The sequence below is a fragment of the Urocitellus parryii genome, chromosome 9, assembly GCF_045843805.1.
Source record: "Urocitellus parryii isolate mUroPar1 chromosome 9, mUroPar1.hap1, whole genome shotgun sequence".
NCBI classification, from domain to species: Eukaryota; Metazoa; Chordata; class Mammalia; order Rodentia; family Sciuridae; genus Urocitellus; species Urocitellus parryii.
This window is the reverse complement of record NC_135539.1, coordinates 10437721-10576039: the sequence shown is the minus strand read 5'-3', so window position 1 is coordinate 10576039 and position 138319 is coordinate 10437721. Positions and strand designations below refer to the sequence as shown.

The window sequence follows — 138319 nt, the reverse complement described above, 5'->3', positions numbered from 1 at the left end:
TGCCCCTGAGCTTGTAGCTGGGATGTAGGTGTTGCTCTTGGCAATGCAGCCTGTAAGCCCGATGACCTGGGGCTGCTGGAGATTCTGAGTAACCTGGCGCTCTCCCTTTCTTCTCAGAGTAGCTACAGTGGATTCTGTTGTTTGCAACCAAAAGCTCTGAAAAATGCAGGATGGCTCATTAAGCAAAGACAAGAGTGTCATGGCCAGGAGAATCTCATTGTTCGAAATATACACTTCCCCAAAGTCTGAGAAGAAACACCCTTAGCCTGGGAGCAAACGATCCCGGGTTGCCTTGGTATTTCTGAAACGATGGGCAGCTCGGTGTGCTACTTCATACAGACGCATAGGGCTGTGGGAACTTACAGGTGAGGCCGTAGGAACACAGTATCTTGATCGTGGAGTTTGGGTATCACCTGAATCTCCCCAGATCCCCTTCGTCGTCTTCCACAGCCATATATGAAAGAATAAACTCCTATGAACAAAAGCCCTAGGCTGCAGGCTGCCACCTGTTTAGAGGAGTAGCCTTGGGCATGAAGTCACTTCACTTCTTGAACCCTCAGTTTCCTCATCTGTAACATGGGGGTAAGACATGGTTCTATGTATGAAATGGCACTTGTATAAACCTATTATGAACTGTAAAGTGCTGAATAAATGTGATAGGTGGTTCTTACCATCTTTACGGTACCAAAAGAGATGTAAAAAAAAAAAAAAAAGCGAAAGAAAGAAAGAAAAGAAAAGAAAAAGAAGATTCATATTTTTCCAGTAAGATAAACAATTTCATTTTTCAATAGGTTCAGCTAGGGCCTGCAGCTGCGGGTTGGAAATGGTCAAGAACAAGAAATAAATAGCTGTCGGCAAAGAGGTTAAGAATAATGTCATCAGTCAGGACTTAGGGTTGCAAGAGACACAGAACTCATGCCATCGTGGCTTCAGAGCAAAAGAAAAGAAGCATGTTCATATCTTGTAGCACCAAAAAGCTCAATTGTCCAGGCACAACTGGATTCAAAGACTCTAGTAATAAAATCCCAGCTCTGTCTCTGTCCATCTCTTGTTCTGTTTTTGATGCAGGTCACTCTCAGACAAATTCTCTCTTCCTGCTGCCAAGAGGGCTGCAGCAGCTCCAGCCCTGTATCAAGCTAGGTTCTGATTTATTTGAAGGCCCATGGTTGCATCTCAGAAATTCTTGCAAAAGCCTTAAACTAATCGCTTACGATCCAGGAAAGCTGATGATCTAATCGACTAATTCTGTGCTCCACGTCCACATATGGAGCCAATCAATACCTCCTTCATAAGGACAGGAGGGTCCTTTATACATATAGAAAAAGGGATGGCCCAAACAACCACTAATATCCACCACCAATTGTCACTGGTGGTATCTACTATGCCTTGAAGAGTCTGAGTGGGACCCACCTAGAAAAAAAAGATCATTCTTAAAACCACTGCAAAAGCTGCAAATTCCATCTCATTTTTTTTTCTTTCTGGCTGGGAGGAGCCTTATTTCAGAGGCTTCTAGGGGTTCTTGGTCACGAGGGTGGCTCAATGGCTGCTCTCTGAATAGACCTTTTAAATGGTACGACTCTTCTAACTTTCCACGGAGCTCCCACATCTGTTCTTTCATTTGGCCTAAATTTAACAACCCTCCTATGAGTCAGGGAAGTTAAGTAGCTTGCTGCACGTCACACAGCCAAGCCAGATCTCCTGCTTCCCAGCTAATCAACAGAGCAATGGGTCTACTCACCATGATCCGGGGGACACTAACGAGAGACAGCATGGGGAAGTCAGGAGAAGGCAGAGGCAAGAATTCAGGATTCAAACAGAAAGGAATCTGAGGGCAGAAGTAAAGCTAACAGCCCTGGTTCCCATACAGTTCAAAGTCCACCAGGGAGCAGGACAAAAGGCAGCCACTCCCTGTGCCCACCTGTGCCCACACAGGTAAGCCTTCGGGGAGATCCCATTGATTGGGGGGGGGGGCCTGCCCTGCATTCTTCAAGTGAAGGTGGAGCAAGCCAGCCTGCCTCTTGAAGGGTTACAGAATCCCCGTTTTAATTATTAACCTGCTGCATTATTAACTGACCGACTGTATGGGGCAGAACACCCAGGGTCAGAACTCCACAGAAAAGATTCATTCCTGGGGGAATCCTCGGGGCCAGTGGTTGGTTCCCCACTCTTTTGGGGGCACATGAGGAACCTTCTGAATGTTATCCAACTGACTTCCAGAAAAAGGCATGATTCCTCTGCACTTTCAGGACACAGCTAAGAACGTAGCCCCGGGGTTGCCCTCCCAGGGCCTGGATCCAGCTGGACCACCCTCTCCAGGCTTCCTGCTATCACAGTGGCCCAGCTTCCTGGGTCTGAGTAATAACAACCCCATGAAGTCAGCCTCAGGGAAAGGAGGAAGGGGAGGAGGCCAGGAGGCGGGGACTTGATAGCAGAGACTAGATTATTGGGGGGGAAGAAAGGGAAAAGGAAGATTTTTTTCCAGTGAACTGTCTTTTGCCAGGCTCTGGCCAAACAGAGCTCTGAGTGGCTATTCCCAGGGCTGAGCCAGGGTACCCTCCTCCAGCCTTTCACTGTATTCCACCCCCGCTGTGACTATTTTTCTTTAAAAGCAATACCTTTAGACTTAAATTTCTTTTAAAGAAAAACTTTTACATCACTACCTCAATGGAGAGCTACCAACATTTTTGGGGAAAAAAAGTGGAGTAACGGAGTAGAGGGAAATAGCCAGAAAAGAGAGGTTGGAAACATTAACACCCAACAGACACTCTTGATATTCGAAGGACCGAAATGATAGCAAAAGCAGTAACTTTCTCACCAACTGGCTTGCTCTTTCTTCATTCCTCACCCGGGTTGGGAAACACCAGGATTTATTTAACAAATATTTGTTGAATTGCCTACTAAGTGTTCTTGGCCCCGAGGGCCAGGGGGAGTGTGACAGGGTTCCCTTGGGATGTCACATGGTAGAGACAGACCAACAACTCCATGGAAAATAAAATTGTTTCAAATGGGATTTGAGCATTATTTTTACAAAATTAACCAGGGATGACAGTTAAGAGCCACTTGGCCTATGGGGGAGGTGCAAGGGTGGATTTCACATGCCGGAGGCAAGATCAGAAGGCCTCTCAATCTTCCAGTGAGGGAGACCAGAGTTTCGGATAGAAGAGTTCCGTTCAGGTTCAATTCTCCAGGAGTGGGAAAGCGCTAGTCGCTGTAACTCGATATCCCCTTTATCTGGAGGACACTACAGAGACCTGCTCTTTGCCCGATTCAATCAGAAGACAGAGCAGATGTTTTAATAGTTTTCCAGTCCAATGGCCAAAAGAAAACAAAATATGTCATACATGTGGTTGTGTTTAAAGGCAAGATGACAACCCATGTCCAACCATTGCTAATTGCTGCTGGAGTAAGAGCGGTCCCCTTTGCCATCGCAGCTGGGTTCATCTGATTAACTGCAAATAAAGATGCTTCGCATGTTTTCAAGTTCAGCCCAGACAGTCAGAAGGACATGTCTTTATAATGTTTTCCCCTCTTCTGTGTAAGGCCCGCCACCTGCCAACCTGGTTTTCAATCCCTAAGTGCTGGTGATGTGACATGAGGATTTTCCGTTTGCTGTTTGGGCCAGATTGCTGCAAAGTCCAAGGTTTCCGCACCCCTAAGAAAGTCAGATTTTTAAAAATAAACACTTCACTCAGCACTGCTGCTTTCAATTGCAGTTGATCAATATCCAGTCTCTAGGACAGAGATTGCACAATCCAACAAGACACACAACACCCACAGAGTTCCTGTCCCATGTCGCACCCACCCATCCCTGCCCAAGAGCTCAAGGCCTCGGCGTCCCAACTGATTATCTGGGTTTCACTCAGGCCCAGAACGTGGGTATAAGCCTCTCCAACACTTCCGGAACCTTCAGACTTGGTACTGGCCTACTTCATGTGGGTGATTCCCAGAGGAGCGAGGGGTGGGAGGTGGCAAGGATGAGGGGCTATTTTAGCTCTGCTTTTGGGCTCCTTGAATCATCTTTGATGGGAAGCTGGAGAAACTGGGGGAGGATAATGGATTAAGCTCATTCCATTTAAAGAGCTCACTTGGCCATAAGAAAGAAGTCTAATCATGACACCGCTAGGTTTCCAAACTGCAAGCAGTTGGCTTCCCCATCTGTTATAGGTTTAAAGTCCGAGGGTCATGATATTTTAGGCTCTTTGAGAGCAAAGATCCAGAGCTTTCGATTCAAGCAGCCCTGGGTTCAAATCCCAGTTCTATCATTTACTGCATGTTGAAAAGTGTGTAAATTGCTAAATGTCTGAGCGTTGGCCTCCTCACCTATGAAATGGGTATAATACCACCTGCCTTTCAGTCATTCTGAGGGTGGCAGACAGTGCCAATGAGGACGCCGAGGGCAGTACCTACCCCGGAGTGGTAGGTTTGCTCGGCCACCCTGTGCCTCTCCTGGAAGCCTGCTCTCTCTTCCTTCTCTGGTTTCCTCCCAGCAACTGGGCCCCAAACAATCTCTCTGGTGTCATCCAACACCGACCTTCAAAATTCTATCTTAGGACAGATATTTTGCAGGGGCAACACTGGGTGACAGCCGTCGACTGAAGCTGTGGCCTAGGAGAGTGCTCTGTTCCTTTTGAAGGTCAATTTCCCAAGTGTGCTCCATGCCATCGTAACTAGTGCTCGTGGGCATTTCTTGGGAGAATTAAAACAAGAAGGAGGAGGAGGAGGAAGAGGAGATGATAACGACATTCTGTGGTCATATCAATTTGGGAAATAGCTTTGTTTACTCGAACTTTCTTTTTTAGTGACAATCTGGCATCCTCCGGGTCTTTTCTCAACATGCTTTCCTTTAAATCATCTCGATTCATCCTCCTGAAATGCTTACTCACTTTCACAGGTGTGGAAAAGGGGTTCAGTGAGGTTAAGGGTCTTGACCCGCTGGTTCAGCTGAGCACTGTTGGAGCTGTTGGCGCTCCCCAAGCCCAGATGCTCTTTTCTGGGCATCTGGAAGAAACGCCTTCATGTATCTCTTTCTGGCTAAACAACCACGGAATCTTATAAATCATGGCATGAGCTCCTAGGATTACATTGCCCAACAATTGCATTTTCATGGCAATGAGAAAACCAGAGAAGAGACATGATTTATCTAAGAGTTGCAAAATTAGAAGGGGCAGAGCCCAAACGGACACCAGCCTAGAAACCTCCACCAGGTAGCCTTCGCTTTATGCCTGGGGCTCACTTGTTTGGCTCAAGGTCCCCAGCCATCTTCTTTAACTCCATCTTCCCTCCCTTCAATGCTAGAGTAATGCTGTCCAAGAGATCTTTCTGTGATGATGGGATTGTTCTCTAGTTCTCTATGGTAACCACTAACTACATGTGGCTATCGATCATTTGAAAGGTATCTCGTGCAAAGAGGAAACTGAATTTTTAATGCTACTCGGTTGTAATGAGTTTACGTTTCTATAGCCACGTGTGGCCCACGGTGACCATATTGGACAGGACAACTGCGGAGGCCAGAAATCATATTGAATCTAGAGACCCAATGAGGGCAAACATTGTGTGGGTAGAAGATCCTTTTTAAATTACAACCAAAGCCAACCTACCTGGACTTTGTTAGGGGCTAAATTCAGATTACTCAAGCTGTTTTGTGCCCTTCCCTGGTGACGTCCTACCTGTTCTTTTAAACTAGGCTCAAGCCCACCCTCCTTCAGAGAGACCTGCAGCTTACCTCCCCCCGCCCCAAGCAGAACGAAGGGTTTCTTCTGTGGAACTCCCACATCCCTATAATCATCTCCAGATGGAGGAAGGCAGAGGGTTTCTGTATGCTGAGGCCCTCTGTGAGGCAAGTGGATAAGAGAGGAGAGAGTTTTCCTGGCGAGAGACAGATGTGCGGGGAGGTGGGGGAGATAGTGGCTGGAGAAAGAAAGAGGAGGTAATTAGAGGAGAGGGGTAATGAGTGATTTAACCTTCTTTTCTATCTCCCCTATAAAACCTTCAGTTAAAGGGAGACTGTACAATCTCTGGTGACACATGGGTAAACCTCACGATGTTGAGAGAGAAAAGTGCTACCCAATAAAAACACCCAACATAAATACTAGGAATAAGCGACATCTACAAAAATAAAAACTCAGAGCTAACATCACACTCAACGATGAAAGACTGAATGCTTTCCCCCTAAGATCAGGAGCAAAAAAAAAGGATGCCTCTTCTTGCCCCTTCTCTTCTATATTGTACTAGAAAATTCTTGCCAGGAAAATTAAGCAAGAATTAAAAAAAAAATAAAAGGCAATCAGTTTGGAAAGGAAGAAGTGAAACTATCTCTATTTGCAGTTGATGTCATCTTGTACAGAGAAGATTCTAACCAATCCACCAAAAAGTCATTACAACTGTGGCTAAGTTCAAACAAGGTTGCAAGACACAATATCCCCAAACCAGCTGTATCTGTTCTAAATGTTGACAAGGGGAAAATCAGGAATGAAATCAAGGAAACAATTTTATTTATAAGAGCATCAAAAGAATAAAACTCTTAGGAATAAATTTAACCAAAGAAGTGTAAGACTTTTCCACTGGAAGACCACAAAACACTAATGAAATAAATGAGAGAAAAACCTAAATCAGTGAAAAGACATCCCATGTTCAGAGTCTGGAAGATTGAGTATTTTTAAGAGGGTAACAATACTCTACAAATCTACAAATTGAATGCAATCCCTATCAAAATATCAACTGAATTATTTGCAGAAACCAACAAAGTGATCCTAACGTGGAAATTCAGTGGACCCAACATAGTCAAAACAACCTTCGAAAAGAAGAACAAAGTTGGAGGACTCCAACTTCCTGATTTCAAAACTTGCTACAAAATTACAGAAATTGAGACACCATGGAACTGGCATAAGGGTGGACACACAGACCCTTGGACAGAATTGAAAGTCCAGAAATAAACCTTTGCATTTCTGGTCCATTGATTTTCTAGAAGGGAGTCAATTCAATTGAACAGATGGTGGTGGGACAACTGGATAGCCACACGCAAACAAAACAGAACAAATAGCAACGACAAAACGAAGCTGGACCGTAAACAAAGATTAATTCAAAATGGATTTCAAGACCTAAATGGAAGAGCTAAAACTATAAAACTCTTAGAAGAAAACACGGGTGTAAAACGGCATGACCTTGGTTCAGTTGATCATCTCTCAGATATAATACCCAAAGTACAAGCAACAAAAGAAAAAAGCAGACACATTAGTCATGGAAATGAACAACATTTTGCTTCAAAGATGTCAAGAGAGTGAATACAACCCACGAAGCGGGAGAAAATTCTCACAACTCATATATCTGATGAGAGACTCGAGTCTAGAATATACAAAGAGCTATCACAACTCAATAATAAAAAGGTAAGCGATCATTTAAAATAGACAAAGGATCTGAGTATCCAAAGATAAACAAATGACCTCTTTTAAACAAGTGACATGAAAAGATGCTCAACCTAGAGAGAGAAAGGAGATGAGTCAAGGTCTAGAGGGAATGTGGCTGATTGGAGGATGGAAGTGCTCTTTGGGGTGGGTGATGAAAATGTTCTAAACGGATGATGGTGACAAATGCATGCACAATTTTGAATATTCTGGAAGCCATTGAATTTTATATTTTAAATAGGTGACTTGAAGAGTATATAAATAATATCTCAATAAAGCTGTTTCTAAAAAGCAAGATGCATATGGACACATACAACACATCATTGATATAAAAATACTGAAAATGTGTCTGGGGATATGGCTCAATTGGTAGAGTGCTTGCCTTGCATGCACAAGGCCCTGGGTTCAATCCCCAGCACCACCAAAAGCAAAAAAATGAAAAAATGCAAATATCACTATTGTTCAGGAACACACACTCAGTAGAGGCACAGAGACCAGCATGTGAATGTGAATAATAAGAACACAAACTGGGAAGGCTGTGACAAACCCAGGAGGGAATGGTTAGTGTGCGAGGGAGACCACCAAGTGGGTGGAGAAACATTTCATTCTTCAGCTTGAAGTTGGAACATAGATGTTCTTGCTATTATGTCTACACCTTGTTTGTTAGCTTTTAATTCTTTGTGGAAAATTTTCATGGCCGTTTCCCAATGTTTTAGGAGCTGGACATGTGTCTTTGATAGAGTAAGGTGGGAGACTGGCCTCAGGGGCCCCTGGACTGGGTGAGCACAGTGCTGGACAGAGGACAGCCATCCCCTGCAGTTTCCCTGAATCGAATCCAGCCATCTCCGGGACCATCTCCGGGACCATCCTTCCTCCTGGCTGGTGGTCTGCAGCCGGAGCTTAGCCGTACCGCCAGACAGCCCTGGTTTGAAACTCCACTGGGAGCCTGCTCCTCAGCAGCATGGCCTCTGGCAAATTGCTTCGCTTCTTTGAGCTTTGCTTTTTTATTAGTTAAATGGGAATAATACCACCTACCCCTCAAAACTGGGGTTGACTGGATGGGAAAGGTAAGGTCTCCTCTGGTGCCTGGTGGGCCCCGCCTGCTGTTGATGGCTGCAGAAGCTGGGCTCTCCCAGCTCGTCTCAGGGAGGCAGGCTGTGCTGGGTCCCCTACTCCTGGGCATGCGGTACCAGGGCCAGGAGTGAATACTAGCTGAGTGGGACTGACTTGTAGGGCCCCATCTTCCCTCCTCTTCTCCTAACTGCTTTGTGAAGCAAAGCAGACAAAAGGCCCCCAAAGACAGCTCCCTTCACTACTCCTGAAAACAAAGCCATATAGAAATAAGCTGGCTCTGTCCTTCTCCAAGGATCTTTTTTTGTATTCCCAGCTGTTCATCAGCTGCTGGAGGCTCCTAGGGCAGGGCCAGCCCCCAGGGGCCCAGGGAGAGGATGATGGGGGTAGGGGTGGCTCTCTGTCTGGAAGCTTCCCTCCTAGGGGGGAAGCTCCCTCTACTTTTCTTGGAGACTGGAAGGTTGGATGCCTTGGCCTAGGCCCTCAGCAGTAAGATCCAGGCACATCTAGGGGAGAGCCGGACCTCAGAAACTGGGCCCGAGAACCAGGCAGGCCCATGGTCTTGGGGTTGCATTGTAGCTGAGCAGGGGAGCTAGAAATCCCGCTGCGCATCGGGGCTGCTGCGGAACCGCTGCCCTGGATGCCATTCTCTACGTTGAACAGAACACAGGAAGTGCATCCTCTGAGCTCTGGGCTCTGGAGCCTCCTCCTCCAGTGTCAGTCCCGGCACAGGGTTCTCAGCGGTGGGCCATTCCTCTGCCCCCTCAGGGACTTGGCTGGTTTGTTTGTAAGGGCAGAGGTCCCTGTGCCTGGTTCAGGTCTCTGCACCATTCAACTACATTCTGTGGCTAGTGAGAAAGGAGCAGGGAGGGAGAGCCCTTTGGGGCCTGTGGGCTCTGTCCTGGCCATGGGGAGACCCCAGGCACAGGGCCTCACGTGGCATGGACGCAGGCCAGACCTCAGGCCTCCCTCCCTTCCAGCAACCTACCGTGGCCCCGCTGTCCTACTGTGGTGAGCCAGCTGGAAGTGATATAGCCCTGTGGCCTCTGCATGGCCCTCGGGGATCCCTTGTGGCCACATCCGTCCAGTGAGTGACCTTACTAACCTCTGGTCTAGGACAGGGCAGGACAGAAGGGAATGGGTGGCTTGGGAACCAAGGGAAAAGTGACCGTCGGTTCTCTCCACCCTGACCTCTTTTTTTTCTGATATCCAGTGGGCCACTCTCCTACCCACACAAATGAGGGTCCTGCAGAAATCAGGGCCCAGGGCTACCACCGAGCCTTCTCTCTAACCTCCTGGGGGCCATAGCTGACTGCCCATGGCAACTGCCCTCCTCCCACCCATCCTCCACCCTGCTGCCAAGGCTACCTCTCTAACAATCCAGTGGGAACGCACAGACCAGCCTTCTCCATCCTACCTACCAGCTCCTCCCACTGCGGCCCACTTTAACACCACGCCCTGGTCCTGCCCAACCATCGCTGCTGAGAGCTAGTGCAGCGCCTCCCCAGGCTCCCGCGGGAGCAGCCTCCACCATTCCCCACAGTCTCCCGTGGGCCTGCTTCCCTCAGCACATCACCTGCAGAGCATCTGCAGACGCTCTAGTTTCTAGGCAAAGACTTGTAGCATTATCAGGGAGGGAAGGAGGGAAGGAAGGAAGGAAGGAAGGAAGGAACGAAGGAAAGGAGGTGAGCAGAGGCAGGGAGGGAGGGAAGGAAGGGAGGAATCCTTCAGCTCGGTTGGGGGATCCAGAGTGGCTCCAGCACAGGTCTTTCTGCAGAGCAGGGTGGTGAGCGCCTCCATCTGAACACCCGCCCCTGTGCCTGTCACTGTGCCCCCCCCCCCCAGGGAGCTGGGACCCACTCTGGGGCTGCTCCCTGAGTTCCACACGAGGCAGGGAAGAGGGAGGGAGCGCCGGGAGCTTGTGGGGGTGGAGGGCGGAGAGAGACAAAGACAGCAGCAGGAGCAGAGGGAAGTGGAAATGGGGCAGAGGCGTGCTGCTTAGCAACCACACAAGAAAATTCGAGAAGTGACAGGACCATTTTAAAAAAAAAAAAAAGAACCCCAAACTTCTCGCACGCCCACGCCTGCCGAGCTCGTTGTGGCGTTTGGCTCCGTGTCGGGGAGAATCTGCAGGGCTCCCGTGGGAGCGAGCACCCTTGTGGAGGAAGCCCCGCCATCTTGGTTGATGTGCAGGAACCAATTCCTCACCAGCTGGATGGGCAGCACTCTGGAGGGCCCTGGAGGGAGGCTGGGAAGTCCTGCAGGAGACCAAAAACCCTCCCCTTTGCCGGTCTCACCTTTTCTCTAGCTCTCAGCTCTTCCTCCTCAGCCTACCGACATCTAGATGAGAAAGGAAGGTGTCCAGGGGTTTTGCCCTCACCCCATCTTTCCCCCAGAACCCCACTCCCAGCCCCAACCCTGCTCTTTCCTTCCCACTGAGAATCTTCCCTTGCTTTTCTTTCTTAATTTGATTTTCTCTGGCTCTGAATCGAGATCAAAGGAGGAAATTCTTTCCAGTCTTTTAGGAAGAATTCCCAGAGTCTCCCACTAGCAGATGCATCCATAATGATCATAATTATTTTAAAAGAACTCTTCCTTGCTCCCTCGCCCTCTTCTTCCCCGTCTCTCCTGCAGCCTTGAGGAAGGGAGGCTCAAGAGTGTCCTTGAGGTTGCAGGTGGACCAGCATCCATCGAATTCTTCCAGCCGAGGTGGGAGACGCACACGCTCTCTCACGGAGCGCGAGAGAACTGCAGATGGTACAGGCAGCTACCTGCTGGCATTAAACCCAACTGAATCACCCAGTGGGAAAGTTACTCCCTTTCTAATTTGTTTTCAACTGTTTTAATTTCATGGAGTCTCAAGTTGGGGCTGGATAAGTCACTAACTCCTCCTGGTGTGTCTTACCCTTCTTTTTATTGATGCCGACCATGAACCCCAGGTCGGAGCCCAAAGCAGCTAGGTTACTCTGTGCTGCACGTACAATTCTGCAGACCATGAAAGGTGTTTTGTTTTGTTTTGTTTTGTCACAGATGATTCTTTTTAAAAAAAAAAAAAAAAAACAAGTAATTAACAAAGGCTCAGAGAAGAGCCCAGATGTCAGCCGCTGATCAAGGAACCTGGCTTCTGCCCAGCAGGCTGAAGGGGTCAGGTTCAGAGAAGCATCTTCTTTGAAGCCAGCTGGTCCAGTTGGTCAGCGGCTGGCACCGAGGCATCTTTAGATGACAGTTTTTAATTTTTGTCAGAGATGGCTGGCCTGGCTTCACAGCTTCGTGGTAGCCTCTTCTGCTCCCTGGGATTTCAGAGGTTGAGGACTGATGTCCACTCTGGGGCACAAGGCCAGAGAGTGGGTGGCTGCAGAAAACACCTCTTTTTTTTTTTTTTTTTGGTAGCTGTGCCTGATTACCCTCTGGGCAACCTGTTTACTCCTTTCACATCTGGGGTTGGAGTGGAGTGGCCCACCCGCCCTCCCGCCGGCTCTAGGGCCTGTCCCTTTCTGGACATTCTGTTCCATCCATAGCAATGGGTGGGTTCAGGGCTGGGCAGTGAGATGCACAGAGATTTCCTGAGAATGCCAGGACTGGCTCTTTCCCACTGACTTTGAAACCAAGAGGATGAGGTGCCCCTGCAGCCATTTCTGCCACCTTGGGGACGGAGCAAACAGCGAGGGAACTGGGCTGAGAAACCGGGATAGAGAAACCCAATCCTGATGGTATCATTTCCATCCCTTGATCCAGCTGTGCCTGAAGCTAGGCTCTACCCTTGGCCGCCTTTAGAGTTATCCACTGAGCCAATAAATTCCCTTTTCATGTAACCCAGCGAGGATCGCTGTTTCGGTCACTGGCAACCACAGAAGTCTTAACTGATGAAATGGCTCAATGCAAATCCTTGGCCACCGAGAGACAGAGAACTCTGAGGGTGTGTTCCACCGACATGGGCGAGTGGCATTGTCACCATACGTGAACGCGGTCATAGGAAGAGCTACCATCGTAAGGAGAAGCTCCGAATCTTAGACGATCATATCCCAGGCACAGGCTAAGTGCCAGGCACGTGATGACTTACTCATGTAGGCCCTGCAACAATCCTATGGTGCAGACCAATTTTTACCAGCATGGTGTAGATGAGAAACCTGAGGCTCAAGGTGGACCCTCTGTGCACTTCAGCAGCAGTTGGGGCTGGGTCCCTGAGACTCACTTGTCCCCTGTGTTCTTCTGTGGTAAACAAGTAGAACACAAAGCTCTAATAAAGTGTGTGCTGGTGAGGGGTGTGGCTGTCAGGTGGCACACAGGATGCTTATGTCCCAGGAGACTTATGTGGAGGCTACCCATAGGAGTGGCATGGTACCCAGCTAGCTTGGCTGTCTTTGGGCCCTGCAGAAGAATCAAGTTCTTTTTTTTGTCCCTGCTCAAAGACAGGCAGAAAAGACCCTGGCACGAGACCAGAACAGATTAAGTGCAAATTAGCTGTGTGACTTTGGACGAATCATTTCATCTTTCTGAGACCCTCTGGAAGGTGGAGACCTCAGTCCAGGCTTGCTCACCCACCATAGGGCTGGAGCATCCTATGGAAGGTGCTTTGAAAAATAAGAGGGGTTGCAGGAAGGGAGCGGAGTTGTCCCTCGACTCCCCAGAATTGAATGGGCAAGTGTGGACAGATGACCCACACCTTCTCCTCCCTGCCCAGGGCTGGGATGAGGCAGGTCAAGTGGTGACCTGAAAGGAACCTTTCTGTCCCCAAAGCGGAGAGAGATAAGAACTGTGAAGCAGAGAAGCGGGTGCTGCGACAGGCGCTGGGGAGTTTATTTTTACCCTGTTATCTCTATACTGAAATGTCAGGCTTGGAGCCGCCTCTCTCACGCTGTCTCCCTGCTCCCCCCAGTGTGGCAACGCAGCCTGGAAACAGGCCCCCTCTCCTCCTCTGCTTCCTCTGCCTTTCCATGAGAGTCACAGTGCTATGGTGACGGGAGGCATGGAAACATGGGAAGAGAGAAGGGGGAGGAGAGACTTTTTATTTGGGTTTTGGGGTGGGTTGACTTCCTCCCAGGGACCAAGGATGCACAGGAGGCCCTCTGCCCTGTCGGGCACCTACTGCAAGGTTTGTCCCGTGGGCTCTTTATGTTGCAAGACACGAATTCCCACCTGAAACTGTGGTTTTTTATAACAAAGAACATTGAGCTGGCCAAGGCTACTAAAATAGCCAGGACTGGTCAGGCTGCAGGTAAGGTTTGATCCTGGACCTCAGGACGGTGACGAGGACTTCCAGTTCTCTGTCTTTCGCCCTGGCCTTCCGTGTGATTGGCCTTATCCTCGGGAGTCACACTGTGCTTCCCCACGCCCCCTGACAGTTCCGGAATCTTCCCCTTGGTCACAAATAGCTGCAGTGATTCTAAACTCCACATCCTCATTCTGGAGGCTCCCGGGGAAAGACAGGAAGTGTGTTTTGTCAGCGGGCTGTTGGCAATCTCTTCTTGGGTTTCACTGCCTCCGATTGAGTTCTGGGCCCATCCCTGAGCCAGTCACTTGGGTGTGGGGGCAGAAGGTGAAAAACACTTCTGAGTAGCAAGAGCCAAACCATATTCCCCAAAACAGGGAAGCAGTGATTTCCTGGAGGAAACGTGGGGTGATGCATCCAGAAGGTGGGGAGCAGATGCCGAGCTACAAGCAGGAGCCCGTCCTGTGGTGGATTCACATTTTACTTGCATCTTCTCGGGGCCCAGGAAAGCCTCTGAGACTGGAGGCACTGTTCTTTCTTACCCAGAAATAGGCGGACATTGACATCTTCCCTTTCCAGATGTCAGTTTATCTGGGGTTCTGAGTGCTAAGAATCCCAAGTCGGTCCCTTTCAAAACTTCACTGGCCTACAGAATCTCCCCCAGGTGGACAGGTAGAAGGGAAACACGTTTGCCTGTGGAAAGCTTCCTGCATTCAAAATAAAACCCACACTGTGCCCGCTGGCCAACTGACCACTTGCCCCCTTGGTCATATTTAGCCACACTTGCTGCTTCTTAGTCTTTAAACGAGCCAATTGCCGTGGAGCCTCAGAACCCTCCAAGTGCTCCTTCTCTCTGTCCAGAATGCTCTGGATGCATTCCGGGCTCTGTTGAAATGTCACAGCCTCCAACGGGTCTTGGATCAGCCAAGCAGGTCAGGCACCTGAAGTTGCCATGTGCATCGATGGCTCGAGGCTCTCTTTCCCTCCTCTAGGCTGTCAGCACCGTGGAGCGGGGATTGTGTTTAGCCACAACCACGCACATGGCCTCCAGATCCTGGTTCTATGTCTGGTACATTGTAGGTTCTCAGCATTTGTTGAATAATCGAGTGAAAATCCCTCTTGAATGGCCTTATGAACTTTTTTTAGGGTGGGGCCGTTTCTGATGCCTTTGTTGGCTTTCATTTGGGTGCCTATGAAAATGCCGGGCATAACAGAAATAAAGTAGTCACATTTTTCAAAGGAAAGAATGGAAGCTGTCTCTGCTGAAAGGGATCTGCTCGAGTTTGTACCGCATTGGCAGGTGCTGAGTGCTTCTTGGAGGAATTCTCTTAACAAGGCCATTGCTTGTGAGCCTCTGAAGGCACGGAACTGCAGAAGGGAACGTGGCGCCCTCTTTCTATACAGATTTCTGAGTACGGTGGCAGGACCACCGTGTGCCAGTAAAAGTCAGAAAAATGACATGCGAGGATGACATTGTTCACACCTTCACTCCATGAGGCAACTGAGATGAGTGCCCTCTAAGAAAAAGGATCTTTAACCACATCTATGGCAGACCCACAGGTCAAGGCCAAAGCCTCCATGTGCCCATCACCTGGTGGAATCCCCAACTTCTCTGTGGACACAAACTCTCCCTGAGACATTCCTGCTTGTGATCACCCTCAGGACAATTGGGTGAGGGTATGGGTGTCCCAGAGCAGCTCATGGAAACTCAAAAACATGCCACCTACCTACAGCCATCAGTCATCTCTATGCTCAGCAGACAGCACACCATCTGTGGTGTCTGATGTGCGTGGTCCTTCTCGGTCCCCACATCCAGGCCCATTCCTCTGTCTGCTCTTTCAAAGGGCACCTTGACCTTTTCTGTACAGAACTCTCCATCATTAGTGAGAGATAATATATTTATTTAGGCAATTATTTGATTAATATTCATCTTCCTCACTGGACTCCAGACTTCTTAAGGGCAGGGACAGCTCTTTTTAGCTGGATTGGGTGCTCCAGCCTGGCACCTCACAAACACATAGATGGCCTTGTACATACTTTCAGCTCAGGATCCGAGGCTGAATTTTTTCACGGTTAATCATACCTGTCACCTAGTCACCACCTGGCCCTAGAGTACTGTCTGGCATAGGAGAGAAGGTCAACAGATAACAGGAGAGGAAGTAAATAAAGGGATACTATTCTTTTCCTTCCTGGAGAGGGAGCATGGTGGAGGGGAAGCTGTAATTAACCAGTAAATCGTACCAAGCCCAACCGTTTCACCCAAGTCCCTTCCCTCAGGATGAGTAGGTCTGGTTCCCGGGCTCGCTAACCCAACATGCCAGCAAAGGGAGCAGCTTCCGGCACAATCTAAACTAGTTCTCCGGAGAGGCTTCACCTTTGCACTTCAGTGCCACAAGTTCTGGGTTAGATATTTAAAGTTTAAGTGGGTCACAGCTCCTGGTCCTTATCACACACCCTTGAAAAAAACACAACAAAACAAACACCCAGGAATGGTATTGTACTTTGAGAGACAACCTGGCCCCAGTCTCTGCCTCCAGGTCAGGAAGATACTGGAGAGAAAGGGGTTTTCTCCTCCTTAGCCACACCCTCCTCCTTCCTGGGGGACATCGGAATCCTCATGGGGTCTCCTTGCATCTGATGCTTCACCAACCAAGGGCTCAAGGGTTTTTTTGTGGATCCTTGGGAGAGACAAAGGGGTCATAGACCTATTATTATTCCATCACCAATCCAAAAAATCAAGCCCCCTAAACCATATTGAAATACCACCAGCAACCAAACATGCCTGGTGTCAGGGCCACAACCCAAGTGGCTCACCCTTGAACCCTTCTCCCTTTCGGAGCCAGAAGAAAAGGCAGAGGGATCCATGGGTCATCTCTTGAGTTGTAGGCTCTGGCTTGTGCCCCAGGATGAGCTCATTTCTTATTCTTAGAGACCAGACTCAAATTAAACAAACAGTTCCTATAAATAGAGCGGGGATACGCTGGGCTCCGTGTCACTGAAAGGTCCTTTTCACGGGGACAGACTCCCTGCATGGATGTTCTCGGGTTACCCCGGTACTACGTGTGGCAGGGTTGTACCTTTTCAAGTGTTGTCCAGGAGGGAGAAAATAAAGCAGGTGAGTCAGACACTGGGATTTGGCCCGATTCTGTTGTCTTCATCTCTCTCTCTCTGTCTCTCTCTCTCTTTTCTACATGCTCATTCACACCCTGAGAAGGGGCCGAGAGAGGAAGGAGGTCATGCTATCAACACCCTGGCCAGCCAACTTGGGCAGTTTCCTCCTGGGAATGGGTCCTGGTTCAGATTGTATTTGACAGAATGTTCCGGCCTTTTAGATTAGATTGCAAAGTCCCTCCGGGAATGGCCCAAGTGCTAAGATTTCCTCCTGGTTTCCCCGAATGCCACCAAATGCAGGGTGCCTAGGGTTTCCATGGCGGACCCTGAGCTGCAGATGACAAGGACCCTCATCACACATGGTGATCTTTATGGCCGGGAGCAACGTGGACTGGAGCCCCAGCCCCAGCATGACTTTGGTTTTCGTCACACTGAGGTGTGCTTGAGAGGTGGATGACTTCCCGCCGCCATGATAGCCAAGCGGGGGCCGGAGACGTCCAGAATAACTGAATAAACATAAAATCACAGGGAAAGGAAGCCATTACGTAATGACAGCTCCATTGACTCCGCCAGGCAATTTCAGCGCACTGTTCTAAGAGATTTGTAAAAATTCATTAGGTTTTTCTCTAACCCTATGACGTTGGACTTACTACTATTTCTTTTCTGCAGATGAGGAAACTGAGGCACGGAGAGATGAGGTACTTTGCACAAGGTCATGCAGCTGGTGAGTTAGGGTTGGAGGCTGTGCAGCTGACCCAGAGTGTGGCCGGTGTCTCATGGTGAAAAATCAGTACTTGGAGTATCCCTCTGCTGGCAGCTCCTGCTTCCTTCCCAGGTGCCAGCTCTTCCCACTATCAATTCAGGGGCTTCTGGCGCCTTGTCTTGGGGTGAAGCCCCTCGCAGTACCTCCCCACCCATAGGAATCTTCGAGGCAGAGCCATGGAACTGAGGCCAGGGGATTATATCAGATGTCTGGACTGTTGTGGGGGGAGGCAAAGATGCAGACGTGCTGGACTTTCATTTCACTGGATTTGAACTGGAACTAGGCAGTTTGGGAAGTGCCCACCACCTTGTCCCCACCCCCCAGAGGCAGGCTGGCTACTGGGCTGAGAATGAAATCAATACTGAGAGTAACCAGAACTGCAAAGTGGGTCCTGGTGGCATCCAGAAGCCTGAATCCAGCTGGGCCTGCTGCTAGATAGAACCTGTGCTTCTACGTTGCACTTTTAGGAAATCTTTCCCTTTACTGTTTAAGTTGGTTCAAGTCGATCTTCTATCACTTATAATGGAAAGAGCTCTACCCGAGAGAGGCTGGCCCACAAAAAAACATGGTTTAGTCCAAACCAATAACCCAGTGCCACCCATCAATGAAAGCCCATCTGCATAGCCCACCTGCTCCATTCCCAGTGACTCAAATCCCAAAGGCCATTTCCTGGCCGAAGCTTCCTCAGGTTGCACATGGCACAATTACCTGTCACTGCCCTTGGTTGTCGCCATACAAAACTTGTAGCTACTTGGCACTTATTTTAATCTGCCTTGAAATACACTGAGGTATTTCTATCAATTATTCATTAACATTTATCGAATGCTACATCCTCTTTAGGGGACAGGGATTTGGGGGGAATAATGTCAATCACATATCTGAGCCTTACTAAGTATTGGGCACCCTGCTTGGCACCTAGCAAGCACCAGTGATGTCACTGCATCTTCCCAAAACCCCAATAGATAAGGAGGGTCATGCCTGAGGAAATGAGGACGGGGCACCAAGATTTCAAAGCTGCAAAATCGCCAAGTGAGTTACCACATGAAGCTGGAGATTTCTACAGACAAAGCTTTAGAACTTGTCTCACCGCTCACATCCTGCCAGCTCCACAAATCCCTAGTCCACAAAGAGGATATAAAAGAATCAATAGGTATTAGAGGGTTTTACAAACATTAGACTGTTATTCACCTTCCGATGAACACACACATACAGTAAAGTTGGGGATGTTTTACCTGTTCCTGCACCTCTAGACCAGCTTCTTTGAGAGGCTGTGGAGAGTTTGATCCTCTGGGGAGATGGAGGCACAGGGACTGTGTGCAATTACTCCTGAGAGTACAGAAGGTTAGAGACCAGAGAGGAAGCTGCTATGGCTTGGGTCTGGAATATCTCCCCAGAGCCCAGGCTTAGTCCCTGGCTTGATGCTATTGGGTGGTGGTGGTGGAGCCTTTGAGAGGTGGGACCCAGCTGAGCTTAGGGGAGTCTGTAATCCCAGCTATGCGGGAGGCTGAGGTAGGAGGATCACAAGTTCAAGGCCAGCCTTGGCAACTTAGCAAGACCTGATTCAAAATAAAAATCAAAAAGCACTGGTGTATATCTAGGTGGTAAAACACCCTTAGGTTTAATCCATAGTACAGAGAGAGAGAGAGAGAGAGAGAGCGAGCACCAAGTAGAGGTTGTAGGTCACTGATGGTGTCCCTCCAAAATGATTGTAGGACCCCAGTCTTTTTCTTTCTGCCTCTGTTACATTTGGAAATCTTTCCCTTTACTGTTTAAGTTGGTTCAAGTTGAGGTGAACGGGCTTTCCTAACACAGGCTCCTGTCTTGATGTGCTGCCTCACCGCAGAACCAAAAACAACGGGGCCAAACAGTCAGGGACTCCAAAACTGTGAGCCAAAAGAATCCTTTTCTCTTTATAAATGGATTAACTCAGATATTTGTTACAGTCAAGGAAAGCTGACTAACACAGAAACGGGTGTGAATTTGTATGCCCAAAGCTTGTCCTGGCAGAGTATGATTCCTGAAGACGGTCTTGCCTTGTGGACCATCTTAGATATGGTCTCCTGGGATCGTCAGGAGGGCATGCATCCCCAGCAGACACACGGGGAGGTGGACCACCCGAGTCTGCAAAGCAGGAAGGGATTCCTAAGGTGGCCAGAGCTGCAGCTGCCTCAGGGCTGGTGGCTCCTTCCGTGCCCAGGTATTGACCCACGTGGTGCCTGAGCCCACCCAAGGAAGTACCTTCCTTCCCACCCTTATGGGTCCTACCTCTGCCTGCTTCCAGCCCCCGTGTGCACATGTTGGGAGAGAAGGCCTCGATTTTCCTCTTCCCAGTGGACCACATGGAGGAAGAGAAAGGAGGCTCTCTTCAAAAAAGTCTGAGTACAGGTCAGTGTGTTAGGGAGGACATTCCGATTTTAGGGAAGAGACTAACTGTGGGACTTGGGAATAAAAGGACTGTTTACAACTAGGGGTAAGAGGGAATGTTCTGGGGCCAGCCTGAAGTTCTTATCCAGCGTGGGGACAGGGACTCACCCCACTGAGACTTTAAAGAGACACCAGAGGCAAAGCTAAAGTTCCACGGCTTAAGTTCTCCTCCCCGGAGGGCCAGACAGGCGAGGGGAGCTGCTCGGGGCCCAGAGGTAGTAAGGAAGGCACAGCCATGTTCTTCCCCCACTGGACGCTGCTTGCCCCCCGAGGGAATCATGAGCCTCCTGTTCCCCAAGGAAAGAGCCCCTTCCTCTTCTCTTCAATGCCTTCTTGAATTTCTTTCCTTTCCCTCAACTTATCATAAATGGCCCTGGACTAGTGTTGACAAAGGTAGGCATAATCAGAAACGGAGACAGTCCTCCCAGGGGAACTTCAACCGAGAATATGATTCCAAGACCAACAAGTCCCTGAACCCCAAATCTGGAGACTTCCATTTTCAGCTACCTGAAGAGGTTATGACGACGTCAATGGTCCCCCTGGTTAACATGACCACTGAACCCTCACCAAGCTCCGGGAGCCCTGCTAAGGACTTTCACATACTTCCTTATTTATTCTAAGTCCTCCTACTATTGCCATTTACCAAGGAGGGAAGTAAGGCTTAGAGGAGCCAGCTGGGCAAGGTTTCAAAGCCAGCGGGCAGAGCCAGGTCCAGGCCTGCAGGGTGCATTGCACACCTGACCTTGACGCGGTTCTCAGCACGGGGACCTGGAAACCCACGGCTGTACTCTCCTTGGGCCACCAAGTCAGCTTGGAGTTACGTGCTGCTCTTCCCTAGAGTCCCTCTCCTGGTCTTTGCTGGCCTGTAACTAAGAAACTGATTTGACCCATTCCAAGCACAGAGGATTTTCTCTGTTTGGAAGTTGGTCTGGAGTTTTTTGAGAGCAAAAGCACCATGTATGTGGGGTCGGGTAGTAAAAGGATATGATCTGTAGCTATGAAGGTGGAGACAGGACCAGGGGTCTTCTATGTCTCTAAGGAGATGATTACATGGGCCCTAGTTTGAAGCAGGCAGAGTCAGTATTTAGAGATCATGACATGGCTCTCTAGATGTGAGCTCCATCTCACTGTGGGACTGAGTAAAGCCATGTGCCAAAGTTGTTCGTGTGTGTGTGTGTGTGTGTGTGTGTGTGTGTGTGTATCCTGCTCCTCAGTGGAGATGTTTCAAAACTCTGTAGGAAACAGTATCTCAGTGAAAGTGTCAATGTAGTTAATAAGAATGCAAGCAACCTGGCGCACACCTGTCATCCCAGCCTTGGGAGGCTGAGGCAGGAGGATCATGAGTTCAAAGCCAGCCTCAGCAACAGCCAAGTGCTAAGCAACTCAGTGAGACCTTGTCTCTAAATAAAGTACAAAATAGGGCTGGGGATGTGGCTCAGTGGCTGAGTGCCCTGAGTTCAATCCCTGGTACACACACACACACACACACACACACACACACACAAACGCAGGCTTAAATTATTAGCAGTGTTTCCTCCTCAAGGCCCCTCAGCTCTGAGCTTTGACTTCCTAGTCTATAAAAAGCTTAGAATACCTTCCTCAGCATTTATGAAATGCATTAGCTTTTCACAAATATTCCAATTCACCTTCCCCTCTCGATAAAATGATGATTCTATTTTTCACCCTACTTTTTTTAAAAAAATATTTTTTTAGTTGCTGATAGACCTTTATTTATTTATTTTTATGCGGTGCTGAGAATTGAACCCAGTGCCTCACACATGCCAGGCAAGTGCACGACCACCGAGCCACAGGCCCAGGCCTTTTTGCCCTCTTTTGAAGTTAATGGTGACCGTGTGAATTGCCAGCTAGTGAAATAGGAATGAAAGTGATTTTGTCACTACCAGGCAGAAGCTTTGAGAGTAGGTGTGGTCTGTGTCTCAGCCCATGTTCTGTTGCTATAACAGAATATTACACACTAGGTAAGTTATAAAGAAGAAAAGAATTTCTCACAGTTCTGGAGACTGGGAAGAGCATGGTGCCAGCGTCTGGCCAGAGCGTTTGTGCTGCATTGTAACATGGAAGAAAGGCAAGTAGAGAAAGCAGGCCGAACTCATCCTTTCACCAAGAGTCCGCTAATAAAGAACTCACTCCTGCGATAAAAGGCTTAATCCATTGGCAAGGGTGGTGCCTGTTTGTTCTAATCATCTCTTAAAGATCCCACCTCTCAAAGATGCCACCTCTGTTACAATGCAATTAAATTTCACCATGAGCATTGGTGGGGACGTTGAAACCACAGCAGTCTGCCTTTTCCTCCTCCGAGACTTCCCATCAGCCTGGGTCCCTTAGTGCCTTTGACGAGCACTCCTTCTCCTCATCATTTCTAGTCATCACTAGCCATGCAGCATGTGTGAGAAATAACCCTTATGGTTTGAAGTCACTGAGGCTTGGAGGTTGCTTGTTACCACAGCATAACCTAGCCTATCCTGACTAATAGTGTTGATGAGGGGGTGGGGCAGACATAGAAAACCACACCCAACAAGAAGCCTCTCTATGCCCATGTGACTGGCTACAATAAAAAGGGTAGACAACACCAAGCATTAGCAAGAATATGGAGAGACTAGAATCTTCATATATCGTTTGTGGGAATGGTATCGTCCCCCAGGAAAACAGTTCATTAGTTTCTTTAAAAGTTAAAAAGAAGTTTATTAAGCAGCCTAATGATTTTACTCCTAAATATCTAACTAAAAGAAACAAAAACACATGTTCACAAAAATATTTGTAGGTGAACATTCATATCAACAGTATTCATGATGACTAAAAAGCTACAGTGATCCAAATGTCCATCATCTTGTCAATAGTTAACACAAAATGTGGTATATCCACAGAGTGGAATACTATTCAACAATAAAAAGGAATGGGATACTGATACATGCTATCACATAGATGAATTTCAAAAACACTGTACCAAGGGAAATAAACCAGATACAAAAGAATACATATTATATGATTCAATAGATATGAAATTCCTAGAAAAGACTAATTTATAGAGACAGAAGGCAGATTGCATGGAGCTGAACATGGGTTAGAGGACTGACTACAAAAAGATTGAAAGGAGTTTGGAAGATGATGGAACATTCTAAAACTGGATTTTAATAATGGCGGCCCCATCCTATAAATTTTCTGAAAATCTTTGAATTGTATACATTTAATGAATCAGTTTTATGGTATATAAATTCTGTCCCAGTAAAGCTATTAAAAAAGAATTCTTAAGCATAAAATATCTGGCACATAGCAAAAGCTCAGTAAACTTTTATCAGTGCTAATCATTTCAGGAATGAAACACAGGAACTGAGATCCTGCAAGGAACTGATTAGAAGTGAAGATCTGCGTTCCATAAAGAAGGGAGGTTGCACAATCGGGCGTGGCCAGACACCCACCTCCTTCCATTCCCCAATTTTGTATTTCCTCTCTGCTGGTCACCATATGCAAAAGGCCAGTGGTCACTGACGCTGTCCTGCATGGAGTTCCACTGGAAGTCAGGGTTTAAAATCAGGGGTTCCTTAAGGTTCTCTGCTGAGGCCCTGGGATGCCTTGGGACTGAGCCTTTTGAGATGTCACAGGTAGACTTAGCCTGGTCTGACGGAAGAGTGTTTGACACTGTACATCCTTCCTCCCCCTCAACAGTCTGATATTTCCAATCAAATCCAGACACGTGGTCCCTTACATCTTCTTAATGCTCAGTACCAGAGTCCTCCTTCTATAAATCCTGCAGAGCCAGGAGGAGATGAGAGATGGCTGAGGGGATTGGGGTAGGCTGGGGTTGGGCAGGGCAGGGCAGAGTGGCTCCTGTGCCAGGGTGTCAGAAACACTCAGTACATAAGGTTGTCGTCTGTTGTTTATGGTCACATTCTCAGGCTGATAGATGCAATTCCAAGGAAGTGCCACTTAGGCCCCAGGGTCCTGCAAATGAGACCAAACTGCTTCAGAAAAAGCTATCAAGTTGAAGGGCCTTCGTTTCCATGACTGCCAAAGATGGAGCGCAGCCCTGGGCTACTTTGGCTCTCTGGTTAACATTTAGCAGGAAGCAAAGCAGGAAAGAGATGATGCGAATAATGGCACCATCTGAAGAGCTAGCACCCAAGAGGCAGAGCCCAGCAGAGAAGTGCGGTGCTGATCCCTATTTCTGAGCCCGCTCTCCTAGCTACAGTGTCCTCTCTGTGCATCCTTCTTTCTGGTCACTTATTGGAGAGGAGACAAAGTTTAAATGGTAACTGAATAAAAATGAAGGATTAAAAAAGAAGCACTGAGCCATTGACAAAAAAATGGAGATAAAATATAATGGACAGAAAGTGAAAGATAAAAGAGACATAAGTAAATTAGAAAGCAGAAAATAATAGAATTGATAAGAAATCAAAGAGCTAGCTCTTTTAAAGGACCACTAAAGGCAGGGGGTGGCGGTGGTGCACACCTGTAATCCCAGTGACTCAGGAGGCTGAGGCAGGATCAAAGCCAGCCTCGACAATTTAGCGAGGACCTAAGCAACTTAGCAAGGCCCTGTGTCAAAATAAAAAATAAAAAGGGCGGGGGATGTGGAGCAGTGGTTGAGTACCCCTGAGTTTAATCCCTGGTACCAAAACAAAACAAAACAAAACAAAAATAAAAATAAAAGAGACAAGCCTCTAGCAAGTTTACATGTGAAAAAAGAAAATACAAATAAATAATGCTAGAATTAAGAAGGGATTAGAAACATAGAGACAAAGGATTAAAGTTGAAAGCATCCAGTGGCTTGAGAGGCTGAGGCTGGAGGAGTGCGAGTTCAAAGCCAGCCTCAGCAACTTAGTAAGGACCTAAGTAATTTAGCAAGACCCTGTCTCTAAATAAAATATAAAAAGGGGTGGGGATGTGGCTTGGTAGTTAAGTGCCCCTGGGTTCAATCCCCTAGTACCAAAATAAAATAAAGAAAGCATACTTTTTTAAATTTATGAAAATAAAATAAGGCAAAGCAACCTGCTCAAGAAGAGATACAAAAATTGGATGAGACTAAAAGCCATGGAAGAATCTGATAAAGAACTCCCCACCACTTCCATGAGATAGTGGTTCAGGTGTTTTTGGGGGTGGATGGACAAACTCAGTTACCTGTTAAGGTAAGAGACGCTTTCTATATAATTGAATTGGCTTCAGGCTATAAAAGTGTTTAAAAGTGTCCCAGTCAATTTTACTAAGGGTCCCAGTCCTGATAATCAGGCACTGAGGAGAGAGAGAGAAGGGAAAATGAGGGTGCTCTGGTCCAACAGATTCAGGGATAGTGAGGCGGGGTAAATGGTGTCCCCACAATTGTGAATTCCTGAACCACGCTCAGGACAAGAGAAAAAAAATAGGAATATTGAGAAGGGCACAAAATTATCATTGTCCTACCTGAAATGTTAAAAAGTATCAGCTGAAAAAGTGTTCATAGTGAGTGAGCCCCGCAAGATGGTCAGTTACAAAACCCATAAAAGTTCACACAGCAGGATGGCGAGGGCAGGGCAGAGGGAGGAGAGCTCTGTCACAATGTGCTGTGATGGTAAATAGCTTCAAATTAACTGGGCAAGTTAATCGCTCCATCTTTATGGAGTGAACTATAAAATAGGACTGAAGAACATGAAAAACGGCTTCAACAAATGGCAAAACACACTAATTTCCTAATGTTGTAAAGGATGCCCATCATTACCAGAATAACATAAATGTGACATAATTCCAAGAAAAATCAAATCACAATTTTTAAAAAAAAAATCTGACAAAAGGAATATTGAATGTTCATGTAGAAGAATAAATGCTTAACGATGGCCAGTTAGCCAATAAAAATTTCAAACAGAATAATAATAGAAAGGCAACTATTCAACAAGTTATTAAAAGTCGTTACAGAATGATAAACATTTATGATTGCAAGAATAATCAACATAACATAGGAATAGAATTGAAAGACAAAAATATATCCAGCTACAAACAGATGTACAACATAAGACGAAGGTGCCGATTAAAATCAGGAGGCAAAGAGAATATTTTCAAAAAATGTTGTTCAACCACGAAGCTCATCATTTCAAAGAAGGTTAGGTCCGTGCATTGTATCTCATACTGATATCAATTTTCAGTGGAACTAAGATTTAAATAAAGAGAATGAAAAAAGAATGCCAAAAGAAAAACTGGGTGGATTATATATATATATATATATATATATATATATATATACACACACAAATATATATGCACACTCAAACACAAAGAGAATTTAAAAAATACTGAAAGATTAACAACATAATGTTTTTAAGAATCTAAAAGACAAAGTTATAGAAAAAAGACAAAAGACAAATTTATTCAAAAGGTTTGCAGCTTTTATGAAAACAATGCTCTCAGTAGACATACTTCTTGCAAATAAATAAGAGAAAGGACACTTGGTGGACAAAAGGAGAAAGAATACCAACAGCAAGTCCACACAGACAATCTAAAATGACCAAGAAACATGGAAAATTTCATCTCAATAGTAATAGAAGACATGCAAACTAAATTAGTGAAATGCTATTTGAACTTAGAATATTGATGGTAGTATTCTCAGAGGGTGTGGGAAATAGACCCCTGTTTCCTACCAAAGTGAATGTAAATTGATAAAACCTTGGAGAACAATTTGGTTAAATATATTACAAAAGTTAAAACATGGAAATTCTTTTGATTAAGAATTATTAAACTTAATAAAACTTATTAGTGAACTTTTAAAAACTGTCTCCTTAGAAAATGATCATGCTGTGCACAAAGATTTAGTGAACAAGATACTCATTTCATCCTTGCAGCTGGTTGGGGACAAATGGAAACAAGAGTCAGCACAGTGGGATTGGCTCAGTGAAGCCCCAGTCAATGACAGTGTATGACAGCACTAGCCAGAGTCCATTGTGATTGGTTGGTGACTGTGACGCACTTTTGGAATGCAGTTTAGATACTGCCCACACGATGCAATATTCTGTGCCACTCAAACACTGATGTAGATGAACATTTATAACTTGAACTATATGTAGTGTTAGGCAGAAAAACTTACAAATTAGAATATACTGTATATGAGAAGATTCCATAACATCCATGTGAGTAATGAGAGAAGAATATTCTAGAATACACATTGAAGTGCTGGAAATGATATATGTCTAGTACAAATTTACATACACACATTTATTTATTTATCTCAGAGAGAGAGAGAGAGGGAGAGAGAGAGGACATTTGCATATATAGCATATTGCTATATCTGTCATATTTTATTATTAATTACTGCTGTTAGTCTCTTACTGTGCCTAATTTACAAACTTTCTCATAGGTATACATATATGCATAGAAAAAGCAGTCGATAGATAGAGGGTTCAGTGTTTTCAGGCATCTGTTACCCCATGTGGATAAAAGGACTGCTATAATTTCTTTAGCAGAAGTTCCTTTTGTTTTAAAGATAAGAATATCATGCTAAGTGAAGTAAGCCAATCCCCCAAACCAAAGGCCAAATGTTTTCTCTGATACGTGGATGTTGATCCATAATGGGGGTGCCAGGAGGAGCATGGTAGAAATGGAGGAACTTTAGACAGGGCAAACGGAAGGGAGGGGGAGGGAGGGGACATGGGGGTAGGAAAGATGGAGGAACGAGATGGACATCATTACCCTAAGTACATGTATGAAGACACAAATGGTGTGACTCTACTTGGTATACGACCAGAGACATGGAAAATTGTGCTCCATGTGTATACTATAAATTGAAATGCATTCTGCTGTCATGAATAATAAATTAAAAAAAATAAAAATAATGGTCAATACTGATAGGTGCTCCAGGGTGGAGAAAGGTACTCTCTGGAAAGGTCCTTGACTGGGGTCAGGCAGTCACCCACCGGTCATATGTCAAAACATACAGCCTTTCAGGAGAAAAAGTACAGTATCAAGAAAAATGCTTATTAGCATGTCCCGTAAAAATGTGACAGGATTATGTTTTTCATTTTCTTTTTTCAGATTCTTCTCCTTAGTCCAGATTCGATGAGATCATGTTATGCTTACAATCAGGAAACAAAAACCCTCACAATACAACTTCCAAGTATTATAAAACCCTCCATGGCTTTAACTGCCCTAGGAGTGGGCCCTGCCAAACTCCTCCATATTCCCTCTCCCTCTCTGGGTTGCAGAATTCCAGCTAAATTCTGTTGCTTCCTCTTTCCCACATCTACTTTCTGTTTTTTTTTTTTCCTTCCAGGAGTGCGTTCTCTTCTTCGAGGCTTAATATCCCAGGAATTAATCTATGAAAACCCATTTATTAAATTAGTTTTCCAGAATGAACCACTGGCCAACAATATCAGTTTGGTTATTCATTAAAACAAAAAAAAAAGTTTCGGTAGCCTTTACCAGAAAATTTCATAGCTTTAGGCAATATTTAGTTTTGGTTGTTATTGACAGGAATATGCTTTCAGCATTTCTTATAGGAAATTTTGATCTTACATCAACTTCCTGCCCCCCCCCAGCCTGCATATTTAGAATTTTCAAACTTACATAAACATTATACAGGGCTATGGAGTGAGGCTCAGTGGTAGAACATAGTAGTGCTTACCTAGCATGTGTGAGGTCCTGGAATCAGTACCCAGCCATGGGGGAAAAATTATACCACAAATTACCATGTACCCATTATCTGGATTATAAAATGGTTACATTGAGTTGTTTTTTTTTTTTTTAAAGAATATGGTCAATGCTTTGGTTACAATCTTTGTTCAACTTTTTGATGATCACTTAACAATCTTGGGCTTTTTTATAAAGCTGGTTTTGTTGAGTGTTTCCTTTAAAGTTTCTATTTATGGTTAATGCATATCAGAAATGAAGTATTGATAACACGATTCATTATACTAGTTTATTCCGAGGAAATTAACTTTCTCGCTTTTGAATGATTGAACACATTTTTATGTCAAATGTTTATGCAAACTGCTACTTATTCACGTATTTCAAATGATTCTTGTTACAGCCAAAATTTTCAGCATTTCTCAGGAAAGAATTGTTTCAGCTAATCCTGATTTCTCTAATATGCTTTTAAACTTAATTGAGATTTCAGACTTCTTTGGGATGTTTTGCATTAAAATTTGATTTGTTTAAAACTGAATTACAACTAAATTCTATTTTAAACTTAATAAATTTAAATTTAAGCCTGACAGAAGAAAAGTCTAGGATACACATTGAAGTGCTGGAAATGATATCTGTCTAGTAAAAATTTACATACACACATTTATTTATTTATCTCCTGTTTATATTTTCTAACAATCACAAAACCCTCTTATCCAGCATTTAGATGTCTGCTGTTTCAGTCAACTGAGATTCTGTTCAACTAGAGAGACAGAGAGAGAGAGAGAGAGAGAGAGAACACTGATGAGAGATCATAAAAAATATTTACAATTGAAAGAACAGAAAAAGACATTCATGAGTATCAAAAGGAAGTGAGAAGAAACTGAAGCAAATTTGTTTGACCATTAAATGCTTAATATTTGGAAAATATCAATTCACATGGAAAAAAAATCAGCTTAGACTTATTCCTGCTTTGCCACCGCCCCCCGCCCCCCTTTGCAGTGCTAAAGGTTGAACCCAGGGCTTTGCATATGTCACTTTTTAAAAGGTAGCATTACACAAGATTCATTTGCTGGGTGGCATTATCAAGCTAAATTTGGTTAATAGACAGAAAAGCATATCTTACAATAGGAAACTCAAAGATGAATATTCTAATTAAAGCTACTTGGTAAGGCAAATTCAGTGTATTGGTCATTTGGCCAATTGATTTGCTGTGAGTTGGTCATGAAAGGAATTGACTAAGAGCTAAGTACTCGACACATTTCAATTTAATTCTCCTAATAGGTTCTCTATCATCCCTGTTTTACAGATGAGAAAATGAATGCTTTTGCTGGTTGGGTAATGTAAGATATTAAGTGAGGCTGTTTGAGCCAGAGTTGTGTGCTTAAAATGGTGTGCTTAACCTCAAAACTAGCTCTCTAGCACCCACCTAGCTCTCTGCTCCTGGTGGCCTTACAGAGCACAAACTGATCCAGCAGGCCTCCCTTCTTGCAGGAAGTCTTTCTGACTTCCAAGACCAGACTAGACATTTCTCTTCTGGGTTCCCAGTGAATTCCATTCACGTCTCCATCACAGCACATGCAGTGCTTTGAAAGTGTCACCATGTGTTTCTGCCTTGCCCAGGGTATTGCGAGTTCCTGGAGATCATAAGCACTGACTTTTTCATCTTGGTAGCCCTGGTCCCTGCCACAGGACGCTGGCACACAGTGGGTGCTCAGGGAGGGCACACTTGACACCAGTGGATTTCAGAACGTATCCAGTCTTGTGTACTGATAGTTCCGTGGCTCTCTGAATCATGTTAGCTTAGCTTGGGTGCTGGGGCTGCACGAGTGGGTTTGAGTGGCATATCAGATAACAATCCAGGCAGTGGTGGAAAGTGTTTTCAGATGGGAGTTTGAGTGCTTGTAGATGCCCTACTATTCAGCATTGCTCCCAGGAAGGCAAAGGAGAATAAGGGAGGCCCAAGAACAGTAGCTTTCTGTTTCTTGCTCTCCCTATCTAACCATTGTGTATTTTTCATAGTACCTTAATCACACTGTCATCCTGATTCCCTCCCAAGATGAGACGGTAACCCCAGGAAAGTGGAGGTCTTGTTTGACTCATTCTTTAGTAAATTTCCAGGGCTTAGGGCAATAATTAGCACCAAGTTAGTCTTGATTAATAGTTGTTGGAGTGAATAAGCCTTAGTTAGGTTCCTCATTCCTATCTCTAAAGCTTCTTCTAGCTTTAATGGTATGTGACCCAGGGTCTGTTCTGGGAACTTGACTCAAAGCATCTTATTAACCTGCCAGGCATAATAAGGAGAAAATGAGGATGAGGGGGGAAAGGTACACTCAGACATTGTCAGTGGGACTGCAAATTAGTACAAGCACTTTGGAAAGCAGTATGGATATTCCGTAAATGGGCCACCAGAGGACCCAGTTATCCCACTCCTTGATATTTATCCAAAAGATCTAAAGTTAGCACACTATAGGGATGCAGCCGCATCAACATTTATAGCAACACAATTCACAATAACTTAGTTATGGAACCAGCCCAGGTGCCTGTCAACACATGAATGAATGAAGAAAATATGGTATATCTATGCAAGGGAGTTTCACTCTGCTATAGAGAAGAATGGAACGACGGCATTTACTGGTAAGTGAATGAGTGGGTGGAATTGGAGAACATCACGCTAAATGAAATAAGCCAGGCTCAGAAAGTCAAGGGCCAAATGTTTTTTTTTTTTTTTTTTTTTTTTTTTTGCTCATATGTGAAAGCTAGAGCAAAATAAGAAAAAAAAAATTAAAAGGAGGGTGGATCCCAGGAAAATATATCAGTGGAGTAGAGGGGGAGGGAGGAGGCACAGGAAAAGGGAAGAGCTGTGAAATGAAATTGACCAAATTATGCTATGAATACATACGAATGTACCACGGTGAATTCCACCTTTTTGTATAACTATACAGCACCAATTTAAAAAGAAGCATTAAGTAAAGAGAAGGCAGACCAGGAGAGTAGAGGGAGGAGAACAGGTGAGGGAGGAGGGGGAGGAAAGAGGAAGTACTGGGGAATGAAATGGGGAATTGTATTCCATGTATATATGATTGTATATCTGCTACATAAAACTATAATGCGCCAGTAAAAACACACAGAAAAACCCAGTTTGACACTGTCCTCTAAAGTTGAATGTAACACTTAACCCAACTATTTCACTCCTAGATTGCACATGGATAAGACTGGATAGATGTAAGAATGTTCATGAAAGTACAGTTCATAATATCAGGAACCTATGAGTAACCCAGACAACCAGGAAAGGGAGTGCTGGTGAATAAATTCTGATATATTTATATAATGAAATATTATAGAAAGGCCAAACCGAATGCCTGCCACATGCATCACCAGGGTGGATCTTACCAATATAAGTAAACCCTACAATTACACTTTTTTTTTTATAAAGTTAAAACAACATGTATGCATACACATACTTTATACATATAACACAAAGAAGACTTTTATTTTTATTTTTTTGTGATGCTGGGGATTGAACCCAGGGCCTTGTGCATGCGAGGCAAGCACTCTACCAACTGAGCTACATCCCCAGCCCCCACAAAGAAGACTCGATAAGATCCTATAGAAAAGAATGTCAGGGAATATTAATCACATAACTCAGGATGAGGGTTCACTTTGGCTTGGGAGAAGGAGGGAAATCAAATGAATATGGATATATAGGGTTGATATATGTTTTAATTTCTTGTAAGGTCCTTGTGTTTTTTGTTTTTTTTTTTTTGGCAATGGGGGGAGGGGAAGTTTCGGGAGTTTTATCTTCATTGAAAATATCAAAGAAGTTCATGCATGGATCAATGCATGTTTTGTGGACTATTAAGTACCAGGGGGCCAATTATAAAAGCATCTATTTTAAACAGAAGTTAGACTAAGATGAGGGAAATAAGGTTAAGAAACACAGGAGGTTTGAGCTTGGACCACAGATTGACTAATTCAATTCAAAGGGCCAGATGGAAGGTTCAGAGCTTGTTCTAAAAGGCCCCATTATGAAACTTATCTCCACAACAGCTCTCAGGAGTACATTACAAAACACCCACCTGAAGAATGTATTTTCTTTTGTAAATATTCTCTTCCATTTCCGGACGGCACCCAGACCCGGCTCAGTAAAGCCAGCAACCGAGGACATGGATTCCTTGCTTTTCACAACAACTGAACTTTCCTGTCTGCTCCAAAGACTCCTCTCGTGTTCTCTTCTTCCTACGAGGCATTAAATGTGAAATAAGGTCTTGCTTGGCAGTTTGCCACCAAGTATCCTTTTGCAACTTCTGTAACCCATGCTTATAGCACAGCGGAGCTCTGTAATGCAGATTGGAGTGCTGCGAACACAGGCTACTTCCAGGCAATGAGTTAGTTGTCATTGTTTTAAATAAGTAACTGTTACTGCAATTCCAACTATTACAAATACAAAAGCTTGCCCTGTTTTTTGGTTTCTTTAGGGCCTGGAGAAAACAACGACCTGTTAACTCTGATCTATGGGATGGGCTCTGCTATTCTGGCACAGAGTAGGCACTTCAGAATGCTTGTTGAATAAATAGACATGATTTTCCAAATACTAATTTTTGGATTTCAAGAGAAAGACTAGTTGAGAACATATTTTCTCTGGACAGTGTTTTCTATAGCAAAAAGATCGATCTAAAAAGTATGAATGTATTTATGGCGTATGTCAAAAGAAGTTGTAATCTGAGACTATCTTTGGGAATTACAGACACTGATAGGCATTGCGCTTGAGGACATCCACATGGCAAGGACATACCTTCAAAGAGTGTACAGAATCTGGAGAGGCAGCATATGTGCATGCACACCGCCCGCCCCCCCCCCACACACACACTGATTGAGCAATTAGGAGACTAACAAAGCCCTCCCACATAGATGGCCCTCTTGTTAAAACGACAAATTCTCCAGATGGCTTGGACACAAACCTTGAATTTCTTTGCCAAAAGACAGCAGCAGGGTCTAATGCTGGTCATATTAGAAACCAAAGGGGAAAATGAAAGACATAATTAAGTCCTTTGGGATGAAATTAGCCGTCAAAATGAAAGAAATACAGACCTTTCCCATAAGATTATCCATCAAAAGCAGATATTTGCAAGAGCATACCTCTAGAAGGAGAAAGGAAAAGTTCCTTTTCCTGTCCCCTAAGGCCATTTTATCCAAATGGAGAAAAATCCCATATACTTTTCAGGAAGTCATAGGAGGTTCATGCACAGACACATGTTCATATTTTCCCAATTGAGGTTATTTATATTAAAAAAAAAAACTGAACCCCCGTCCCTCTGCCGGTGACTGCTCATTCTTTGAGTGACTCCACTTGCCAAACTACTTCATTCTTTGTTATTGTTTTGCTTTCCATCTAAGTCCTGTGTTCGTTTTCCCCTAAATTAATATGCTTGCTGGTAAGCTGGTCTCCGAGCGTGAAGTCATTTTTCCTGTGCGTGTTTTGCAGGCACCGCTGACAGTCAGCTCTTGAGCGCAGTCATGCTGTAGACTTGACCCGACTTGCCTCCCCGGGAACACGAAGGCACAAACAGCCCTCTCCACCCGGTGGCTGCCTGAGGTTGGGTGGGGCAGAGTCCACAGAAGGTGCTTCTTTTTCTTGGCTACCTAACATCTCCCCACCACCACCACTCCAAATTGGTTGCCAACCTGGGCTTCACCCCTTCTTGCTGCTACCATTCCCTTTGGAGAGTGGGGTCTTAAGTGAAAAAATAAGTAACACATGCTCTGGGAGACTGGGATCAGTGTTCGATGATACAACATCGGGGTCCCGCAGGCCGGTGTCTTTTATGGGTTTGCACCCACACACAAGCAGACATGGGTATGGATGGAAAGAGAAGAGCTACCTGGAGCTTCAAGACACAGCACACTGAAGATGGGCTGTGGCTAGGTGTTTTTACCTCCGCCAGTCTGCGAGTTGTTTTTGAGTTGTAGACGGACACAATATCTTTGTTTTATTTGTTTATTTTTATATGTGGTTCTGAGGATCGAACCCAGTGTCTCATGCCTGCGTGGCAAGCGCTCCACCACTGAGCTACCACCCCAGCCCGGCTATTTCTTCTTTAAAAAAAAAAAAAAAAACTATTTAAGTATCATTTACATAGAGTAAACTGTACATATTTAAAGTGTCCTTTGTTGATTTTTGACGTATGCTGAGAAATCATCACTGCTAAGATCACAGACATTTCTGTCCACTCCAAAATGAGTTTCTTTGTAGATATGGCCAATTTTTATCTTTAACTTGGAAGGCTTCTTGGTTTTGAGGGGATTTGACTCACTTAGAAGCCCAGGGTTTAATGTGGGGTCTCTGATAGGATTTAAGGATCCCACAGCGCTACACCCCCCAGTGCACCCTTCCTGGGGAGGTGGGGCTGCGGGGGGAAATGCTCTGATCAACAAGGCTCAGGACTTCTGTTCTGACTCACGCTTGTCCTGGGGCACATACTCGGTTCCGATAAGAGGCAGTGAATCTGTCCTCCGTTTTGTTTATAATGAATGAGTCACGCTGGAAGTCAGGCATCTCCTTTTCTTCTCTCCCATGTTACGGGGTTAGGCAAGAAATCAGAGGCAGAGACACCCCAGTCAAAGCGTAGTCATCCTGAAAGTGTCCGGTGACTCCAGCCCCAGCAGTTTAGGACTCGTGACTCAATGGGGACCCCTACTGGTGAGACCAAGAGGGCCCGTGCCGAGGAGCTAAGATCTGCCTTTCCCACACCTCAAGGGCAGACGGGGGCGAGGACTTGCAGATGTACCAGAGGAACGGGAAGCTGCAGCTGAGGTCCTTGCATCCTGCATCCTGTCCGCCCCACCTGCATGGAGGGGTGAGCTCCAAGTGTGAGTCACAACCTTCAACCTAGGCCCACACTGGAGCAATTAACTACATAATTGCTTCAGGAGGAACCTTCCCCCAGCTGCAGGCCGCCCCCAGGGTGCAGCTCTCCAGGCTGCAAGCCAACAGCCTTCAACTCTGTCAATTGTAAAGCCCCAGGTTTAAAAAGCCAAGTTGCATTATTATTATTATTTTTAGCCAATGCCTTCTTGGCCCACTTCAGATTCCTATACCCAAGTCCTAATGGGAGCGGGGGTGGGGTGCTGTCTCAACTAGAATTAATGTCATGATCAAGTCAACATTAAGTAGATTTATCGGCAGTTTCAATGCATTGAAGCAAAGCGCTTTGTTTTGAGAACAAATCACCATAGCAACTCGGCCGCCCCAGTTACAGTAAGCTCAGCACAACCAAAATAAAAATCCTTACCAAGTCTTGGGATTGGCTGGGGAGAGCCACTGAACCTCTGCTGGCCGCTTCAGGTGCCCTTAGCCGGCACGCGGTTTGACTTTGTAACTTGCTGAAAGGGATGCTTTCAATAATAATAAAGCTGAAAACTTGGCTTACAAACAGTTGGGCTTCTAGGCCTTTCCCCAGCCAGTGTACATACGGGCAGCCCTCTCGGCCAAACAGCACCACTGCTTTGTTAAAATAGAAGGCTTCAGAAAAGCGCTGGCTGTTATTCACTGTGACTTGTGGTTCTGTGCCAAGTTGGAGGTACGCCTGGTAACATAAATGCTCCTCTTTAAGAAGAGGCAAATCAATACAAAAACAGGTTTTCTGTAGGAGTGAAAGGAAGAAAAGCAAGGCCACTTTTATTATTATTTTTTTCTCTACCTCCAGCTCTGAGCATTAGCCAGAGCTGTTTAATTGTCTGTTCTTCTCTGGGGCATTCTCCTTCTCCCAGTCTGCTCTGCTCCTGCATCCCCATCACCCATGAACAGAGTCACCTTTGACCTGGGCCTCGCCCCGATCAGTCTCTTTTCCCCATCTTTACCTTCCCCGTGGCTTCTCAGCCTCTCAGGCTGCAGTGTGTCCCAGGCCCCTGCCCCATGACCCATGATGACCAGTGTGCTCTGAGGTACATCTTGAGGCCACCAGCACCAGGACTTCGGCACTCCTAACCTTTGGGGTCAGTGCCTTGAAATTCTCTCCTGCCTTTCAGGCTGGTTACTGTGATTCAGTTCCCTCTCCCTTTCCTCCCCGAGTTCTGTGTCTCTATCCTCCACCTAAAGGTGGGCATGGTCTGAAGCTGTCTGCTGGTCCTTCTGTGTTTCTTCACCTTTAGCCATTTATGCAAAGCCTTCACCTCTCACTTCTGTGCAGATGTCTCCTCCACCTTAAATGGACCTCACCTATCTCATAGTAACTATCAAACTGAGCTTATCCTTCTTCCTCTAAAACAGGCCCTTCTCTAGAATTGCTTTTTTTTCCCTGTTAAACACTCCCATTATTTCCTGAGTCCAGGCTTCAAAACTGGCTTTGGACTCCTCCTAGGCATCTATTTCCTTTGCCCCATTGACTGGCCTACTTGGATACCTCTTGGATACTGGCCTACTTTGGCTACTTCCATTTCCAAAGCCATCTTCCTCTTTCTGGCCCTCATTACCTATTGCTTGGGTTGGGTACAGTGGCTTCTGCAGTGATCTCCCCACCATTCCACCCTGCCAGCCAGCAAGGAGTGGGAGAAAGAAGGTGAGCTTTGTGATTTGAATTTGCAGTTATTTCCGCTGTCGTTTTAATTTCTCAATCTCTCCAGAGTCTCAGTCTCCTGGTTGTAAGGTTATGATAATAATTATCAAGTCCCTGGCACACTGTAAGTGCTTAATTAATAGTAGTTCCTTTCCATTTCAAACTCAGATGGACTTTTTGGTCACATCTTTTCCTTCTGCTTTTCTACTGAATTGAGGACAAGCCTCTTATCCTATCCCTCGGGAGCCTGGTACAAGGTGGGCCCACTATGTTGCTCCTGCCTCACTGTTCACAAGTCTTCAAACACCATTGTTCCATTTCCATGCATCTTTGCTGAGCTGGTGGACTCTACCGAAGGGCCCCACCACATCTGTCTGTTGAAGTCCTAGCTGTTATTTCAGACCCGTCTGGACTTCCACCACTGTTCCAAGGCCCCTCCTAGTCCTTCTGTGGATTTGCCCTTCTCCTCTGACCTCCAGAGCACTTACATCTCTCCTGTGTCAATTTCATTCTGCTTGCTCATGTTCTAGATTTGACGTCTCTTTATGACAAGGCTGTGCATCCCTGATGGCAGAGACTGTTAACAGCATCAAACCCAGACAGTTCTGCACCTTATGCAATGAATGGCTGACGCTGGACAGACCTGCCCAGTCACGCTTCTTTACTAAATTGTCTTCTCTCCTAAGCTGTCGGGTGTCACCCTTGCCAGAAATAAAGTTGCACAGGGATGCAACTCTCTCACTCAGGCAAAGGCAGTCTCTAATTGACACCACATTCCTGAGCTGAAAATCATAGGAGAGGGTTCCTTTCAAATGTGCTATGCCACTATTTCATTAGACCTGGTTTATTGACTATTTTCACTAATCCCAGGAAACCCCTTTGAAATCACAAGTTTTGTTTACCTTTCAGTCCTCAGAGAGTCATGTTCTTCTCAGTGTAGAGATATCTTGGTCACACAGAGAGATTCCTGAGAATATTTAAAATTCTTCTTTTATCATCCATGAATCTTTAACACCCAAAGGTTATCCATGACTCCACAAGGGAGGAAATCAGATCAAACACTGGGCTTTTGCAAATAGAATGCGAGTCCATTGAGCAACAGGCCAGCCTCTTAAAATTGTCTGAATTCTTAAAACTAATATCAACTTGCAGTTTTTAATATATTAATATCATAGTACCCAATTATATTTCTCTTTATATTTAAGAAATTATATATATATATATATATATATCTTACACAGCATATATGTATGTGTGTGTGTTATTCTCTTCTACTTGACCAGTTTAACTTAAGGATGCATGAGGTTGGAAGTGGGTCTTATCATTATATGGGAGTTATATGAGGTCATGTTGGCAATACTCTTGCAAAGTATAATTTTCAAAAAGTTAAAAGTCTCATTAAAAAGAAAAAAACAGAAGTCAAAGATTCTACTTGACTGAATTAATGAGGAAATCAGGAAGATGTTAAGACTGGTTTAGGAGAAAGTCAAGGACCTGGAGGTTTAGGGTTGGTCAGTCAAAGACATGCAGAAATAAATTTGCCAAGAAATGCAAAACAATTTGCTTTTTCTAGAGCATATTTGTAATTAGATATAGGAAAGTGGACACAAACCAGTCTCACAAACTGCTCCTTCCCCAAATCTGTCCACAGTGTTTCATTCTGGGCTCTAGATTCAGACTACTTGATTTCTGATCACAGTTCCACCATTTACTATGGGTGATTGTGGGCAAATTACTTAACCTCTCTGTGTTTCAGCTTTGATCCTGTAAAACAGGATTGAGCATCTTTATGGTTTTGTTGAGGATTAAATGAGAATGCACAAAGCCTCAACAAATGCAAGTCATATTACTAATAAGGTTCACTAGGCTGCCGAAATTTTTATTCAGATATTAAAGCATTTTGAGTAATAAAGTATCCCATGTCTCATTAAAAAGGGATATGGAGCCACATTGTAAAGCCAAATCAAGAATAATTAAATCATTGAGATGAGACAATTTGTAAATTAATAATTAAACTTGCTTAAAAAATCACAGTGATCTCCAGGTGTGTCAAAGGGGACAATTCTCTTCCAATTTTGATGTCAAAGGAACAAGTATCCATGTGGTGGGCATACCAGGAAAATTAACCTTCCTTAAGATGTCCCAGGAACTGTGTCTACTGTGCAATCATTGTGTACCAGAGAATTGAGTATTTTCAAAAGGAGGATACTTCCTCCTTCCCTTGGTTAAGTAGATTGTTGCAGAGTGAAAATAACTCACAGAAAAGTATATTTATGGCAAAAAAAAAGTGGGGAGTATGTTGATGTTGTAGAAAGTGGATCACTAGCAAGTCAGACAGCACAGGCAGTTCACCAATGTTCAGCTTTAATCATTTATTCTGTGTAATGAAAAAGAAAAGATACTCTGAATTTTAAATACTTACTAACACGTTGGCAATATATGCCCTTTCACTATACATTTTATTTTTGCTTTGTCTGTAACATACTGAGGAGGATGTTGAATAAATATACATTTTATCACACGCACGCACGCACACACACATTGGTGACAGATAGATATATTTCAGTTTCATCTTCCTCCCATCCAAATCTTGACTTACACAACCATAAATTAAAAAAACACTAGCACAGTGGTAAAGGCTGCTAAAAAGACGGGTCATGAAGTGTTCAAGTTCAGGATCGGAAAGGAAATGGCTATGAGGCAAAATAATAAAGCACAGTGACAACTCATTTCGGAGCCTGGTGACATGTGAATATACTCTAGGCTGAGAAAAGAATCTTCTTAATGTGTTGGTTTTTCAGGGGCCATTTCTAGGTTAAATTGAAGACAAAGGAGAATTTCCCTAAAGTTCTCTGAGCCAAAAAAAAAAAAAGATCAAATTATGCTTCAAAACCAAGAACGAAGGTCAATAATGCCTGTCTCCCTCCTCTGGCTACTTTCCCCAGATTTGCTTCAGGGAAGGTTTTCCTGCTGAAGGCCCAGGCTTAGTCTTGTACTAAGTCACTTCACCACCACCAAACCTGGATTTATTCCTTTGTGTCCTGATGGGTTGATGAACGAGAGACAATTATCTTCAGGTCCTGCTGAGCTGGGGAATTGCATTCTTAGTAGACACCCAGTCTACTAAGCCTCAGACTGAAGAAACAGTGACTTACAGTATTTACGGCCACTATGAAAAATGATTTCTTCCTGTGTAATTTTAAGGAATATCAAGAGAGGTACTATGATTTAAATAAACAAAACTCAAAATGATTTCTCACAATATTTCATGAGTTTTCAAGTTTTTAGGCAAAAAACTTGTAAAATCAGAACAGCAATGATGATCTATCTGGCTTTTAAAAAAGGTCTTGAAAAAGCTACACATGAGTTCACCAGTAAATTGGGTATTTGCTAGTTGGAAGGAAAAAGGCAAAGTTAGTAAAATGTTGCTACAAAATAAAGTAATACTTTAATTTTGCAACGGCATGCATCTGTAGTTCCTTTATCAAAGATTCTTTGATTGTAAAAATTCATAAAAAAATTTGAGAAAAGTAAATACTTGATGAATATATTGAAAGTTTTCCACAACTGGAAATACATTAAAATACACTCATTTAGTTGGGAGAGGAAGTAACAGGGAGAGTCCTTCACCTATAATGACCAATTAAAGTTCATTAGAAATTACTGGTCGAAATTCAAACATACAAGAGACGGTGTACCTGTCTTCATGTCCCCGTAGGTACAAGAGCAGGCGGCAGATTTTGAGAGTTAAGGGACACTGGAAATAAATACAGTTGAGACTGTTATCCACATTGTATCAGATGACACGGGTTGCTTAATATGGTAGCTCTCAGAAGGACTTAAGTTTTGAACGCTTGGAATGAAACCCCCATCATGGAACACACTATGTGAAGATTTTTGTTTTATGTAATGACACAACAATAAAAGGCAGGTGGAATTATACAAGAAGAAAAAAAATAGAAATTACATACCCGAAGCTGAAGTGCTAGGCTAGGGTGAAGAAATGTGACAATGACCATTGTCATTTGAAGTGGTATGTCTATTTTAGTGGTCAATACACTATGATTGAACTCTTCCATAAAATAATAAATTCAGAAGTGAATGCCAACAATTAATGTTGTCATCATTCAGTGGGTTTGTTTCTTACCCTGGAGGGTATAGTTTTATCCCTGGGACAAAACTAGTAGCTCAAATCTTTATTCCACCTGTTTCCTTCTCTGTTCTCTACATCACCTTACGGAGTTCATGGTCATCAAACTGGCTCTTGATACCCCTCAATTCTTTCCTGAAGTGCCCTGTAGGGAGTTCCAAACCCACAGTCTGTATCCAAGGGTTCTGTATCGTAGATTTAACTGAGAATCGAAAAGATTTTGGAAACAAAATAAAATTGCATTTGTGCTGAATGTATATAGACACCCCCCCTTTGTCATTATTCCCTAAACAGAACAGTCTAACGGCTACTTACCCAGCATTTACACTGTATTAAATACTTAGATAATCTAGAGATGGTTTAAAATACACAGCAGGATGTGCACAGGTGGTGTGCAAAGACTACACTGTTTTATAGGAGGGACCTGAGCATCCATAGATTTGGTGCCACAGGAGGGTTCTGGAACCAGTCTCCACGGACAGTGAGGGACCAACGTACTTTTAAGTACCAACAAATCAAGATGCCAATGAGAGGTTCAGTAAGTGCTTTTGTTAAAAGAGAAGACATATTTCTGTTACCAGGGTCACTGTCCTAGTTCATCATGACCAACCAAGAAAGAGCTGACACTGATCAAAGGTTATACCGGATGACAGGGACAGCAGAACTGATGCCTACAGCAGCTCTTGAGGTAGAAAATTGACTGCTCGTTACTAAACAGTGAATAATAATGGCTAAGTTAATAATGTTTAAATATCAAAGTTTAAAAACTGCAGAGATGCTATGGAGACCGTGCATGCACACCTCAGTAAAAAGCAGACCTAAGTCAATCAGGAGGAGATTTAGAAGGAATTAGTCTCTTTATACATTTCATTTGAGCTTTTATATATTCTATGCTTTGATCTTCCATTTATCTATAATCCTTTTATCTCAACAGGAAAGAAAGAAAACTCAATCTTAAAAGCTTTGAGGATTGCTCATGTTGGAGAGCTCACCCAGGAAAAGGAGGAGGTGCCTGGTACAGGAACAGGAGGCATGGGGACTCAGAGGACCATGTGTTTCCGGAGGATGTGGCATGAGTTTCTTAGTTAGTGAAGACAGGTGGGAAAAGTGGGAGTCTTTACAAGACTGTGAGTATTCATTTGGGCTTAGAGATCTTTGGGATTTAGGAGACTGACCATGTGCAAGAACTGAGAATTCTAAGGGCTCCTGCACCTGTACCACTCGATTCTGTGAACAGGTAATTTATCTTATGTCTTAAAAGTACTGGTTTCCGATAACCAAGTTATAGTAGGTGCTGCATGTATTTGGGTGGTTAGGAGACTTGTCAGCCAGTTTTAGAAGTGGCTCTCTTAAATTAGCAGTAGGAAGTCCCCAAGGAGTATGAAATTGAAGGAAATGTGGTGGAAAGAACTGGTGAGGAATGGCAGAGAGGCTCCTTCTCAGGGTTCCAGAGGGCCCTAGGTAGAGAGCGGGTAAGAACATGATGGTGTGTCTTATCAGTTTGTGCAGGAGACACAAATTCCTGCTGGCTTGGGAGCAGCCTTCTATGAACACTTGCAGAACCTCTGTCTGGTCCTGACACTCCTCATTTAGAGATGGAACAGACTAGGCCTGACCTGGACAGTGCCGCGGGGAGGGGAAGAGAGAGAGGCCAGGGACACTGAGAGAGACACCTAAGCCCAACGTGCACAGGAAGCTTGGCTTCTGGTCCGCCGACCTTGGAGACAGAACGCACAATCATTGAAAGCACTGGAAAGGAAGGGATCACTGAGCGGATGATTAACATGACCCCGTGCGTGCGGCTGGCAGAGAGGGCTGTGCCAGTCGGGGGGCGACAGGACTGCTCACTTTTTCACCTTCCCTTTAGACACGACTTCGGCGTAGGGGGTGTGCAGGAACTCGTACAGCTGCTTGGCGTTGGCAGCGTGCCCCAGGAGGCCCGTGAGCTTGTCCAGGGACAGGGTGGCCAACTCTGCGATGTTCTGCACGTGGTTCATCAAGGAGTGGCAGTTTTTGGCGTTCACTCCGGGCATTTTTAACAAGAAGTCTTGGGGGCCGGGGTTGTACTTCTCCGACTCGGGGAGGGTTTCGGAATCGGCCGTGACAGCCAGGGCCGTGGCCGCATCGGGCTGCGGCTTGTTTTGTTTCAGTTCCTCGAACAACTCGGCGGTGGCGTGGGGGGACGGGCACCAGAGAAGCCGCAGCCTGGGGAAGTGCAGCGTGAGAAGGGTGAGTTTGGAGCTGACGTCGCTGCTGGAGATCTCCTGGAACAAGGCACCGCGGGACGTGAGGGAGAAGGGCTTGCTCGGGTCGAACTCGATGAGCAGCACCGGGCGCTTGTAGTAGCGGGACATGGACACGCACTGGCTGTAGAGGCGGCCGTTGTTCAGGGAGCCGATCAGGTCGCTGATGCTCTTGCGCTCCACGCACATCTCCGGGGTCAGGATGTAGTCGCCCACCTCCAGAGTCACCGGCTCAATGTCGATGCCCCGGCGGTGGATCAGGGAGGGCAGCTCACTGCGAAACTCGCGCATGTCCACTACTATGCTCTGCTGCACGCCGTTCTGTTCTTGGCCACCTACCAAAAAAAAAAAAAAAAAAAAAAAAAAAGGAGCCTTTTCAGTAATGTCACTGGAGAGACACTCTTGGAGGAGCTCTGATAGAGTTTAATATCTGTGTTTCTGTTGTTATCCTCTGATGGATGGTTACATAATGCCACGTGGCATTATTCCACATTTCTCTCTCTTTTCTACAACGTTTATTTATAGAGAAAGCAGAGGTGAATTCCCTTAAAACTAAACAGAACCGAGAGGCCTCTATGGGTCGTTCCTAACTTGCAATGACTCACGGGTACAGACATGTCTGTTCTGGTTTGCGCTGGTTTGTTCCCTCCAAGGGCCCTCACCACATGGCACTGGGCGTGTACTCCCAAGTCCTAGGGCAGAGCCTGCCACACACTAGACACATGCTCACTGAGAATTGCCTTAGAGCTGCTGTCATGATTTCAGTGAGTCCAGAGAAAAGAGGGTCCAGAGAAAAGACAGTCCATGGGAAAAGAGGACACTGCAAGAAAAACAGGAACACAGCTTCTGATGTTCTCATGGACACACATATCACCAGGGATGGTGTAAAGAGTAGGGCTGGGACTTAAGGGTCCTAAGACTCTCCATTTCTAACAAAACTCTAGGAGATGCTAATGCTGCTGTTAAGGACTACACTTACAGCTATGGAGGGTATTGCAGAGCTATGGCCCCCCAAAGATGCCCACACCCCAATCTCTGCAACGTGTAAATAAGACACTTGACATGGTCAGAAGGACTTTGCACATGTGATTAAGTTAAGCATCTGGAGATTGGGAGATTATCCTGGACTATGTGGGTAGGCCCATGTGTCCTTAGAAGTGAAAGAGGGAAGGAGGAGGGTCAGAGAGGAGAGAAGACATTGCAGTACTGGCTTTGAAGGTGGACGAAGAGGCTATGAGCTAAGGAATGCAGATAGCTTCTAGGCACTGGAAAAAAAAAAAAAAAAAAAAAAAAAAAACAGGGAAAGGGATTCTCTCCTGGAGCCTCTGGCAGGGACAATTTGGAATTCTGACCTGCCTGCAGAACTGCAAGACCATAAACACATGGTATTTCAAGCCACCAAGTCTATGGGAATTTGTTACAGCAGCAATAGGAAACTCATACAGAGGCTTTAAGGATGGAACTCAAAAAGGGCAGACTTCCATTAAGAGACTTCTGTGTGGTACCTACATGCTCTTATATATCCTTCTCATAGTGTCTTCCACTCTGTAGTCCTTCATGAAATGTCACCAACCTTGATGAGTTGTTAAGAATCTTATCAAAAAAGACACAGATGTTCTGAGGCAGTGTTTCCCAAAGCGTGGTCCAAGGACCACTTCCATCAGATGCAGAGTCCATTCCACACCCACTGAATCAGAGTGTCTATGGATGGAGGCCAGTGCATCTACAGTTCTGGAAGCACTTGAGGTTACTCTGGAGTCTACTAAATTCTGAGACCCAGTGGTCTCAGAGGCCCTGACCTCACCAGTAGTTAAATCAACTCAATTTTATTGTTTTTCTCATGTTGCTTGGCCAACCCCAGCTGTTTTCATTTTTATTTTTATTTTTTATTTTTGTTGTGCTGGGGATGGAACCCAGGGCCTTGGTGCATGCTAGGCAATCACTACCACTGAGCTGGACTTTCAGACCCACCAGCTGCTGTCATGGGAAAATGGGGACTTGGGTGTGGGAAATGGTTACTTCTGGTTCATGGTGTACTTGGCCTTCGGCAGAACTTGTTAGCATGCCAGTGCAAACACTGCACAGAAACGAGATTGCCAGACACCTGGGATGTATGTGCCCAGAGTAACTCCCCTAGGTATACACCTGAAGGGAGAGGCAGAGGAAGGAGGGAGAAATCCCTTCAGCTGGGGGTCAAATTGGCTTTTTTGATTTAAGACCAAAACCTAATCAGCATCCACCAAAGTTTCTTTGGAAAAGAGCATTCTGAGTCTCAATCAACTGTTCTAGATCTAATACTGGATACAACCACTTCTAAGCTTAGGAGCACGGGACTCAACCTGATGTGTTTTACAGGTGACACAGTGGCTTTGTTCTGGGGAAGAGGTGTGGCTATTAAATGGCAGAACCGAGGCTGGAGTGTGGGGGCCCCATCTCTGTTTTTAGGAGTTTTTGGAGAAAAGCCAAGCTCCTTCAGGGCAACAGAGGTTCTTGGCAGAGGGCAGGACTCACCGGCTTTGCGGGTGTCGGTGGACGCATTTGTTGATGCTGTGCCTCTTGCAAGGTCCAGGTTGGTGTCGTCTCGGCCTTCTCTCTCTTCAGGGATGACCATGCTCGCCTTTTCCCTGGGGGAGGAGACATTGACACATTTTTTTGAATTGATTTCGAAATTCTAGATTTTAATCTTTTGAGAATTTTCATATCTGATGTGATCTACGTGACTGTCATTGTAAAAGAGAGTACAAGAAATACATCGGAAGGGAACACAGAGGTGCACGTGATGGGTGAAGGGAGCGGGAAGAATTTCTTGGTTGGGTGCTACTTCTTGATCCTCTAGAGTTAAAAAAAAAAAAAAAACCCCAGCTATTTATATATTTTTTCTATATTCAAGTATTTTGAGACAATAATCATGCATGTAAAAAATGTTAGACTTGATTTGAAGCTGTGTGCAAAGCTAACATGTTATTGGTACTTAAAATGAAATCATTTATATATATATATATTTTCAGGGTACTCATTAACTAGAGGTTAGAAAATCAATGATTAAGAAAATGAAAACACACATATGATAGCACTTTGATTTAAAAATCTCCAGGTGGGTGGCTCCCTTAAGCACCCTCAATTTTAAAGGGAAATGCAGGTTCATGCATGAACCAAATTTCTACCAGAGATGGAAACAGAAAATCAACATCTCAGTATGCTATACCTCAGCAGTAGTGTTCGACCATCACTCGGGTATCCACTGAAGGACACTGTGCAGTGCCCCTTGTGCTGGGCTAGGCCCTGGGATGCAGACACCACCGTACAGGGACCCCTAACTTCAAGGTAGCTCAGTCTTTGTCTGTGATTGCAGATCACAATTCTAACTAAGGCTTGCAATTCAAAGCTATGGCATGACACGTTCCTCAGCAGTCACCGCGAGAGTATCCTGGGTTTGCTGTACTCATTTTTCAAAACCAGTAAAGGATGCTATAATTAACTCATGAAACAGCGAGTACTGAGTGTCCCATCTGTGCCAGGTATGACAGAAGAGACAGAGTCGCTGGGCCTCTTCCCTCCAGGGGCTTGTAGCCGAGTTGAGGAAACAAACAAAGCCCTGGAAAAACCTCGCAGGACTGAGGAACTGCAGCAGAACAGGCCAGAGTAAGGCGAGGCAGAAGGGGCTCGGTCAGTACTAACCAACCTCAGCAAGGGTCGGAGCAACTGAGATTTTCTGATTAAAGGAAATGAAATCAAACGGACCAATTCTTCAGCCACTCTGGATAAATGATGTTTTAGAGCAGAATACCATTTAAAATACCACTAAAGAACAGAAATTGTAATTTTAAATTCTAGACTATTTGAAAGCATCTACAGATGCAAAGTTATTCTCAGTTCAGCATAAATAGATGGTGAGGGGGCAGACAAGGTTCTAGCTGTGCTTTCTTCCTCATTCTCCCCGCTGGACCGTCCTCACCTTGGCAATGGCTGGGGAGGCCATGCTTGCTGCTCCACCACAGCCACACGCTGGTTAGGACAAAAGGCTAATCAGGCAAGAAAATTTCTGCTCCTATAAATTTTTTTTTCCTTGAACATTTGGAATTACCAAATTCATTGTTTTTGTTCTTTCCCCCCCCCTCTTTATTTCTGCTTATTTTACTAGCTAAGCTACATATCACACGAGGGCCGGCATCCCCATTTCCTGATTGGTCTGTCACCTGTGGGGAGCAGATCCTGTTCCATGTCATGTGAATCTGAACCACTTGCTGGCTGTGTGACCTTAGGCAAGTCATTTAATGGCTTTGTGCCTCAATTTCTTCATCTGTAAAATGGGGCTAATAATAAAACTCACTTCAAAAGACTGCTCTGAGGACTGCATTAGACACGTAAGCTGCTCTGAACAGCGCTTGGCACAGAATAAGGCATCAGTGTGGCTGTTAGGACTGCTGTACTGTCCTTAGAATGTGGTAGCCGCATCCCCGAAACATCCAGGGTTACACTAAAATACCCAAAATGATTTCAAATGATTCCATGACTGTTTCCATTTGTGAGAAAAAAATATACCCCAGAAATGAAACCTGGACTCTGAGGAAGATAAGCCTTCCTAACCAGTCTCTCATCAGGAACTTGCTGTCATTGTAAACCTTTGATTCCTTGTCCTCCCTTTTAGCATAACTATCGGAGTTAATCTGCCAGATAGACACAAAATAACTTTGGAAATTCAGCGTCCTGCTTCTGCTTAATCTAAAGTACTGAGGGCTCCTGCTTTTGCTTTGATATTTTCAGTGACATATGAACAGCTTGCACAATATTTTCATATAGGAAGGAGGTGCTGTATTAGAAGTCTCTCTTCAAATGGGCACTTACTCAAGCCCTCCAGCTAACCTATCTTGTGACTGTATCTTCTAACAGTAAAATTTCCAATAGTCTCACTACTTCCTTTGAAAAGCAGTGACCTCCTCAAGACTTTGCATGCTGAGGATCTTACAGTTTTCTACCCTGGGAACATTTTATTATCAATACCTAGCAGCGTGGTCTCTTTTCTCTTATCAATCTGTAATCTACTCATCTTTAACTCAGCCAAACAATTCTTCCCCTGCCAGTTTGCCTGATTCATTCCCTTCTGGTTAAATAGGAGTGTTGCTTTTGTTCTTACACCACCCATGGAGGCCTTGGCAAAAGCACATTATCTTATTCTCATGTTCAATTTTCTTCTAAGTACAGAGCGGGGGTGGGGGTGGGGGGGAATGCTCTTTCAGCAGAGAGACACCTCAAATGCTGTTTTCTAAACAAACACCTCTCAAATTCCCCAAGTTTTCTGGGAAGGCAAATATCTTAGGATTCTAGATAGCAGAACCATCTGACTGTTGTGTAACATGGGAGATTTCATTTATAGCAAGTAGGCAATTGCCATAGAAAAAGTTATGGTGGATCTTAAATAAAATTAGAGTAAAACCTGATGTGGAAACATTGTCCCATTGAAGTGGGGGAGTCCATGTTCCAGGTTCTGCTGGGTGAGGTCTAGGTACGGGGGTTCACTTACATGTCACTGAGCATAAACCAGGAGTGACATGGGGTCCCCTGTACCTGACCACTACCTACTAAAAGTACCACTTGCTCAATCAGGTTCCTGATGTATCAGAGAAGAGGCAGCCACACAACTAAAGGCTGGTACAGAAAACCCACCCCCTCAGACGATACCTGCCTGGCGGTCTAAGCCCTGCAGGGAAAGGGTTAATTCACTTGACAGAAGCTGTTCAAACTGCCCACTTCCTAGACAGGCCTGTCTCCTTGGGAATGGCCTTTGGCTCATGAGTGATGACCCCTGGAATATTCTTCCTGGTAAGAGGGCTTTGAATGCCTGAGGCCTTGGGCCCATGTCCCCTTGTCCCCGTTTGATTAGACAGTTATGCTAAAAATGTGGCTCGTTGGGGCTGGGGATGTGGCTCAAGCGGTAGCGTGCTCGCCTGGCATGCGTGCGGCCCGGGTTCCATCCTCAGCACCACATACCAACAAAAATGTTGTGTCCGCCGAGAACTAAAAAATAAATATTAAAAATTCTCTCTCTCTCTCTCCTCTCTCACTCTCTCTTTAAAAAAAAAAAAAAAAAGAAAAGAAAAATGTGGCTCGTGGTGAATGCCTGGTTTTGCTCTGAGGTTTGGGGTCTGCGTGGCTGGGCCCCCCGTGAAAACCCTGGAGGCCAAAGCTCTATGAGTTTCTCTGCGGCCAATCCTGGCCCGTGCGTTCGCACGTGGCTGCTGGGAGAGTTAAGCACATCTCTGTGACTCTCGGGCAGGACACTTGGAAGCATAATCCTGGTTTCCCTGGATGTCACCTGTCTGTCTTTTCCCTTCTGATTTAATCTGTATCCTTTTGCTGTAATAAACCCAACTGTGAACATAACAGTCTTTCTGAGTCATGTGAATCCTTCTAGAGAACCAGTGAGTCTCAGAGTGGCTTTGGGGACCCTTGAGGGGAACACTAATACCCTAATCTGAATATTTTAGCTCTCAGTGTTCATTTGTGATTTGGTGACAATTACTTTAATTAGAGACAATATAGGGAGAGGATGTTTTTTAAGAAAGAGTGAAAAAATGGGTAGGAGGTACTGGCCCACATCACCAATTCTTTGATTCTAGCTCCTTAAATATCTCTTAAATCTGTCCCGTCCTCTCCATTAACCCAGTGACACAGGCCACCTTCTCTCACCCAACAATCACATCAGCCTTCTGACTAGTTTCCACGCTGATTCATTTCTCAGTTTCATGTCAGAGAAAACCTTTACAAGTTCACCTAAGTCACATTCCCACTCGGAGCGCTGCAGTGCTGTCCTGGGCCCTGAAGTCCCAAACCCTCAGCGGGCCTCTCGCACTCCCGAGCCCTTTGTTCAGCGTGACCGGCTTTCCACCCCATCTGTCTGGCAAATCCCACAGCTTTTTCCAGAACCAGCTTGAACACCCCTGCCTCCTGCAGCTGCTCCCGACCGGCTTCTGGCCTAGGTCGATCCCTCCATCCGCTCTCCTGCTAAATCTTTTCTTTTACCTTTGCTGTTGGCAGTGCTCTCAACCCTATTTATTATGCTCTTTATGGTCATTTAGAGTCTAGGTCTTTTGCACGGGAGGATAAACTCCAAGAAGGCATAGACTACTCCCACCCAGAACCTAGAGGCAGTGCGGCAGGATGGCTGTCCATTTTTGAAATCCTGTCTAGTGCCCTGGCAGGCTGACTGCCACTAAAAAATAATTTCTGCCCTCTTGTTGCCACTGGTACCTTGCCAGTGTCTGAGGGGTGGAAGCCTGGTGTGGACCTGCCACACTCATGCAGGCCGTGGTCTCTGAAGGTCTAACCTCTCTGTGGCTTGGCTCCATGATGCCTGATCCAGCCTTGGCCCTGGCTTCTGAGGCCCCTTAGAGATCATCTTCCCATACCTAACTGCAATTTCCAATGACAAGATACATTGACAAGATCCCTGTTAGAGGATCATCAGATTTCTAGAAAACTTTCAGGGGCAAGAGGTAGCCAACCAGTTTGTAAATATCTCATAAACATTTTCCTTATGTTAAGCTGAAAAACATTTTTACTGGGATTTGGAATGCTACAGATTTCCATTATTAAAAGCATACACATATGTTCAGATAAACAACATCTTAAATTTTTTTTCTCCCTGGAATGTTTCTACTGATGGGGATCAGAACTGGATGGGTCATAAAAGTATTTCCCAGTAAATGGTAAAGTAGCCACCCACCTACAGACAATGGAGATTTTACAAGGAGGGGAAAAAAAAATATCACAATTCAATGGAAAAGGAGGAATCTTGTGCATAAGGTGGGGAGGAGGGAGATTTAAGAAGACATTTCTTAAAGAAGCAATGTTTTAGTAAGATTTTGGATGTTTCCTATTATAGTTTTTTAGAAGCAGAAGTTTTCTTTAACATTTTCCCAATATAGGCCCAGCATCCCTAATCCGAAAATCTGAAATCCACAATGTTCCAAAACTGTCTAAGTGCTGACATGATAGTACAAATGAAACGTCCCCCAGCTGACTTCCATCCTGGGGTGCAGTCGAAAAGCAGGTGTGCTACAAAAGCTGTCTCAAATGACCTTCAGGCTATGTGTACAAGGTGCATTTGAAACATAAATGAACTTTGTATTTAGACTTGGATCCTATTTTAATGTATCTCATTATGTATGTGCCAATATTCCAAAATCTGGAAAAAAAAAAAAAAGAAAAAAAGAAACAAAACTTCTAATCTGAAGCATTCCACGTAGGGAACACAACTGGTGCTCTATTAACTAAACTGCTGAAAAGCAGTGGAGATGGTGGGAGAGAAAGGGAGGAAGAAAAGGCAAGTATGCAAGAGGCACAGTCTGGGGACACCCTGGCTGGACCCCACTCCCCATCCTCCCCCTCCCCTTTTGCCCAGGGCTGGTGCATCTTCCCCCACCCAAGAGGCCCCTGGCCTGTAAAAGGCTCTCGGTGTTCTCGAGACATCCATGCTGATCATTGAGGGAGTACCTTATGAGTTTTTCAAAAGCTTCCTTTTCTTTCCTCAGAGCGGTGAGATAGCGTTGCTCTTCTGTGGAACCTCCATATATGAGAAAGTAAACCCTGCAAGTCAAGACAGAACTCCTTTAGGCTGCAGGAACGCACTTTTTAATCCATGAAAGGAGCAGCAGAGCATCTGAAACCAGCAACCCAGACTGCTCAAATAATAAATGTTTGACTAAGAATCAAAGTTACCATTCATCCCGTACTTAGTCAAATTCAGCTGCCTAAAGCCCACCTGTCAAAGGTCTCATGAGCCAGACAGGTTTTTTTTTTTTTTTTTAATTCTTTCATCAAATGGGGGAACAGAGTGAAGGATAATACTGAAATCTATCTGGAGGGATAGAATAATTCTTTCCTCATAAACATAAAACAGAATTTTAGAGACTTCTCTTTTTTTAATTTTTTCTCTGCATCTCTGCCAAACTTAAGCTGGAGAAGAGTTATAAAAACCGGCTTATAAAAGGTCACGTTGATGAAAAATAAACAGATGAATCTATATGACCTTTACCTTCACAATACTTTCTTGGTTTTCTTTTATTCACATATTAACGGAACAGAGCCGTCACACATTTTATATAAGTACATGGATGGAAAGGACATATGGATTCTATTAGGCATCTCAAAAAATAATTTGATATATTTTCTCTTAAAAAGGCCTGCTTTTAATATATCTTGTTTGCAGCTAAAAGCTGAATTAAGCACCTCTGCTCCTCAGTGGTTTTCTTTATCAGAGGTACTCTCCCTTTTCAGTCTTGGTTTTTCTTTTAGCCTTCATCTTCCTGGATTATGTTTCTCTGACGAACAGACAGGGAAATCAGTGGGCAAAGAGCTAAGGGGCCTTGGCTCTCCTGTGGATGCATCCTGTGGCTGAGGCCAAGTCCCTCGCCACTTCTGGGCCTTAATTTCCCACTGACAGAGCTGGTAGCTGTACCCTGGGGTCTCTTCTGCTCCAAATAATATGCTATTCTGTGCTCAGACAAGAAAGAAACTTCTACACACACACTAGCTACAAAGTTGATCGATAGTAAAGTATGAAAAATTTACCAGCCTGTAGTGATTTTACCAGCTTCATCTAATCTCTTTATCTCTGCATTATTTCTGATCCAGCTCCTCCATTCATCTCCACTCTGAAAGGCTGCATTAGTTAGACTGCGAGAAAGGTTTCTTTTGGCTCTGCTTTTGGTTCAGGCTGAGTTCAGGATATTAATTTTGCTGTTTATTTCCCCTCAGATAAGTGGAGAGCTAGAACACTATATTCCTTGGGAGGCATCGTTTTCTCATGTGGTATTTCTGTAGATTTTTCATTTGATCCTTCTTGAAACTCAAGAAAACTGGGTATAGTAATCCCCCCTCCAAATGCTTTCATTTTATATGGATGTAATTTAGAGAGTCACTTATTAAAATTTATAAGAAAGACATTTTATAAGATTGAAATGATTCAGCCAAGTCATAGTTATAACTTCTGGTAGAACTTAGCATGCTAAAACATGATACTGCACCCCATAAGTTGGAAACTATCACAGAAAGAACACTGTGCAGTGCAACAAGAACAGGGGTCGTCCCTTAGGTCTGATGCTCAGCTACTGCATCTGACATTCGTCCCATGCTGCTCAGATTCATCAAAAAGCAAAATAAGGTTCCATAAGCCCAACCTGCGTGGTCACAGTGGAATGTGGGAGGTAAGCAAACTGCCAATGTTCTCTGTGACTTGCCTCAGAGGTTTCCCGGGCCTGCTGGCCCTGTAGATTTCCAGCTGCCGGACAAAGGTGAGCTCTGCGTCGTAGAGCACCACGTACCGCGGCTCCACTTCGTGCAGCACCCTGGTCAGCGCGTACGGGTCACTGCAGCCCAGCAGTGGGTGGATGATGGTGAGCGGCTCCTTGAGGATCCCGTAGGCGGCATCCGAGGACAGATGGACATCGAAGGCTTCGTGCTTCACCTCCTCCTCGCCACTCTCCGGGCTGCGGCCCGCTTCTCTGCGGTAACCTTCCTCCACGTCCGCGGCCTCTTCCAGTTCCTCCGACTTTCCGATCATCTGCGTCAGCGTCAGCTTTCGCTTCTTCTTCTTGAGACCCCTGTCTTTGGCAGAGGCCCGGTCTTTGTTCTGGGGCTCTTTGGGTCTTTTGTGGGCTTTCACGGCTCTCTTGGAGCCGTCCTCCTTTCTGAATCTCATCCACACCTCTTCAGCCTTGCTGTCCTTCTCGAAGGTCTTCCTGTAGAGCCTCAGCAAGAAGGCCTCGGCGCCCGCAGTCAGGTAGTCCCGCAGCTGGGCGCACGTGCGCTCGTCGCTGGCGCAGATGAGCACCTGGCCTAGGAGCAGGCAAGAGCGTTACCTGGTGACGGCGCCGGTCCCTTCCCACGTCCCCCACTGCTCCCTCCAACGCAGAGGCACCCCAGCCTCCTCTAATGGAGCCACAAGTTACAAATCGTCCAAGAGGGGTCTTGGGTGCTCACTGCGTGCCTTCCCTTCCCTCTTTGGCAGGGTTTCTTAAATCTTTTGTGTCAAGTTGAAGCCAGAGCTATTTAGAGTCTCATGGAAAGTACAGCCGCCGCCGAACAGTGGCTTTAAGGAAGCTCTTTTTAATTAATAACTTTGCAGAGGATCTTTTATGCCCGAATAAATTCCAAGTGGATTATAAAGTCAAATGTTAAAAATCAACTCAAGAAGAAAAAGAAGTGGGCTGGGATTGTGGCTTAGCAGTAGAGCTCTGGCCTAGCACGTGGGAGGTGATGGGTTCAATCCTCAGCCCCACATAAAAGTAAATAAATAAAATAAAGATATTGGGTCTAACTATGACTAAAAAAATAAAAAAATGAAATAAATTAAAAAAAAAAGTGACTATCCATCTCTTGATGGAGATGATGATCTAGACTTAAAAGCAGTGGAAGAGGTTGGGTGTAGCTCAGTGGTAAAGGAGTGGCAGAGGAGTTGCCTAGCCTGGCAGGCCCTGGGTTTGATCCTCAGCACCGCAAAACAACAACCTTCCCCTAGAGACCATTGTCTTTACTTTATAAGAATAATAGAGAAAGCTGTATTTAAGAAAGGTGAAGTCACAGAACTTTTAATAACTATGACAAACGTTAGTGATCTTTACTGTATAAAGAGCTAATACAAACTGTGGACATGGTCTAAATTGGGCAAGGAAATGAATACGATTCACAGAAGAAAAAAATGCATTTCAGAAACTATGGAGCTTATCAGATATCAAAATTTATCAAATATCAAATATATCAGATATCAAAACATCTTCTTCAATCAAATTAATAAAACTGTTAGATGTATATAAACTATATGTACAGATACGTGAGTACTCATAACAAACAGCTAGGTTAAAAAGAGATAAGCTCTTAGGTTGCTAAAAGAAATGAGAACTTGATAGAAATTGGTGCGATAATATGTCTAAAGAACTTTAAAAATGTTAATTCCATTTGACCCATTAATTCTATATCCAAAAATTATTAACTATGCTAATGACTTTAATAGTGTGAAATAAAAAACTCTTGAAAGGAAACCTGGAAAGAAACACACCAATGTTAACATCAGCTGCTAGAGGCAATTTCTCCTTCTCCCTTTCTTTATCTTTTTCATTTTTCTGCAGTGAGCACCTATGACCCTGGGTCATAAATCATAGCATGTAAGTTCTGGGATATTATTATCAGTGTATTTACTAACACAAGGATTGGGTGCTCCTTGGTTGCTTTGTAGGAGTTCAGAGACTCAATAGATACTTTTCTTTTTGATCTGGTCTTATTTTTAAATTTATAGTTCATGTTTGGTCTATTGTGCCAATCTACTAGAATACCCATGTTTGAAGACAGCAGGCCTAAAATTTGTATTTTTTTCTAGGGTTAGCCCAATGTCACCCCACAGGAGTTAAGCCTCTTTTGCTGAGATATAACACAAACCCATTGGCTTATTCCTTAGGGATTCCAGATTGAAGGCCTGGTGAATACATATGCAGAGATTAACTGAATCTTTAAGTAGAAGTCCTGATAACCCAATCAGTGAAAAACCTGCTTCATGAATGCACAATGATTTAACCTGGAGAAAAATCACATCAAAGGAATAGAATGGAGACTGCTGTAGGATCTGCATTCTACTGGCATTTATTCAACTACAGTTTATAAACAAAATAGTTAAAGAGCTTGTCAAATTAAGGCTCATTTGAAAGCCTCTGAAAGCAAATGTCATCATGTCCTTTATTCCTACCTGGGCCACCAAGGGCTTCGCTCTCCTTATTTTCGGCCTCAATTTCTTTCAGTACTTCAGTCAGTGCCTCCCACTTGGGGTTCTTTTCTAGGACCAGTTCCTTTTTTGATTCTGCATAGACATAAAAGATAACCTCATTCTATGTGATATTATCTACTCCTCAGGTATTCCGAAGGCTTTTAGTTCACCAGCACCATCTCATAAGCTTACACCAGCACCCTTCCAGTTATCAATTGATGGAATGATGCTAGATAGAACCTGCTTTCCTAAAAAAGGCCTACGTAAGGTCTAAATGACAGATACTTCAAACCGGCACTAACACAGGTGGTATGAAGCCTTAACAGAAAGTTACATGCATGGTGCTAAAAGGAGATGGTTCTATGTTAGCTGACTACTGTGATGCTTTGTACGGGGAACTGGTATAGAGTGATAGTATTATTTCCAAAATCCCCCCAATTTTTATAATCCTGAACATGGAGAAAAGAAGACAACAATCAAACGTTTATTTCTACAATACTCAAACACAGCATTAATATGTATTAATTAAATCTTGAGTCAGACCTTTAAACTAGACAGAAAGTAAGTATTAATTCTATCCATCCCTTTAAGAAAACTAGTGATATTTGATACTATATTTAGATGTTAGAATCAAATCCGCAGGTTCCTCCTTCTAGTCTATTTACATCCTTTAAAAGTTAAAAGGGGCAGGCATGGTGGGGCACATCTGTAATCCCAGTAACTGGGGAGGCTGAGGCAAGAGGATTGAAAGTTTCAGGGCAGCCTCAGCAATTCAGCAAGACCCTGTCTCAAAATAAAAAGTAAAAAGGGATGGGATGTAGTTCAGAGGTAAGGCACCCCTGGGTTCAATCCCCACTACCAAAAAGAAAAAAAAAGTTACACAAGACTTTAAGTGCCAAGATAGTAGTTACTTTGGAGTTTTATTAAAAAAATCAATTTATAGTTTTTACATAGCAGTAAGAATACTCTTGATTGGTATTGGATCATTGTTATTTGGAATCCTGTGGCAATCTGAGATTTGTCATGCTCAATACCTTTAATTTATGAACAAATAACATGCACATATGTATTTAACATGTTGCTGAAGAATGTAATTTACATTTTTAACTTGGTGTTTCCACGCCAAACACTTAAATAAAAGAAACACTTAATGACTTAAGTACCTTGCCCTTCTTTCATCTCTGTTTTTTCAGGCATTTTGCCTTTTTTACTCATTTTGGCATCTGGAACATGATAAACCCTTGCTCGAGCATTTACGAACATTGAGGTGCTGGAGTCAAGAAACAGCCAACCTAGTGCAAAAAGTTAAAAAAAAAAAAAAGGCTTCAATTCATGGTTAATTTAAAATAGTCTCTTGACGGTCACATGACCATACCCAGTTGGCCGCCATCTTCTTTTCCTACCTACCAGGACTTTCCTCATAGTTATGGCCTCTACCACTGTTTGGCTAGACTAGTGCTTTTTGAAGTATGGTCCATGGACTCCTGGGTGTTCCCAAGATGTTTTTAGGCAGTCTGTAATGCCCAAACTCTTCTCAAAATAATACAAAGACATTATTTGGCTTTTTTTTTTTTTATCACTGTGTTGATATTTCCAATAAAGGTATAAAAGTCCTGTGGTGGATCACATTATTGATGCATTTGTGTAAACCAAGGCAGCGGAAGGAAAGTGTACTAGCAGTAAATGCATTCTTTACTGACTTAACGTTTAAAGGTTATGACTTAAGGATGATTCTGAAGGAGTACAAATTATTAATTGTATTAAATCTTGACCCTTTGTGCCGAGGGTCCTGGTAATGGGGGAAGGGTGTAGCTGGCAGGAAAATAAGATGGCAGCCAGTTGTGTATATGTGTTATTTCCTGCACATCTCTTCTTTTCAGTCCTCAATACTAGCTGACGAAATCCACCCCTTGCTGTCTCTTTGGGGAAAATGAATTTTAAATGCCTAACAACTAAACTTCCAGAACACAACCTATTTCTAAGTTGGAGACTGCCTGTACTATACGCGGTCTTTTCTAGAAATAAAATTGCCTGGAATGGATATGAATATTTATTATTACACAGAACAGAAGTTATGTAGGCGGAAACATTAGCTATCAATAAAACCTACATCCTTGTGCAGTGAACATAAAATGTAATTTGAGATCTTAGTATATAACATGTAGTTGAATATAGCACGTCCCATATCTGGCCCCCCCCAAATCTAACACTTCCTTCAAATCAACTCCTAGAATAATATTAATAGTGTTATGTCACACCTGAATTCTGACCAAAAGCCTTCTCCGTTGCTCTCAGAGATTCCAGGAGGTTAAGAAATGTGACACAGTCGTACTGAGAGAGATACTGTAGCAAAGTTCTCAGTATCTTCAAATCCTGAACCAAGGATTTGGTCTTGGCTCCAAGCTGGTGCCACAAGGGGTCCAGATAATGGCGGATTGTCTAAAACAAGAATGAAACTGAGTATTGCTAAATATATTCAATACAGCTTTCTAACACAAACTGTACCTTCAATGAGGATTGCTCCTTGTTCCCTAAAAATGGTTAAAACAGTACATTTTCACGTGATATATACTTTACTACAATTAGGAACCCAAAACATTATTCCCCAAGGAAGTGACTAGAAAATTTCAGTTCATAAAATTCTAATAATAAATCTAATTTTTCAAATACAAAGCCAAGTATCTTTTGCTATAATCTTTATGATCAGATAGAAGTCAACCCATTATTATGTTTATCTATATTATTGTCAAGGAGGGAAAAAGCCTGATAAACATCAGAAAATCAGTATCTGTTTTAATGAACAGAAGCAGTGTCATTGCACAGCATCTCATCTAACAAATTGAATACTGAGCAGATAGTTATTTGGAAGACCATGTAATCTACTGGCCGAACCAGGACTCTGATAAAAATGAAATGAGTTACTATTAATAATTACTCCAGGACCACAGGAAGATGCCAAGACTGTCCTAGACAAGTTGGGACATTAAACTAACGACATGCCTCTTTTGTAAAAAGATCTACAAAAGGTTATTTTTTTTTTTAAACAAGATACAAGCTATGTCTATGTTTAAATGTGACTACTAAAAGAACATCTAAAAAAATGCTTTGGCTTTTATTAGCCAGTGGATGATAAACAGATATCCAGTGTAAAATATATAGGCTATTTTTATTTTTCTAGTGTTTAGTGTCATATATAGTCTATATGTGTATAAATAATATATATGATATATGCCATTTATATCATATATACAAATTATCAGCACTCATTAAATTATAACACACTTTAGGATGGAGAAACAGAATACATGAAATTAGTTTTATGTGTTAATATTTCACAATAAAAGTGATTCTCTGAAAGAATCAGAGAAATGAGAAGTTAAACTTGTTCTTTTTGATAATCATCAGTAACACAGAAATTGATTCAGAGCTTAAAAAAGACATTAACATCTTCTACCAAAGTATAATAACAAAAAGTTGCTTGGAAATTTTAAAAGCCAGCATTTTCTGGATCTATAATTCATTATAGTATTAGACATTTATATACCAGTATTAAAATTAACATATGGTGAAAAAAAACTCCCCGAACTAATGTCATACCATTTTCTCAATTTGGAATGTAATTTTAAGACACAGGGGGTTTCACATTTATCATCCAAGTTATTTTTTTTTATTCCAAAAAAGAGACGATAAATTCATGCATAATTACGAAGCATTCTTATGTAAAACTCTTCTACCTGTAGATATCCAAATGTTGCCATTTCAGAGCAAAGTTATTTATACTCCTCTTGACTATAGTTAAAATAAGAGATGACTACTTACAAAAGAGCTGCAAAATTGAGTTATGCTCACATGCTGAGCCGCCCTATTTTACTACAAAGACTTTGCGATAAACCAAAGCAGGTGTACCTTAAATCATTTCCAGTTGAATTGTAAGATAACAGCAAATTTCTATTAAGAACACTGCAAATATTAAAAGAACTTGCATTCTTTAAAATGACAACAAATCATACTTAAAGTAGAAAAGAAAAAAAGAGCACCTTGTCGAAAGGTTTCCCAATAGCGTTTTCTAAAGATAAATCTTCCACTTCAAGAGTTGGGTTGTGGCTCTTCAGCTCCTTGAGACATGCATTTAGGATGTCCAGGATGGCCGTCTGGATGGCGAGCATGGCAGGTGTCATGGAAACATGGATCTCCACCACCTCAGGCTTGTGCTGCTCTAAGAATGAGTGGACGGACACATGGAACCTGAAGAGACAAATAGTTTCTGGAGTTTCAACAGAGCTGTTTTCCTGGTTCCAGTTTTTAATACTGTAATAGTTTTTGCGAGTGAAATTATGGAATGAACAAAATGGAAAGCAAAATGGTAATGTTTTTAAGACGACTCTGGACCTCCATCAATAGAAGTAAATCAAATAAGGCAGGGTCAGCAGACTCCGGTCTGGGCCAAGTTCAAGGCCTGTTTTCATTAGGCTTATGAAACACAGTCCACCCACTGTTTCCCATTGTCTTCGGTTACTTTTGATTTTTCAACAACAGAGCTGAGTTATTGTGACAGGCCATATAGCCTGAAAAACCCAAAATATCTACTTTCTGGTCGTTTATAGGAAAAGTTTGCTGACTTCTGAAATAAGGTACAATCAAAAAAGGAAAAGTATTACAACTACTACTCTTTGTGTGTGTGTGTGTGTGTGTGTGTGTGTGTGTGTGTGTGTGTGTGTGGTGCTGGGGATCTTAGTGCATGCAAAGCAAGCACTCAACCAACTGAGCTTTGTCCCCAGCCCCAACTACTACTCTTAACATACTGTATAAACAAAATACTTGCTAGCAAAGGTTGCGAAACTGTTTGAAAATTGAAGCTTTGTTTTCCCTGGAAATTTACATAAATTCTTCAAAATCTTTCTGCATCAGTTCCCCAGTGAGTAATCCTCAAACCCGAAGTGGCAGAACTGGCCAATAAAATCTGCAGTTCAGTAAAAGGTGTTGTGTCTGTGGGCCTCTAACTGCTGGGGGCTTCACTAAATGTTTGAGAAGGAGTAAAGTAGCTGTCCTTGAGTGGATCTGAGTAACTACCAGAAAAAGAACTCTCAAATCTCTTTCTGCTTTCCAAAGATTCACAAATGGGGTGACCACATATACTTATATCTGGATGCATTTGTTAGGAACATGATAGGGCATCTATCTACCTAGTACAACTCGTCACTCTGACATCGTATTATATTTGTGTTCTCTTTTTAAGGTGCAATTAAATTACAGCAGACCCTGTTACAAAAATGTATTACACATGATTTACCTTGGCCATAGGTGGAGCTTCTTCACAAAAAGATTTCTCATCACTCTTTCTACGTGACAGAAACCAGTATCAAAGGCCACGGCGTTGTCTGTGAAAGCTTTGATGAAACCACGTTTGTTTTTTTGGCGAAAGAGGCGCAGGATGAATGCTTCCTGGCAAGACTCGATTATCCTGTGGGCTCTGTACACCAAGATGCCTGAGGGGGGAGGGACAGTTTAAGCTACAGAAGAGACGTGCAGTTTTCACACACACACTGCTGCTCATCCACACATTCCTTCTACCTTCTCTGGAATGCCTACTTGATTAAGGGGCAGGCCCTGTTCTGGGCTGGGGATAGAGCCATGAGCAAAAGGGATGTGAGCCCCCACCCCTGTGGAACGTGGGGTACACAATATAAGTAAATAAAAATAGTTAGCACGTTTCAAGTGGTAAGGAGAAAGAATGAATGAGAAGAGAGGGAGAATGAGGCCTGGCGGTGGTGGTTTGGGATTTTTAGACAGGGTGGCTTCACCAAAGTGATGCTTTAATAGATGTGGGATGGAGACAGGGAAGAGTACCTCCAGAGTCATCTGGGCCAAGAATGGTCCCAGCTAAGGGAACAATAAGCCTCGAGGCCCTGGAATCGGGTTGCTGGCCTGCTGAAGGAAGCAGGTGGGCAGTGAATTCTTTTTGTATATGAATCCAATGGGGACAAAATAGTTTAAGTTTGGAAGTTCGCCTATGAGACTGAATCAATTTTCAGAATCAGAGTGTCTTCAGTTTGAGTCTATTTAAACTAGTCTATTTAGAATAAGAACCTTGGGCTGGGGATGTGGCTCAAGCGGTAGCACGCTCGCCTGGCATGCGTGTGGCCCGGGTTCGATCCTCGGCACCACATACAAACAAAGATGTTGTGTCTGCTGAGAACTAAAAAATAATAAATATTAAAAAAAATTCTCTCTCTCTCTATCTCTCTCTCTCCTCTCTCACTCTCTCTTTAAAAAAAAAATAAAAACTTTATAAAAAAAAATAGAATAAGAACCTTTAATGAATACACTTAATACACGTTTTCTCATTTATAAAATGAGACTGTTGGGCCAGAAGTTCTTTCTTAGACACATGCCATTTTTCATGCAATGTGATTAGTGATGACAGGGAGAGACACAAGATGATATGAGGGTAAACAGATGCCATTTTCTGGATCAAAAACTCAGTTACTCTACGATGATTCTCAGAATATCAGGCCTAAATCAAGCTGGTAACCACAAAATACACAGACAGCTGGAGAGATTAAATAAAGTCCTATGTAAGCGCATTTGTGTCTATATACACGTGCTACACACGCACACACATGTACATACATTTGCCATGCATGTACGTGTGTATTTTCAGTACCAGTTTTATCACTCACAGGGTTTGAAAAATGATACTAATGATGAGTTAGGAGCCCTTGTCATAGTTCAAGAAACTCAAATCTGAGTCTGCTATTTTGTCATTTAAATATTGGATCTAGCAGGGTGCAGTGGTGCACAGCTGTAATCTCAGTGGCTCGGGAGGCTAAGGCAGGAGGATTGCAAATTCAAAGTCAGCCTCAGCAATTTAGCAAGACCCTGTCTCAAAGCAAAAAAATTAAAAGGGCTGGGGATGTCATTCAGTGGTTAAGTGCCCCTGGATTCAACCCCTATTAGATCTATGTGGATGGAACTAAAATTTACTCTAATCAAATTATGTTTCCAATGTGATAAAAATTAACTTATAAATCTATAGATAAAATATTTTCTAATAACCTCCAATACATATTCATGCTACTTTACTACCCAGAAAATATTCTGTACTGAGTAGGCTGGTTTTAACAAGAACTCTCTCTATGTATAAGCAACTTTTTATAAGCCTGGTTAAAATATTACATAAAGTTAATAATAATAAAAATGGACTTCTAAAGGAAAGGTAAACCTCAGTTTTAGAATATGTATTAGATGGGTTTTTCCCAAGGACTCTATGAATGGGTCACAGTCTAGTTAGCTTGGGTTGAAATATTATATAAAGTTAAAGATAACAAAAATGTTCTACTGAAGAAAAAGTGAACCTCAATTTTAGAAAATATGGTGTGCAGAAGGGTTGTCATTCTTCCAGAACCCAGAAGGAAGGAGAACCCATTTTGCATCTCAGGCACTCTATGCCTCAATGGGAGGCCCTACTGCATTCCTGATTTACAGGTAAAAAAGACCAAGGCACAGAGAAGTTAAGGAACCTGCATAGGGACACAGAGCTGGTGCACAGTGAAGGTGAGCTCACGGACCGCCATATCTGAACTTAAGTTCACCATACTGCTTGCTCACCTTCATAGCTTCAGCACCTTTCTGCAAAACCCAGGAATCCTTAATAAGTGAAATGTTTGTTGAATGAATATAAAACTGAATTCCAGCACTGGGTTTACAAAAAAACTCTAACATGGAACTTTCTTAAAAAAAAAAAAAAATTCTGGGAAGGATGTTCTGAATTCTCTCTGGAGATAGCAGGATCAGTTTTAGCAATAAACGATGCATTGTCCTGTCTTACATTCTTTGGAAAGTACAATCTGGGTAGATAATTGTAAAGTTCTCTCTCTATTTAGGAGTTCTAGTTGTCAGGGAGACCTGGGAAAGAATGGCTGTGATAATAGGTGGGAGCAGAGAAAAGGGTTGGAGCTGTGTGTGGGGGGGTCAGTACTTTTCAGGGGGTCACACGCTCCAGGGAATGCCCTTGAGTCTGTAGAAGTTTTGATGAGATTCTTACAGGGATCCTGGGGGAGAATCCCAAGGGAAGAGGAACTGGAAAGAATTCATTTCTGGCATTAATTTGCATTCCACTCAGCCAAGCAAGCGCAGTCCCACCTTCATTACTGGTTGAGACTTGATGAGAAAGGGGAGGGAATCTGGCACTTTTAATTAGGAACCACCTACAAGCTGGACCTGAGGGTGGCCTGGATTCCAACAGCTTTCTGCCTAACTAGCTGAGGCGGAACAGAGTAATACTGACATCTAGTGGCAGTTTCTATGTGTTTTTCATTCTGTCAATTAAAAAATAAATAAATAAATAAATAAAACCAAGCTTAGGATAAAGTAGCCAACAGCAAGAAACTTCATGACACAGAAAGATTTCTGGTTCAAAAAAGCCATTTTTAGGCTATCATTTATTAAGAGTTTACTATGTACCGGGCACTATGCTGAGCATTTTATTTTATCTCATTTGATCCTTATAATTCTAAGAGGCACTATTTTCTTGATTTAGGCAGGAGGATTGAAAGTTCAAAAGTCAGCCTCAGCGACTTAGCAAGGCCCTTAGCACCTTAGCAAGATCCTGTCTCAAAATAAGACATAAAAGGGGCTGGGGTTGTGTGGCTCAGTGATTAAGTGACCCTGGGTTCATCTCTGGTACAAATAAATAAATAAATAAAACCAAACAAACAAGGAAAAAAAAAAAGAAATGAGAAAACTAAGGTTCTAACAATTAAAGAACTTGTTTGTAAGCAACATATTAGCATTCAAAGTCAGGTGAGTCTGGCTGCAAGGCCCATGCCACTGTTTATAACAACTGTAAATGTTATAAAAATGAGTACAAAACTTTTCCTTAACCAGTTCACTCTGAACCATATAAACCATACAGTTAATTCATTACACATTTCTTGATGCTCTTCTAGGTTCAGGGAAGTATGATAGACACAGCAGGGAGAATGCTTATGAATGTCCAAGTTCTCTGCCTTCCTGAAGTTTATTAGATATCACTGCCTTCTGACCATCATGCATCCAACAACTGTGTTTAGTATCTGCCATGCACCAGTCACATGCCTGGGATGAACAACGTCTTCCTGGTGCTTAAAAAGCTTATCTCCCAAGCATGGCACACTAATAAACAGGAAGATGTAAAGTAGTGTTCTGGTGCTATGATGGGAGAGAAGCACAGGGTAAACTGAGAAGCAAAGTCCCTAAATTAGCTATATGATATGAATTCCTACATGTATAAATTCTTTTCTATACATTCTGGTCAAAATAAAAACATTGTTCTAAAATTAATTAAGCAAATAATTGGCCTAATTTAATATCATAGAAATAATTACTCTTATGAAAAAACAGCATTAATGGAACTATTCAAAGATTATTTACAAGCTCGGGGTGGTGGCACATGCCTGTAATCCCAGAGGCTTGGGAGGCTGAGGCAGGAGGATCTCGAGTTCAAAGCCAACCTCAGCAAAAGCAGGGTGCTAAGCAACTCAGTGAGACCCTGTCTCTAAATAAAATACAAAATAGGGCTGGGGATGTGGCTCAGTGGTTGAGGCCCCTGGGTTCAATCCTTGGTACCAAAAAAAAAAAAAATTACAAACATTTCAAAATCTGGTTAAGTTGTAAAAGCAAAAGCCAGTTGACTACAAGTATTTATTGAACATAAAAGGCAAAGTCAAGCTTTATACATATAGTCATGCACCACTTAATAATGTTTCCATCAATGATGGACCATGTATACAATGTTAGTTCCATAAAATTGTGATGGAGCTGAAAAAGTCCTATGCCCCCCATGAGCTGCTGTCAGGTCATAACACAACCATTGCTCATTTGTCTGTGGTGAGGTTAGTTAAGAAGGACCTAGAGCTACTATGCTGCTCACAAGAAGGATCTAGTGTACAGTTGGGCAGAGCAGACAGACAAAGATAAAAAAGTACACATGGATGCAGACATAAAGAGATTTCAAATTCTTACCAGTTATTAAATCTGAAGGTATTCTGTCAGTTAAGAAATCAACCACCAGTATTCGACTTGTTGCAAATATGACACCGCCTCTTGTGTAAACCTCATAGCGATTGTTACTTGCGATTTCATTTGTCACTCGGCAAGGGAGATGTTCAACTCCTTCTATCTTCAGCTGACTGATAAAATACTCCTAAATCAAATCAAACTCATTAGTAGGCTATTTAACAAAGGTTTTTTTTTTTTTTTTTGTAATGGGGACTGAACCCTTGGGTGCTTTACCACTGAATTACATCCCCAGTTTTTTTAACTGTTTGAAACAGGATCCTGCTAAATTGCTTAGGGCCTTCCTAAATTGCTGAGGCTGGTCTCCAATTTGCTATCCTCCTGCACTGACCTCCCAAGTCCTTCGGATTACAGGAATGCACCACCACATCCTAAAGTATGTGCACCACAGCTATTGGGCAGTTTTTAATAGACTGCAGGTATTTAAAATGAATTTCTGCCTTTTTCAGAGATAATAAACTTAACAGTGAATACACAAGCTAGGCTATTACTTTATGCTGACCAATCAACCCATCTACACTTAACCAGGTTATTTTTTTTTGTTTGTTTGTTTGTTTTTTTTTGGGGGGGGTCACACTATGGAATAAATGTACTTCAGTCATTATTAGCACTTTAACAGTCACAACAAAATAACTTTTAAACTCTGGATTCAAAAAGATTTCTGCTACCTAGAAATGCTTTCCACTCAAGCCACAAGATAACAAGGGAATCCTTTCTCCATAGAGTGTTTTAGGATATTGGTTCTATCACGAACCATCCTAGAGGGACTTTAGAATGTCAACAGGTCCCTTGGCTCATTACCCCTCCAGTTTACTCTACAAGCACTGGGGATACGTAGACGAAGTAAATGGGGTCCCTTGCCCAGAAGGAGTTTGTGGTTACTTATATCTGCTGACATTTCTCCCCTGGCCACCTGCTCTATCTAGGGGGTGATCAGACTTGTCTCTCCAGGCTGGGTTCAGGATCAACAGTCCCCAGCCCAGTGGTGTCCCCCTTCCATCTTCCTCAGTGTCAGCCCTTCTAACCTCAGTTAACCTTCCCAGGATCCTCAGCTTCCAGCTCCCTCCCCTCTGACATCATGGCCCTCTTCCCCCAGCCCTCCTGGGGACTGTGCTATTTCTCCAGGCCTTCCTCTTCCCTGCAGGGGTTTCCAGCCTCAGCATCTTCTCCATCACCCTCTGACACCCCCAGAAACACCCTTAATATCCAGCTTTGGGACACCCCCCTTATCAGGTCTAGATTCCGCTGCAGACTTCGGCGCCTCCTGGGCAGGGTCCTCCATCCCACCCCCACCCCATCCTCCTCCTGTCATTTCCCGGCTCCGCTCAGAGCACCTCCTCTTGCAGGGTCCTCGCGCAGTGACAAGGATCCCACTCAACGCCCTCCCTCGGTGCTCGGACCTGCCTCTGCTCCGAGCCCCGCCATCCCTGTCGCAAGCCTACATCCGCGCCAGGGCCTGCCAGCGCTCAGGGGCCCTCGGCGCCCCGGGGTCCCCTCACTGGCCGCCGCACCTCCTCGGCCGGCTGCGTGTTGAGCACCAGCACCAAGCAGGCCGGGTGGCAGTGCAGCCGGAGGAAATGGTAGAGGAGCCGATCTGCGCCGAGCCCGCGGGCGCACACGACCAGCCCGTCCGTGTCGAGCAGTTCCAATACCAGCTGCCTCTCATACTCCAACAGCGGCGCCATGGCTATCCGTCGAGCCGGCAATCCCGGCTCCATGGGCGCCCTTCCCGGGCCGCGGCCGAATGAAGGCGGAAAGAGCCGAACGGAGACGAGCGTTCGCCGAACGCTGCCGAAGAGAGACGAGCCCGCGAGGCCGAGCGCTGGCCGAACGCAGCCGAGGAGGAGGCGAGGAAAGCCGAGGCTGGGACGAGTGCCGGACGAAGGTAGCCGAAGAGAGCCGAATGCAAGTCGAGGGCAAGCCGAAGGTAGCTGAAGAGGAACCGAGGCCGAGACTAGAGTCGCCCGAAGGTAGCCGAAGGAAGCCGAACCCCAGGGCAAGTCCTGGTCAAACGGTGCCGGAGTGGAGCCGAGTGGAAACCGAAGATTCTGAGGTGTTAGTGCTCGGGAGTGGCGTCACTTCCAGGCCTCAGGCTCCATCCTGATGCTTCTGGGTACCTTAGACTTAGAACGCAAGCTACAAAAGTCCCAGGAGAGAGGAAAGTCTCAGGTATTTAATCTCCAAACATCGACAGTTAAAAAAAAAGCGAATTGTTAGTATTTCAGGTGCGCCTAGATTTTTCCTCAGGATGAGGGTTAGTCTTTATTTTTGAAGCTTACCTCCTCCCTATTTTTTTTTTTTTAATTAAACAGAATATCAGCTACTTTGCTTCTAAAGGCCTTGAATACAATAAGCTATTTTAAAAGTCGCCACCTGGAGTCTCCGCAGCAGCTGCGTCCCGCCTTCCACTAGAGGGACCCCGTGCGTCGCATTTGTCCACACCCAGAGAGGCCTGTTCACCCAACTCGGGGCTGGTCCTGGGCAGGAATCCCCTGTCCCTCCCCACGACTCCACTTTCATCGCCAGAAAATAGAAAATACAACTAAGCAAAAATAAAATGACTTGATATTCCAGTTACCCAGAAATAACCACTGTTGCTTCATAAATCTGTTTTTAGTCCTTTTCCCCCCCGAACTCTGTGCACTTGCACACACACACACACACACACACACACACACACTCACACACAGTCACACAGAGTTCTTTTACCTCTGTGACACAATAAATGATCCTAATCTAAACCCCTAGTTTGTCACTAATGTTAGCAAACTTTAAAACATGATATGAATGCGCTTTCACAAAGTCCTTTGATATGACTGTTGAGGTGTCTGTGATGTGGGTGTACCACACTTTTTTCTTTCTTTCTCTTTCTTTCTTTTTAATCTAATCCTTTATTAGAGAACACTTAATAAAAGTTTGTCTCTGCCCTCCCCCCATATTATAATCTTTCACTACATATCTTTGTGTAGAAATTTAACTATGTCCTTAAAATACACTTCTGGAAATGGATAATCCCTGGAACAAAGAGAACCCATATCTGTAAGGGTTTTCATGATGCATTCGCATTGACACACTGCTCCCTAGAATATCAGCACCCATTGACATTCACACTGACAGATCCCCAAGAGGATCTGTCTCTCTACCTTCTTAATAGTCTATTTTTTTTGTTTACATTTTGTCATGATGGAAACAGCATACAGTAATTCCTGAGTTCTGCTTAAGTGGAACGACATGGCTGTGTCATATCCCGGGCAACAGATGTTCATCTCTGCAGTTCCACAAGTGAGAATGATGGAGGCCCAGGGAGGTTACTGTAATTTGGCCCAGGCTGAGGAGCTCGTTAGTGTGTTTCTCAGATTCAGTTCAGGATTGGGTAATGGGAATTCAGCCCACGTTTAGGGAATGTGTTTTGGAACTGATAATGCTGATGTGTTAGCCTGATTGCCCAGCTGTGGTAGGCAGATGGCTCCTGAAAGGTGCCATCCTAATCTGCATGTTATTATCCATGACAAAAGGGGCTTTGCTAATATGGTTAAACTGAGGACCTTGAGATGGGAGATCATCCCTGTTATCCAGGTGAGGCCAGTGTCATCACAGGGTTCTTCTAAAGAAAAAAGAGGGGTAAAAGGGTCAGCACCAGAGGAGATGTGACAGGGGAAACCGAGGTTGGGGTGATGTGGAAGGGTCCCTAAGCCAAGAAATACAGCTGTTAGGAGTTGAAAATGGCAAAAAAAAAAAAAAAAAGGATTTACCCTGAGAGATTCCAGAAGGATCATTCCACTGACCCATTCCTCTAGAACTGGAAGCTAATGAATTTGTGTTGGTTAAGCCACTCAGTTTCAGGTAACCGGTTATCTTGTTATAGTGAAGCAATTAGAAGTGAATATACAGCATTCATTATTTCTACTGCACTGAACTTTAAATGCAAAGTCCCTAGCTGTCAAAACAGAACAAAGAAACAACAACAAAACCACTGATAGGAATATACAGTGAAGCAGTCATTTTGGAGTGTGATTGGTCAAAAAATATTTATATAAGTTTTAAATTCCTGTGTAGATGGATGCACATGTGAAGATACATATACCCAGCGAATGTTCACTGGGCGCTTGGTGTGTTCAGTGGTTGCCCCATGTGTATGTACTAATTTCTGAGAGTAAACAAACTAGGCAAATCATGGGGCTTGCATTCTAGTGGGGAGCTTGTGCAATTCGTCATTATTGTGTGAACCATTGTTCCTTCTTGGACATTTCTACTAAATCTCCAATCATAGGAGACTAGTCAATTTTTCATGCACCTCTATTAAGTGAACTGTCCTGCAGCTATTAAAAGTCGAATGTGGAAAAGACACCCAGTGCCTGCTATGCATAGAAAAGAGCAGTTGTAAACCAATAACGTGTAGTAAAATCCCATTTGTCTAAAAACAGCAGAAAAGCAAATTGGATCTTCATGTGGATGGCATGGAAAACTCTGGAATGATACAAAATCTCAACACTAGCAGTGGCCATTGGGGAGTTGAACTGAATGGTTGGCACCAGCATTAGAAATTTAGATTTCAGTTTCTTCCCTCCTGTTCTGTTTGTTTTTCTTACCATGAACTTATATTGCTTTTATAATAAAAGCAGAAAGAAAAATTTCACAGTGATTGTTTAAATATTTCATCAGCACTAAGATATACCTTGTGAGTTCTAGATTTAATATGTGTGGTGGGCCACAGTTAAGTGTTGTTATCTACAGAGGCAGACTTTCGTAAAATGTAACAGATTATGTCTACAAATTTAATTTTGTTTCTGGGTAAATGTTTTCACCTGAAAGTGAAGGGATTCCATGAGCCCCCTGCCAAAAAATTACTGTCACAAAAAATTTCCAAATCTTTTATTTTTTTTTTTGTATCTTAGACTGTTTTTTTTTCCCCCCTTAGACTATTATGATCACTGAAACCATTTCTTTCCCTCTAGGCCACTCTGCAGTTTTCTGTTTTGCCCACGTGTGTACCGGGCAGTCACTTACCCTTTGGCCTTTGGCGTGAGACTAGGAATGAGATTAAGCATCATTTTCTGACTCGAGTGAGAACTCAGCACCCCTCAGTTAACTTTGCCTCAAATGCCACACTTAGACCACTGTCATCATCATCATTCCAAGCAACTTCATTCCCTGAGGTGAGTCTTTCTACACATCCCGGATCATCCCTTGGTATTTGTCGGGGTTAGGTTGCAGGATCTCTGCAGATGCCATTTCATGCAGCTGCTCAAGTTCCTTGTACAAAATGGTGTGCTATTTGCTTGTCACCTCCCTTACCCTGTATTCCTTGAATAATTTCTAAATGCCATGACACTAGATGTCCTTACTGCATTGTTTGGGGAATGATGACAGGGAAAAGTTTGTCCATGTTCATTACTGATGTGGTACTTGGGAGTATTGCCAGTCTGAAGTTGGTTGAATCCATGGTCGTAGAGCCCACAGATACAGAGAGCTCCATACACTTGGCTGGATTCAGGGATGGGAAGTACCCCAAGGCCTCCCTTTTCTTGGAGTTCTTTCTCAAAAGGAGGCCACTGACCAAAGAGCCTGTGTTCAATAATCAGGTGCTATGAAGGAAAAACCCAGGGGTCCTGAGAGTATATGATAAGGGAACTTCTAGTTTGGCTGTCCAGAAAGGCTTTCTGGAGGAGCTGACGTTTGAGCACAGCTCTGAAGCCTGGCTAACCAAGGGGAAAAGGAGAGAAACTTGTTTGGGGCAGAAGGAGCTGCAAGTGGAAATTCCTTAGGACATGAACAAACCCATAATAGGGAAGTGATCCCTGGGCTGAGCGCCTCTCCTAGGGCTGGTCACCAAGGAGCTTCTTAGAGTTTGCTGTGGTGGTTTAAGGGCTCAGCTGGAGCTTGGGGTGGGATTGGCAAGTGCTGGGTGCTGAGGCTGGGAAATAAATCTTCATTGGACTGCTCTGTGCCAGGCGCCAACAGGTAACCACCATTGCAAGTATAGTTCCTAGGTTCCGTGAAGTGCTCACTATACATTAGGGGAGACTAAGCAGTTTTCTCACTTTATTCTGCAACTCTCTGAGGCAAGTGCTAGTATTCTCTTTTTTTTTTTTCAAATGAGAGTCTAAGACTCAGAGGTGTTGAGTAACTTGTCCAAGGCCACCTAACTATGCCTGGGGCGGAGCCCAGGCTAACTGACTTCTAAATATGTTAATCACTTTCTGGCTTCTGGCTCTTTCAGATGTCTAAAGGCCTTAAATGCCACCTCAGTCATTTAAATTTGAACTTGTGGCTCAGATGATTCCCATCCTTCTGTGTTTTAGCGTGCCTTTAGCATAAAGGCAAAATGTTTTTGGATCATGGCCTCATGATGAGAGTAGAACTTTTATGTCCAGGATTGAGATAATACATGTTAAAAAGTTCCTATCAATTCAGCAACACTTGCACATACATTGTGTCTTATCAATGCAACAATCTCTACAAACACTAAAAAAAAAAAAAAAATTCATGCCTGTACTCACAGTGACTCAGGAGGATAACAAGTTTGAGGCCAGCCCAGGCAACTCAGTGAGAACATGTCTCAATATAAAAAGGGGTAAAGTGCCCTTGGGTTCAATTCCTTGTATCAAAAATAAGGATTTTTTTCCCAGTGTCTGTCTTTAAAAAGCCTGTTACTGATTCCATTTTCAGACAATGCTTGGTACACGTGGGTCTAGAGAAGCAGTGTTATATTATTTGGGGTTCTCCAGAGAAATAGAATTCAGAAGATGTAGATATCCATAGAGAGATTTATTATAAGGAATAAGCTCACATAATTTTGGAGGCTGACAAGACCCAAGGTCTAAGGGGTGAATTGGCAGACTGGAATCTTAGGAGACCTGATGGTATCATTCTGCTTCAAAAGCCAGCAGACTCAAAACCCTGGAAGAACTGATGTTTCAGTTCAAGTTGGAAGGCAGGAAAAAACACCAGTTGGGGAGGGTAATATATTTAGTCAGCCCATTGATTTCAATGTTAAACTCATCCAAAAACATCTCCACAGAAACACCCAGAATAATGCTTGAGCAAACATATGGGTGCACCATGTCCTAGTCAAGTTGACCCATAAAATGAACCATTATAAATTGCAAGACCTCTGGAGGTCTGCCCAGGACCTGAGATCCATAGGGGCCCCCACTGGTGGGTTTCACTCACATTGATTCTCTGAAAATAGAGGACCCAGTGGTGCGTATCAGTTATGTTAATTCTCTGAAGATGATGTCACCTGAATTCTAATGCTGTATGAGGTTCAGTGAAAGAAGATTTTCTATTTGGTTAACTAATTATTACTCATAGAGGCAGAAGGAATTTAATCATTAAGTGAATCTTTTCTCTTGGAAATAAGGACTTTTGATGACTCTGCAATTAAATTAAAAACATTTTTACTGTTTGACAAGCCATTCATCATTAATGGAAATCCGGAGGAAAAAAGGTAAGAATGAAGTTGAACGTGAAAACTAATTACCTGTTCCTCTTTGGAGCAAGTAGTTTTTTCTAAAAATGATAGTGGTTCATATGGATCAGGCAATTAACCTTCTGTAGGGTTTGACGTGGAGCCCCGAGAAGCTTTTCTGTGGAGAAAATAATACCTGCACACGGCAAGCTTTGCAAAGTATTTTTTTTTCTTATTTTTGGAAATATTACTTACAGCATTGTCCTTTTTAGCATATATTTTAAGGGGCAGGACCAGCTACACAATTTGTGGGGCACAGTGCAAAATGAAAATGTGGGGTGTCTTGTTAGAAGATCATTGAGATTTCCATGATGGCAACAGCAGAGCAATCAGCCAGACAAGGGCTTTCTGAGCATGGGGCCCAATCTGCCTCTCAGGTCATGGGCCTGGAAGCCAGGCCTGAGAAAGAGCTTTGACCTTGAGAAGGGTTGTGCTAAGAGTTGTCTTTTTTCAGCAGACACTGATGATGTTGTTGAGACACATTTGCCTGATTTGGAGTTTGGGCCTCTTGCACTGGGGTAATGACTAGTGCCCATTCCCCAGGCAACTCTTTCATAAGGGGACTTTGATTTAGACTTCAGATGCTTTTCCAAAGATGGTTCCTTTCCTTACAGTCTTATAGAAGTGCAGGGTTGGTAGAAGAAGACATTAAATTGCATCTGATTATTGAGCCATGTTACTGACAGTGAGTGACCTGCAAGTTAATGTTAAAAAGCAAACAAATCATGCATTTTTATTTTAAGACTTTGTGATTGAGGTGGAACATGTGAAATAGAATCAAGTCTGTAAATTATAAGCAACACAAAGTTATTATTCCAAGGACCCATGTAATAATAATAATACTATGATAATCAAAAAATTCCAAGTGACAATGTTTTGCAGCAAAACCCCGAAGACTACAGTTTCTTACAACTGATTTTCATAAATGAAAAAGGAAAGGTGCATAATGGTGTTATAATTTACTGCCTTTTGTGGATAAGGTATATATATATACACACACACACACACACACAAACACACACACACACCACATATATATTTTATAGACTATGCTTGAATAAGAAATATTTGATTGACTTATGTTGCATATACATAGAATCTGGCAGGGCATGTAACAACTAACAGTGCTGGTTTTCTGTTGGGGGAAATTGGAGACATGGGTATGAAGATGAGAGGGAGAATTCTTTCACTGTTTATCTTTTAATTCATTAATTTTTGTATGTTGCACTAAATTTTGGGCTAAAAGCATGAGTTTTGATAAAGAAAATGACACACACACACACACACACACACACCATGAAATTTTATTCAGCCATAAAAAGAAAATGAAATGACTGGCACTGGAAGGAAAATGGATGGAACTGGAGACCATCATAAACATTAAAAGGGAGCCCAGTAGGAAAGGGACGAAGGGGTGGGAGGCAGAGGAAGAGGGGGGGCGCTGGGGAGTGATATTGGCTAAATTATATTATTACATTGTGTGCATGTATGTCTATGTAGCAACAAATCCCATCATTAGGTACGACTCTGATGCACCAGGGGAAATGCAGGGAAAAAAAGAAATAAAAGTTTGGTAAATAAATAAATGCATCTAAGTTATAGCTCATTTGAAAGAAATTCTGTTTTGCATTTCTTCATGGCCTGGTCCTTTCTTGACCCCTGAAATTCTTGATTTGGAGTGTTTTCTTATATTTTTCTAAGAAATACCACTGAGTGAAGGTTATTTCTCAATTACAAAAAAATAGGTTTCGGAAATTCAAGTTGGCTCATCTCAAAGGTGGGCAATAGATCTAATCATTGCCCATTTCTACTTACACAGAAATATATGACAAACAGCATTGACATTTACAGTGAGAATGATGTTTGGAAGCCAAGCAAGTAGTTAAAAGAAGGAAATGGGCTGATAGTTTGTGGATCATTTCAGTGGGAGAGATAAGCTTGTAGAATAGCTTATTCATGAGAATTGCCCTTTAAGACTAATAAATCAAAAGGCTGGCTCATGGTTCTTTATCCAATCTTGAAAAAAATCTATTCTACTTCCAGACAGATTCTTGCAGTTTAACCATAAATTCTTACCAGAGAACATAACGATCAGTCATTGAGTGGATGCTGTGGTCTGCCACTCAGAACCCTTCTGCCCCTCAAGTCAAAACAGGCATTCAGCCTCCGTCTGCTGGAAACGTTGGAGGGCTCTGAGTCTCTAAGACTTGCTCCAATGAACAAAGCCACCTTACCCAAGAATACTTCTTCCTGGGCTGCCAGATACAATTTGAATAGACACACTGATAACCGGCAGCACCCCACAGTGGTTTCCTATGGGGTATAAACTATCATAGCAGGCAGACAGCAGACCTATCTATAAATTCCTGGACACTAGTCTTTTCAAAAGGTGCTCTCAGTATCCTTGGATCTGGGTGACCTTTGTGACTACCTCCATGAACAGAGTGTGGCAGATGTGATGCCGTGTGACTTCCAAGGTTGATTCACAAAGGACCATGCCAGTTTCCCTTGGGATACGCACTCAGAGATACTTTAGCTGCCATGTAATGTATCTGGCTACCCCGAGACCGCTATGAAAAGAGAGAGAAAGGAAGAGAGGGATGGCTGGCTGAATGGGGGTGGGGGGAGAAAAAGTGGAGAGACTGAGACATGCCCAAGGGACCATAGAAGTATTAGCTCTCTAGTTGATTGTGTGTTCTCAGCCCTGCAACCAGTCATGTGAATGAAAAAAACCTTTGTGATGGTCCCCATCCCACCTAGTGTCTGTCTCACTGTAATGTCACAAGACACCTCAGTGAGATTTGTCTAGCTGACCCCAGCTGACCTCCAGAATTGGAGCAAAGTGATTGCTATTATTATTGTTTTAAGTCACTGTTTTTTTTAGACACATATATTTTTAGTTGTTGATGGACCTTTATTTTATTTATTTTTATGTGGTGCTGAGAATCAAACCCAGTGCCTCACACGTGCTAGGCAAGTGCTCTACCACTGGGCCACAACGCCGGCCCTTAAGTCACTGTTTTTGTTTGTTACCAACCAGCACTGGAATACAGCTGCTTGCCAAATTTTGTATCTTTTGCTAGAGCAGATCAGTATCTCCTTAGAAACATGGGGTGTGGCCACTGATCTAGCAAATATGTTGAGTTTCACCTCCTTTTGGAGAGGCGGACCAGAGACAGTTTCCATTTATAAGCATGGGCAAGAGTACACATTTACTGTCTAGTCCCAAGCATAGCTTAACTTTTCTGCTCTCTGCCAAAATACAGATCCAAAGGTCCTGGATCCTGTGGACATCCCATTGGTCTACTATACTGGTGACATCATTGACATTCCAGATGAGCAGCATATTCCACACTTTGAAATTCTGCTCTGACCCATATATAAATGTCTTGAAAGGGTATGAGCTTTGTGAGGGAACGAGGTAAGAAATGAGCCTCTATAGGAGATCCAGTTCAGGGTTCAGATAACCCTTCATCTTGGGCTGCATGACCTATGCAGATGCTGTGTATTAAAGATGTCTGTGATGCTGATGGACACCATATGGATTTATGGCAAGTCCCTATAGGAGACCCACAATGCAGACCTCTGTGATTTTAGAGCAAGGCCATGCTACCTGCATTGGAGAATTACACCCATTTTGAAAAGTAGCTCCTAGTGTACTACTCAGGTGTGGTAGAAAAAGAGTACCCCACTCAGGATAGCAAGTGACCATGTGGCCAGAACTGTCTATCATAAGCTGGCTTCTGCCAGGCTCACCACGTCCTAAGGACAGGAAACTGGTGGCTTGATAGAGCAATAATGTGACCTGTGGCAGGTGCAGATGGGCACAGCTTGGAAGGGATGCCATCTTTCAGGACACAGTCTACCCCTACATGAATCACTAGTGTGTGGTGGCGTCTCCCCATGAGGTAGGACAGGTCTGGGAACTAAGGAGTGGTTCCAATGACCTATATGGAGAATTTGTGCTCCTTGTCCCCACAAATTTGGATCTATAGATTTAAAACTCCTGATTCCTAGAGAGAGAATGCTCACACCAGAAGGTTCAACAAAAGTTATTTATACTTGAATCTATGGCTGTTCTCTGTCACCCCAACCTCCTGGTACCAAGAGCAGAGAGTAAGTGATGAGAGGAGTCACCATTCTGACAAGTGCAGTTGTCCCTCATCTTTAGGAGCATGTTGGACTGCTGTTATGCAGAAATGGCAGGGGAGAATGCCATTGACACATACGTGAGTTCCCTGGGCATGTTTTGATATTAGTTGGCCCACTCTGGATGGCAAAAGGGAGTAGCCAAAAAGTGTAGGTCACCATGCCTGAGAAGCACAAGTGACCAAGTGCTTAGATCCTTTGGGAATAAGGGTCTGAGTGGTTCCATCTTGTCAAGCAGAGGTGCTCACTGTGGGCATGGAGAATCTAGAATGGTTTCTAGAATAGCTCAGCGAGCTCCTCCTGGGATCCGCAGAGGCCTTGGTTGTGGCTGCATCACCTTCTTTGGACCAATCCTGTGTCCTCTACTTCCTCCAAGGTGTTGATAATTCCCTAATGAGTTCCCTGTGTGCCAATCTCTTTCCCAGAGTCTGTTTCTGGGAGAATTTGGCTGGTGACAGCCATGCAGTGCATTTATCAATTATTAGGCATATTTTAACATCATTATACACATGCATAGCATACAAAAGTTGGAAAACACAGAACAATAAAAAGAAAGAAAATAAACATTAGCCATAATCATTATTTTGTGGGTAGCTATTTATTTAAACGATACCACACATACTCTATTGCAATTTGGGGATCAGTGGAGACAGGTGCTATGTGGCTAGCAATCGAAATTAATTCTGGCTTATTAAAAAATCAAAGGAATTTGTGGAAAGCGACTGCACAATTCTCATGATTTCCAGGAAGACTGGAGAATCAGTTATTAGAAAGGGCAGGAACTAAGAAAGTTAGGGACCAAGATCATAGGCAGATCTACCCTCCTCTCTACCTCCAGGAAGAATGGCCCACTGGGTGGGTGGATGTGTTCTCCTCCAACTCTTGGCATCTCTTATTTCAGATTCAATCCCCAGAATCGAGGTGTTAGGGCAGGCCCCAGATGGCTATAGTTAGGCTCCCTTGCTGAGTCTTCTAGTGGGCTCTGTTATGATTTATGTTAGTAGTAGCCAAGGCTGTGTATTGGCTATGTTATGGTTAGTGTGTAGTCAAGGTCAGAAACACTCTGATTCAGTACACTGATTTGCTTGTGAGCATGTGCCCACTGATGTAACCTGTCCGCAGTGTGCCTTCTTTGTTTGTATATAAAAAGGAGGCTAAATGGAACTGGCTGGGGCTGCAGCTGAGAACCTTTGGATAACATATGTCATGTCCACGATCCTAACTGTGTCTTGCATCTTCTTCCGCCTGCCGAGGAGCCCTGAACCTTGCTTCCTGGGTCTGAGCCCCCTGCACAACAGAAAGTGTCTGAATAACCCAGCTGCCCCTGAGCAGGAGGGCCCTTTTCTGCTTCAGGGAAGCCTCTTTCCTTTGGTCCTTGTCCATGACTTGCTGCCCTATATGCCTGCTGACCATTCTTGGCCTTCTATTAATATTAAAGAAAGGACAAAGGGCACATCGTGTTCTTTTCTATGATTTCTAATAAGTACAGATGAATCTGCAATTATATAAAGGTAAACATTTAATAAAAATCCAACCTCAATAAATGTACGATTAAAAAAATAAAAAAAGAATTGGGCAACAAAAGGTTGGGGGGTAGCTCAGTGTGTGGGGGTGAAGCCTGTAGATGCCCTGGCTTCACTGAGGGATTGATTTCTGGAATTTACCACTGCTATGTCTTTCCTATTTGTTTCTCCAAAGAAACAAACCAATGCTGGAAGAAAAATACACCAGTGTTCTACCGGGGGATGTTTAAGTTTGGCTTCCAGAGCTCCGGAACTTGGCCAGCATGTTCCTGAGGAACAAAGTTTAGCAAGGGCCCTGCTTCCTCTGTCTTTGGGGAAATCCGCTTGTTTCCACTTGAAATGTTTCTCCACACACTGTATTTCTCTTTTTCAAGGAATTTATTTAAAATTGGGAATGTATGTCAAATCTTATAATCTCACAAATCTTTCTCTATTGTAGCTATGGGCTGGATTTTAAATTTCTTAATATTAGTCCATTCTTGGTTTCCATGGGCATTTTATTCAGTCAGGTAATGCCGTTTCTTGAAGGCCCATCGAAGGGTATGTGTGAGGTGTAACCACAGTAGGCAAAGAGGAGCTTCCTTTCAAGGAGCCCAGTCTTTTGGAAAAGCATAGGTTCTGGAACCAGAGAGGCACGTCAGTAAATTCTTCCTGTGTATCTTATTAGTAGTGTGGCCGCAAGCAAGTCTCGAGTCTTGGACTTTAAAAATTTTATTTTTTTTTAGTTGTAGATGGACACAATACCTTTAATTATTTACTCTTATGTGGTACTGGAGGATCGAACCCAGTGCCTCACATGTGCTAGGCAAGTGCTCTTCCCCTGAGCCATAACCCCAGCCCCAAGTCTCCGACTTTTTGCCTATAAGATGGGAGAACAGTAATGGATGGTACCTCACAGAAATGTCTCAATAATCAACTGAATTTCCCTGTGCAGAGTCGGAAATCAGTAAATATCAGGAAAAGGATATTTTGAATTAAGTAGACTCTTGCAGGAGCAGAACAATTTGGTAACACAGATTTGAAAACACATCACACAGATAATTTTGTTAGTTTGAGTTGTAGCTTCAAAGGACTATATTTCATAGTAAATTTTCAGTCCCTGAGAAAGTACATATTCCTCCTCTGTTTTTTTTCCTTCACTACACCCCTTATTCCTCATACTAGGTTGTATATTAAAATATATTATTAGAGTAGAGTAAAAATATATTTGGATGAAACTTTCCCTCATTTTTTTTTGCAGCAAAATGACTATGGTTCCAAAGAAAGGAGATTGAAATGAAATAAATGGAAATTGAGTATTAACTGTTTGGGGAATTTATTTTGAGTTGACAGCAAATCCAAGGGAAGGAATGAAAAATAGATAAATAGGGTTTCAATTAGGCTTAAATATAGGTGGATTTTTAGTGTATATACATACACATGCACAGTATATTTTTGTGGTTTGCAATGTATAGCACCTAGACTGTGAATATAGCTACGAAGCTTAACCTTATTTGTATGCACATAATAATTAGTGTGTTTTGTTATTTTGTTCTAGTTGACTTGCATAAATACAAAGTTCTGCCTTGATGGAATCAGCAATAAATCCTGAAGACTCTTTCATCTTTTTACATTTTTCACCCAGATACAACTCCACAAATGTAGGGGGTATGAGAAATTGCTTATTTATTTGGATGAAGGAAATAAATTTCTTTCCCATACTAATTAGTGTGAGTTTCTAATCTCATTATATAAAGAATTTAAAAGACTCCTGAATGATTCAAAACTAGTTAATAATATCTTAATTATCTTGCATCATTTTAATAAAAACAAAAATGTCCCTCTGGGTTGTACTTTGTCTCGGTAGGAATGATGACTGATGGGGATTTAGGGAATGGCTATTTATGTAAGTAGCAAATTCTTCAAAAAGAAACATGTGACTCACATCAGAATCATTGGCTGGACTCTGGAGAGGTGGCTTTTTTGGAGATAAGATGGTCACCAGGAGGAAAGGGCCAGATGTTAGGGACAGAGTGGGAGAGATCAGGAGATGTGCTAGTTTGTGCTCTGGTGGAGCAAGACTGGATGGGTTAATTCTCTGGGTGAGTTTCCCTTGTAGGGTGAGGACTAGGAGAGAAGTGGGGAAATCTTCCTCAGGTTGAATGAGGAGGGGGTGAATCCCACTGTACTTACACTCTGAGTTTGAGGGACACTGCTAGGTCCAGATGCAGTGGCTTTGGCATCACTGCTCGTGACCACAGAGGAGCAAGTGTATGAGAAAAACTAACTACATGGTAAGGGTACCAGACTTCAGTGCAGGATGAAACCCGGCACCCAGAGCAAATACCACCTGTGAGCTAGAGGAGCCACAGGGAAAGGGCACATGTTCACCGTATTTCTATGTCATGCTTTAACACGATTTTGGGGGATCATTTACCTTGTAAACATTACACTTGTACTTTTAAAAGGTAAAGAGGTAGAGATTGGAAAGAATTGTATGGAGAGAAAATATGTGATTGATAAATTAAAATCTATAATGGACACAATAGCTATCTAATTTGTGGGTTGTTTAATACATAAAATAGAATCAAATGAAGTGGGAGACGTGATACATTTCTTGCAACACTCAGAGGAAGAGGACAAAGACATGAATGCCGACTTCAGAAAAGACAGAAGAGAAGAGCAGAGGGTGAGTAAGAATTTCTCAAGAAAGAAGTAGAAAGAAGTGGCATAGTAAGAAGGAATAATTCAGAGGGGTGATTGAAGATAGTTTTGGCCAAAGGAGGATGTAGATGTCAGATTTGTAGTTAACTAAGGATAAAAAGAGATTAGATTAATGGGAAGAGAGGAACAAATAGTTAACACACGTAGCAACAAGTTAAAGGTTTTATGTTTGGTGTCTCAGAAATGTCACTTTAAAGGATTTGCAGAACCTCCATGCTGTTACCATGTGGCAGATAGTGACTGTACAGGCTATCATGATTTCAGTGGAAAAAATGTGAAAAAAGTTCATCTTCAAATCAATGATATAGGCTATGCAGATGAAATGCTTGACTCTTAAGAAAAATGAGAACTTATTATGAGCACTTGGGATAAAAGACTATTTCACAAGGGAAAAAAACAAGAGATTAAAAAAAAGATTAATCTGAAACATCAAATGATCAAAGCCAATGAAACAGCTATACAGAAAATGGAGAGGAACATAGTGCATCGAGATTTTGATACCCAGCTCCTCTGTTGCTCATGTGGGAATTCAACAGAAAGGCCTTCTCGGGACACATATCTTTAACATTCTCTTCCTGAAAATAATTACTGATCATCACATTCCAGACAGCTGAGAAATGAATCAAATTAAAAAATTAACAATGTTGAATTCATGCTGTAAAATAGCTAGTTGTAAGTCACTAAGTGGGTAATACATTAAATATAAATAGTTACTACTAGAATGCCTAGGGAAAAATAAAAATATTCACAAAATCTTCAAAAGCATATAATATACAAATGTTGAGGTTCTCTAAAAACAGAGCCAAAATGATGTGTATACACTGTATCATAGAAAGAGATTGACTTTAAGGAATTGGCTCATGGGATAATGGAGAGTGGCAAATCTAAATTCATGTGTGGGATAGCAGGTTCAAGACCCAGGAGAATGGATGGTGCAGGTAAAGTCCAAAGGCAGTCCACTAGAGAATTCCCTCTTACTTGGGGTAAATCCAACTTTCCCTTATATTCAAGTCTTCAACTGACTGGATGAGGCCCACCCACATTGTGTAGGACAATCTGCTCTATTCTATTGATTGAAATGTTAATATTATCTAAAAACACCCTTGCAGAAACACCTAAAATGATGTTTGATCTGGATAGCCCATGGACCAGTCAAGTTGACACCTAAAATTAACCATCACAACAAACAAAAGTATTTTAATCATATGTACTGTGATCTCAAAGGTCAGATAACATCCACAAAACTGGAGAAAGTTGAGAAGAGAGAAGGAAAGAAGTACATATAGTGGTGTGCTAGTAAACCAATTCTCTAAAACAAAAATATACCACTCCCTGTGCCGGTCAGCTTTCCATTACTATAACAAACACTTGACACGATGGGAACTTACATACAGAGAAGGTTTGTTTTGGCTCATGGTTTCAGAGGTTGTAGTCCATGATTGACTGGCTCCATTTCTTTGAGCCTGTGACAGTGTGGACAGCATATTATAGTGGAAGCACATGACAGAGCAAAACCATGAACCTGATGGCCAGGAAGTGAAAGAGAGGAAAAGGAAGGGGCAGGAGTCCCACTGTCCCCTTTAAGAGCTTGCCCTCAATAACTGGAAGGTCTCCCACTAGGCCCCGGCTCTCAGTGGTACCACACTGGGGACCGCACCTATGACACTTGGACCTTTGGGGGGATGCTTAATATCTAAACTATAGTGTCCCCCAAGAAAAATCAGACAAAAACCCTTCTTCAATTTCTAGTGTTTGCTGATTTTTATGGTGTAAGTACTCTGTAAAGGCTGATTTCAAGCCCAACATGGGGTTGCCCAAGGAAGGCTGGGAAGAGGCTGCTCCAGGACAAGACACCTCCAGTGCGCGCCGTTCACCTTTGCGAACACTAGGCTGAATCCTCACTTTTACCTCTCATTGTGTTTCTTTTTTTTGTTTGTTTGTTTTCATTTGCCTACATATCTTTCTCAATTATTTAATTTTATCTCTTGGTACCAAGGATAGAACTCAGGGATGCTTAACCACCTGAGCCACATCCCCTGTGCTTTTATTTTATTTTTTTAAATTTTGAGACAGGGTCTTGCTAAGGTGCTAACGTGGGCCTTGAACTTGCAATCCTCCTACCTCAGCCTCCTGACTCTCTGGGATTACAGGCGTGCGCCACCATGCCCAGTTTATGACCTTATTTTAATCTTCTTCTTTCGTATATGTAAGTTAAGCAATATGTAGTTTTGTTTTTTTTAAAACCTTCTTTGAAATTTGTCGTCATTTGTCAGAGAACTTTATCTGTTTATGTTTATTGTCACAATAAACACGTTCGATCTCTTGTTTCATGGTTATAGTAATTGACAGGGCAATGGCATTTTTATGTTTCTTCTCACCGCAAACATGCTTGATTTTACATCTAATATTTTGCCATCAAAATTGATTTTCATTGCTTTTTTCCCCTCCTCTGCCTTCTTGAGGAGGATTTTTCTCAAGTTTATCTCCTGTGTTCATTTACAGTTTTCTACAGAGTCCTTCTTGCTTAGTTTTAAACTATCTCCAATGTGAATTTTAATTCTTTTAGTAGAATTTAGATTTCCTTGACCTGTTTTCTTCTTTAATGAGGCTCTTTTGCATTTATGCCTTCTTCTCCAATGGCTCTCCACTTTCGTTTCTTAGTGACTTCCTGAATTCATCTACATCTGTGTCTGCCTAGATGTAAATGAACATTTAGATATAATGTTGTGATTTACCAAGTATTTATATCTGTCTCTATGTATATATAAATGTAGATCTACACATAATAAAATATAAACAGAGACATAAATGTATAGATTTATCTTCATGAGTTATGGACAAGAATTAAAAAAATTTGTTCATTTAATTTGGAAAATCACTTTTAGCTTAAGCTTTTTCTCTGGGATTTAGGGTAATGTTCTCTTTCCTTGCGTTTTAGTACCTTTTTAAAGGCATTGAATGGACATAATTTTAAATGAGGCAAATCCTTGCATCATTTAGTTAACTATTCCACCAAGATATTACTTGTGAATAATAAGATATGTGATTTTCATGACAATGGATTGTTGATCCCAAGTTATAGAATACAAAAAGTACATTCTCTCTGAGTTTTGAAGTCTAGAATAAAAGCAGTTTTAAAATAACTTGTTACCTATAGGATTTATTTTCCTCTACTGAGAAGAAAGTCCAGGTGTAAGGGCAATTATTGGAAATTCAGGTAGATGAGAAATATTTGGTATAAAAATTACCTAAGTGGGGTAGTAATCAAATTAGAATGGTTAAATTTTATTTGAGGTTTTCACAATATCCTACTTACAGTTTGATATTTTAATATGAGTGCATAACATTTAGGATTTTAACAACATAAAGCAATTTAGAAATTTACAAGTTCATTTAGCAAAGAACTCTTAAAAAAAGCAATGCGTGTTCACAGTTGACCTGCCTCTTCCTGCCTTTCTCAGGAACAGTGAATTCTAAGTGTATCAGCACCAGAAATTTATGAATATACAAATATCTATGTTCACGCATCCGACTTAGCAAGCCTCTTGTGAAAGTGGAGCAATTTCATATAAGATATATGCAGCTTCCCAAATGTTGTTTATTTCCAAGTGTTCCTATGGAGAAATATGGGAGATGCCTATTTTTACAGGCTTAGAAGGCACACACATTTCGGGTGCTGGGAGCGTGAAACACCTGCTGGTGTAGAAAGAGCCAGAGATACTCTATTTTGACTTCAGACCCGCTATCAATATCCGACAAGAACACCTGCGCTGCGAATTAGTCAGTTGCTGCCCTCAGACTCCCTGCTGCGCGGTTCTCTCATTGCTGGAGGGTGGGAGGGGTGGACTGTTTGGACACATCTGGAGGAGTTCTGCCAGTACGCACCAAGTGAAGGTGACCCGGATATCCATCTTCATCTCTGCTCAGCACTACAGAGGCTAATGCTCTGGAGGACAGACCTTTAGTCACACAGACCTAGGCTAAGGCCCAGTGCCTCTTTAGTTAGCTGTGCGGGCTTGGTAAGTCACAGAGCCCATCATGTATTAAGCAATTTGCCTTCCATCAGACCCTGAGATGGGGTCTCTGTGCGTATCAGCCAGGGTTCAATCAGAGAAGCAGATCCACAAGGTGCAATACAGAATAACAAGTTATTATAGGGCTATGAGCATACATAATCATAGGAGATGGTTGGAATATTCACATGAAAATGTAACATGTATAATCCCAATTTCATATATACATATATTTCCTATAAAAATATCATATAATGCAGCATATGCAAATAGTATGTATATGTGTATGTGTATATGTGTATATGTGTGTGTGTGTCTGTCTGTGCATACATACTTGACTTCTTTGTATATTTTGGGTATTAACCTCTTGCCAGATGTATAGTTTTCAAATGTTTTCTCCCATTCCATAGGTCTGTTATTTGCTTCCTTTGCTGATTGGAAGTTTTTTTAGTTTGATGTCATTTTTGCCTTTTGTCTGTTTTCACTTTTGTTACCTATACTTTTGAGGTCTTATCCAAAAAATTCTTGCCAAGGTCAATGTCATGAAGCATTTCCTCTGTTTTATTCTTAGGATTTAAAATTTAACAATCACACTTTCACTTGTATAGCTTTTGTCAGTTTATATCATATTTTTACATATTTTCTCATTTGAAGCTCAGAACACCCGAAATGTAGGTAGGTGAGTATCTTTGTTTCCATTTTATGAAGGAGAGGAACGGTGGCCAGTGGGGGGAGCACAGGTCCTGAGCTCAGGCGGACTTGATGTGTTTCCACCCTCCGGCAGGCAGCAATCAGGTCCCCTCTCTGCACCTGTTAACATCTGAAAGTTGAGATTGGTAACCCTTATCTCTTTTGGTCATCATGGAATTTGACTGACATAATCCACATAAAGCACTCAGCTCGGTTCCTGATGAACAGGAAATGCTCAAAGAGTGGCCACTCTTACTGTGATACGGGGAAACTGAGGCTCAGAGGCATGGATTAATCTGATAGCATTTACCCAGTGAGTCAGGACTCAGGCTTCTAGTCCAGGACTCTGTTCAAATTGTTCTTCCTCTGCAGATAGTCTTCAGTTATTCATTTACTACCCTGGATACACTGCTGGATTTGACTTGCTAGGATTTTATAAAGGATTTTTGACATTTGTTTCCTAAGTGAGGTAGGATTTCAGTTTTCTCACATGTGTTATGTTTATTTGGATTTGATGTCAAGCTTATGATAATTTTGTAGCATAAGTCAGGTAGCATTTTATTTTTTACTACTGAAGAGAAGATTTATTGTCTAAAGATTAGGAAGAATTTTTCCAGCTTTATGAACCTGGGGCCTTTGTTCTGCTTCTATCCCTCCCTCTCTCTCTCTCTCCTTTCTCTCTCTCTCTCTCTCTCTCTCTCTCTCCCTTCCTTCCTTCCTTCCTTTCTGACCTTCCCCTCTTCCTTCCTCTTGTGGCAGATCTTTTTTGTTTAGTTATAGATGGACACAATATGTTTATTTTGTTCATTTATTTTTACGTGGTGCTGAGGATCAAACCCAGTGCCTAACATGTGTGAGGCAAGTGCTCTGCCACTGAGCCACAACCCCAGCTCCGTCTTGTGGCAGATCATTAGTGTTGAGATTTCTTTTAAGGTAATTGGCTTCTAATTTTAAAATTTCATCTCAGTCACATTTGATAATGTATCTGAAAAACTACATGTCACCTAGAATTGAAAATTTCATAGCACATGAAGTTATCCGTTTTGATTTTAAATCATTGTGATACCTGTTGTTATAGCCTCCTTTCCATTACTAATGTTATTTGTGATGTCTGTCTTTGTTTTTCTGAATCAGACTTGCTGGAGATTTTCCTATGTTATGGGTCTTTTCAAAAGTCCAACTTGTGACGTTGTAAGTCAATTCTAGCATTTTTTTCTGTTTATTTCTGTTTTTATTTATTTTTTCTCAGTAACCTTTGACTCTATTTTCTTGTGCTTTTCTCAGATCATCAGTTGAAGTTTTCAGTTTATTCTTTCCTAGTTTTTAAGTTTGCAATTCTGGTAAATGAATTTACATGGTTGTGTCTCTCCAAATACCATTTGGACTATATCACATGCATTCCAGTTCATTTGGTTCTAAATATTTTACAGTTGCTACTTAAATTTCTTGTTTAACCCTTTAACTAAAGTATCTAGGTTTCTAAATATGTGGACTCTGGGAATTATCTTTTTTAGTTGATTTATGATTAGTTATACTTATTGCACTACCATCAGTGTGAGATCAATTATTACAAAGGGTGTTGAGACATCCTTGGTGGTTCAAATACCAGGTCATTTGGGGATACATATTTTATGGGCACTTGAAGAAACTGTGTAATCTGTTGGGCTTTAAGGTCTTCTGTGGCTTGACGGAGACCTTTCAGTTTCTCTGGGTGGCGAGCTGCCATCTGTTTTGCCTGTGTCTGAGCACCAACACGCAGGGTCTGCAGTCGGCAAGAACACCTGAATGGCAAAACTTTGGACTTTTGACCTGCTGGTGTGGCTTTGCCAGGTAGCTTGATTCTGCATGATGGCATTTTCTCAGCCGAGGAGCCGGCTCAGATCCAGAGAGCAAGCACGGGCCTGTCATCTTAGCTGGCTGTGTGCATGGATTTGCTCAGTCAGTCTGTGCTCTGTCTCCCCAGGGGAATGGGCGTTGGCGGCCCATGTGGATGAAGAAACCCTCTGGTGGCAGACTCCACAAGTCCAGTCTCCTCCATGGCAGGCTTTCCTGCCGTGTGCTGCTGCTCGCTCTTCTAATTTGGGCTCAGTCTGCCTCCCACCTCTACTCATCCTCTGTCTGTGATGGACAATTCCTTTTTTTTTCCAGCCTCCAAAATCTGTGCTTGCTCAAGTCCAGTCCATCAAATGTTTGCAAGTGTGGTTAGTTTTCTGTTTTAAAACATAATTTGTGGAAACTCTGACGTGCTGGGATGGCCATGTTTCTTTACTGAGTGACTATTTTTAACTCCTTGGTTGCAGTATAGTCAACATATAATAAACTGTTCTAATTTAAGGCGTGCCATCTGATCTGTTTTTATGTATGTTTATACCTTGAAACCATCATCCTAGCTAATGAACCTATTCATTATGCTCCAAATGTTTTCTTGAGCCTCTTGTAATCTTTCCCTTCTTTTCCTGGACCCAGGGCTCCCCATCCCCATGGCAGGCCCTGGAAACTCCAGTTAGTAAGTGGAGCCACCAGGGGGCTCACCTTGCTTATTTACCATCTGAAGACCACTGTCCTGCATTGCCCCAAATCCAGTGTTCTCAAACTCTGGTGGCACCTGAGGCAAGAAGAACAGCAGTGCACAGGATGGGCAAAGCAGATGGAGGGTCAGGAGGACATGGGGTTGGGGAAGAGGGTAAGATCCCTGCAAAAGTCACTTTCTTCATGCACTTGAGTCACGTTCTAGGCAAAACGCTACAGCGGCTCCCGGAATTTGGTTCTACAGATTGACACAGTAACTTAAAAAAAAAAGTATAAAATCATGGGTGGCTTGCCAAATTCTTGTTTTGTCAAATTAGGACATTAGATAGACAACTACTAACTATGATTACCAGCACTTCATAAAAGAGATGACATTTTTACACTGAAAATGTTGGAAGACTCTTTATGATTATCAGTCTAGCAATAATGAAGAAGCATCCTGCCCATTTAGCTTTCCAATAACCACTGGTATTTCTTACTTTCTGTCTTATACAGCAGGATAGCTGCCAGTCTCACTGGCAGACATTGTTCTCAGGGACATTTTGAGGACCAAGTTGAAGCAAGTAGCAGTTGAACCCACTATTTCTCTTTGCTTTCTCCTTGTTGGTCTGTAAGAGACATGTTGCCCTTTCTTCCCTCTGGAGAGATTCCTGCTGTGGCAGTCACTGTTTTCCATCTTCCCCTTCTTCCTGGGTGCCCACAAGACTACATTTCCCAGCTTCCTGCTGTTGATATAACCATGTGACTGGTTCCAGCCAATGGGCTGGGAGCAGAAGTGTTATACTCCATCCATGGTGTGTGTGATTCTCCCCCACATTCCCTCCCTCTGCCTTGTAAAGGAGCATCTGCTGACATGGAGGTGCCACAGATGGAGGCAGTCACCACACGGAGCGCAGCTTCTCTGGAATGCTGCCCACCCAGTCTCCCAGAGGTCTTTGCAGGAGCAAGAGGTGAATTTAGGTAAAGCTCCAAGATTTTGGCCTTGCCTGTCCCTGGAGCTTAACTTAGTCTGCTCTGACCAATGGCAGCACCCAATTGGAGAAGACTGGCATCCGATTTTAATAATTACTACATAGAAATAAATATCAGACTGAAAAGAAAGCAATTCTCAATTTAAAATTTTGCATTTCAACTCTAATTCTCTTGAACTTCCTTTCATTTGTTAAAGATCTGAATTAAAATCTCACGAATTAGTTGGAGGATAAAAATTCAGATGGCCTGGCATTCCCTTTATTATTTGATCTGATGTGTTTTTCAGGCTTCTTTGTTTCTGGGAATTCTTGGAGAATTTAGATAAATGATTCACTCTTACATTTTCCCCCAGGGTCTCGTTCTTTAAAGCTCCTGTTCCACAAGGTGCCGGTAAATGCAGCATGATTCGTTATTTTTGGTTGCGTTCACACAGTGCCATTGACTGCTCTCTAGTTAACTTGATCTGAGCAAACAGCCAAGTTCACTCATTTGCATATTTAAAAAAATAAATAGTTGACTATTACTCATTTGTTCTTAAAGTCTTTATGGTGCAGCTACTGAATACTGGTCCCTGGTAAAAAGAGATATGAATGAGGGCAGATGTGCCTGGATTTCAGGAGGTCTTGAAGCCCCCGCAGAGCACTTCAGGTTTCTTTCTGAAGACAGTAGCTGCATCCTCACATTCTCCTAAGTGCAGGCCGCTGGAAAGAAGGTACACTGTCTTTCGTTGTTTGTTTGAAGGAGTTCTGAGTCCCTGAACCTACCTGGGCTGGATGCCTACACTGAAACTTCTGGCTCGAGGAAGAGAATAGTGGTCGTTGGCCAGGCCTGAGACACACGCTTACTCTTGAACCTATCATCTGGGGCAGAAGTCAGCAGAGCATGGTCCATGGGCAACCTGCCCATTTTTGTTGATAAAGCATTATTGAGACACACCATATCCATTCACTTAGAACATTGTCTATGGCTGCTTTGGTGCCACAGTACGAGCTGAGTGGTTGAAACAGAGACCACATGACCTGCAAAATGTGAAATATTTACTCTATGGCCCTTTTTGGGAAAAAGTTTGTCACTCCCACAGCCAGGGGTGTATGAGTTTGCTGGGGCTGTCATAAGGAACCACAGAAGAAGTGGATTAAACAAGATAAATTAATTTTCTTCCAATTCTGGGGGCTAGAAATCTGAGACCAGGGTGCCAGCAAGGTTGATTTCTTCTGAGACCTCTGGCCCGAGGAGGTGTCTCCTCCCTGTGTTTCTGGGTGGTCTTCCTTCTGTGTATGTTTGTGTCTTCATTTCTTTCTATAAAGACACTAGTTGTTGGGTTCAGCCCAACGTCAGACCACACTGGACTTGGCTACTTGCTTCATGACCCCGTGGTCACGTCCTGAAGTTCTCTGGAATTCACAGGGCTTCAACCCATGACTTTCAGGGTTGAGCGAGGGGAGGTTGTTTTCAAGTAGAAACCAGGATGTTTCCACCAAGATGTGGTAGAATGGATGCTGGGTGGGAAAAGATGTCCAGTGACATGACCACTGCACTGTGTCTTACAGAGCAAGAGAATGTGGGGGCCGACCGGAGAGACTTGGGAAGGAAAAACTTGTGTTGGGTGGTGGGGGTGAACTGACCTGCTGGAGAGAGAACAAATCAAACAGCACATTAGAGGGAAAAAACATGTGTGCTACCCTCAGATGCAAAACAAAATAGCAAGACCCAAAGCCTCAGTGAGCTGCAAACCTTCTGCACAATGCAACTTTGAACTCTGTGAAAATTCTAGCTGTTAAAGATCAAGGGAAAATAGAAAATGCCCAAGATGAAGTGCTTGCAAGTAATCGTAGGTTCACATGAATTATGTGGATCTTTGCCAGGACCCACAGACCATAGTCTATGTTAGCAACTTAGCAAAGGTTCTTAGAATGGCCGACATGGAGGGGTGTGCTGTCAAAAAAGGGAAGAAAGGAAAAAGAAAACAAGGTTCGATATGTCTGGGAAAGGAATTAAGGAATTTTTGGCTCAGAAAAGGAAAAACAAGAATGACTCAGCTTCCAGAGGCTTGTTTTTTCTTTAGTGTCTGAGAAGTGAATCATCCAAATAGATTAGGAAGGAGCCAGTGCAGTGATTCTCAAAGGGTGTTTCCTAGAGCTTCAGGGTTCCTGGGACTTGGAAATGTGGGGTGCAGGCTTCACCTCAGGATTACCACATCAGGAACTCTGAGGATTGGGCCCAGCAATCTGCACTGGACTGAGTGTTGCAGGTGACTCTACTGCATCCTAAAGTTTGAAAAGCAAGGTGTTAGTGAGTTCATTCACAATCAGAACACAACTTCAAAGTAGGGATTGCTGTATTGGTTGGGATAAGTTTCAGTTGTATACAAAAGAAAACAAATAACAGTTGATTAAATAAGGCAATGTTTATTCTTCTTATGTACAGCATACATATAGAAGTAAGAGTTTAAAACTGGTTAGGGTGGCTTGATGATCATTAGAAAGTCAGGCTTCGTACAGTTTTACCCCAGTAAGATGTCAGCTTTCATGGTGAAAGTGCTTCACGGTGTGTCATGGCTGCTGGAGTTCCTGCAATCACCTTAGTTTTTCCAGACAGGAATTAGGAGGCAAGGGAATAGGAAAAAAGGCACTTCTTGTAGCTGAGTCAGACTTTCTTAAGGAAATTCCCTGGAAAATCCACCAAACAACTTTGGCTCACAAAACATTGACTACCTCTAGTTGTACGTAAGTGAGACCAGGATATACTCCTTTATCTAGTCACGTTGTCCCATGGTTTAAAATTGGAGTTCTTATGGTAGAGAACAGAGGAAGAGGAAGTGAGTAGGTGGTTTATAAGTCTTTTCTATCGTTGCAAACAGACTCAAGAGACTTAAAGCTTTGCAAGCTGGGGAGAGGCGGCGTATCCAGGGAGGGGAGATCTTTCCTTTTAGGAAGATGGGGAATCTTCTTCCTTTTCTCCCAGGGGGGTGGGAAGATTTAAACAGAGATTCAGGGAAGATTTTTTTGGGGAGAAATGCAGCCCCCAAACCATAATCTGGTTGTGCATGCCAGATTTTGAGCAGGGAGGAGGACACAGGAAAGATTTTGCTTCTTGTACGGGGCTGATGTCTTCAGATGCTTTTCTTTTTCCAACTTGAAGAAAAGTCCTGGCTGTAAGGACTTGAAACTTTTCTCTCTAACACTGAGTGATCCATTCTTCTGTCACAATAGTACCTGCACACTTTGTGTTGGTGGCCTTAGGGAGAATGGAGGATGTGCGAGAAGGGAAGAGAAGTGTTTCAGTACACACAGATTCCATGATGTACCCATGCACTTGTGAAAGTGTGCAATATGTACCGCTTATGGTACATGAGATAATTTTAGATGCAATATAGAAATAACATTAATTGCTTAAAGAGGTGTAAATAACTAAACTGAATCTGCTGAGAAGCATACTGTTTTGCTATCCTACCCTTTCTTCTTTTTCCTGTCGAATACTTGGATGTGATATTTGCAACTCTCACAGCGGCTTTGTGGCCATGAGGCAAGATTGGAGATGGAGGCCTTCTGTGGAGGATAGCAGTGTAGAGAGACAACAGCACTTAATTTGATGATGAGTATCTACTTCTAGCCTCCGTCTGTCTATATTACTGGACTTTTTTTCACATGTGAGAAAAACATGTCTTTAATTTGTTTAAGCCTCTATTATCTTTTAGGGATTTGTCACCCGCTGACGAACACAATTCCTAATTGAAGCAGAGACATCTTTCACTATTTAGAACTGTGATGTGCATGTAGACAAAAGGTAATCATTAATCACTATGGTAATTGATGGGAAAAACTGCCGTGTTTTCATTAAGGAGGAATTAAGCTGCAGCATTAAGCTAGTCATATTAACAACAGGCATTTGTAGGATGCTGTAAAGATAGCTGCGGACTGTCAACTCCCTAATAGGATATGACACTCCTGCTGCAGAGAAACTGGATGGCTGCTGTAGGATCCATGCTGCTTGATTTGCTGGTTGTTTGAGCAAAACTTGGGTGAAGGTGTCACCACTGAGGCTGCATTCTGTGTACAAAATAAGATCATTTCTTTAAACTGAAGAGGTGCACATCAGTGTGAGGACCCAGCCACAGGAACACCTGACCAAAGTCACTGGGAATAAACAGGTGATGGGGAATCATGTCCAACCTCTGCGATCCAGCTGATTCTTCCCACAAAGCAGAAATGTTGGGCCCCAAAGACCAGTAGACCTGCTGCATCTCCTGTACGCGTGATATGGTTGATACTGTCTCAGAGGGCAACATTCAGGTCTGGGGATGTGGGTGAAAAACAAAACCAAACAACCTTACCCTTTAGTATTTATAAAGCACAGATACAAATACAGTAAAACAATGATTTAAAGTACGTTTGTGGTCATAACATTTTGGTGATGGAGAGGAGATTAGGAAATAAGTCTTAAAAGGCTGCTTGGATGGGTGGTAATGAATTGCAGCTGGGATCTCCTAGGGCACCTGAGGTGCAGATGACTCAGTTGGCTCCAGTTCTTTTCCTGACTGCATTTTGAGTTTGCCCATGTTCTTGGCTCTGGCCAGTGGAACATCAGAGCTTGTGCTGTGAGCAGAGGCTTTCATTGTGCCTGTGGAGCTGGGCTTGTTCTCCCATGTTCTAGTGACCATGGGGCACTGGACCCTGAACTTGGGCTGTGGCAAGAACTTGACCTGAACCCATGGCCTGGAGTGGAGGTGCCCAGAGGATTCCTAATTGGAGCAGAGCATCTTTCACATTTTTCCCTGGATCAATCACACCATGGCCCATCTGCAGTCTTGTGAGCATGCTAGTTGGGGTTAGGCCACTGAAACGTCAAGGGAAATTTGTTATGCAGCATTATTGTGGCAAGAGCAGACTGATATATCTGGGGTTCCCTTACAGTGGGATCCTGATCTCTGAAATAATCAGCTCTGCTTTTTAAATTTGGTGCGCATTACAACATTGGCTCAGTTCGGCTTAAACCCCAGGGAATTATTCTCTCAGACATGTGAACTGCCTCCCAGCATTTTGGCTTCCTCTTTCCAGCTCTGCTCTGGATTCTTTTGTGGCTGCCACTAATTAGACTAAAGAGCCCTGTCCCTTCCTTGGGATGTGTGGATGCTTCCTGGCTTCTTCTTATCTTTGGTGTGGGATTGCATGGGCTTTGGGTTAATAGGGTTGCTCAGTAATGTTTATAAATTAAATATAAGTTTTCACATTCATCAATGAAGGATAATTTGGCGGGCTTTACTTGCCAAGAGCTCAATGTCAAGTGAAAATTCAGTCACCAGAATTCTTTTTTCTTAATGCCTGTCTTCAAAGGTATGTGAATACTCAGCGTAGACAATGTCCTGCCTCAGATGTAATTGATGTCACTAGACAAAGCCACATCATAGCATTGTTGAGAAGTCAGTTTCTAGAAATTCTTCAAAGGACTCCCTGATGCATTGGTTTATTGGAGGAGTCATTATTTATCACAAAATTTTATGACCTTAAAATATTATGCGTTCAGAAAAGATAAATGTCATTAAAGTATATTATAGTCAAAGAATGTGATCAGTGAATAGTCAGATGAACAAATGTGTTTAAGCCCTAACCAGAGCAACACAAGGGCAGGGATTATTGATTTTGTACTTTCCTCCATGGGGAAGCGGTGCAGGCTGTTGGTCTGGGACACTTCTGATTCCAGAATGAAGGACGAGCTTGGATCAGCCCTTGTTCTGCCAAGGAGGGCTGCAGGGAGGGAGGATGGCCCCCTGACTGCCAAGGACCTCGCATGGGAGAAAAGTCTGCCTGAATGCTCCAGGGTGTGCCCGCGGAAGCCCTATCAGAGTCACCATGCAGGGCTGGGCTGGCTGTCATGGGGCCCACCCAACCCTGCAGCATTGCTGCTCTGGACTAGGGTGGGGAGCAGGAGGTGATTGGAAGGGGAGATGTGCAGGACTTCTAGGGGCTCAGGAGCTCTTCAAGGGCTGACTGAGAACCAGGGCTGAACTTGGGCCTTTGGGCTCAAGACATCTGGAATAAGATGCATGGCACCTCGTTTATTGATCACCTACTATCTCCTAGGATCAGAGAGGAAGTCTCAGGTATATCATCTTATTCATTCTGAATCTTTTTGAGAGTAGCTCTCATTTTATAGATGAATCAGCTGAAGTTCAGAGAGGCAAAGCAGTTGTTTGCGAGCACTTGACCCTAAGTGGTTGTGGCATTTGAACCTAGGACTGTCTGAATCCAACCCAGGCCCTCAGGGCATAGAGTGCAGCTTGCCTCAGCTTTTCAGAGCAGTGTCTTAGAAGACGGGGCTCCAGGTTATGGGAGGTCACCTTGCACATAGATGGCGATTGTTAGGAAGAGAAGTGGTGGCCACAGTGCCTGGTGCCTGCCTCCCTCTGTCCCCACAGAGCTGGGTTCCTTTTGTGTGTGTTTCTGGGTCTGCAGGTCCTGGAGGGCCTCCTGCATCGTCCTCCCTACAATTCAGGATGGCCGGGTGTAAGAGCCCCACCGGCTCACCATCTCACAGCCCTGGAAGAGGAACTCCATGCTGCTGTCTCCTTATTCATGATGCAGAAGAAGTGGAAGTGAGAAGGGCCCTGTGCGTGGGCGTGGGAGAACAGGCAGAGTCTAGCTGGACCTGTCTTTATCACAGCAGCCGCCAGCCAGGCTGTTCCCAGCCTCACCAGTAGGTTCTCTGTCAAGGGTGTGGCCTAAACAGAGGCACAGAACTGTTGGGAGAGAGTCAGCTGATCATTCCCCTAAGGCTTGGGGGGACCTTTCCCCTTCTCCAGGCAGTGGGGAGTGGCTAGCAGAGGTGTGCAAAAGAAGCAGAGAGGGGTCCGCCACCCTGAGGAATGTGGGTCCCTGTTAGGAAGCAGCAGGGGAGAGCTGGAGCCAGCTAGAGTGGCCCCGAGTCCCCAGAGAGCCAGCTGTTGAACATCTGCCTCGACATCTCTGAAAATCAGGTATGGATAGACAGGAAGGATCCAGAGCAGAGCTGAAGAGTAATTCATCGATCAGTGATATCTGAAATTTGCTAATCCTCTTACAGTGCCCACGAAGCAAGAGAAATCTCCGCAATCGATTTCTGAGCTCTGGTAACGGGTTATCTGTTTTTTCAAAAATAATTCCAATGAGTCCAGACTGTGGTAAAGGAAATTGATGTGTGCGATCCTTCAGGCACCAGAGGATGCAGCGGAAGGGATTAGAATGGAGGTTATCATGCTTGAGCCTGCGTCAGCATCCCCTGGGCCTGAGCTCCGAGCGCTGGTCCCCACCCTGGGAGTTCAGATTCAGCAGCTCTGGGGCGGGGCCATCTCGGTGGTGCTGCTGCTGCTGCTGCTGGACTGGGGACCACACTTCACTTGGGGAGCTGCTGGACCAGCCTGGGACCCATCCTGAAGCACTTTTGGGAGTGAGGCCAGGAATGGAAGGAAGGGAACAAAATGAAGGCTGATGAAGGAGTGAAGAAAGTGCCCCACTTACTATGCACCTACTGTGCACGGGATGTTAATTGCAATACATTTTATGTACAGTCACACGTCACTCAATGACAGGGTTGTGTTCTGAGAAACGCATTGGTAGGTGGTTTTGTCATTGTGCAGTCATCCCGGAGTGTACTTACACAAACCTGGCTGGTGCAGCCTACTACACATGCGTGTGCATGTGCGCACACTAGTCATGTAGCAGCTTACTCCTAGGGCCATGATAAAACATCATGAAATTAAGCACAAAGAAAATGATACAATCAAGAGACATTGTAGACCTGAGACATGTGAGCCTGCTGCAGAATCACGTGGCACACGCATAGCACAGGTACTCGAGTAGCACGGTCACTTATTGTTATCATTATGTACAGTGTGGCCCGCAGTTGCAATGTGTTGCCCTCGTGGATAACTGGCAGCCGGGTGGGTTTGTTTGTATCAGCATCACCGCGAGCTTGTGAGTAAGGAGTCTTGCTGTGACATTATGACAGCCACATCCCTGGAAGGTGGTAATTTCCCACTTGGCTATAATCTTGCTGGACCACCGTGGTACCTGTGGCTCATCGCCATTATGTAGTGCACAGCCCTGTAGCCATGCATCCTTTAACACCTTTCTCTTTCGTAAATGCATTGACATTATGCAGTGATAACAAACAAGGGCGGTTTCTCCCCAGGAACTGAGAGGGAACTCAGAGGTGAGGTGGAAGAGATTGGAGAGGAGAAGTTTGAGTTTCATTTTTCTCTTTATTCCCAAACTTGGAGAATAATGCCAAAAACTGTTGGAGACAGGCAAGGCACACAGGGCAGAAGTGGAATGAATTTGTCCTGTTTTGAAAGTCCGCCGAAGGAGTAGCTCTGATCCCCAGTGTCCGCCTGGTTTCAGGGTGTCCATTCCCTGCATTGTAGGGGCCACATGGAGGAGGGGCAGGAGGCTGGGAGGAGCTGCTGTCACAGCCATACTGATGAGCACCATTTCCAGTCACCCCTGCATGCAAGCCTTATGCTATTCCTTTTAATTTTCTTGGTACTGTAATTGTAAATGAAAAGCAATATTGCAACACATCCAATTATAACCAGAGTCTCATCCCCCAGGACTCATTGAAGAGAAAAAAATGTATTTATGGCTGCAAGGAGCCATTAATCTCTGCACATAGAGCCCCACACGTGTTTCTACAGCAGCTGCAAGACGGGGCCTCCTCCTCCCTGGTTCCTTTCTCCAGCACTTCACTCTCGGGGGCGTTTTATTGAAGTCAGGCCCTGAAGTACTGGTTGCATAAGCACCTTGATTAGGCTCCACCGGGTCTTCTTGGCCTCCTGTCCTGGGATCATCTATCCGTGGTAGTGGGATGACCCAGTTGCATAAAACTTTGAGTCAAAAGCAGCCTTTGTTTGGGTGGAAGCAGAGAGGAGGTGAATTGTCCTTGAAAAATGGGAAAATGAAGGCTTTTGTGGCTTTGGCTGTGTGACTGATTGCCATTCAGTATTCGTAGGAATCAACTTCTAGTCACCCTACTTTTTTCTGCCTTCTCATCTAGGCCGTCTCTTATCTATACTCTTCCTGCTACTTAACACGTTCATGACTGTACTAGCTTCTTGCTACATAGAGACATCACCATGAACTCAGCCGCTCAAAGCAGCGTGCACTTGTTATCTCACAGTTTTTCTGGGTCAGGAGTCTGGACGTGTGTGTCTGGCTCCTCTGCTAGGCTTCAGTCAGGTGCCAGCTGGGGCTGTTTCATCCGAGGCTCTACTGAGGAAGGGTCTAAGAGCAGGGGGCATTGGCAGAGTCCTGTTCCTGCTGTGGGAACTAAGGCTTCTGAGTCTATCCTGTTTCCAGAGGCCACCTGCAGCTCCATTTAGGGTAGAGCTCTCAGCATGACCATTTGATTCTCCAAAACCAACAAAGAAACTCCAGCAGGGGGCGTGCAGCCTCTTAAGTGAATCAGGTGTACCCCATCAGCTTTAGGGGCGTTCTGTTGGTTAGAGGCAAGTTGCAGGTCACACCCAGACTTAAGGGGAGGGAACACACAGAGGTGTGACGATTGGGAAGTGGGAAAATGGGTCCACCCTAAGAATTTGTCTTCCACAACGCCAGTCCTCAATAACAATGGTAATAAAAATAGCACAATCATAATGATTAGTATTTGGTACCTAAACCACACGGCAGCCTTCAAAGTGTGGACTAGTATTATCCTTCTCACTTTAGCCCTGGAGAAGACTATGGGAGGCCAGGGGTTTGGAGAAATCCACACATCTTTAGAGTCAGGGATGGCAGACTTCAGAGCCTGCAGGGACCAGCAGGAAATGTACCCAGATGAGACGGGGCAGGCAAGATTCTAATGAAGGGCGAAGTCTGGACCTCATGTGAGGCCACTCCCACTCTGCCCTGTTCATTGTCATTCATCAGACTTTAGTTGAAATGCCCAGTTTTATAGAAGCCAGCCATTGATTAAACATCAGCAATGACAATGTCCTGGCTGAAGCCAACGCATTTTAGGTGCAATTCATCCTAGGGGCCACTAGCAGGTGACTCAGTCTTGGGTTTGAATCCAGGTGTGTCGCCCCAGATTTGGCTGAGTTGCTTGTAAGTGATAGAGACCCATTGAACATGGTTGATTCAGAAAACGAAATTTATTAACTCCTCTAACTGAAAAGGGAAGGACTTGGGGGGGTACAGCTGGATCTGGGAGCTCAGAATGTGGCTCTCCAAACAACCCAGTTAGAAAAATGGGCAAAACCTCTGAAGAGATGTTTCTTCAGATAAGATATCCAAATAGCCAGTAAGCACATGAAAAGATGGTGTCATCAGTCAATAGGAAATGCAAATCAAGACCACAGTGAGACACAACTGCACACCCACTAGGATGACAACAACAACAACAACAGAAAGTAAAGCATGGTGAGATTGTGAAGAACTGGGAATTACTGTGCAGTGTTGATGGGAATGCGAAATACACTAGTGGTTGTGGAGGACATCTGGGTGGCTTCTCAAAAGCTAAACAGAATTTCCATATGAACCACAAATTTTACTGTAGAGATATACCCTGAGAAGTTGAAAACAGGGAGTCGTACAGATACTCATATGCCACTATTCATAGCCAAGAGGTAGAAGTGACCCAAGCGTCTATCCAGGTGAATGGATAAACATGATTTCTTATGGACATACAATGGAATATTATTTAGCCATAAAAAGGAATGAAGTTCTGATACTGGCTACAACATGGATGGTCCTTGTATTGGTCAGCTTTTCATCACTCAGACAAAATACCCGATAAAAACCAACTGGAAGGAGGAAAGATTTAGTTTTGCTATGGTTTCAGAAGTTTCAATCTGTGGTTGGTTGGATCCACTGGGCTTGGGGTGGAGCAGAGCATCATGGTAGAAGAGCGTGGTAGAGGAAAGCTGCTCATCTCATGGCTGCCAGAAAGGAGAGGGAGGGAGGGAGAGGGGAGGAAGAAGGAGAGAGAGAGGGTGGGGAGAGAGAAGGAGAGGGAGAGAGGGAGAGGGAGAGGGGAGGAAGAAGGAGAGAGAGAGGGTGGGGGAGAGAGAAGGAGAGGGAGAGGGAGAGGGGAGGAAGAAGGAGAGAGAGAGGGTGGGAGAGAGAAGGAGAGGGAGAGAGGGAGAGGGAGAGGGGAGGAAGAAGGAGAGAGAGAGGGTGGGGGAGAGAGAAGGAGAGGGAGAGAGGGAGAGGGAGAGGGGAGGAAGAAGGAGAGAGAGAGGGTGGGGGAGAGAGAAGGAGAGGGAGAGAGGGAGGAAGAAGGAGAGAGAGAGGGTGGGGGAGAGAGAAGGAGAGGGAGGGAGAGGGGAGGAAGAAGGAGAGAGAGAGAGGGTGGGGGAGAGAGAAGGAGAGGGAGAGAGGGAGAAGGAGAGGGGAGGAAGAAGGAGAGAGAGAGGATGGGGGAGGGAGAAGGAGAGGGAGAGAGGGAGAGGGGAGGAAGAAGGAGAGAGAGAGGGTGGGGGAGAGAGAAGGAGAGGGAGGGAGGGAGAGGGGAGGAAGAAGGAGAGAGAGAGGGTGGGGGAGAGAGAAGGAGAGGGAGAGGGAGAGGGAGGAAGAAGGAGAGAGAGAGGGTGGGGGAGAGAGAAGGAGAGGGAGGGAGAGGGGAGGAAGAAGGAGAGAGAGAGAGGGTGGGGGAGAGAGAAGGAGAGGGAGAGAGGGAGAAGGAGAGGGGAGGAAGAAGGAGAGAGAGAGGATGGGGGAGGGAGAAGGAGAGGGAGAGAGGGAGAGGGGAGGAAGAAGGAGAGAGAGAGGGTGGGGGAGAGAGAAGGAGAGGGAGGGAGGGAGAGGGGAGGAAGAAGGAGAGAGGGTGGGGGAGAGAAGGAGAGGGAGGGAGGGAGAGGGGAGGAAGAAGGAGAGAGAGAGGGTGGGGGAGAGAAGGAGAGGGAGGGAGGGAGAGGGGAGGAAGAAGGAGAGAGGGTGGGGGAGAGAGAAGGAGAGGGAGGGAGGGAGAGGGGAGGAAGAAGGAGAGAGGGTGGGGGAGAGAGAAGGAGAGGGAGAGAGGGAGAGGGAGGAAGGAGAGAGAGAGGGTGGGAGAGAGAGGAGAGGGGAGAGAGGAAGAGGGAGAGGGGAGGAAGAAGGAGAGAGGGTGGGGGAGAGAGAAGGAGAGGGAGGGAGGGAGAGGGGAGGAAGGGAGAGGGTGGGGGAGAGAGAAGGAGAGGGAGGGAGGGAGAGGGAGGAAGAAGGGAGAGAGAGGGGTGGGAGAGAGAAGGAGAGGGAGGAGGAAGAGGGAGAGGGGAGGAAGAAGGAGAGAGGGTGGGGGAGAGAGAAGGAGAGGGAGAGAGGGAGAGGGGAGGAAGAAGGAGAGAGGGTGGGGGAGAGAGAAGGAGAGGGAGAGAGGGAGAGGGGAGGAAGAAGGAGAGAGGGTGGGGAGAGAGAACATGCACAACACACACAGGGGAAAGGCCAGGGACAAGGTGTAGTCCCCAAGGGATCACCCTCGCCCCAAGAACCTGCTCCCCTCAACGGGTTCTACGTCCTGCACTGTCCCCACCTCCCGATAATGCCATCAGATTGGGAATCCATCAGTGGGTGGATCCTTTGGTGAGATCAGAGCCCTCATGACCCAACTGTTTCCCCAAAACCCTGTCTCTGGACACTGCTGCCCTGGGGTTGACACCTTCAGTAACCCAGCCTTTGGGGGACACTTCAGAGTCAGACCATAACGTCCTTAAAAACATGATGATGAGTGAAAGAAGCCAGCAAAAGGCCAAGGTCGTGTGATTCCACCTTTGTGAGATATACAGAAGAGGCCAACTCACAGAGATGGTCAGTGAGAGGCTCCCCAGGGCCGGCGGGAGGGGCAGAATGGGGAGTTACTGTGTGACGCTTGGTAGGCCCCCTCTGGGGTGGTGAAAGTGGGCTGGAACCAGGCGGTGGTGGCACGACATGGTGATGGCATTAAAGGCCATGATACTTGACACTTGAATGTCTCTGTTCCCCACTAGGCTGTCTTCTCTAGTGGCCTCCCAGCTGGGTTTCTGTCACTGGGACAGAACGCTGTGAGCAGATCCAGGTCTGCGCTGTCTTCTGTCAGCAGCTCTAGTGGAAAGAGGTGGTATTCCAGAGGTGTCACCAAGTGCTAGGTTGAGCATTGACACCCCTGTGTGGAAACCAGAGGGTGAAGTGATTAACTGTGCCTGGGAGCCTAGGGTTTGCTGTAGGGGGAAGCAGGGAGGGAAGGAGCATCCAGATATGAGGAAAATGGTAGACACCAAATGCAGTTGCTGCAGAGGGAGTGGGGGGTTCATGGGGGGGGGCTCTGCAGGTGTACCACTGGAGCAGGGTCCTTGAGAGGGGGCTGTCCTTGACCTTGAGGTCAGAAGATAGGGTAAAAGACTGCTTGTATGAATGTCCTTCTTTCTTCCACGCATCTAAATAATGTGGGTATGATGACGATTTTACTTTTTGACTTATCGAAATATATTTGAAACTTTAGTCATTGATTTTTCATTACTGCAGTCAAGAATTTGGATCTCTTAAAACCTTTTGGTTGGGCGCCTTCCCCAAGGAACTTCTTTACAGTTTTTATGGACTTGTCGGCTGGTCGTTGTGCAGGCACTCACAGATGTTAGGTGGTGTGGGTGTCTCCTGCCCCGCTCCCTCCCTGTTCTCCAGCTCCTAAGAAGAATTCTAAGAGTGGGCTCTAGGGCAGGACACCCAGTGGCTGAGTTGGCTCCAAGCCCTGCACGGCTCTGGGGTGTGGTCTCTGTGAAGTTCAGGCTCCTGCCACTCTGCCCCCAGGGAGACCCTGTGTATCAGACCAGAGGCCACATGCAGGGCTGAGGAGGAGGCAAACCTGTCCATCCCCTCTCCATTCTCCGGAAGGAGCTTGTCCCTCTCCACCTCCTCTCTGCATGCCGCTCTGGGAGCCACATCAGGAGGGAGGCTGCCCTTGACCTCCCTTGTTCCCCTCGTTCCTCTTGGAGACTAATCAGGCTTTGTTTCTCCAGGACTCTCTGGCCATCTGCTCTCCCTGGTGTCTCTGAAGCCATCAAGGCTTTCCTGAGCAGTGGGGAATCTGCCTCTTGAGGAATAACCCCCTTCATTTGCGCAGTCAGGGGCCATGTTGGCTGCTCCTCACCCCTGTCTGGATTAGCTGGCCGGTGGGGAAAGCAGAGGGGCTGGGAGCGAGGAGGAGGGAGCTGCTGGCAGGGAAGAGGTGATGGCCGGATGTGAAAAACCCGCATTTCTTCTTTCTGCCATGTTTTGTTTAACAAATGTGTTCCCACTCGATTATCAGGAAATACACCTGACTATAGAGCTAACCTGCCTTGGAAGCTTTAAAGAGACTGGAAGACAGCTATCAGACTTGAAGTTTGCTAACTGCCTAAGTGTTTCAATATTGTAATTTTATCCTTCATGGGAATATGAATAATCACTCTTCAGTTTAATAAACTTTGCTTATCCAACAGTTGTGAGCCAGGCATTGTCCTGGGTACTGGAGACATAAAGATGATGATGGCGATGATGATGATGGTATTGATGCTACTGATGACAACTGCTGTTGCTGACATGGATGGTAGCAATAACAGTGATGGGGATGGTAACAATGATGAGGATGGTAACAATAATGATGTCAACAGTGATAATGGTGGTGATGGAGATAATGGTGATGATGATGGTGATGGTGATGATGGTAATGGTGATGATGATAATAATGGTGATGGTTATGATAATGGTGATGGTGATGGTGGTAATGGTGATGGTGATGATGGTGATAATGATTGTGATGATGGTGATAATGGTGATGGTGATGGTAATGATGGTGATGGTGATGATGATAGTGATGGTGATGATGGTGATGGTGATGATGATGGTGATGGTGATGATGGTGATAATGATGGTGATGATGATGGTGGTGATGGTGATGATAGTGATGGTGTTAGTGATGATGATGGTAATGATGGTGATGAGGATGGTGATGGTGGTGATGATAATGGTGATGGTGATGAAGGTGATGATGATGGTGATAATGATTGTGATGATGGTGATGATGGTGATGATGGTGATGGTGATGATAATGGTGATGGTGATGATGATGATGGTGATGATGGTAATGATGGTGATAGTTATGAGGATGGTGATGGTGTTGATGGTGATGATGATGGAGATGATGATGGTGATGATGGTAATGATGGTGATGATGATGGAGATGATGATGGTGATGATGGTAATGATGGTGATGATGATGGAGATGATGATGGTGATGATGGTAATGATGGTGATGATGATGGAGATGATGATGGTGATGATGGTAATGATGGTGATGATGATGGAGATGATGATGGTGATGATGGTAATGATGGCGATAGTGATGAGTATGGTGATAATGGTGATGATAATGGTGAGGGTGATGATGGTGATGATGGTTGTTATGATGATGATGGTGATGATTGTGATGATGGAGATAATGATGTCGATGATGATGGTGATGATGGTAATGATGATAATGATGGTTGTGATGGTGACAACAGTGGGGACAATGATGATGCTGCTGACAATGGTGATGATGGTGACCATGATGACAATGTTGATGGTTAGTGCTTACTGAGTATTTGCCATATATTGAGCACCATTGTAAGTATGTCACACATATTAACTAATAGACTTCTCATAACAGCTCTAGGGAGTAATCATCATTTTTTCCCCAAAATTTATGAAGGATGTGAACCTTGAAGCACAGAGAGGTTAAGTAATGCACTGAATATCGCTCAGCTTGGCAAATGGCAAAGCCATGATTTGCATGTTCTTAACTACAATCAAACCATCTATGTTCTTAACTACTATCAAACCTCTAAGAGGCTTGACAGTTTCAGAAGCAGGGACATGAGTGTGTAACCAGTGACAGAGTTTCTATATGGCTTGTGCAGTTTTTAAACATTTAAAAAACTCAGATGCCAAATTTAAAAATTGAGGTACTTACTTCCCAACATAAATATAGATTGCCAGTTTTCCTTGAAAGACATCAGATTCAGCAATATTGGGCCAGCACTCAGTATGGCACTGTTGGGTGGAGAAGCTGTGGCTCCTCCCTTTGGTAAGACTGGCCCTTTCCCATCCCTACTCCCCACCAATCCCTACCATGTGGCTTGACCACTTTGTTTACTCATGCTTGATCCATGGCCCTTGCACTATGAGCCATAAGAACACCACACAGGAGCTACAATCAGAGCCTTTTGGAAGCAGTAGGAGGGAGTTGGGGAAGCTTCATCAAGCTGGGTCTTCAGGGTGAGAGGAGACCTTTTTCAACAGGCAGGGGAGAAGATAGATGGGTACCATTCTGATAGATGGGTAGCACGTGCACAGGGTGACAGAATTGGGACTCAGGATACCACTCCCTTGCCTAGTGATGCTTGTGGAGCTTGTCGTAGTTTGAATCTATTAATTTGCTTGATATCAAAGGAAAAACAATGGGTTTCCAGTAGTGAATGGTGATGGTACACAGCCTGAGTTTTTGGTCGTTTTAATTTCCCTTGTGTTATATGGATCAAACAAATAGACAAAAAGACTTTTCAAAAGGCTCTTTTTTGAGTCAGCATTTAGCTGCTGTCTGATGCTTGCTTTGTATAGACATTGATTTGTTTCTTTCCCAGCTCGTTGGGGGATTCACCTTCCTCGCCCTTCCCTTGGTTCCCCTGTAGCCCCGCATTCCTCCTGTGCTGGAGCATGGCACAGCCGGATCCCTACCTGTAGTATCCCAGCTGTGTTTCGGGGCACTCCCTTCACTTCCTGGGCTGCTATTGGAAACAATAGTAGCCCCCACATTCTAGAGTTAGTGGGCATGAGTTATCACATGAAACTCACTTGGTGGGATGGCTGGGACCCAGCTCTTGGGGCAGGTGGGTTGTTATTAGGGATGCTCCTTGTGCCTGGCTTGTGCCCATTGCAGGGCAACAGGGCCATGCAGTCCTTCCTAGGCTGTGAGGAGCTGGGCTTCTGGTGAAAGGTGGAAGGAAGGCTGGAAAGGAGAACGCTTTGTTTTGGAAATCCCTTGCTCTTTTATGTTTGCTTTAGAAGGAAATGCCCTATCACCAGCCCGAGTCTCACCCTCAGTTCAGAAACCTCACTCCTGGCTGAGCTTTGCTGGGAACTTCATGCTGAGTGGGCAGACACATGGGCACACAGGCTCTGGGACAGCCACACTGAAGTCCTTGGTCGCACTGGGCACTTTTTCATTCCTTTAAAAGAGAGCCCAGTGGGCAGGGGCGGGGAGGGGTGATGTCTGGAAAGATAGGACCAGAGGTCATATGCAGTCTGGCTTATCTATAAATCAGTGTCTACTGTGGGTGTAAATTTTCACTTTATGGTGGCCTCATCCAAACAGATGTGCTAAAAACCAAACGAACAGCAGCAGAAACAACAACCTGGCGATCTTGTGGACCTTGCCTCTGCACCTCGACCTAACATCGCGTTCTCCAAGGTGCCGCGTCCTTCTTACTCTGCAGTGGGGAATGAAGTGCCCTCAGGTGGCCTTTCCCTCTCTTCCTCCTCCTGCTTTTTCACTCAGACGGTGCTTTTGCTGTCACCCTTCGGTGACAAATGTGCACCTCCTGGGCATTGAATTTATTCAGCTAGTCCGCCTAGGAAGGATTACAAATGAGGAACCAGGGTTAGATCTATGAAACACACTTGTACACCCGGAAAAAAGTGCCTTGAGAATGATGTTGGTGTAGTGTCTCCCCACATTCAATTCCCGTTACCACATATTTACAAAACAAGGTCAAAGGCCATCATGAAAGAGGCAGGGAAGACTCTTCCTACATCACAATCATGGACAGTCAGATGGGAACCAAAGGAACTGGCTCCAACTAGGTAGTTTTTGGCTTTCACCTGGCATTCTAATCACCTGTCCTGTGGGCCAGGGATGTTGGGTTCTGCCTAAGCCATTTCTTAATGTCCTGTTCAGGGTCAGAGCATGTCTGGCCTCAGTTGACAGTGTCGCAAATTCTAGTTTGCCTTTAGATGCACAGAGAGATGAACCAAGGATACAACAACTGTGTGATTCTGGCCAGGGCTACTCCCTGGTGAATCTTTTTTTTTTTTTTTATTGATTGTTCAAAAAATTACAAAGCTCTTGACATATCATATTTCATACATTTGAATCAAGTGGGTTATGAACTCCCATTTTTACCCTGTATACAGATTACAGAATCACATCGGTTACACATCCACGTTTTTACATACTGCCATACTAGTGTCTGTTGTATTCTGCTGCCTTTCTCCCTGGTGAATCTTAAAGGTTTTTCTTTTTTTTTTTTGACCTCATCTCCCGACAGCCCTAGTGGGGTATCTGATGGTGAATGGTTGATCATGGGGTGCTAAGCGAATGCCCCAGTGACATGGCCATCCATATGAGCCCACTGCAATGTCTGGTGCTTTCTCCTCCCAAGCACTCCCTGCCCTTCGCCAATCAGACTCCCGCTGACCAGACTCTAGCTGTTAAGAGAGGGACATTTTACATGGAGTGGTTCATAAGGAAGTGCCTGGGTTCCCTTTGTTCACATAGTAAGCCCTTACAAACCTGTAGGGACTCTCCTCATTGTTGTTTCTGTGCTCCTGTGTGCTCTCTGAGCTTCTTTGGCTGCAAAAAAGGGAAACTCTTACCCACAGCCTTTCAATTCACTTTTGGCTTAGATTCCTAGGGGAAAAGGGCGTTAAGCATTCGACAACCACTAGATGTCCTCCTTGCCCTCTGGAGATGCCTTTGGTCCACAGTGAGCATAAACTCTATTCCAGCCTTTACCCCTTGTGTTCTGTTCTTCTGCTGCCAAACGTGGCCTCAATACAAAATCTCTGGTAGAGAATCATGGCCATCAGAGGGAAATACAAAATTTAATATCATTCTACAGCTTAGCCTGTTTTGCAAAAGGAAGGTCTTAAAAATCAGGATCAGGTCCTCATTCCCTTGGTGTTGAAGATTAAACACCAGAGAAACTTCAAGACAGGAGTAGAAAGTAAATTTTTTTAAGAAGCAAAAGAGAGAGAGAGAGAGAAAGAGGAGGGGACCCAAAACTGGTGCCAAAGGGATTGGGGTGTCTTGCTTTTTTATGGACTTTAGGTTTCCTTTCTTCTTATCTTGCCTAAAAGGCAGAAAAAAAGAGCTGTTCAGGGAGTAATTGCTTGTGTTGGAAAGTGTGATCCTTCCCCTTGCCTGAGGTGTTAGCAACTGGTTGATGGAGAAGTGCTATGTACCCATTTGGCTTTCTTTGAAACTCAGTTACCTGTCCTTTGCCCCATCTCAACTCCAGCACCACATCCTTCTTACTCTGCAGTGGGGAATGAAGTGCCCTCAGGTGGCCTTTCCCTCTCTTCCTCCTCCTGCTTTTTCACTCAGACGGTGCTTTTGCTGTCACCCTTCGGTGACAAATGTGCACCTCCTGGGCATTGAATTTATTCAGCTAGTCCACCTAGGAAGGATTACAAATGAGGAACCAGGGTTAGATCTATGAAACACACTTGTACACCCGCTGAAAAAATTGCCTTGAGAATGATGTTGGTGTAGTGTCTCCCCAGCCAGGCGCCAAAGGAAGCAAAAGGAGACACATTCAATTCCCATTACCACATATTTACAAAACAAGGCCAAAGGCCATCATGAAAGAAGCAGGGGAAGACTCTTCCTACATCACAATCATGGACAATCAGATGGGAACAAAAGGAACTGGCTCCAACTAGGTAGTTTTTGGCTGTTCCCTGCAAAAGAAGGCTGGAAGTAAAGGAGGGGTGGCCCAAGAGAGAATACTGTGCAATATTAATTCTTAAAGCAAGCATTGCCAATGAAGGATGCTCTTTCAGTGAAGAGACTTGACATTCAAGAGGCAGAGGTGGGATAAGAAATGCAAACAGCTGTTACTGACTGGGCTGTTGACAATAAAATCTGGGTCCAAGCCACTAGAAAGTCACCATGGTGATATGGGAAGGCATCTGCAGTTCTCTGTTCTGGAGGAGGCAGCAGAACCGGGGGAAAGGAAGACGGAATAGGTGCAAAGCTGCTGTGCTGACTGTACTCCCTAAGGTAGTTTTGTTGAATGGCACCAATGGGAGACAGGATGTCTGCAGCCCAAGGTGAGGTCGACGCAGTTCCAGATCTTCTCCCCTGGGATTAATCTTCATAAATGTGTTTGTTAGAGGAGACATCTGATTAATTTTCAAAGTCAAAGTGCTAAAACATCAACTGCTAAATATAAAATCAAGTACTCTTGGCTCTGGGCTCCTCTCCCTTCTTGAGTGAGCACGGAGCCCCAGCGCGCTGGAATGGATCCCCAATAAATCCCCTTTTGCCAATTGCATGGAGTAAGTCTCTTGCGTGGTCTCTTGCTCCGACGCTCCGCCGGGACCCTAACATGTATCTCAACAGGATCACTAGGCAATGCTGAGCTGACATGGATCTGGGGCGAACAGTCTGGGCCTCTCAGAACACACACCGAGCCCAGATTGGCTGAATTCAAGCTCCCGTTCGCCTGCTTCCCGCAGACAAACAGCTGTGACTCAGCACTAATCCCTCCGGCTGAAACAACTGGTCGGCCCTTCTGAACCTACGGAGGTAAATGCCTACCGAGCCTTCATAGGTAGCGGCCACAGGATTGAGACGGGGCTTGGGAGAGCCAGTCAGGACCCACCCGTTCCATTGGTCACCCGGCAAAGGGAAACGAACTGTCGCCATTTGCATGGGATACCACCATGGTAGAGAACTGACGTCATCAGACTGCGGCAGAGGAGATAACTTCATTGAATCCTGCAGCTACAGGTGTGTAACCCCCTAGCCTTCCCTCTCCACACATCGGGGAAACCTTAAGGGCCCCTCCCAGCTCTCCGGTGAGCTCGATAGCCAGACTGAGGGAATCAGGAGTGGCACAGGACCTGTGTCGCGGAACTCCAAGCTACCGCTCCCACCAGTGCTGACAGCTGAGGTCTCTTGCACCAGCTACCGGGGGCGTGGCTACTGGAGGGCAAGCAAAATTCGATGAGCGTTCTCAGCCCCAAGCTCTACAAACTTAGGGTCTGAGGGAATGGCAAACAGAGAGAGTGTGCCCAGTCATTCATGAAAACAGGGCTCCCGGGAGCAGCAGACCTGGCGTGTACCCAGTATTGTGGTGAGCGGCACCCGTGAGAGGGGCCTGGCTAGAGGAAAAGTGGGGAAGACACAAGAGGAGGCCCTAGGCACTCAGGATTGGAGACTCGCCCAGTCTGGGAGGAAGAGCTGCTGCATAGTGATTGGTTCCCCCGTATTGACAGGAGAAACTTGGCCTGGTGGGCACAGCGCCACCTACTGGAAGAGAAGTTAATCAAACTCTAAGACTGCATTTATTAGTTTTTTTTTCTTTTTTCTTTTCTCTTTTTTTAATTTTTAATTTTTTTTAAATTATGATTTGGGTTTTTCTTTCATTTTCATTATTCTTTCTTGTTTTTAATTTTTTTTTAAAATTTTTTTTAATTTTTTTCTTCCAAGTTTAATTTTAATTTTTAAAAAAATTTTTTTTTTCTTTTTTTATTTCCTATTTATTTTCTTCTTTTGTCTTTTCATTTCTTTTCAATTATTTTATCCCCCCTTCCTTGAATTCTACCTGCTTACTCTCATTCTCATTAGTGACTTCTTCCCTTCCCTTCTAATACCTTTCCTCCCAAGCATCAAATAAATTTATAGGAGTAAACAGTAACTCAGCATTCAAACAGAACAAGAAGTAACATGAGCAGCTTCAAAAAGCAAGGAAGAAAAGGAGTACAAACAATGCAGGACAACCTAAATATTCAGGAGGACCTAGAGTCATCAGAAAAATGGTCATATAAAGAACTCATGGAACACCTTAGACAGATGGAATGGAACCTTAAAGAGGATACGAGACAGCAAATTCAAGCAGTGAAAGAACACATTGAGAATGAGTTACATAAACAGATAAAAGAAGAAGTTAAGCATCTTTATCAGGAGATAGAGATTATAAAAAATAATCAAACAGTAATTCTAGAAATGAAGGAAACGATAAACCAAATTAAAAACTCAATTGAGAGTATCACTAACAGAGTGGATCAAGTAGAAGCCAGAACGTCAGATAATGAAGACAAAATATATCATCTTGAAAAGAGTCTAGCCAACTCAGAAAGGCTGGTAAAAAATCATGAGAAAAACATCCAAGAGTTATGGGATAACATAAAAAAACCAAACTTACGAGTCATCGGGATAGAAGAAGGTACAGAGATTCAAACCAAGGGAATGAGAAACCTGCTGAATGAAATAATTACTGAAAACTTTCCAGAAATAAAAAAGGAAACAGATATACAAATTGAAGATGCATACAGGACACCGAGCACACAAAATCACAGTAGACCAACGCCAAGACACATTGTTATGAAGATATCCAATATACAGAACAAAGAGAAAATATTAAAAGCTACAAGAGAAAGGAGGCAGATTACATTCAGGGGTAAACCAGTTAGGTTAACAACGGATTTTTCATCACAGACGCTGAAAGCAAGAAGGTCATGGAACAATGTTTTTCAAACACTGAAAGACAATGGATGCCAACCAAGAATTCTGTATCCAGCAAAATTAAGCTTCAGGTATGACAACGAAATAAAAATCTTTCATGATAAACAAAAGTTAAAAGAATTTGCAGCCAGAAAACCAGCATTGCAAAGCATTTTGAGCAAAACACTACACGAGGAAGAAATGAAAACCAATAACCAAAACCATCAGAGGGAAGTGCCTCGGTAAAGACAGAGGGCGAGGGGAAAGATAATCATGGAGAAACAAACTAAATTTTTTTTTTTAAAAAGGATAAATAATCAAACATGGTTGGAAGTACAAACTATATATCAATAGTAACTCTCAATGTTAATGGCTTAAACTCTCCAATAAAGCGACATAGGCTGGTATCATGGATTAAAAAAACAAATCCAACAATATGCTGCCTCCAGGAGACACATCTGATTGGAAAAGACATACACAGGCTGAAGGTGAAAGGATGGGAAAAAATATACCACGCACACGGTCCTTGTAAGCAAGCAGGGGTGGCCATCCTCATATCGAATAAAATCGACTTCAAGACTAAGTTAATCAAAAGGGATAAAGAAGGACATTATATACTGTTAAAAGGAACCATTCACCAACAAGACATAACAATTATCAATATCTATGCACCAAATAATGGCGCTGCAGCATTCATAAAACAAATACTCCTCAAGTTCAAGAATCAAATAGACCACAACACAATAATTATGGGTGACTTCAACACACCTCTCTCACCAATGGACAGATCCTCCAAACAAAAGTTGAATAAAGAAACTATAGAACTCAATACCACAATCAATAACCTAGACTTAACTGACATATATAGAATATATCAACCATCATCAAATGGATATACTTTTTTCTCGGCAGCACATGGATCCTTCTCAAAAATAGACCATATATTATGCCATAGGCCAACCCTCAGTAAATATAAAGGGGTGGAGATAATACCATGCATTTTATCTGATCATAATGGAATGAAACTGGAAATCAATGATAAAAGAAGGAAGGAAAAATCCTACGTCACATGGAAAATGAACAATATGTTACTGAATGATCAATGGGTTACAGAAGACATAAAGGAGGAAATCAAAAAATTCTTAGAGATAAATGAAACTACAGACACAACATATCGGAATCTATGGGACACAATGAAAGCAGTTTTAAGAGGAAAATTCATCACCTGGAGGTCATTCCTCAAAAAAAGAAAAAACCAACAAATAAATGAGCTCACACTTCATCTCAAAGCCCTAGAAAAGGAAGAGCAAAACAACAGCAAATGCAGCAGAAGGCAAGAAATAATTAAAATCAGAGCAGAAATCAATGAAATTGAAACAAAAGAAACTATTGAAAAAATTAACAAAACTAAAAGTTGGTTCTTCGAAAAAATAAATAAGATCGACAGATCTTTAGCTATGCTAACGAAGAGAAGAAAACAGAGAACTCAAATTACTAACATACGGGATGAAAAAGGCAATATCACAACAGATGCTACAGAAATACAGAAGACAATTAGAAATTATTTTGAAAACCTATATTCCAATAAAATAGAAGATAGTGAAGACATCGATAAATTTCTTAAGTCTTATGATTTGCCCAGACTGAGTCAGGAGGATACACACAATTTGAACAGACCAATATCAATGGATGAAATTGAAGAAGCCATCAAAAGACTACCAACCAAGAAAAGCCCAGGACCAGATGGGTATACAGCGGAATTTTACAAAACCTTTAAAGAAGAATTAATACCAATACTTTTCAAGTTATTTCAGGAAATAGAAAAAGAGGGAGCTCTTCCAAATTCATTCTATGAGGCCAACATCACCCTGATTCGGAAACCAGACAAAGACACCTCAAAGAAAGAAAAGTACAGACCAATATCTCTAATGAACCTAGATGCAAAAATCCTCAATAAAATTCTGGCAAATCGAATACAAAAACACATCAAAAAAATTGTGCACCATGATCAAGTGGGATTCATCCCTGGGATGCAAGGATGGTTCAATATACGGAAATCAATAAATGTTATTCACCACATCAATAGACTTAAAGATAAGAACCATATGATCATCTCGATAGATGCAGAGAAAGCATTCGACAAAGTACAGCATCCCTTTATGTTCAAAACATTAGAAAAACTAGGGATAACAGGAACTTACCTTGACATTGTAAAAGCTATCTATGCTAAGCCTCAGGCTAGCATCATTCTGAATGGACAAAAGTTAAAGGCATTCCCTCTAAAATCTGGAACAAGACAGGGATGCCCTCTATCACCACTTCTATTCAATATAGTTCTCGAAATACTGGCCAGAGCAATTAGACAGACAAAAGAAATTAAAGGCATAAAAATAGGAAAAGAAGAACTTAAATTATCACTATTTGCAGATGACATGATTCTATACCTAGAAAACCCAAAAGGGTCTACAAAGAAACTACTAGAACTAATAAATGAATTCAGCAAAGTGGCAGGATATAAAATCAACACGCATAAATCAAAGGCATTTCTGTATATCAGCGACAAAACTTCTGAAACGGAAATGAGGAAAAACACTCCATTCACAATATCCTCCAAAAAAATAAAATACTTGGGAATCAACCTAACAAAAGAGGTGAAAGATTTATACAATGAAAACTACAGAACCCTAAAGAGAGAAGTAGAAGAAGATCTTAGAAGATGGAAAAATATACCCTGTTCATGGATAGGCAGAACTAACATTATCAAAATGGCGATATTACCAAAAGTTCTCTATAGGTTTAATGCAATGCCAATCAAAATCCCAATGGCATTTCTTGTAGAAATAGAGAAAGCAATCATGAAATTCATATGGAAAAATAAAAGACCCAGAATAGCAAAAGCAATTCTAAGCAGGGAGTGTGAATCAGGCGGTATAGCGATACCAGATTTCAAACTATATTACAGAGCAATAGTGACAAAAACAGCATGGTACTGGTACCAAAACAGGCGGGTGGACCAATGGTATAGAATAGATGACACAGAAACCAATCCACAAAATTACAACTATCTTATATTTGATAAAGGGGCTAAAAGCATGCAATGGAGGAAGGATAGCATCTTCAACAAATGGTGTTGGGAAAACTGGAAATCCATATGCAACAAAATGAAACTGAATCCCTTTCTCTCGCCATGCACAAAAGTTAACTCAAAATGGATCAAGGAGCTTGATATCAAATCAGAGACTCTGCGTCTGATAGAAGAAAAAGTTGGCTCCGATCTACATATTGTGGGGTCAGGCTCCAAATTCCTCAATAGGACACCCATAGCACAAGAGTTAACAACAAGAATCAACAAATGGGACTTACTTAAACTAAAAAGTTTTTTCTCAGCAAGAGAAACAATAAGAGAGGTAAATAGGGAGCCTACATCCTGGGAACAAATTTTTACTCCTCACACTTCAGATAGAGCCCTAATATCCAGAGTATACAAAGAACTCAAAAAATTAGACAATAAGATAACAAATAACCCAATCAACAAATGGGCCAAGGACCTGAACAGACACTTCTCAGACGAGGATATACAATCAATCAACAAGTACATGAAAAAATGCTCACCATCTCTAGCAGTCAGAGAAATGCAAATCAAAACTACCCTAAGATACCATCTCACTCCAGTAAGATTGGCAGCCACTATGAAGTCAAACAACAAGTGCTGGCGAGGATGTGGAGAGAAGGGTACTCTTATACATTGCTGGTGGGACTGCAAATTGGTGCGGCCAATTTGGAAAGCAGTTTGGAGATTCCTGGGAAAGCTGGGAATGGAACCACCATTTGATCCTGCTATTGCCCTTCTGGGACTATTCCCTGAAGACCTTAAAAGAGCATGCTACAGGGATGCTGCCACATCGATGTTCATAGCAGCACAATTCACAATAGCTAGACTGTCGAACCAACCCAGATGCCCTTCAATAGATGAATGGATAAAAAAATGTGGCATCTATACACAATGGAGTACTATGCAGCAATAAAAAATGACAAAATCATAGAATTTGCAGGGAAATGGATGGCACTAGAGCAGATTATGCTTAGTGAAGCTAGTCAATCCCTAAAAAACAAATACCAAATGTCTTCTTTGATACAATGAAAGCAACTATGAACAGAGAGGGAGGAAGAGTAGGAAGAAAAGATTAACATTAAACAGAGACGTGAGATGGGAGGGAAAGGGAGAGAAAAGGGAAATTGCATGGAAATGAAGGGAGACCCTCATTGCTATACAAAATTACATATAAGAGGTTGAGAGGGGAATGGGAAAATAAACAAGGAGAGAAATGAATTACAGTAGATGGGGTAGAGAGAGAAGATGGGAGGGGAGGGGAGGGGGGATAGTAGGGGATAGGAAAGGTAGCAGAATACAACAATTACTAATTGGGCATTATGTAAAATTGTGGATGTGTAACCGAAACTGACGTGATTCTGCAATCTGCATTTGGGGTAAAATTGGGAGTTCATAACCCACTTCAATCTAATGTATGAAATATGATATGTCAAGAGCTTTGTAATGTTGTGAACAACCAATAAAAATTAAAAAAAGAAAAAAAAAGAAAAAAAAAAGAAATACATTGAATTTTGAATAGTCCACTGACCTTTCTATAAGGTGATATAGTTTTTAGTTTTAGCTTTGTCCCAAAGTCTATAATGCTAAGTAGTTGACTTATACCATTAGTCACTTCATTTCTTGCTATAACCCATACCGATATGAGAGTCTTTATGATTTTTGAGTGTAAATGTAATGCCTTTCATTTACCATCTGGTTCTTTAAAAAGATACCATTTTGACAGAACGTGTAGCATTAAGGAAGGATATGTCTTTGGTGAAGGATGTTTCAGTGTTCCCAAGTACAAACTGTATGAAATAGAGAATTAACACTGAATTGCTTTGTAGTAAATAAAATAGAACTGAGACTACAAACATTCCTATACCCATGTTCACTACTGACTCTGGATAAGATGATTTCAAGAATATTTGTTACTTTAATATGCAATATATTAAATGTCTCTCCATTTATACATAGATGAAGCCTCATAATTGTAATATAAATTTTTATGTAGTAATTATTTATTCAAAGTCTCAAATTATATAATGTGTGTATATGTGATTTGTGTATACATACACACACATATTGGATACAAATCTATTATCTGATTTTTAAGAAAATTTTATACATCTATTATTTAATTACAAGAAAGCTTTGGATGATTATACTTTTGTGTATGGCTCAAAATGCCCAAAAGTCTGTAAGCATATAGTTATTTGAATTACTTTCTATTCTATTACTTGAAATCATGTTATTTGTATTTATGTTATTTTTTTCAAAGAAGCAAGAAAATTGAAAAAAATATGTATTTTGCTGCTTGATATTAATATTCTAACATTTCTCCTAAATCTTGCTCTATAAAATAAATGGAAAAATAATGTTATAAAAAAAAATCAAGTACTCTTAAGTTTTAAATTCCATAGGAAATATACATAAACATTAAATGTGTTTTCATAAATTGGTAAATGAAAAAAGTTCTAAGAATACTTTGTTTTGGTGTCTTCACTAAAAACAAGGTTACTAAAAGTTAAGATTTTATGTACAAAAAAGTACAAAATGTTTCAGCTGGATTTTAATTAAAGTACTATAAAAACAAAGTATTTCATCTTATTAAAATGGAGTAATTTATCTAAATTTAGAAATTTTATAAGGATTGTTCCAAAATGTAAAATTAAAAAGGGATCAACAGTAGGAAAGAAATATAAGAAGGTTCTAGGTATGGACATATATTTTAGTATGAAAGCTAGAAGGAAAAAGAAATGTTTCTGGATGAGAGAATCTTTTTTTGTGTGGTAAAGTAAAAAGCTATAGAATGTCTAAGTAAGTTACATAAGGTTTGTGGAGGGTATATCTCAAAAAGTTTGTGTGTAACTAAGTTGGATATAATTAGCACAATCAGCTAAATTTATTTAAGACTTTTTCCTAAGGTGAAATATTAATGTACCGATATAAACTAAAGTTAATTTCTGTGTTGAAGTAATAAGGGTTTCTGAAAACATTAATCTTATTTACCAAGATAATTTCTTGTACCTATTAAGTTTTATTATTTAGAGAAACTAGTCTTAAAGGAATTAGGGTTTGTATAACTTTGGTTAAACAACTGTTATTTTAGAGTATTTCACTACACTACAGATTCTAAATTTTTCTTTAAAAGCCAAATTTGGTTACTATAAGAACATCAGTGTAATTTTGGTGCTGTTACTGAATTCTTTGCATACTAGATGTATTCATATCTTCCAAGTATACAAGTCTTTAAAATCAAAGCATTTTATCAAGCTGGTATTCTTCAAACTAAAGTATGAAGTAAAAGTTTGGGATTATAAACATTATGTTTCTTGGTTCATAGCTATTATGTTTTTCATCTAAATATGTTTTTACTCATGTTAACTTGATTTTATATTTTTCTTGTAAACTTTATAACTATTGTCTGTTAGTGCCTTACAGAAGTACAACTTCTAATATAACAAACTGAGTTAATTTGAGATTATAGGCCATCACCTATAGGATAGACAAGATGTAAGCCTGATTTCCAATACTAAAACTGAGCCCAATTAAATAGAAGGGGCAAATAACTACAAAGTTATAAACATTAAATTTAAAACCCAGTACTCATGTCTTCTTGTTTCTCTCATAGAAACGCCCACCTCCCAAATGACTTTACAGCCTGTTCTTTCTGAACCAGACTTTTACCACGGACCCCTCAACTGACCCAAAACATTCCTAAAAAGGGAAACCCAAACTGCTTTCCCCACATCACCCCCTCTCAGCCTGAAGCAGCCAGAGTGGTCATAGCCCATTTCCCCTTACAGCAGTAAGGGCTCCCTTAATCAGAGATGGGAGTGAGACTGGGCAAAGGACAGGTAGCTCATTATCAAAGAAAAGGAAATGGGTAGATAGCACTTCCCCATCAACCAGTTACTAACACCTCTGGGCAAGGGGAGGGGCTGCACTTTTCAACACAAGCAACTACCCACTGGATGGCTCTTTTTCTTGCTTTGGGTCATGTGGTCAAGAGAAGAGGAGGAGGGAGCATGAGAAGAAAGGAAACCCAAAGTCTATAAAAAGCAAGATGCCCCCATCCCCATGGGCACCAGCTCTGGGCCCCTCCTCTCTGGAGGAGTGACTCTCTCTCTTTCTCTCTCTGTTCTGTTTCTTAAGTAAAACTTACTTTTTGCCCCTGCCTCAGTGTTACTTGGGTGTTTAATCTTCAACACTGGGGAACAAGGACCCAATCCCGATTTTCAAGACTGGAATCAGAGTGATGCCCAGAGTCTGCATTTCTAACACATTTTTCTGGGTGCTGCTGGTCTGTGGACCACATTTTGAGAAACGCCATACCAAATCAAGTCCCAGAGTAGAGTTATTTTTAGATGAAAAAGATCCATTTGAGTTTTCACCCAGATTAAATTAATTTGATAGTTGTCAAATCTTCATTTCACTTTCTGAAGTACAAAAATGACCTTCTAAACCTACTTTCCCTCCCTCCCTCCCTTCCTCTTTCCACTGCTTTGAACATCCCTGAACTAGGCACAAAGGAGTGTGACAGTAGGACTTAGGAAAGCCCTGGGCTTTGGAAAGGACATGGCGTTTGCAGCCTGGCAGATTGATCTGTACTCTGTTCCATTATAGCTGAGGTGGCCTTGTGACTTCATGAGAGAATTTTGGTTTTAGTATCTTCATCTGAGAAATCTTAATAACTAATTCCTACCTTAGACATACAGCTGGTGTAGTTACTTAAAAGGAGGAGATTGACAGATGAAACAATGTGGATTCATATATTCCCTTGGAAATCTGAATTTCCTTTTTTCTTCTTGAGGAGGTTTCCATGGTATTGATTCAAACTTGATTCTTCCTTTTTTGCTTCTTAAAAAAAATCTGAAATGTGCTAAAGCAAAAATCTGGACTTGGTTGACTATCGATTTGAGAATTAACATACAAAGGGGAAATGGACCATAGGGCCTCACTGCAGAGGCCATTCATTTTTAAGACTTAAATAGCAACTGGTAAAATGAACCTCTGAGCCACTATGACAGCTTCCAGTGACCCGGCATTGAATAAAACTGCAGGTCAAAAATTACCATGCTATCCTTAGTGACTTAAAAACAAATCAATTAATATTTGTTTTCTGAAGTGGTTTATAAAGTGGTAACTCTACTCCATGTTCCTTCCTTTACATGATTTTAACCCTGAGATTATTTTAAATGTTTCCTTAAAATGACCCAAGGGGAAGAAAAATTAAAAAAAAAAAGCAGCTTCTCAGTGTGCTCTGGAAAATTCCTGCAGATTTTCTGAAACCGTTGAAGAATTTATAACCTTAAGTCCTCCCGTATTAATGATTAATATTATTTCCAAGCTTTCTCCCCATTTCATATGTTGATGAGAAGCTCCGTCTGACTTTTAAGTCAGGCCCAATTCACACTAAAATATGAAGCTTCAGTTGCTTCATTTGTTATCCAACACATCTCTGCTTCTTAATCACTGAAAACACTTCTAAACAATCACAGGTTTTCTAAAACAAAGAACAAATTATTATGTGCACAGGCCTTGGGGCAGAGAACAGAATTCTCTGTGTGTTAGCATACTTAATCATCCCATTTTGGGGGAAGATAATCCATTTTAATTTTCTTAGACCGTGTTCCCTTGCTTTCATTATTTTCTTTACTTCAAAGATCAACTTGACAACTATTTTTCTTCACAACAAGGCTTATGGTATTATTCCAAATCCATCTGATTTCATGGCCTTCAGGGTAGCTTTCATGTATTATGAATTTCTCAATTGGCAGTGTTTATTAGATGGAAACTTCCAACTCCTTGAAGAAGTATTATCTTGCAGAAATTATTGCTAGGGTTTTTATTTTTTATTTTTGAAAGAGAAGAAAATACCAGTATTTTCAGGAGAACAGTTTGCTAAACCAACTAAATAACCATGTGCTGACTTGCGTTTTTTTTGAGACATGCACTTTTTAAAAATTTTCTTTTCCTTTTGTTGTCTCCCAGGTTTTCTCCCTCCTCACCTCCATCAATCAGAGACTTGGCTCTGTGCTCCATGCCTCAGGCAGGGTTTGTGGTAGACCTATCTCTTTTCCCTTCTTCCTGCTTCAAAAGCTTATGCTTGCTGATGAGACTAGGGTTTGGACAAAGAGGCCTTTTCTCCAGACTTAGAATAGGGGTTTTTAAAAGATATCTGGACTTCTGGGATAGCAACGAAGCCACAGAGGGGTTGGCAGATTTTGAAACAGGAATTGCATTTGACTGCCAGTAACAGTGGCTCAAGAAATCGAAGGAACCATGAAGCCCAAGAGGAAGCAATCTGGAACCCATGTCCACCAACTTAAAGTTACCAGGGACTTCCATTTCTTCAGGTCTCTGTCTCACTTTATGGCTTCCATTTTCCAGGTGGCCTCTTAGTCTCAGACCAGCCACTTCATCTGTATTCTGGACATCAGGACAATTGAAAGGGCGTTTCTCCCAGCCCAAGTAGCATCTTTTGAAAGATCTAGCCCAGAAATCACACATAATTTGTGTATTTATAACTCACTAGACAGAACTAGTCACATGCCATATCTAGCTGAGAGAGAGACTGAGAAATTTAGCACTTTGTAGTGGAGTTCTGTTACTAAGGAAGAGGGGAAATGGAAATGGGCATTTGGAAAGCAAACAGCAGTGCCTGACGCCAGTCTGGAGAGAATAGGGGCCGGATGCCAGACCAGCTTCAGTGTGGATCAATGGCTGTGGGCAGAGGCCAGGTGCCCCGTGCTTTTCAACGCACCACCCCAGTGCAAAACCAGTAGAACCTCCCCAGTCCTGGGAGGGGCAGGTGAGCACCTGCATCCTCTGGACCACAGAGGGGCTTGGAAAAGAAACGCAGCAGAATGAAATAAAATGCAAAAGCTTTAGTTTCATAAACACCAGAATTTACGGATTTAGATTTGTCATCATTAGGCTATCTGAGAACTCAAGCTTTGATTAAAATGCTTAAAAATTAAACAGCATATCTTGATTAATTGTAGTAAAAATTTAACACGATGGAAGACTTGAATGGCATTTTTCTAAAATGATCTATTGTTTTCTGAGAGTGTCTGACAAACTTGTACTCCATGTATGTTTCTTAAACAAAGGATAACAATCTGAGAGGTTTTTGTCTCTGTGTTTTCATGTCTATTTGTTTGCCTCTGTATTTGTTAGGATTCCTTCAGTTCTAAGTAATAGAAATTGAAGTCAACGTACTGAAGGGAAAAGATAATTTATTGGTTCATATATATATTTTTTGCTATTCCTGGAATCAAAGCCAGGGCCTCACACATTGGCTTTTATTTAAACCATGAGCTTCAGGTATAGCTGGATGTAGGGGTTTGATGATCTCATCAGAACATGGTCTTGTATTCTCTCCATTGAACTTTCCTCTCAGGTAGACTCTCTGTTAGTACCTCCATTAAAAATCATCTTTTTATCTTTGAGTCCAGTGGGTAAGAACAGTTTTTCAGGCACCAGCAACACCATTCCTCATTTGAGTCTTATTGGCTCTGATTGGTTTGACTTGGTGTGAGAACACTTCATTAGAATGTGACTGTAGTCAACCAGGACTTAGAACTCATTCCTGCTGGTCAATCAGGATCCAGAATACCACACCAGTTATTTTTACAGAAATAATTGAATACAAGTGGGTGAAATCCAGTTTATTGTCTTTTTTTTTAATAAATAAAGTTTTATTGGAACACAGCTGTGTCCATACCTTCAAGTATTGTCAATGGCAGAGTGGAGTAGTCACAGCAGATTCTGGGCAGCAGGATAAAATCTTACCATCTATCCCTTTCCAGAACAAGCTTACTGACTCCTCTGATATATAATAGTGATGGCAACATGTTGATCCCTGAGTAGGGAAGAAAATGTAGTAAGATATCCTGGGGCAAGATTGCAGGGAGCGGCTATCTCAAGGGTGGAAGGAACAAAGGGAAATGATTGGAATTATTAAAACTTGGAAATTTGGAGAAGAGGCCTCCGGAGTTGAAACTTCAGACTTCCAGGGAGGAATGATGTGGTCTTGGTTTTGTCATTGAAAGAGAACAATGAGCTGGTTCTGCGAGTATTGAAAAAAACCTGCAAACCATGACCAGCTGGCACTCACTGAAGGAGCCACCGGTGCTGAGCCAGAAAGGCTTTGCTGGGTGACACTGACAGGAGCAGGACACAACAAGAAGCAGGAGCAGAGCCTTCTTCTCCCTCCAGCCTTCTGGTTTCCTTGGTAGCAGAGTGTAACAGGGAGCAGCCATGAAGGAAGAGGGTGGCATCAGCATATCAAAGCTGAGGTTGAAATACAATAGCTTTGAAACTTGCAGAATCCACTTTGGCTAGTCAGCATTCATCCATGCTCTTCTGTGCATTTTTTGAACATCCACCAAGAATACAACTCTATGCTTCCACGTAGAAATATACAGCTGTCCTTCATTCAAGCAAAGACATTCTCATCCTGCTCCAAATGAGAAGATTCAGTCTTGGTATCCATGTTTGGGTTATGCTAATTACTCTCCCAAATCCATTTCCATCCTATTAGAATATTATGTTTCTTGAATATTAAACTGTAAATTTAAGGGGTTACTAACAAGATTTGTTTAAGATATTAGAGGAAGAAGAAAAGAGAGGCAGAGATTAGAACATAACAGAACACACACACACACACACACACACACACACGCACACACACGCGCACACACACACACCCATCAAAGAAGGTGATATTCATAGTTGCTACAATTCTTGCTTCTAACTGATCAAGAATGTGTGTATGTCTCATGTTGCTGCTTCTACCACCATTCTGTTTCCTTGGATCTCAGCTGGAGGAAGTAGAGAAACTTCCTTCTTTCTTGTTAGTTCAGTGGCATAAGGAGTCAAAAAAAAATATGTCCAGGGGATAGTCTCATCTTTCAGCTCAACGGAACCCTTGCATCCCCTGGTGGAAATGTTCCCCACTTGGGACCAAGACTTTTGGTGCAGTAGAGCTCAAGACTGCTGGAATGGGAAGCCAGAGTATCACAAATGGGTCACTGGAGGAACACTGAGAGGAACTTCACCCACTGCACCCTTCTATTCCTGACCCTGGGCATTCTGGCTGTGGGGTAAACAGCTTCATAAGTTGGTTGCTGAGTGAAAGCATATTATATCCTGTAGACAGAAGCCCATCCTTTTGGGTGTTGTCTCCTCAAAGGATTTGTAACTAAGTCTTAAGCAGACCATTCCTCCATTCTCTTAGGCCATCTGCTTCTGGTGGATAGGGCTCATGGCAAGGCCAATGAATTCCATGGACATGAGCCAAATGATGGATTTTGGTGATGAGATGCATTTCTTGATCAGGGAAATGCTATGGCATTGAGTAAAGCATTCTATGAACCCTTCGATGGTGGTGCTGGCAGGAGCACTGTGGAGAAGATAGATTCACACCCAGAACCTGTATCTGCTACAGTGAGGTTGAATCTGCCCCTCTGTGACAGAAGGAGCCCAAGGCAATCATCCTGCCAGTAGGTGGCTGACTGGTTTCTCTGGGGAACGGGGCAATACTGAGCTTCAGTCTTGGTGTCAGCTCTTGGCTGATTAGGCATCCAGTTAGCCCCATTGTTGAACCCATATGTGGTCTTCACACCTGTACCTTGATCAGTTTGCACTTGGACCCATTGAACAAGCACTGGGATGGGTGGGAAAGAGGCTGGCTGACATCCAGCTTATTGACAACCTTCTCTACTATGGATTCATGTCCCACCTGCATCATTCTGGGCCTATTCCAAGATGTCTATCCACATACCCCTTGTATAGGCCTTGTCACAGCCATGTCTGTTCTTTATAAGAACCTAATCACCCAAAGCATTAGCAACTGCCCATGAAGTGGTGTAGTACAGAAATTCTCTGGGTCCATGCAAAGTGGATAACCAAATGTCCTATTCAGAGTTCTGAATGCTGGAGGATTCGCCTCTATTGCTGTCCTTCAGGGCCACTTCTTCAGTCAGGCTGCAGGAACCAGCAGTTTTCTAGCCTCTGACTTTTTTGTCTCGCCACTTTCCTTCTCATCCATCCTCCAGGTCTTTGGCTCAGCTCGGATGCCTTTCCTAGCTCTGTCTGCCTGTAAATCAGCTCCAACAATACTGCATCTGGTTAACTGTGTTCCTGGGGCTCTTGGCACTCTCTCTGCTATGGTGCTTGTTTCAGAGATTTTATTATTTATGTTACCCAAGTGTCAGCCGGGATCTCCTGACCTCCTTAAGATCCAGAGCACATCAGCTTGATTTACAACCCCTCAGAGTCCAAAGCCCTTCTCAAGATACCCGCACATTGTCAGATAACTTACATTCTCCATCTCTTTGTTTTCCAATACAGATTTTGCACATATTTTTTTTCAGATTTTTGCCACGTTAACCTTATTTGAAATTGAACTCTGTCTTCATTGTGTAGCATGCTAATTTAGATGCAATTTTTTTTTTTTTAAATCTACTTGGGGCTGGGGATGTGGCTCAAGCCGTAATGTGCTCGCCTGGCATGCGCGGGGTGCTGGGTTCGCTCCTCATCACCACATAAAAATAAAATAAAGACGTTGTGTCTACCGAAAACTGAAAAATAAATATTAAAAAATTCTCTCTCTCTCTCTCTCTCTCTCTCTCTCTCTCTCTCTCTCAAAAAAAATATCTGCTAAACTTTTTTTTGAAAACAGCTTTGGTTTGTAAACTTTTTCTGTAAAGGATCAGATAGTGAGTATTTGCATCAGGGAGGAGTTGAACACGGTCTCTGTTTTAACCACTCTACTCTGCTGTTGTTGTGTGAAACCAGCTATAGATCACCAGAAAACAAATGGACATGGCTGTGTTCCAATAAAACTTTATTTATTAAGCCAGGTGGCAGGCTAGATTTGGTTGGTTAATGCTCTATAGTTCGCAGATCTCTAGTTTATGAGAAAATTATGAGCTTTGGGACATTAAAGTTATATTTTTAGTGAGTTATCTTTCATTCTTTTGCTTATAATTTTTCCAGTTATCCTGAAAACTTGGATTTTTAATGTATACAAATCATATTGATTGACAAGGGTTCCCTTGTTGTCTCCCTCTTTGTCCCTTAACCTCAACTTGGTCTCATTCTTGGCCAGCCATCCTTGGCTTGCTGAGCTTAGTTCAGTGAAAATTCTGCCAAGCCAGTTTAGCAAGAATGCCCCTACCTAATACCTAGGCCGGTTCCTCTGAATAATTTCCCATTCAATAGGTCCCTCACCCTGCCCATTATTGGTCATCCCGGTTGCCCCTGCCTCCACTTGCATGCAGAGCTGAGTTCCTCTTTTTCCTCTATTGTAATCATCTTGATTCTATGGTAATAGTTCAGTCCCTCCTGTGGGCACCTTCCTTGCCTATTTAACTTGCCCAGTGCCATTTTTCTTTGACACATCTTACTGATTTTTATTCTCCGTTTCTTTCTCTTGTCGAAGTTCATCAACCACTGCCTGCAGACCCAGGTTGAACAGTGGTGGTGACAATAGGTGTATTAGTTAGGCTCAGGATAGGAGGCAGAGGGAAGAGTTTAACGGGGAGGAGGTGGCTGTTTCTAAGGAGTGGCAGGGCTAAAGGACCCAACAATAGATGATGACACCAGCAGGACTGGCCACACTGGGCATCTCTAATGAGATCCTAACACGAAGGAGCCAGTGGAGAAAGGGTGGGTGATCAGAACTGCACCCGAGCAGGGGTGGAGGTGTGCAGACCACTGTGTCTTAGGAAGAGGAACCCGCCCTGCTAACCTCAACTAGACGGGGAGGCAGCTGGGTGACTGTTGACCTTGACCCCTCCATTCTCTGCTGTCTGACCTCCTGCCACCTTGATGCTGTGTTCTGAATGAACACAATCAGAAGTCACTAGAGGAGGGATGCCTGTGATGGAGTGGCCTGCTGGGATGTGAAGCAGAGAGGAGCGTGGACAGTGGGCACCTGGAGGAGGGTGTGGTGAGAACCATAGACACTGTTGCTGGGTTTGGACTTTATGGGGAGGTTTCTTGTGTTTCCTAGTTAAATAGCATGCTAATTTGGTGAACAAAATGGAGCTATTTTATCATGTTAAGAAAATATTTACATTTTAAATTTTTTCTTTTAAAAACAATAAGGGATGTTGAATCATATCAATGCCTTTTATTATCAATGCAAATGATATTTTGTTTATTTTCTTTTAAAAAACTCTTAATAGGTGAGTTATTCTTGAATTACTGGGAGAAACTCCTCTTGGTTATGGTATGTAAGTGTTGTTGGATTCTGTTTGCTGGTTTTTATTTAGAATCTTTACATGAATATTCATGTAAAGATTCTTTTACACATGAAAGAGATGATCTACATTTTATTCTGTGTTGTGCTATCTTTTTTTTTTTTTAAAGAGAGAGATGAAAGAGAAATTTTTTTTTAATATTTGTTTTTTAGTTTTCGGTGGACACAACATCTTTAATTTTATGTGGTGCTGAGGATCTAACCCAGCGCCCTGTGCTTTCCAGGTGAGCGCGTTACCGCTTGAGCCACATCACCAGCCCCTCTTGTGTTATCTTTTAAGTTTCACGAAAATACACATAAGCCCTCTTGAAGACTATTTTCATCTTTTCCCCTTTGCTGCTGAACTTGGAAATGCATTTCCTCTGTAAACTAGTTTGGAAAACATTGACTTCACTACTGTTGGGTTTTCCTATCTTGGACCAGGCAGGACACAGTCTGGGTTTAAATCCAGTTTGAGAGAACCAGTGGCTTGAAGTGAACCCTAGAGGGCAAGACTGGTACCCTCAGACAAAACTTTGCAAAAAACTTATTTCATTTTAAAAACAAAGGCTGGTAAAAGGCTTTCAGCAGTGGTACCACCAGATTTTATGTCTCAGTGATCCTACACTGACTTTCTCTTCATGGGGAAATTATCTTGATCCTCTATGCTTAGGTTTCCACATCTATAAATCACAAAAAAAGGATGAAGAACCCCCCCTCAAAAAAAAAACACAACCCCATAACTATAATAGGGTTTGAGAAGTAATACCATGGAGGTAATTAATACCTGTAAAATACTTATCCTAGTGTCTAGTACACCATAAATATTTATAAAGGTAGTTTTTTCAGGGTGTATATCCAGGGATGCTCTACTACTAAGTTACACCAAAGCCCTTTTTATTTTATTTTGAGACAGGGTCTTGCTAAGTTTCCCAGGCAGGCCTTGAACTTGCCATCCTCCTGTCTCAGCTTCCTGAGTCTCTGGGATTACAGGTGGGCCCCACTGAGTCTGGCATGCTCAAGCAGGTTTGTATTCCTTCATGCAAAAACCAAACCTTTTTTGTACAAGTTATTCTTAGACCCAAACATGTTATGCATACATACTCATACATATGTGCACTACTGTGAGTGAGAGGGATCTTTGCATTGTTGGTTTAAGGGAGAGCTATGGATTTTTGTGTATTTATCTTATATCCAGCCATCTTTTTGAATTCTTATTAATTCCAGCATTTCTTCAGTGAATTCTCTTGGTTCTCAACTGTATTGTCTGTGCAGTTTATTTTCTTTGCATATAATTACTTGTAAATTGTCTTCAACTTAAATTTGTTACAGGATAACATTTATCCTTGGAATCAAGCCAGCATTGCATATCACAAACAGACTGTTTGACAGAGAAGTGACCTGCAGTTTAAATAACCTCTGCAGTTGAATAGAATGATAATTGTGATGATTGCATAAGACAGGTTTAGAAAATAATGTTGAATTTTTACCCTACCAGGTAGAATAGAAAACAGACTATTATGTGTGTGATTGAGTTCTAAGCACTGTTTATATGATCTCCATATTTCTCTTGTGAAGTTAGGCATTTATCTCCTCTTGAACTAAGGAAAGATCAAGAGGTTTGAATATACACCTCTTCCCCTCTGAACTTACTATTGATTTGGAATATAAAATGGGTCTCGGTTTCTAGAAAAGCTGATTACTCTTGGGGAAATTCAAGTTCAGGCTTTATGAATAGCAATAAGCATAGGGTGTGTTTAAATGTAAAGACATTACACAGAGAGACACACACTACACATACATTTCCCTCTCCTCCCTTTAAATGTATATGTCTAAGGTCTATAGTCAAATATTGTGAATTCTCAAATTTTTGCCGTGCCTTGCTGATCCTATGGGATCTGCCTCCTATCTCAGCTCTGCCCTCCTCTTCTGCCTTTCCCTTACTTCCAAAGATCTGGACTTGCCTGAAGCTTTTGCCTCTGTTCTTCTTCCTGTCTGGGATGCTCTTCTCTCTGGTAGTCCCATGGCTCTTTCCCTGGCTTCACGAGTTCTTTGCTCAAATGTCTGCTCATCAGAAATGTTGACTTACATGACCATTTGTGTAACCATTGCCTTTCTTACCCCACAGGTCCTCTTCTAAGGTTTAATTTTTTTTTGCATGGTACTTAATACTTATTTTATTTGTTTGTGTATTTATTGTCTCTCCTCCACTTCCAATCACACACACTAGAAATGTTAACTCTACCAGGGTGGGAACTGCACCTGCCTTGCCCTCTGTCCCCTGTGCCTAGCATAGTGCCTGGTTCATAGTGCCTGTATGCTAGCATACCATTTTCGAAGATGAGCAATACAGCGATCATGGCTTGAATTAACAGAATCAGACACCCGGACACTGATATCTCCTTGGTTCATCAAACACACCAGTCTACCACGCGGCCTGCGCAGTGGTTTCATTAATGAGGTTCTAGGCATAAAGTTAGTTAGACGAGATCGAAATAAAAACACAAGACTCAATTACCTTAATTCTATTGCTAGGTCCGAGACGGCTCCCCTCTCTGGTTCGCTCCTCTAGCCGCCCAGCAGGGCAGCAAGGATTACTCAGGGCTAGCAGGAGAGAGAGAACGAGCACGCCGGGGAGTAGCCTTTTATTAGGGAACCAGAGATTCAGGGGAGAATTCCATCCAATGAAGGTTGAGGGGGGGCTGCACTCCAAGGTCAGGGTCAGCGATTGGGTCCCCGGGGTCAGTGGTCAGGCACACCCCCACACGGATGGGCTCTCTCATCAGGAGAGGGACGGGAAAAACTTCGACATGTGCCAAAGTGCCTCAGACCCTCAACGGGAGGCACCCGATCACGTGTGAGAATGGCGTCCCACACACCAGTAACTACTTCACAGAGGGTTTATAATCTTGCTAATTGGCAAACTGAAGTTTGCAGATTTCTTGGGAGCTGAAGTCTTATAGCTTAGTCATATGTACATAGAAATGTTTGTAAATGGTTTATGTAGCTTAGCAGCCCCCAAGAGGAAGTCCGGAACACAGGGGTAGTTGTAACTTTGATTGTTAAGAAACAAGGCTGGGCTTGGGTTTATTTCCTGCATCTCACATCCTTGGACCAGAGGCTACCTAGGTCATGGTCTTCTCATGATGAGTGGTGAATGTGCAAGACAGTGAGCAAAAACACCTAATTTCTCTTGACATCTCTTCTAGGAATTGGCTCATTGTCACTTAGGCTCCATTCTATTGGCCAAAGCAGGTCATATGGCCAAACCAAGTCAGTGAGAGGTATGGTCATGACAGAGGATGTTGAGCATACAGTGCCAATATAGAAACGGCCTAAAGAGTTCTAAACAATGGCTTATCTACTACACTTTTAAAAATTATTATCATTTGAGAGTGAAGCCAACATAGAAGAAAATAAGACCCAGAGAAAATAAGAGTAAGCCGAATATAGCAGGGCCTGAGCTGACCCATGGCAAAGGATAGAAACCCAGTCTGACCAACTTAAAATAAAAGCCGAGCATTATGTGAAAATCCTCATTTATGTGAAAATACCAGGGGAAATTCAAGTTTAGGCTTTATGAACAGCAAGAGATTGTGGTGTTGTTTGTTTCATAGCAAGAGATGACGGAAACACACATTTCCCAGCTGTCTTTGAGTATGGAATTGTTTTTTCTTCATTGACTAGTTTGCTAGTTTGAATCCTTTTAATTAGGAGAAATGATGATCTACCTTATCTTTCAACAATCCTACATAAACATCACTTTATTCCATGAAGGTTTTGGTGAGAACTGGGCAGATAAAAAAAATCTAACTTAGTGTTTCAAATATGACAAATTATTTCTTAAAAATTATGGGGAAAATCCATCTCTTAGAATGTATATTTCTTTTTGAAAATTACTACGAACTTGAACAGGAAGGAGAAAGAAAGAATTAAATCAGTCATGTATCTTCAGTTTGCCAACTAGCAAGATTATATTCCCTCTGTCAAGTAGTTACTGGTTCCATGGCTTGATCATGTCAGAACTGACTTCTTTATGATTTTCTGGCCTTTTCCTTTGTGATCATGAGGTGATTCTAGACTAGCCACCTTGTCTGTCTCAAGGTCAGCGTCTCGTATAGTTTTTTTTTTGGGGGGGGGGTACCAGGGATTGAACTCAGGGTCACTCAACCACTCAGAGCCACAACCCCAGCCCTATTTTGTATTTTATTTAGAGACAGGGTCTCACTGGGTTGCTTAGTGCCTCACTCTTGCTGGGGCTGACTTTGAACTCACGATCTTCCTGCCTCAGCCTCCCGAGCTGCTGGGATTATAGGTGTATCCCACTGCACCTGGACTTGTATAATTTTAATCATAAAAATGAAAGATTTCCTAGAAGATCCTAGGCCTGCATTGTGTCACATGACCTCTCTTAGCTATAAGGGAATCTGGGAAGTGAAATAGTTGGCTTTTCCAGGCTCCAGAGGAGAGATGACAGGAGCTAGAAATAAATTGGAAAAACCTATTGTGTTGGTCAATCCTTTGGCTTTTGATGTAAAAGGAGGAATTTCTGCCAATTCCTCAGGCCCCTGGGGAACATTCTGAGGAGGAAGATTGCCTTCTTTTGATCCTTGCTCCAGAACCCCTCCCTTAGGGAAGGAGGGGAGAAGTGGCTTACCTGTTTGCTAAGAGTGAAGGAAAGGTGCTTTCCCTGAGTGTGGTTGGCTTCCTTTATCCTTCTCCTCTTGTCCCTCCTGCTGTTTTCCTGCTGTTTTGGTTAGGCAAAGGCAATCAGAGGCAGAAAGCTCAGATGCAAACAGAGACCAGGTCCAGCTGGTGTTTAGATTCTATCTCATAGTTGTTAATTGGGTCAGGAGTTTGGGTAGAGAAGAACATTCCAAACCCAAATGACTTAATTTTTGTGTATTTTTCAGTTCAAATGACAATTCCACATACATATACTAATAAGTTTATGCATTTGGCATTCTGGGAATTAGAGTCATCCCTCAGTATCCTTGGAGGATTGGTTCCAGGACCTCCTGAAGATACCAAAGTTCATGAATGTTCAAGTCCCTTATTTAAAATGACATAGCATTTGCATGAAACCTACACACATCAATAGAAATGCCAGGTAAATAGCTATTATCATGAATTGTTTAGGAAATAATGACAAGGAAAAAACGTGTACACGTGTTCAGCCCATATGCAACCTCTTCTCAGGTATTTTCAATCTTTGGTTGAATTTGTGAATGTGGAAACCATGGATATGGAGGACAGACTGCCTTCAACCCCATTTTACAGATGAGGGCCCGGCATGAAGAGGGCAAACTGATGCCAAAGTCAGACTCACACAGCTGGTGGTGGCATTGCCAGAGCTTAAGCCGCCCTCTCCACTTCAGCGTGAGACCCTGCTGGCTTGGGGCGTTTATTCTCCATTCCCTTTGTGCAGGCTCATCAATTCTGCTCATCCTGTGGTATTGGCTTTTGTATCTCATGTCATCCATCCTGCAGTCCCCTTCAGCCCAGGGGAGCTGTGTCTCCGCCATCGGTCAATGTTAATATGCCAGCCATTTCCCAGAGCTTTGTTGTTGAGGAGCCTGTCTTGATTTATTATTCTAAACGTGTTGCTTAGGCAACACTGATTAATGATCAATTTCTACATTACAAGGTAATCGTGCAGCCTGATGAAACTGTTCAGGAAGCAGAGGGGGCCTCTTGAGCAGGTATGGGAATCCAGTCCTACACCAGACTATATCTGTGGCTGCCCCTCTGCACGGTTTTGGCTTATTCTGCACTGCCACTACGTTTGTGTTTCCAGACTTCTCAAAGAAATGTTGCCTTGAGGTGGCAGTTTCTGGTTTGTTGCCTATGAGTGCATTTGAGTAGAGTGTTGGAAAATGGGGTGCAATAGCTTTTGGCTCTCAGTTCTACTTTTGCAGGTGGCAAGCAATACCAAACACAGGGTAGACTATTTTTTTTTGCCCCAAAATTAAAAAAAATACATTTAGTATCTAAATTTGTAGTTATAAAGATAACCAGAAAAAATGTACCCCAAAAGCAAAGAAAGCAGACATCAGAGTGAATTATCTTTTTAAAAGATATACAAATAGAAAATGAGGTCAAATTAACATGAGAGGATGCAGATGAGCCTATCCATTGTATTGATAAATGAAACACAGAGGAGACTCTTAAGTGTTGCTGCCTGAATAGATGACCCGGCCCTTGGGTAGTATGCACTGCTCTCTTGGCCCTGACTGGCCACTACTTCTTTTCTGTTGCCTGGACATTTAGGTGTGATGCAGGGCTTCGGGAGTCTCCTTGATTTTCTAGTAGTTGCTTAACTCCATTCAGTTTGAAAACATTCCTGGAGGAAGGCCTCAGGCTTCTGTGGTTAGTCAGTCACCTCTGAGATCCTAGGGCTTGGCTTTAAATCTTGCTTCTCACACTTCCAGCCCAGTAACTTTAGATGGGTTTTAAACCCTGGTGAGTCTCAGTCATGTCACCTGTAAAGTGGGAGTTCTGTTTTCCACATCTACTTTACGGGTGCAGTAAGATTAAGTGTATTACTGCGTGCTGAGTATTTTGCAGTGTCCGGCACCTAGTGAGCCCTTGATAATGAAAGCTGTTGGTTCTGTTTAACTCAGCACTTAATGAAGACAACATTAAGAGGAGCCAAGAATGACTGAATCCGTCCAAAGGAATGAGGACTCAATAGAGTTTGCTGTAGAATCAGTTCAAGTCAAATATTTACAATAATCATGAGAGGAAGTGCAGAGGGATTACCAAGACAATTAGTCAGACATGGCTAAGAGAGCAGAGTTTACCCTTGTTGGCCTGCAGTTTGCTTTCCCTGCACCCAGTGCTGTCTGCTGATTTCATTTGCCCCCCCCCCCCACTGTCCTTGGACTTCCTGTCTGTTGTGGGAGGTGCTTAGCGCTTGCTTGTTTCTGGACCTTTGTTCTCACATCTCTGCTTTGGCAATTTGTTAAAGTTCAGATTTCTAACAAGGAGCACTTTATTATCTATATTCCCAGGGATGTAGCTTCCCTCTAATTCACTTTGCAAAATGCCTACTATGTTTGCCCAGGAAGGCTTTTAAAACTAAAAGCTCTTTTCTACATCTCTTAGATATTGGGTTTGCACTTCAGGAAATTTTTAGTGATGTGTAATTACAGAGAGCAAAATGCACCAATTTAAATGTGTGGTGCTATACAACACTGGAAACTCAATCTCCTATGCAACTGTGTCTTTCTACCAATTAACCAACCCTCCTCTATTCCACACCCTACCACCCTCCAGACCCTAACCAGGATTCTACTCTCTACTTTCTTGAGGCAGGGATTTTAGCTTGCGCATGAGAGAGACCATGCAGTGTTTGTCTTTCTGTGCCTGGAGTATTTCACTTAGCATAAACGTTGACATATATTTTCATTTGTTTTTGTAACATTCTTTAGGAGTGGAATTGCTGGATCATAAGGTCAGTGAACTGCCAAACTGATTTCCAGAGTGGACTTATTTTGCATCCTGTGATTTTCAGTAGCTCTGCCTCACCAGCACTTAGAACGATCTGTCCTTTTTATCTGAGCCATTCTAGAGGGTGGATGTATCTCATTGTGGTTTAATTTGCATTCCCTTGATGACTAATGATGGTGGCCATCATTTTATGTGCCTTGCATTTTAAGTTAATTAACATTTCTTCTGTTGACAGAAAGAGCAATTTCCCAGTTGAATTCTAAATGAACACTTTGTTCTGCAGGAGTCTAGATAATGGGTATCATCCCTTTTCTTTCTTTCCTTTTTTTGTGATATTAATATTAGACATTGATAAGTGCTCTACCATTGAGCTATATCCTCGCTGTTCTCATTGTTTTGGTTTTAAGTTTCAAGGCAGGGTTTCACTGAATTGCCAGGCTGACTTGAATTTGTGATCCTCCTGCCTCAGCCTCTGGAGTAACTGGGATTACAGGTGTGCACCATTATACCTGGATTCATCCTTTTCCATGCAGAACTCTGCACCTATCCCTTGTCCACCATTCCCTTCTACTGTCTTCTCCCAAAGTGCCCCAGTTCAGCTGCATTTCCACACGTACACACAGTCCTGGGCTGGCTTTGCCAGATAGGCTATAAAAATGTGTGCAGTGCTTTCGTGTGACATCTTTGGGATTGCAATTAAAATCTCCACAGAAACAAGGTATCTGGAGTTATAGCATTAGACATGGACCCAATGAGAATGACAGCCTCCCACCAACATGGGGGAGGGAGTGGTTGAGTGGTGGATCCCTGGCTTTTATGCTGTGGCTCCTTAATGATGCTTTCTAGCTGAAAGATATGATCAGGCAACAACAAAAAAATGAAATGGTTCTTGCCCTCCTAATAGCAGAGTGAATAATAGAATAACTGGAAGATGATAAACCTTCACTCAGGGAGGGTGATTAAGGGTGCTGATGGATGCAGCAGCAGCAGGATGAAGCTCTGTCTCCTCACTACAGGGTGGATGCCAACCCTTTATTCATGATGTGAACCCAGGCTTAGCATTCCAGAGAGCAGAACTCCCATGAATCACAGCCCATGCACAAGCCTATGCCTCAGAGCCATGAAGGGCAGGCTTCCTTCTTCTCTTTTAAACAGTATATTGACTTGCTTCGTTATTTAATTTATTTATTCATCTCCCAAAATATTTGTTCATTTGTCTCTGACATACATATGTTTAATATTTATATTTTATTATTTATTTAAAATGTATGAATGGGAGGAGTTACTCCCCAGGTTGGGATAAAAAATCGCCCTGGTCTTTTAATTGTTCTCATGAGTCATCCCTCATACTAATGTCAACAAGTCCAATGTCTTTCCTCTCTAGACCTTGACCCCTCTGCACATTATATATGAGCCCCAGGGTGTGGCTTTAATCTCAGTTTAAGGGTGAAATGTTGGCTTCGAAATACAGGCAAAGAGACAATCAGTGACTTGGAAACTAGCTTACCTGGCGTGGCACATGTTTTGTTACTGCTGAGGATCCTGTCTGGCCTGCAGTGAGGGCCCCCAGGAGTCTCCTCAGCTCTGCCCCAGTTCAGTGATCACTTGTGAGCCAGACTAACCAGACTTTCATCTCCTTCCCCAGGGCCTGGTGTTGAGGCCCCGTCGCTGCTGAGTGGTGAGCACCCCCTCTGCTGCCTGGGTGTTTGAAAACTCACCATCTCAGTGCTTCCTGGGGATTCTAGTGGGAGTCACCATCAGTGAGCACCATCAGTGCAAGAGTAGTAGCTCTTTATTCCTCTTTCCAAAATGCCACTAGTCCTTTCAACACGTTTGCCCATGTCCTCCCCAGATGCTGGATCAAAGGTATAGGAAGGGGTGGTACTTGCCAGGCCACAAGGATCCCAGGCTGGCAGTTGGCTGTAAGCCGGAAAACCACCACTTGGGGGTTGCAGAAGAGGTCAAGAGGACTCTATGAGGCTCCTGTGTCTACCTGGCAGGAGGAACAATCCCAAATCCTCTTACCGAAACATCTTAAGAAGCAATGCACCAGACACTCTGCTGTGAAAGTAGAGCCTGCTCATTACAGCAGAGTTAAGGAATCCCGAATGAGAGAAAAGAAATCCCAGATTCATCTACTATCCTAGCATGTACAGGTCCCCAGTGTCACCCTTTGGCAGGTATTATTTCAGTCTTACTTATACACACACAAGCACACACACAGAGATTTGAACCTATTCTTTTTTAACTCAAGAATACGTCATGCTGTGTATGCACACACATACACACACAAACACACACATGAATATACCACAGTGAATGTCACCTTTATGTATGTCTATAAGTACCAATTAAAAAAAATAAACAGGAGGAAGACCAGGAGATTACAGAAAGGGGAACAGGTGAAGGAGGAGGGGAGGGAAAGAGGAAGCACTGGGGACTGACATGAAGCAAATAATATTCCATGCATGAATGATTCTGTCAAAATGAACAATATGATGCACTGATAAAACATTTAAAACTTAGAAAGAAGACAAAAACAACTACAAAAATAAAGAATCCATTATTTACCAATTCATGTAAAGATATCTGCTGAGGAACAACTAACTACATGTCAGGAGCTTTTCTTGGCACCGGGATGTGGCAATGACAAAACCCCTGCCTGCATGGAGCTTGCTTTCCATGTG

At 43.2% G+C, this 138319-nt stretch overlaps 1 protein-coding gene, 1 long non-coding RNA gene and 2 other non-coding genes across 6 annotated transcripts; 2 read left to right on the top strand and 2 right to left on the bottom strand.

Annotated features, from left to right (window-relative positions):
- The first annotated feature begins 7751 nt into the window (after nucleotides 1–7751).
- On the top strand, nucleotides 7752–7824 carry Trnaa-ugc (transfer RNA alanine (anticodon UGC)). Its single transcript has one exon. It is a non-coding gene; the product is annotated as a tRNA-Ala (tRNA).
- Nucleotides 7825–16666: 8842 nt separating this feature from the next.
- LOC144257051 (uncharacterized) lies at nucleotides 16667–81161 on the top strand. Of its 3 annotated transcripts, XR_013344367.1 has the most exons (4): nucleotides 16667–16795; nucleotides 17461–17515; nucleotides 71290–71490; nucleotides 81015–81161. It is a non-coding gene; the product is annotated as an uncharacterized LOC144257051 (long non-coding RNA). The 3 variants fall into 3 exon arrangements; XR_013344365.1 differs by lacking the exons at nucleotides 71290–71490; nucleotides 81015–81161 and adding an exon at nucleotides 42216–42303; XR_013344366.1 differs by lacking the exons at nucleotides 71290–71490; nucleotides 81015–81161 and having other exon boundaries at nucleotides 17461–17516.
- Nucleotides 32082–32155, bottom strand: Trnaa-cgc (transfer RNA alanine (anticodon CGC)). Its single transcript has one exon. It is a non-coding gene; the product is annotated as a tRNA-Ala (tRNA).
- On the bottom strand, nucleotides 43114–68075 carry Ercc4 (ERCC excision repair 4, endonuclease catalytic subunit). Its single transcript, XM_026409240.2, has 11 exons — nucleotides 67846–68075; nucleotides 66281–66461; nucleotides 61569–61764; nucleotides 60316–60523; nucleotides 58537–58717; nucleotides 57442–57570; nucleotides 56261–56371; nucleotides 53763–54360; nucleotides 52018–52110; nucleotides 46036–46148; nucleotides 43114–43859 (listed from the first exon to the last, which is right to left on the bottom strand). The coding sequence occupies exons 1-11, from the start codon at nucleotides 68050–68052 to the stop codon at nucleotides 43126–43128; spliced, it is 2751 nt and encodes a 916-aa protein (XP_026265025.2). The 5' UTR covers nucleotides 68053–68075; the 3' UTR covers nucleotides 43114–43125.
- Nucleotides 81162–138319: the final 57158 nt, after the last annotated feature.

What these genes read in the sequence shown, in the direction of transcription:
- Ercc4 (XM_026409240.2), bottom strand. Translation starts at nt 68,052, where the DNA reads ATGGAGCCGGGATTGCCGGCTCGACGGATAGCCATGGCGCCGCTGTTG. An exon ending in AAGCTCCACCTATGGCCAAG is followed by an intron (nt 60,524 to 61,568) that starts GTAAATCATGTG and finishes TTGTCTCTTCAG; the next exon opens with GTTCCATGTGTCCGTCCACT. An exon ending in TTGGGAAACCTTTCGACAAG is followed by an intron (nt 58,718 to 60,315) that starts GTGCTCTTTTTT and finishes TTCTTGTTTTAG; the next exon opens with ACAATCCGCCATTATCTGGA.